This window comes from Leptonotus elevatus, chromosome 12 (assembly GCF_054856555.1).
Source record: "Leptonotus elevatus isolate MCC_2025b chromosome 12, RoL_Lele_1.0, whole genome shotgun sequence".
In the NCBI taxonomy this organism is placed as follows: domain Eukaryota; kingdom Metazoa; phylum Chordata; class Actinopteri; order Syngnathiformes; family Syngnathidae; genus Leptonotus; species Leptonotus elevatus.
This window is the reverse complement of record NC_141250.1, coordinates 12,429,261-12,573,439: the sequence shown is the minus strand read 5'-3', so window position 1 is coordinate 12,573,439 and position 144,179 is coordinate 12,429,261. Positions and strand designations below refer to the sequence as shown.

At 39.1% G+C, this 144,179-nt stretch overlaps 3 protein-coding genes and 1 long non-coding RNA gene across 5 annotated transcripts; 3 read left to right on the top strand and 1 right to left on the bottom strand.

The window, feature by feature from the left end:
* The first annotated feature begins 6,852 nt into the window (after positions 1–6,852).
* sox21b (SRY-box transcription factor 21b) lies at positions 6,853–9,103 on the top strand. Its single transcript, XM_086091976.1, has 2 exons — positions 6,853–7,186; positions 7,271–9,103. Exon 2 carries the CDS (start codon positions 7,287–7,289, stop codon positions 8,022–8,024), a length of 738 nt encoding a protein of 245 aa, XP_085948102.1. The 5' UTR covers positions 6,853–7,186; positions 7,271–7,286; the 3' UTR covers positions 8,025–9,103.
* Positions 9,104–29,066: 19,963 nt separating this feature from the next.
* On the top strand, positions 29,067–35,892 carry dct (dopachrome tautomerase). Its single transcript, XM_086090580.1, has 9 exons — positions 29,067–29,563; positions 29,632–29,931; positions 30,350–30,450; positions 30,689–30,855; positions 30,941–31,120; positions 31,196–31,331; positions 31,406–31,607; positions 34,684–34,947; positions 35,027–35,892. Exons 1-8 carry the CDS (start codon positions 29,281–29,283, stop codon positions 34,854–34,856), a joined length of 1,542 nt encoding a protein of 513 aa, XP_085946706.1. The 5' UTR covers positions 29,067–29,280; the 3' UTR covers positions 34,857–34,947; positions 35,027–35,892.
* Positions 35,855–121,914, bottom strand: LOC147164605 (glypican-6-like). Of its 2 annotated transcripts, XM_086090578.1 has the most exons (10): positions 121,437–121,914; positions 96,276–96,434; positions 90,073–90,464; positions 85,230–85,395; positions 68,527–68,657; positions 65,938–66,081; positions 65,099–65,128; positions 40,357–40,493; positions 39,238–39,413; positions 35,855–37,911 (listed from the first exon to the last, which is right to left on the bottom strand). In XM_086090578.1, the coding sequence occupies exons 1-10, from the start codon at positions 121,585–121,587 to the stop codon at positions 37,706–37,708; spliced, it is 1,692 nt and encodes a 563-aa protein (XP_085946704.1). In that variant the 5' UTR covers positions 121,588–121,914; the 3' UTR covers positions 35,855–37,705. The 2 variants fall into 2 exon arrangements, with proteins under 2 accessions (XP_085946704.1, XP_085946705.1); XM_086090579.1 differs by lacking the exon at positions 65,099–65,128.
* On the top strand, positions 39,684–42,489 carry LOC147164606 (uncharacterized). Its single transcript, XR_015096621.1, has 3 exons — positions 39,684–39,780; positions 40,381–40,526; positions 41,380–42,489. It is a non-coding gene; the product is annotated as an uncharacterized LOC147164606 (long non-coding RNA).
* Positions 121,915–144,179: the final 22,265 nt, after the last annotated feature.

The window sequence follows — 144,179 nt, the reverse complement described above, 5'->3', positions numbered from 1 at the left end:
TTTTCTTCTTTACTTTGGTTTTAATTCTCTTTAACTCTGGAAGTGCTTTTAAATGCTTTACTTTAAACTACAGTATATGAAGCATATTGAGTTACACTGCATATGAAGTGGGCTATAAATCAGTGATTTTTCTTTTTTGTGTATTTGTGGAATTTGACATGAAGTACAGTGGTAACTTAGCGGGTCACAAAGTATGAGTAGTTGATTGTGAGTTGTTCATAACCTCAAAAACGTGTCAGCTCACAATTTTCATAGACAATCATTGTTAGATGACTTTGACTAACTTTTGTAAAGTTTGTGTTTTCATGTTTCAAAATGTTAGTGCCATGTCCCTTAAAGAAAAATCTGCTGGTAAAAAAAAACCCCAGACACTTCTTTTGTAAATTGTTAGTCTGGCTGGTTGGGTTCCCGTGGCACAAAATCTAAGGAGGTGAATTAATGTCTTTTGTAATTACAGTTCCTCTTAGCAATTATCACTCAGGACAATTTATGGATTAACCATATTGATTTCACTTGACTCTTGGCAGGACTTAATTTGAGCAGCAAAGATACTTTCCTATGGATTGCAAACAGCCCCCTCGGGGATGACTGGGCTTTAGAGGTGGGGGCCTGTTTAGGCAGCGTCTTTAGCCTGCATCCCCCCTCGGGAGGATGATTTGACACTTCCAGAGTCCTGGCCTTTGTGTGGCGAGTGGATACCTTTGCTTGGATATTGACTTTCACCAAAGAACAACAAAAAGTGCAAACTGGAGGAGCATTCGCGCACGAGTAAATTTATTAATCTTTACGCCACTGATTAGCGCTTTGAAGTGTGATTTTGAGCGGGCATGTTCCCCGCTTTGCTCTGCTTAGATAAACGAGGAGGAGGGGGAGGAGAAGTGGGGGAATAAACAGATTACTTCAAATCATTAGACAAACATCTTAACGCACAGAGCGCCTGCTTTGCCGATAAGTGGAAGTCGTCAGCGGGAGCATCAGGGCTGTCGCGCGGGCACGGGATCGGCGTGGCGATGTTGCTGATGACAGCGAGGTGGGAATACTTTGTCAACATTTGATCAATACACCCTGCCGGCCGTCACCTCCCGTCTCCCTCACTCACTCTCTGGAATGAATAATGACCCGATTGGAGCGAGCGACACCGGTAAAGTTAGCATGCCATGCTGATGCTGCGTTCATCAAAATAATGAAATAACCACAGACAGCCGTCGCCCACCCACCTCCTCTCTCTCAGGCCGAACAGGCTTCTGCTGACAGGACACTTGCCCCTTCATTGATCGCAGTCATTCAGAAACGTGCACACGCCATACGTGCACTGTCACGAGCGCGAACACGAAACGGCAGCAGAATATTTCCACATGTGATGCGTGTAGCAAGGCCATATTCGCTGGCTCGCATATTTCACCTCGCTGTTGTGGCATTCGGCTGTAACAATGCACCATCTGCAGCATCTTCTGTTGTTTCGCACATTTGAAAAGCAGGACCCGGCTTGTGTCAATGACACTGTTAATCCCCTCAAATAAAATTGATTTTTCTATTCGCCACCACACTCAGGCTACAAGAGCCAGGGAAGAAGGCTAAAAGTGGTCTTAGGCCCATCGCCTGACTGAAATCAATATTCACAAACCACTTACTGTAAAGTCAGTGACTTGCCGCACTGCAACAGAACATTTGCGACCCTCTACTGTATATTTAAGTCGAGGAAACAACAGTAAAAGGGGAGAAGCATGGACTGTCTAAATCTCAAGCCTGACTTCAAACAAAAATCTGAACGCGGTATCACAGCCTGCACTGTGAATGTATCTTTAGAAATAAACTAATCTGTTCAAGGGTCAAACTGTCCCAATCATAAAACCTTTACTAACTTTATAAGTAAGTACTTTGAATATGCTGTTGACTTTCAAGTTTTGTGGATGTCTCACATGGGTTCCAAGAGGTTGTGCAACTTTTGAAAAGCATTTAACACCTTTAAGAGCACTCGCGCTTGGATATTCCACAGTACTATTAACAAATTAAACTGTGAGCTGTCTTGTGCACATAAAGAAATCACTGCAGCAGATGAATCAAAAGTAACCCAGTGGCATACAATTTTGAGTGTAGTTATATAAGCAAGAAAAAGACAGCACAAAAGCAAGTTAACGTAATTCAGCTTGGTATTGAGAATTTTGTTCCGTTCATTCATCTGAATGTAACCCCAAGTCAGGGTTAGAATTTCACTGTAAGCTTGATTAAATGTTGTCCTTCTCATTTTTTTTCTGCACACACCGCCTTATTATTATGCTGTCTGATTTGGTCTTTTCACTCTTTTCTTTCTGTCGACATAAGCATTTTTGACCCCTAATCAGAGCTCTTTAAACAAATGCACTGTTTCAACCCAAAACCCCACACAGGCTGCGTGCTCCGTCGTCTATTCACTGGCACGAGGGAAACCTTCAGGTCAGAGGTGGCTAATAAGCTGGGAGCGCTACCCACGACAACTTTTACACAGGCGCCTTTGATGTGCCTTGTACACAAGTCGAGCGTTCCCGCTGAAGGACGACGGCCAATGTAAAAGCCAATGCGGTGCGCTGCCACGGGTTCAAGGAGATTGGATCATGTTTTGTTTGCGCCACCGCCTCGATTCAGCCTCCACATAAAAGGAGAGGTGAGTCTTTGTGGGGTTGCAGGAAACGAGGTGGAAGAAATAAGCGGGGGGTGGGGGTTTGGGGGGGGGGGGGAGAAAAAGCCTTGTGCATCACTTTTCTCTGATCCCCTAACTGCAACTATACGTGTTTCTGAGAGATGTGTGCCACAAGCGGGTCTTTTCTTCCCCAGGTCCCTGTGATGAGTTAGCAAGACCTGCAATGATAAAAGCTGATAGGAGGGGTCGCTATCAGGTGGCAGTGGTGGTAATTACAACTCTCTATTTGGGGCTTTGTAGCGATGCCGTGGCGATAAGGGGGGGCGAATATAATGAGGAAGAAAAGGCCGGTGATAATGTATCTGCTAAATGGTTCCAAACAGTCTATCATGGGAAAAGTCAGAGCCTGCAGGGAGGTGGATCTTAACCGAGGATATGTACCATCTCAACATCCAGCCCGCAGGCCTCAGCGCTATAATCTGACATAAAAAAATCAGATTTTTCATCAATATCAGCCATTTTGTTTTTCTTTTTAACCAATCCAGGGCGTTTGCTACTATTTCCTTTGCCCCCCTCGGGGTTGTGGCGATATTCAAGCAAGGTGAGATTACATTTAATACGATGACAAGCGCTAGTTTAAAGACGAAGGTCTTATCAAGCTCCCGAGCGGCGCATCCTTCTGTGGAGCCATTCTCCTTCTATAATGTGCTTTCAAAGTTTCGTGTACGCGTCGGCTCAGCTCCTCCATGAAGGAAATGACTATCAATCCTCTTTAGCAGCACATCACAAGCACTGACACCGCTTAGTCCTCGGGGCGTTTTGCAGCACCATCCCGCACCGTTGCTGCACGCACACCCGCTCACTCAGGATCATGACCACCATCAATAGTATTTACACTAATGTGATTAAGTTAATACTGCGGTCTATGAGAGGATTATTTTCTCAATTCCTCCTGATATGCGTAATATTTAGGCTGTGGTTGAGTAAATATTTTGGTTCTTCACCAAAATAATTCCCACGTAGACAAAGACACGAAAGTCTGCCCCGAGGAGGAATAAAGACTGTATAATTAGAATGATTAAAGAGCTGCACAACTAATTTGGCACCCGTTGAATGTGTTTGGAGAACACAACTATTCAAAATAGGTCACATCTTTAAACCGCGGGAAAATACTAACTTTATTCACATGAATTACGGATGTGTGACTCATTGGAGGTGATGCCGAAGTCGACATTGTCTCTTTGGCAATCCGATCATTATGTTGCCCATGCTCTTTTTCTGTATTGTGCAAAGAAATCTCCTTAGACAAAATGGCTTCTAATCTACATGCAGTCATCTTTAAATAGCAATCCATTGGCTCCCTTACACACTTAAACTGTTTGTCATTAGCACTTTATCAAAGGCTCACTTAAGATAAGATTCTGGAGCTAATAGGATGTGTTGGTGACTAATTGACTGTCAATACGGATCACATCATGTAGAGGAGCACCTTTGTCCAACAGAAAAATATTTCTAACGTTCCCATTTTATTTCCTTTAAAAAAAAATCTAATCAAATGAATGCTTTATTGATGGCGCTCTTATCTTCATGATACAATTTATTCCATCAGCTAATCATACAAGTGGCCTAAATGTTTTAAACAATGTACAGCATATTTAGAATTACATCTCACATCTTCAATCTCATTATAGGCCACACGTTAACCAGAACATCTGTTTTAAATCTGATGTAAAGTAATCATCAATCTTAAAAGAAGAAAAATGCATTACCTGCTATTAACTGCCCGGCCTGTGTGGGAGCAGCAGGAGAAGGAGGAGGAAGACGCAGGCGGGAGAGACGGTGGTTAACTAAAAGGAGAAAAATAATTTCATGAGGAGGATGCAGGCAGTTGAAGGGGAAAGCTGTTGGAGGAAGGAGGCAAGCAATTGGCGGAAAAGAGACGGGAATTTGAAGTGGGTTAGGAAGATGGTCGAAGGTGGAAGCGGAAGAAGTTGAAGTTATACATGCAACTTCCACTTCTTCATGTTTCACTTCTGACTGCCTGCTGAGGGCGAACAGGAAGTTGAACGACCTGCCTGGCAGCATACTGCTCCTTTCCCAGCCTTCATTTTCCTCCTCACACCTTCAAGTGTGCATCATCTACTTCCTGCATTTTCCTTCTTCATCTACTTAGACCTTCCCTCCTTCCGCTTTCAAATTGCCAACATATTTCTCCTTTAACTTTTGTAGAGCTTTTCTTCTTCATCGAACGCAGATCTGTTCTTTAACTTCCTATTTTAGTTTGCTGCACCTTCTTCCTCTTACCGGCATCTTCTTCCTTCAAACTTGCTTTTTCTCACTCAACTGCAGGCTCAAGGAAGAAAAATAATTTACAAAATATATTTAATTAGATAAAGTAAATAACTTGTAAACATTTGTTTCCTTTTTTTTTTTACATGCATCTCATCATTTTAGGAGGTCAGTTAATGTTTTGCTTTAAACAAGTGTGCAGACAAAAAAAAATGCAGTGGAATTTAAGGAATTATTCTGTAGAGATGCATGCTTTTTACGCCACCTGCCCTCTGTGCAGTGTTAGCGGAATAAAGTGTTTTTGGTTCTATCATGAAGATCCTTACACCTCTCGGGGGCTGTTTCATTTCAGAGAGATCGCTGCCGCACCATTTTGTTGTTGTTTAATTTTTAGGGGGTGACAGAGTAGTCAAATGTGTGTGATCTTCTCTCTTAATAGAGGAGAAAGTCCCCATGGGCATGTTGTTGCTGCTGTCTCCCTCTATTTATTTGCATGCTAACCCCCCCCCCCCCCATTCAAGTCTTATCCTGCTCTGTGTGCTCTGAGGTGGCTCCGTCTCAGAGGCTGGAGCCATGCAGGTATAATTCTCCCCGCGCTCACTAACTCATCTTGAATTATTGAAGGGTTATTTCCGGCCTGACAACAAGGGTTGGGAAGGAAGGGAAGACCGCAGGTGAGAGGGTTTATGTTACTGTGTTTTTCTCCTTACATTTGGACAGATTCTAATTAAACCGCTCACTGTGTGTGTGTGTGTGTGTGTGTGTGTGTGTGTGTGTGTGTGCGTGTGCATGTGTGTAAAAAAAAAATGCTGACAAAAAAATTGAAGAAATTATATTTGTGAAAAGTGTTGGATAAAGCCTAAAAATATAATAAAAATGAAAACTGAAATGAATTTTAAAAAATTAAGAATTTGAATGATAAATATAGATATACAGTACACCATCTCTTGTTGGATAATACAAGTATTATCTATCATCTGATAAGAAATTAAAACAATGCATCTCATTTTTTTTCCTGTTTTGTGTCATCATCTTGTTGAAGAAATTAAGCCACTCGTAGGATTTATATGCATGTTTGTGGTGTGTGCGTGGTGTGTGTGTCTCTCACATGCACTGCCTAAAATGCTGATCATCCTCTCCACCGAGATGCTGAGACAAAAACAAAAATAATGAAAATAATACCTTTCAAGCAAATCATTAAAATAATTCCAGGTTAACAGGAGGATTAAATTTTGCATGTGACTTATTTAGCAATAGCCACAAATAATTATGCATTATGCAATTGTTGTATAATTGATTGTGCTGTAAATTTCAATATTTTAAAAAGGGGCAAACTATGGACTGAATTCCTCATTCATTAAAATGTTTCACCTGCAGACATAATTCCTTGTTTATATTTTTTTCAAGCGCTCTGCTATTCCCTTATTAATTTTTTGTTGGACATGTATAATAATGTAGAGCAGTGAAGGTGTGAGGAGGGAAAAAAAAACACTCCAACCAACAATTTACTGCACAAGTCCGAGCTGATAAGTGTAATAATTGCAAAGTTGTGAATCGGCTGGCTGCCCTTGGGAGGGTCTTTTGAAGTAAAAAGAGGGGAAAATGGGGAGAGGGGGTGGTTGCTGGTGGTTTGAGGAAAGTAATTAATTTCACCGAGCACGATTAGAAACACTTCAGACCTCCTCAGTGGCTCAATATTGTCGCCAAATATGACAATATTAAATAGTGGGTTAATATTTGAAAGGTGGTGGCGGTGAGTGCGGAGGGGTTAAGGGCAGGTGAGGCCATGCGAGGTGAACGAGCGCGCAAAAGACGCGCGCGCTCGTGCGTAATGCACTATTGCGTGCACGTTAACAAAAATAAAAACGGATGCTTTTATTTGGGGATAAAGTGATCGGGGTAGCACTGCGCGAATTGAGCATCTCTTTAAAACTGAGGCTGGTAATTTAGAGGGAAGAAGAGAGGGGTAAGTAAAAAGGAGTCGATCGTGCGCGGTGGCGTTCTAGTGCGCATGCGCCAGTCGGCACTTTCACTACCTGCCACACATGCAGTATTTCACACGGGGCCACGGAGACTTGTCATCCACTTGCGTGCGCGCAGTTGCTGATGCTGGATGACACCCGGAGGACAACGAGACAAGACTGCGTGTTTTTCTACCCACTGTTGTTTTTGCTTTGGCGTGGACGCGAGGATGAATAGGAGAATACAACACTTTTAAGGAGTTCTCTATTTTTTTTTGCAGAAGATAATCGCGTTTGGGATGAAGAATTAAAGTTTCAAGTAAGTAAAACGACGCGTGACGCTTATTGCCGAGTGAGTGCATTTTATTGACGTTTGCGCATGCATGTGTTCATTCCTCTACAGAGAGTTTGTGCAAAGTATGTCTAAACCGATGGATCACGTCAAACGTCCGATGAACGCCTTTATGGTGTGGTCCAGAGCCCAACGGAGGAAAATGGCCCAGGAGAACCCCAAAATGCACAACTCGGAGATCAGCAAGCGGCTGGGCGCCGAGTGGAAACTTCTGACCGAGTCCGAGAAAAGGCCCTTCATCGACGAAGCCAAGCGTCTGCGGGCCATGCACATGAAGGAGCACCCCGACTACAAGTACCGACCCCGACGGAAGCCCAAGACCCTGATGAAAAAGGACAAGTTTTCCTTCCCGGTGCCCTACAACCTCGGCGAGCACGACGCGCTCAAAGTCAGCGGCCTCTCCGTCGGAGCTCTGCCCGAGAGTTTAATCGGCCACCCGGACAAGGCGGCGGCGGCGGCAGCGGCCGCGGCGGCCCGGGTCTTTTTCAACCCGTCCATGTCCACGAACCCTTACTCCTTTTTCGACCTGAGCTCCAAGATGAGCGAGCTCTCGCCGCACTCGTTCCCCTACGCGTCCCCGCTGGGCTACCCGCCGAGCGCCGCCAGTGCTTTCGCTGGGACCGGCGGTGCCGGCGTGACGCACACCCACTCGCACCCGTCCCCCGGGAACCCTGGCTACATGATCCCTTGCAACTGCACGGCGTGGCCCTCCGCCGGACTCCAGCCGCCCCTCGCGTACATCCTGCTCCCCGGGATGGGGAAGCCTCAACTCGAACCTTATCCCGCCTACGCAGCGGCGTTATGATCAAGCCCATGCGAAAATTAGAAAAACAAACTTGATGCATTACTTTGATTTATGCATGCACAAACTTTAACATGTGATGGATGACGTGTGCATATATCACATGTATGGATGATTGCCTTTATTTAAGGTCTCCGTGAGAACTCGCCAAACCTCTGCCAATTAGAGGGCGGGAAAGGGGACATTAATTTGCACCTGTTGGAGCCGGGACCGTCCGACGGTCCGTGGGAGGATTGTGACACACCTGCAAAACAAAACAAAATGTAAAAAAAAAAAAAAAAAGGCAGTTTATTTAGTGTTCTGGAGAACCCACAGGGGCATTTCACTAGCATCATGTGTACATTTAGAGCAGGGGTGGGGAATCTGCAGTTTTTATAAAGTCCTCCAGGACTGTACTGAATTAATATCCAATTAAACAAATGTTTATGATTCTATATTATGCACAGTTAAGTTTTGGGACTTTTTATAACAGTTCCACAATTTGTTTTTGGAATTGCATGACCGGCCTGATCCAATGCTCTCATGCATGGGCCGTATGTGGCCCACCGGCCTTGGATTCCCCACCCCTGACTTAGAGTTTTTAAACCCTTTTCTAGATGTCTGTAATATTTATTGTTTTAGTGGAATATATGGTGAGCAAATAAAAAGGACAAGACTGAATTTGCACAGGAGACGTTTTAAGAGGATGTAATTTATTTAATCTGCCTTCAAATAATTTCAAAAGCAACCCCCCCCCCATTCCCCCCAAAAAACAAACAAACACTTCCTCTTGTATCATGTGCAGGGATTAACTAACTCGTATAGAATTTGTATGTTTGTGTTTTCTTTTGTGTCACCTGTTGAAAAACGGATCAGAGTAACAATAATAATCACAACAATAAAACCGAATAGGATTAAAGAAAAAATAATTGGATTAAAGTGTTTGAAGTGATGAACATCAGTTTTTTCCCCTCTCTGTAGAGTCCCGGTGAATTAAAGAAAAAGAAATAGGCCGATTTTGTCCGGTGTCACTGAGGGTGTGCATAGCGCATGCACCCCCCTAAAAGTGAATTGCAAATCTGAATTAAAAGGGACATGCACAACCTGCTGATGACAGTGTGTTCTCAACTACGTGTTTGTGTGTGTTTAATTTCAAATCCAGCACCCTCCCCTCTTTTTACTAGATTACACTGCAGGGAGATTAATTCATAAGGATCGGTGTGATTATGCAAAACTAATTTGGACAGTCCAGGGATAATTATCTCCGTCGCGGTTAATTAAACCCTTTGAGTGGAGCTCCGCGTTTGCAACACCCGTGGAACTTCCTCCTTGGGGGGACAGCCCTGAGCCCACCACCAACACCACCCACTTAAAAAGAACGCGCAGTGACCGCGCGGTGCTATTACAAAACAAAATACACAACATATTTAATTGTACTCAAATGAAATGATTATGCCTGTTTAGGATTAGACTACCTAATTGAATTGAATTGCACTATGCAAATGGTTAAAAATCATCTCATTACAAATTAGAATAAAGTGCATTAAAACCCTGCTTTTTAGCCTTTTTATATTTTATCTTGCAAAGGGAGGAAATGTGAAAGGCCCCCCCTTCTCTCTTTCTCTTTCTCTGGAAGCGTTTAGACGGTCGAGGAGGTTTTGTTTGCGCACAAAACGCGGGTAGGGAGGTTTTGTGCGAGCGTTGTTTGTTGAAGTGGAGCTCGGAGAAAAGCGGCCGCTCTCGCTCATTGTGATGAAAGCAATCAGTGGTATTTGGAAAACTGTTAGCATTGTGCACTTCTTCTGTGTCCATTGTGCAGGATTTCTTTTCACAAGGTTTTTGCCCCCCCTCCTCCCCCCTCTCAAACGATCCAGCTGGACGGAGTGAATAGCGGTGCAATGTGTACACGCTTTGTCCCCGCAAACCCTTCAAGTAGCCCACACTGAATGGAGTGAGTTGACACTGCATGACAGTGAAACAACATAATAAAAAATACATGAGCGGATGAATAGGAGCAGGCGCATAAATAAATAAAATGGGTGGCCAAAACTGGATAAACTGAATGACAAAACGGTGAAAGAAGATGGCGGGGGGAACAAAAAGATATTTAACACGCCAGATTAGCATTAGAATGCCATCTACAAACCAGAACAATTGATGAATGGGTTTACCGGCCAAGAAAGAAATGGACTAAATGCCTTTTGAATAGATGGCCTATGTTTTCTCTGTCTAAGACGGGCCCTGAATGGGGAAAGGTGGAGATGCAACTATGGAAAGAAGTGGGAGAAGAAAAGGCCTTCCTATTAAAATGATTTTCCAGCCTGGGCTCCAAGGTCTTCAAGTGAATAAGAGGAAAGGGAGGGGGGGGGGGGGGGTACTCTGCATCTGCATCCACCAAGGGGTAGGCCTATACATGAGAAAAGTGTTAATGAAAATAAATGACATGCAGGAGGAGTAAGTGAAATTTTGGAGCCCCCCCCCCAAAAAGTAAACCAACACCAATAATTGTGTAATATTACCTGAAAATAGTTGAACATTGAGGGAGAAAACGTAAATAGTCATAATCGTATGAGAAAAAAGATGTAAGGTTATGAGAATAAATCATTAATATTAGGCCTACCGGAATGCAGTTTTGTGAGAAAAAGATTGCACTCCACTCCACTACAAAAAGTTGTAATGCCACAAGAATTGATCCACAATAGTACATTTAAAGAAATCACAATATTAAAGTTGTTAAGGCGGGAAAACTCAATGTTATTAGAAAAAAAATTAACTTCCAGATATTGGTGTCACAAAAGTTTCCTTTCAAATACAAACTGCAAACGCAAAGTTTTCCCCCTGGAGTCAAACACACTTTCCCATGAGCCTTCTCTGCCATGTTTCCACGCATTCACCTATACAGCTCCATCGTTGTGGCCATCTTGATATCCACGTCTTCAAAAGGTATCCCACTCAGCTTGGGCAAGAGGGAAGAGGAAAAAGAAGAAATCACATGGAGCCAGGTAGGCTGAGATTGGTTGCTCTTGGACACTTTTCAGCTAGGAAGTGTCAGATGCTCACGGCATTGTCATAGAGAAGCAACCACAAGTTGTTAGGCCACAATTCCTGCCTCTTCTCGCACACGGAATGGCGCATGAACAGAATCGCAATATTTATGTGTAAAAAGTCACATGATCATAATTCTCGTCTGAAATGTCATGATGTAAGCCTAATGGGAAAAATGTTGTTGGGTTACAAGAGTTACAAAAGAAAAACGGGGAAATTTGGCAAAGAAAAGTCAGTAGCTGCTAGGTTACGAGAATGAAGTCAATGTTACAGGAGCAAAGATGCAACGTTAATTGGGGGGGTCTGAGAAAAAAGTAATAACATTACTGGAAAAAAGCAAGTGTTTTTGAGGGGGGGGGAGTCATGCTACAAGCATAACGTCGCAACGTTACCAGAAAGTTAATATAGTAACAGAATAACATTGTAATATTACCCAGGCGAGAAAAAGGAGTTGCAATAGTACGAGAACAATGTAAAGAGACAGCACAATTTGGATGAAATACACCACAAAACAATGTTATGTTTGTATGAAGTCATAATGTTACACACACACCCACACACACCCACACAAAATCACATTAAGTTTGAACACTATAAATTGTAAAGGTACAAGAAAGAAGTTGAACTGTTCGAGCAAAATCTTTAGAATGTGATGAGTACCGTTGTAAAGTAACATGAAAAAAAAAAAGGTAAAGTTACTAGAATTACAATAAGTCATATTAGGGATGGGGCCAAGTCATAAAGTGATGAGGAAAAAAGCGTAGAAAGTAAAAAGTATGTAGAAAGCAACCCCCCCCTCCAAAAAAAAAAAAGTATAAGAAACAAGTCATACATAATCAAAGTCATAATATAAAATCAGTTAAGATCACTTTTTTTTGTGTAAAAAAAAAAAATCTACAAATGCAAAAAGTATTTTGCTTACCAGCATTAAGTCATAATGTTGACTAGTAAAGGATCATATAATTTTTTTGTCATAACATGGATGCCAAATGTGTTGCGAGAAAAATGTTGCATGTTTCCAAAAATAATCAATGTTATAAAATTGAAATCTTATGGAATTAAGCAAAATGTTATCAATATTTTACAAGGAAAAACGTAAGAATGAATACAATTTTATTTTATTTTCGGAAAAGTCATAAGGGTACGACAAAAAAGACATAAGGTTACAAAAATCTTACAGGAAGAATTCATATTTTCAAGTGCAACTTGATAACAATCTCAAGAGGCTTCATCGCAGGTGTGCATTTACACCCATTTTACATTTATGAGAATTTATTCACATTGATACTTTCTTGCAGTATTTTTTTCTTGTCAGTGTGACCTCAATAACTCTGTGGAACCCGAGAAAAAGGCACAGTCAAAATGATTTTGACGTCATCACTTTTCACTCACCTTGAGCCTTATCAGAATCTTGTTTTCTTTCTTTCTTTCTTTGTTTTTTAATCAAAGGGGAAATAAATGATTGAATAGGAATTTATTTCCATTGCACATTGAATCACTAAATGTGTGTGTATGCGTCTGTGTGTGTGTGTGAATCGGCAACTGGCCCTGATGTGAAGATGCTGAACATTGGAGGAACTCAAGTGGTTGCTCTACACCGGATAAAATGATTCAGTTTTACTATTCAAACAACATTTTTGTGTCTGGCCTTACAGCAAAGAGTGCATTTGCTTCTTTTGCATCGGGAGGAGCGTCAAGGCTGCATGGAGAGGGGGAGGGTGGAAATGCTTTCAGTGAAGTTACCTGAGAAGAGAAGTGTTAATTTGACTATACTAGATATTTCTTTTTAATTTATGACAAAACAGTTTAAAGACTGAAAGCACTTCATTTTACATTTGTCTTTAAATTGGTCTTAATAAGATGAAATGTGTCATCCTTCCCACTGGCTACAACATTTTGTACACCTAATGAAATGGTTTTAACGATAATAATGCCCAGTTTTGACTAACTATTAATGACAATTGTTTGGTTTCCCCCTTGCCTTGGAACCTTATTCATGTAGATGAAAGGCAATAAATCAGGAACAGCTCTCAGCATGATGCAGTATATTTCTTTCGACTGGCACACTAAGGAAAAAAGAAAAGAAAATAATATCTCAGAAGAACAACAACAAAAAATGCTTATGATATATAATAATCAGCTGTCCGATCGATGTATGTATGAGCTTGAGAGGACTTAAGAAAATCCAAATATTCTCTGATAGGTAAAGCTTCCCCAACCTTGATTTAGTGCAAGTACTTACTGGTGTGACCAGATGACAAGCAAAATATACTTATCAATGTTTGATATTTTGCAATGATTCAAAATGCATTTCACTGCAATACAAAAGGCTCTCTATGTATGAATAATAAAAATAATAAAAACTCCCATTCCGATGCCCTGATATGATTCTATGTCAAAGCCTTATATCAAAGCCTGTAAGACATTTGTATAAGTGAGATTAGGCAAATTAACATACATATGTATCAGCGGTTCAAGCGTGTTGACCTGAGATGGAAGCACAATAGCTTCCCATTCCCTAATTCGCCCAAGGGCCGCCCTACGAGCATGTGGATTATCACCTGACTTCAATGGCTTCAGATGGATCATTTTACGATTTTTTCCCCCCTACATGTACATGAATAAAACATCAACGTGCTCTCTTTGAGGATATTTCTTCTATTTGTTTGTGCACGCTCACCTGGTTGTCATTGCATGCGTGTGCGCGTGTGTGTGCAGACAGAGTGTGAGGAAGCTCAAAGAGTGTGATTACTGACTTCTTCCAGCTCATTTTAGGCAAATCAAAGTGTGAAAAGTCTCTCCTGCAGCAATATCTCCATCATCGGCTCGGGTCAAGAATGTTTATGAAGGCTGTGTGTCATATTACCTGTAATCTCCACGCTGTATTTCTGACTTCTCCGCACTCCCAGGAGGGAAGGAGGAGAAGTGGGGGTAAGAAAAAAAGCCAAAATTATCTTGCATTGCACCTTTTCCACCACAGCCCAATGCGGCAAATCGAAGCCCGCCAACGATACATGTCGCTGTGCCCAAGGTCACAGGTAGAAATGAGAAATGTCTGTGTACTCTACAGGACCCCCTCCCCCTATAAACATGGCACACAGTCTCTGAAGTCTGACTCTGCCTTTGAGAAGTTTGTTTAAAAAGTAGCTCACACAATAAGTGGACAGAGTTCAGAAGGGAGGGTTTTTGAATGTGGGTGTAGAAGGCTGGTGGGCTGGTACAGGTGGTACTCGGAGTTCCTACGAGATGGATGTAACCCCAATTTTTCGTCGGAACATGCTGTAGTCTAGCATTAGCCTACGCTAACGTTAAGTTATGATTACATTAAATATTTGTATTTCAAAACATTTATCGGCCATAAATATATAAGGAAAAACAGTAAGTGAACAACAAGATCTTTACATGCCGTCAATGTTCGGATCAACGTCAAAATTCCCATTTCTGAAACATTCACGATAACTCTTTTACATGACAAAGTTATTCCCATATACATGGCAATTGGAATATCCCCATATAAACGGCCATGCACGAACAATGACACAAATACACGTCATTTGCGTTTCTTACTTTCTACGGTCAATAAAAATCACATTCATGTCACTCACCACACTAGTAAAGTAGTCTGTTCCCTACAGTGGCCGTGACATCATCATTAAAAAAATTGTTTTTATTTTATTTTAGTATGATTGTTCACTGAGCCATATTGTGATGAGAAAACTGGACAGAGAAGTGGCAACCACATGGCTAATTTGCATAAGAACAAGTTGAGTCTGCATTTCTTATTAGTGGGAATGCGCACGGGATGACGAGGATCCAGTTTTGGATGCACAGGTCTGATATATAATACATATTATTGTCATCAATGCTTTAGCTGTGTTGAGCTGAGCAGCCAGGACGGAGTCGCTTGCTTGTGCTGCCTTTTTTTTTTTTGCTGTGTTATGTCTATAATACTGTTAAGTCCATTTCTGGTCCAATAGTCATCATCACAGATGTCCTCTTTCCTCTGTGATGTGTTGGCATCACAATCCCACTTGTGGAGTTAATTTTTCAAATGCTCACTTAGCTAAATTCTGAACAGATAGGAGTATTTTCCTGAATCGTCACCAAATTGTATGCCCTCGGATTTATTCCGATTTAAAATTTCTCTTGGGGTGCATAGAGAGCGGTAGATGGATGCTGGGGGCAGACCACGGCAATGGCTGGAAATAGTGACATTGATTTTTAAAATTTTATTTATTGTGTCATTATTTCACCATCACTTAATATTAGACTATGTGCAAATTAATAGTGACACCTATCAGGATTTAACATGTGTTTTTATTAAACTTGTTTTTTTATTTTTGTGAACTGCTCATTTGCAATTGTTATCAGTTAACTGTGAAAGTGGGACAGTGTCCAAGGACAATTAGAGCATAATAAAATCACTGAGAGAAGAACTGTTAGTCCTTAAAACATATGTTTAGATCAGAAAAAAACACCTACATCTTAATGAAATGCTCTCATAACACGGACAGCTATTTTCATTAACATTTATATTGATTATTACTTATTTTTTTTAATTCAATATGTAATATAAACCTGTACACATTTGTCACTTCTCAAAATATGCAACAGAGGAGATGTATTTTCTAGATCAAAGTGTTCCATTTCAATGAAGTGGATTGATTACCAGTTTAGGCATTCAGAATAAGGACATTAAGCACCAATCAGAACTAAAGCACAATTAAAGACAGTAATAAACTAGTAATAAGGTTGTTCAGTCTGTACAAAAGGACTCTATAGCTCCCACTGCTGTCAAAAGTGGCTCACTACAGTAATAACTTCATATTTCCATTTAGTCAGTGTCTCAGGGATTATTAAAATAAACCAAGCCCTTTAATACTGTATATAGTAAGACTTAAATGCAATAACTTGAAAGGAAAAAAGTCCACTGTGAGAGGCTCAATGGAATTTTTTGACAAGAGTTCATGAAAAGACTGTATAGCTTCTTGATAGCCACTCAAATCATTAAGTTAATAAGCCCCCCCCAAAAAAAGAGAGAGAGTCATAGGATTATTCCATGAATCCATCAATAAATTAGAATAATGTCATGCGAGAAGCCCTAAAAAAAATGTTCTTTAAACTGATGTGACATTTTTTTGTTCCATTTCCAAATGACCGCTGGCAAAGATTGCTGGCTTTGGTATTAATTCTCAGGTTTTCAAGGAGGAGGAGGAGGAGGGGGTATATAAATAAATAAATATATATATATATATATATATATATATATATATATATATATATATATATATATATATATATATTTATCATAAGAAGAAATAATGAAGTTGAAGAGCCCATGCCCTGAGGAGCAGTCGCAAAGAATTATATCTTTCTTTAACACAGGACACAGGCAAAAAGATAAGTACCTGTCACTTGGCATACTTCTCTGCGACGTTTGCCTATCAAAGCGGGAGATTATTTTGCCCATTACAGCAAAAAGATCTTGAGGGCTCCAAGACTGCACCTTTAATGACAACACATCACTGAGTGTGCGAGTGAGTGAGCCCTTCATGCCAGCGGTTGTGTAGGCACCCTCTCGCTCACTCCTCAAAGAACAACTATTGCCAACATTCATTCACAGAGATTATTTATTTGCTTTTAACAGGATTACAGGAGTGCAGCGTGCGCATTGTAATATCGCAGTTTAGCAGTCAAATGCTCGCAGACTTGTTGTAATTAACAGAATAGATGGTTGCCAAATGATATGTTGGCACACGACTAATCTTTTAGAGGGGACAGTCTTACTGTTAGCCTCTTTATGGGAGACAGTAAAACTTTGTCATAATGGTTTTAGTCTCAAGCACTTTTTAATACACCGGAATCACTGAAATTACAGACACCCCTACAGTATCTTAAAAAAGTGAATACACCCTTCACATTTATACAGATATTTAATTAAACGACACTTTGGCTCAATGCAAAGTAGTCGGTGTAAAGCTTATATAACTGGGTAAATTTACTGCTCCCTCAAAATAACCTAATTGGCAATAAAAGTGAGTACACCGATAAGTGAAAAGCCCAAATAAAGCACAGTTAGTCATTTTTGTTTTATATATTGCAATGCGTATAATTCAACAACGTCCATTACAAGAATTTCTGCCTTAGATATTTTTTTCTTTTTGAGCTCAGTATGATGCTTTACAACCACAATAATGGAACGCCTCCCAGCTCACCAAATTTACGGTGGGATCAAAACGTGATCGATTGAGCGCCACGCCACACTTTAATGTTTCACATTAGTGGTTGCTTTGATTTCATAACTTTGTGACAGTTAATGTGAACAATGAGATAAATGATATGCAGTAAGCTTTTTATTTTTTAAACAAATTGATATTGGACTGACTTCTTGGCTCTTCACTGTCATACCAGTTAAAATGACACATTTAGAAATGAGTTTTACACACAATTTTGACTGCTACAAATTATTCCAAATAGAATTAATCTCAATGGAAAATAAATCTGAAACTCAACTAGCATCACAGAACAGATTGTGGTGGTCTTATTAGTTTTGTTAAAAAAGAAGAAGAAAAAGAAAAAAAAGCCATGTTATAGAACTGAGCTGCATTACCTAATAAAGTGTCCTACAGTCACGGCATTTTCAGCACATGCATTATCTCAGAACATGCCACATGAAATGTGCCATTAGTTCTACTGATGAACAAGCATGACTGCATACCTTGATTGGGAGGTAATGTGAAGTGTCCTCAGAACCAATCTATTATGAATGGTCTGAGTAGACATCACAACAGTTTACACATTCCCTTCAGCCAACGGGTATTTGTCAGACAAAGTGTGGTTACAGTGAGGTCTTATATTTTAAATTTGCAGGAATTGTGCATAGTGAAAGTGTTTAGTGGCATAATTTTTTCCACTAAAAGGATTTATTAAATTTACCGGTACTCAACATCTCTACAATAATTTCTGATCCTTGAACAGACAGCTGAGAGGTTAAAATTTGCAGACTTTGTGCTCTACCAACTACTTACTATGATCAATCTTTTAGCAACAGTTATAATTCTAAATCACCTAAACAAACTAAATTATTATTATATATTTTTTTTATAAGAGATTATAAAAATATCAGGCTGCAGAGGTAGCTTGGGTGAAAGGTAAAATTCGAAAAGGTTCTTTTCCAACACAAGATAAACATTTTTTTAACATTGTTTATTGAAAAACACTTGCAATATAACAACAATATGGAAGATTTTAAAGGATGGACAATAGTATGTAATTTATCCGGTCGTACAACTCTGAAATGAAAACCTACAACAAATGTCATACAATTCAGAAAATGACTTTAGTAAGTCTCAAAAGTCACACACACACACACACACACACAAAAAAAATAGAAGTTTTCAATTGACTACTCAGGTGACGTCAACCAAATAGGCGGTTGGATTATGTTACACCTTTCGGGTTCCACTAAATGAGTCAATGTGTGACATTGTTAAGGTCAAAGGATTGTTCGATAAGCTACATCCAGGATAATCGAACAGTAAAGTTGGATGTTTGTTATCAGTTATCTCGTGGTTTACAGATTTTTCTCACTGCTAAGCAGCTACAGTAGCTACTTCATACATGGGACACATTATTTATTTAGCTTCTGCTTTGTCCAAGCAAACAAAGGACACAACTTTTGAGGGCTGCTATCATTCACAGAGTATGATGACAGCTCAGGCATTTTTAGCAAGTTAAGTGGGGCAATTGGAACTGAACAAACTGCAAATACTACAGAACCATATTTTTTTTCCTCTTCCAAAGAGATGGAAGCCATACAAGCTCTCACAAGAGACACAAATGGACTTGAACGTCAAAAAGCAAACAAATGTCAATAACAAGTCAGGAAGGTGTAAAAATATACATAGCTAACACACAACAAGAAGAGATTTATGTATGTAGGGCGCTAAAAAAGAGACACAGCCGACGCCTGGTGCTGTCAGGCTCGTTTTCCGAGTTGCGTCATTCACCGTGGCAGCGTACGGTGAGGCCAAATATGGCAGAGGGCTCTATTTGGCGCAGCTCGCGCACCCTGATCTCTTGTCACGCAAACACATGTGGGAATTGTTGGATGTTTGTAAACAAGTTGAAAATATTCCCCCTCTTAATTTGATGCCCAATGCATCCTGACAGTTAATTCCATTCAGGTGACGTTAAGATCATGTGTCACATGCCAGTTCCTTTTCAGGTGAAGTTAGTTGACTAGTAAGACACTAATAGGTCTCTGTCGCCTTTTGCCGCAGTGTAATATTATCTCCTGGGTCTGACCCGATCTCACCTTTTCGCTGTACAGCCAGGATGCCAAGCGGTGATAAAAGACCATGTGTGAATATGAGTCAAGCAGAAGCCGGCGGCACTTTAGCGCGGTAACATGAACACTTGGAAGGGATACTGAGACAAAACTCATTGTGCCTCCTAAATTGCTGAACGGCTCCAGGGCTGACATTCAAAACACAACATCAGCAAACAAAAAAACACATTAAATGCAGAAAAGCCAAGCAGGTGGCTCTGAGCAAAACCTGAAATTCAAGTTCCTGGCGACGGCGGCTGACCCAAATTTCCTGGCCCCTTCTTCTCCTTTACGTGCTTGTGCAAGCCCGGGCCCCGGGGTGACATATCCCTTACACAGGGATTGCCGGTGCATTTACATGCAAGCATGCTTAATGAGAGATCAACAGCGGCAAAGCGCCTTGAATATAAAGCTTTCTTGTAAAAATAATGAGCGAGCGATTGATCCATACTCAAACAAGCCGGTTTGCTGAGCTAATACCAAAGGCAGATTACAGCCCCTGCCAAAAGTGCCCTGGCGTGCGACGTCTTTCGCTTCCAGGGTCCCCAAATTTGTCATCACATTAGCACATGGTCAAGGAGTACATCCGAGCACTAATCTGCTTTCCTGCACAATTAGTCTTCTTGAAGAAGGCTGCAGACTGACAGGCAAGGGGGGGGGGGGGGGGGGTGAATAAGAGGAAAATCACTGAGTTGCACATAAAATGGATGGATTATTTACAGCCAGTCCAATGTAACAGTCCGAGGTTATTCCCTTTGCCCCTCACCTACTAAGTCCTCACACTGGAGTCTTGCTCTGCTTTTAGCATGCAGTGATAAAGCCTTACAAAAGAGGTTTTAGTTTAGGAGGGGGGAGGGGGGGCACTCACAGCCACTGTCAATGTGTTTTAGCTGAGAAGAGCAAACGATGGAGGACAGGCAACTTTTTCTTGAATAAAATATTAGATAATTTCATTTCAAACTATGGGGAGAAAGGGAGAACAAAATAGCAGGAGGGATGGAGAAAGGAAGTGTTTTTTTGTGTGAGAAGAATAAGAAGAATTCAGTGCTGCTTCTTGCAAGGGGGGAAAGAAAAAAAAACATTGATGACACCCAGTTCCATTCTTCCAGTCTCCCCTTTCTCTGCTCCTCGCCTCGCAGCACGGCGGGCTAAGCTGGGAGCTGTAATGTCATTAAATTGCAAATGCTTTTTTTTCATTTCCGACACACACTGTTTACTTATCTGGCAAAAACATATGTTGGAAGGAATCCGTTAAATTCTGCCCATTGCCTTGGGTGAAAGTGCAATAGAAACGGGCCCACTGAGCTCCTTCTGTCGTCTCCTTTTAGCACTTTGCCTTATCTACAAGGCTGCTTAGCAGCAAACTGGCGAGTTCAATGAAAAATGAAGATACAGCGCAAGATTGGGGAAGAACAGTGAGGGGAGAAATGCTTGGAGAGAGGGTCATCCCATTCCTCTCCATCTGCATAAATGACTATTTTTAAGGCATCTCGGGCGTCTGTATATTTTTCTCACTCTGCCACACATTTAATTTCACGCCCCGTGTTCTGAATATGCTTAAATGCATATCTCTGATGCACCTTTAAGCCAGAGGAAAGAGGATGGGGCGGTGTGGGGGGTGGCGGCAGCGGCGGTGGCAGGGAGGGTACGAAAGCAAAATTAAAGATAAAATGGTGTGATTTGCACTACAAGTCTATTACTTTATGGCATTTACATATAGTTTACCTCTGCAATTCCAAGATTTTTCACCCCCCCAAACACACGCCACACCACTTTGCTATCAGTATAGTTGGGCATGTATAAATATGTATAAATCTTTGTTAAGCAGGTGCAAAATAGAAAGTTTCAAGGGTGCACTTTCTTGCCTCAACTTCTTCCCCTTGGTGCCGTGGCGCTGTCAGCAGACCCGCTGGGAGTGTTCTGCCCCAACAAAGACCCATGAGGCTTCAAGCACTTTGTGCACCATGATCCCCTGACACCCGCCCCCCGCCACAAACCCTCCAAGGAGTGACTGAGGTGTTGGGGTGGGGGAACCGTTTTCCTATCAGGAACTGTCTCTGCTTTGGATGCGGCTGTTGTACTACGACTGAACAAATGTTTATTATTCATTCTCAGCATTTGCGGATTCAATGTTTTGGGGTTACTCCGAGGTTCTAAACTCTTTTAGAGTTGTACATTGGACTGGATCAAATGTTTCCCCACATGGCCCCCAGGCCATTGGTTGCCCACCACTGCTGTAGAAGAAGGGCCTTATCATATAAGACATGTCATGCAGATAGACCTACAGAGTCCTGTGATGAATAGCGTTTGCAACTCTTCCACCGACGTGCTATCAGGTGCTAAAGCGGTAAAGACTTTCAAACCCCGCCCCTTTCAAGGATGAGGATTGGCCGGGAGGAGAGTGAAAAAAGGACAGAGAGTGACTATTCAGAGCACGATTCTGTCCCTTCATTGTCTGCCCGCTTCGATTTGAATGCGCTCGCTCAAAAGCGGACGAGGGAAGCGCTTCAGTCTGCCGCATTGTTGCCTCTCTCTCTGCGCTCTTTTCTGTTTGCAATTAAATGCATTTCACATGGAACAACTGTACGGAGCGCGCTGCAGATAAGGGGGAGGAATTCCATTGCCTTTAACCTCGTTTGTAATGCCTTTGCAAATCTGGAGTGCTCTTATTGTGAAAAGTAGGCAATCAAAACAGAGAATTTGAATAGAAAATGCCACACTGCTAAAAGCATTGCTTCAATGAAAATTAAATTGCTTTTAGAATTCTCTTCTTTAAGAGAAAAGGCAATCTTAGTGTTTCGGTTCAAGGGCTTTATGTGCAACATTGTGCTCAGAGAGCAACATCACACACACAGACACACACTAACACACACAGAGGTCCCAAGCATGGGATGAGATCAGTCAATTAGAATTAATGTCATCTGGTCATTTACAGCTAAACACCCTCCACATTGCATTGTGTTTGCTTTGTGTGCAAGGCGTCGACTGCAAAACCAATCTCATCCCGCAGACATGGCTTCTTCTTTTTTTCTTTTTTTTTTTAAGGATTTGAACGCTGTAAATAACTCCCAAGCCCTCTCTTACGAGGTTTACCCCTGCAGCACTTTGTAACTTATCAGGGCCTCCTTGTGCTTCCTCTAATGCCGGCATTATGCTCAAATGTAAATGGGTAAAGCTGCCAGAGTGGTGGGCGGGAATCACTGAAGAAAGACTCACTCAAGAGGTCTAGCCAATATTCTGATTGGGGAAAATAAAAATAAACAGGAAATACACAGTATGGTTTTATTTTTCAAAAGACAACACATAGCACTGTTCCGTTATAATCGCTATTGTTCTTTCGTGTTGCACAATTTTTGATTGTGATCGTTCATTGAAATGAGATCATGGATGACAAGAGATGAGTATAATCAGTCAATTAATCGACCATTGATTGTATGGAATAGATTAGTTTATTAATTGTCTCAAAGTCATTTAGGCAAAACTGAGTGCACTACTTGGCTGTAACCAACAGAGGCGCAGTTGCTTTTAATTTTTGACTTGAAGAAAATTACTTTGAGACACAAGTGTTCAGTCACTAAGTCTGCTGTTCCATTTCATATTACAAATATGAGTTAGACTACAATTGTTTTGACTCTTGGAATAAAATATGCGACTGAGACTGACCACGCTTAAGTTAGTATTTTTAGCCATCTAAAATTATAACAGATATTCTTCTAATAAGAATTGATTAATTAATTATTTCATTTAAAGTGCACTCCTTGTTGAGAAGCATAAAGCGCTAATTAAGCTTATTAAGTGTAGCTCTCGCTGGCTGTCCACTCCTCGTTGAAAAGTATGACGTGCTAATTAAGGCTCCACGGGAGCGCGCAAGCAGAGTGCAAGCCACGCAGCAGCACTGGCATTGCCTACGCATGTTTCTAATAAACACATGAAAGAACACACGTATGGTTTTAAATTTTCTGTTTTAGAAACGTTTTGTAACAAGAGCTCACGGTGCGTTCAACGAACAGGCACACAGTGGGAAATCACAGTTATGCATAGAAAAAGCTCAGACGACTGACAGAGCAACAGACATAGGTTGTGGCGCATTTTTGACACTTCGCTTAAAAAATAAGTCGAGTGTGTTTTGTTCCCAGTTTGTAGTATTTGATTACACGTTCGACTAATTGGGAGCGGAATGGAGAAGAGCATAGACATGCACACACACTCAAGCAACGTTACATTGAGTCATTGGAGTGCCATTGTTTGGCCAATATTTAAAACGGATGACATCAAATGCAGTCAAATACAGTACTTCAAGAATATGGCATGAAATGTGAAAGCACATACAGTATAAACATAAATATATACAGTATGTACATAAATTAACATGTACACATCCCAATATTTTGAATTAATAATAAAAATAATAATAATTTGAAGTTCTTTTGTCAGTTTTAATTTTGCTGCTTTTGCTGACGTTTTAGAGTTTTGTCGAGGTACCGTTTCAGTATCGGTATCGCGGTATTTTATGCAGGTATAGTATCGAAGTCAAAACGTTGGTATCGTGACAACACTACTTCAAAGTTGATCAAGCAAATTTAGTTAATGCTCATTCTTTCTTATGACAAAGTTTTGAGGGTTTCTGTTCAAATCTGACTCATGAAATAAGATATTTAAGTGACTATTCTGTGCAAATTGGTTGAATGATTACATTTCATATATATATATATATATATATATATATATATATATATATATATATATATATATAAAATAGTAAAAAAAAAAATTGTCACAAAGTCAGTCGAATGTCCATCCTTATTTGTGACAGTTCTAATAGGTGGGCACAACTCAAATGACACTTGCACCCAACTGAAGTAAACTTTAATATATTCTGAGTGAATGAGGCCCAAGGCTCTGTTTTGTACTTGTAATTTCCATCTCTAATAGTACAAGAGACTGATTAGTAATTAGGACAGCCTCATTTAAATGCATGTAATGAGTATTATAGGTTTCTTTTCTACTGGTGAGCCGGGATAGCATCTTCACATTGGATTTTAACGCATATTGACCTCTAACGACTCGGTTCTTCATGTCCTTGAATTGGCTTCGTAGCGTAATGACTTTATCGCAGGATCTCTCAACTAATTGACCTCAAGCGTGTTTCCCAGCATAACTATTAATCTTATTTTCCAGTGAATAATTTGAGAAGTGGCTCTCACACACATACGCGCACAGACACAGGCTGCTCGCGGAGGGATGTGTGGCCCCTAGATATTAATTTGGAGATGGATAGGAGTCTTAAAGAGGATTAAAACTCTATACAGGCTACTCATTTCACATGGCTGCCTACCACCCAGGCTACTGTGTTGCGCTCCCAGACGCCGCTCGGCATGGTGGACATTTTAAATGGAGACAGTTAAAGTACAAAGATGTCCAATCCCAGACTATTTCATGGCATATTTGGCCAGAGCATCCTGAAGGAAATTCAAACTGTCAGGGCTGCTTGTCCCTTCTACTGCCAACTAGTGTCCTCCAGACACGGCAACACTGCCCTCCTCCTATTGTCGACTGGTACTGCACCACTCTCGCTGCAAAACTCAAAGGGACAGCCTGCCATACTGAATGCAAAGCAAACCCAATAGAGTAATCACAACTAAAACTTATTTGGAGTGTTATGTGAATACCAATTTAACAGCGATTATATTATTGTTTTTGCAGTCTGCAGTGTGTGAGAGCTGCTCACCCATCCCATGCAAGATGAACAACTTACCGGTACTACAATTAATAATAATAATTTAAAAAAAGTTGAAACTTAAATTTGTACTTTTTAATTTGCATAATAATATGCAAGATAGTCAAACTTCAGACTGAAAATGGCTGAACACTTAAGACAAGTATACATAGCAATAATTGTGCCATAAGCAATGATGTGTTTTTATCATATTGCTGCAAGACATCTGTCAGATTTTTTTTTTAAACAATAAGGATTATGGGAATCTTATATTGTTTTTAGTGTTTTATCTTATTTAATATATATATATATATATATATATATATTCAAATTATTCAAGTTTAAATATATACTATCTTTTAGGACTACCAGTCATATGTTGTCACTCTTCATACAGTATCTGCACCTAAAAATTCCATAAACGTCACACTTAGTATCTCCACAGCTCTTTGGCACCATCCTGTGTTTATGTAGGAATAATCAAGGCTGTTATTAAAAGTACTGTATGTATGATTGCACACTAGTAAACAAACAAAAATTGTTTTAGCAAAGATTGCCATTTAGAATTTCTTCCTAAGCAATCAAAGTTGACGTATGTAAAAAAAAAAAAACAGTTCACTGTAATTGTTTTTTTTTGTGGCAATATCCAAAATACAGCAAAAACAATTATTCTTTCTTATGACAACAGTGGATAGCAAATCAAATTTTTTAACAATTGGTGTACATTTTTCAACAGACAGGCTATAATTCAGTGTGTGGGGAATTGTTTTGTTTTGTTTCTATAAACACACACATGTGCACATTAAAATTTGTGCTTTGGGTGTACTGTGAACTGTCAAACTTAAATGTTATGAAGCAAATCTTCAAATGCACCGTCACACATTTCACTGGCATCGGGCTAAAACCTCTTAAGCCAAAATTAGCTCAAATTAATAGGTTTAAAAAAAAAAAAATCTAAACTATTGGTCATTGTGTGTGTGTGTGTGTGTGTGTATATATATATATATATATATATATAAAAAGAACAATGGTGAACAAACATAATTTTTGGGGTCTAATGAAAAGTGACTATCAAGGTTTCGGCCCGACGCCAATGATTTACGTGTCTTATATTTCACCTAAATAACTTTAAATGCTGCTTATCTTTCCTTTGATTTGATTTAAATCTGCAAATTGGATCACACTTTGAGCAGGCAAAAATGATCCGTCTGTCGCACAGTGAGCCCCAAAACTTTGACCAATACAAATCATATCACAATCGCGGTTCATTTTGACACCTTTATTATGTCTCTGCTCTTCCAGACACCTGATAAAAGCGCAATCATTCCGGCATTCCTGTTGACTGCAGGCAGGAATTCTTCTAATCCCCATCAGTCCAGTCAAGCTCACGAGGCCTCTTGTGTAAAAGACTCAGCGGTCACAAGAGCTTTCATTTATGGCGCCATTATGTTGATACTGTAGTATTACTAGGTCCTGAGCTGATGAACTATTTACTGTGGCTATCATTTATATGGCAAAACAAATGAAAATAATAGGAAACACAATCAGGAGCGAAAAGGATATTTACATCAAGCTGTCATTATAACCTTTTCTTCACATTGGCTTGGTAATTATTGCAAAAACAAATGATGACATCAGTTGCAATGAAACGTGGGTGGATGCGTCTTTGCTTTCACATAAAAGCAATAAGCTCAAACGTCCAAATAATCCTTTCCTCGTTTATGGTGCTGTCGAGTCTCGCTTTGACATAAAATTCCGTACTGTGACTTACAGCGTCAGTAGTCACAAGGTGTGCGGCCGGAATGCAGTGGGATTGCCGGGTGAAAGAGACAAACCCGGGAGTCGTGTGACTGAATCATGACCAAATTTTGATTCTTTCGTCGGTCGAAACGCAGTCACAAGTGCAACAGAAGGGATGCTCGAGGGGTCTTGTGAGCCACATGATAAGCATACAGTCCTGCTCACCATTGTTGGCACCCATGAAGGTAAAGTACATAATGTGGAATATCTTCTCAAAAAATTTATCAAGTAAAACATTTTATTTTCTATGGAGAACTTGTGTTTTATCCGAAAGACCAAATGATTAAAAAAAACAACAACATATAAAACAATAAACAATAAATAATGGGCGTAAAAAATAGAAAACTTAAAATGCCCTTTGTCACTGGTATTGGCACCCTTTCCTGTAAATCAGTATGGAAACACCATTGTGACTCACCCGAATTCTCGGTTTTAAATTAATTAATAAATTCTCTGTGCCCAATTGACATGAATTAATCAATGAATGATGACTTAGATGTTTTAAAAAGCCACATTTTATCCCCTTTTCCTTTGTCACAATCGTGTAAACAAAGGAGCTGTCTAAGGACGTCAGAAGTGCGATCATTTGCAAACACAAGACCTCCAAAAGGTGTAGAGCCACCTCCAAAGACTTGGGTAGCCCTGTTTCAGCAGTGGTAATGGTATTAAGAAGTTTGACGAGCAAGGAACTGTCAAGAACCTCCATGGACGTGTGTGTGTGTGGGGGTGGGGGGGGGTGGTTGACAGAAGTCTTCGATGGTTGGTGCGAATGGTGGAAAAAAACACCACGTTAAACATCCAAAGACCTGAAAGTCAACCTGGAACAGTCTGGGATCATGGTTTCAAGAAGTACCATATGCACATACTGAACCAAAAACAGGGCTTCATGTGTGAAGACCATTCCTGAGACAAACATAAAAAAGAATGGCTAACCTTTGCCTGTACCTGGACAAACCACAATTCTTTGGGGAAAATATTCTGTGGACGGATGAAACAAAAATAGAGCTTTCCCGCAATGCATGTCAACAGTTTGTATACAGACTACATCTGGCACCGGAAGCCTTAATCATATCACAGCAATCATGAAATCAGAGAATTATCAAGACATTCTAGGGGGACATGTCCTACCAAGTGTTAGACAACTTGGTTTGAGTCGAAGGTCATGGGTCCTCCAGCAAGGCAAAGACCCAAAGCACACATCCAAAAGCACACAGGAATGTTTAAAAAGGAAAAATCCTCCTACTAATACTGCTTTAAAATGGCCAGCAAAGACTCCTGATTTCAATCCGATTGAAAATCTTTGATATGAGCTGAAATGTGCCATTGCGAAAAGAAACCTGCAAACATTCAAAAACTTGAACAATTTGCAAAGGAAGGATGGGGGAAAATACCAGCGGAGAAGTGCAAAAAGCTTAGGGATGGCAACAAGAAACGTTTGGAAGCTGTCATCACGGGTGTGCAAACAAATATCAAAGAGGGGTGCCATTATTGCTGCACATGCTGTGTTTTCTATTTCTTCTTCTTCTTATTGTCAAAAAATTGGGTTGACTTTAACCCCTTTAACAAGCAAATGACATGTAATATGTTTTTTTTTTATACTCAATACAATTTATTTGATATTTGCATGCCCGATGTGTTTGCACAAGTTTATCCTTCCTTTACTTGCTTAGATATGACATATCAAAGCTGATTTGTTTCAAATATGTTGATTACACTGATGCATTACCATTATTGTTGGCAAAATATTAATTTTGTAATGTATTACAAGTAACTGATTCCCAACCATTTTCATTCAGAATCACATTGATTTCCCTCATGCATCATCCTCCCTTTTGGAAAACAAAGCGAAGATTCATTGAAAAGTCTCTCCTGTCCTTAGGAGAGGGTGCTGGGATTTCTTGGAAATGACAACAGTTGCTAATATAATCATTCTGTTATTTTGTGCACTTATGTTAACCCACTTATTGTTATATATTTTGCCAGTTAAAACCTTAATCTGATTCAACTTTTCAGAGAACCATTTGAATAGAGTCTTGATAAAGTGCATTAAAGTCTTATGCCTAATGGCCCCTGCAGGCAAACATGTTTCTCGGTTCACATCTCAGTCCAGCCTGTCAGGTGATCATCACAAGACCAACTAGTCTAATCCCACCCAGCTCTACTAAAGCCCCAAGACAAAATATGTGCTGCCCTTAATGTGCATGAAACCAACTGGAACACAAGATGATTCGACTTTAAGTGCCATTTCAACAAACTTTCTTCGTATCTAATTTGAAGATACTCAAGCAGGGGTACCTCAACAGAGAGGGAGATTCCAAGAGGAACTAAATTATCAGTTGATCAACAAGCTGATTTTTCGCCACTGACCAGAATAACCAAGCAGGTGGAAAATGACGAGCCTATTACTTTTCAGCCTTTTTTGCATATTTCTGCGACCTGGCGAGGCTCAGTTCCCCCGAGCGTGTTGCACTGTGGAGGGTATTCTGTCCAAGCAGTGCTGCCCTGCCCTGGGCTCCGATCCTGCAAACGTATGCGGCACAATGACAGGGAGAGGAAACTGCACCGCTGTCCGGGTCGACACCAAACCCTGGGGAGGACCGTACAGGCTCAGAAACGTTGATGACCGGGAGAGATGGCCCACCAAATTCTTCAACCAGACTTGCAGGTGTAATGGTGAGTAATGTACTGTACAGTTAATTTAACTAATCCCCCTAATTGTGACGCATAATACTTTTTGTCAGGCAACTTTGCAGGCTATGACTGCGGGCAGTGCAAATTTGGCTGGACCGGACCAAACTGTGACCAGAGAAAAACTCCCGTCATTCGAAAAGACATCCACACGCTGACCTCTGCAGAGCTCCAGGAGTTCCTGGATGCCCTGCAACTGGCTAAAACCATTATCCATCCAGATTACATGATCGCCACCCAGCACTGGCTGGGCCTCCTCGGACCAAATGGAACTGAGCCCCAGTTTGCCAACATCTCCATCTACGATTTCTTCGTGTGGCAACACTACTACTCTGTCCGAGATACTCTGCTTGGTAAATTCTTGTAGCTATTCTCATCAAAATGCTTACATTTAAAAACACTGATTACGAGTCGAGTCACGCAATGATTATTAGATTCTAATTTATCCAGGTTCAGAAAATCCACAAAAGTTGAATAGAACTGTTTTTGTTTGGGGGGTGGGGGGGGTCGTGTTTTTAAAAAAAAAAAACATTGAGCTATTAATGTATAAATTACAGCAAATAACTGCATAATTCACTGTTCTTGTCAGCCAGTTCTTGGCTCATGGCAGTATTAATGTAGTTGCCATCTAGGTTCTTAGCAGGAAACTTTAGGAACTACTGTCTGCTCACACCTTGAACTCAGTAATTGTATTTTATTTTTTTAAATAACAAAAGTACATTTTCCCCCTCAATTCCGAACATATTATTTCCAAATACTATTTCCGTATAGGTCCTGGTCGCCCATTCAAAGCAATCGATTTCTCCCACAAAGGACCTGCGTTCATCACCTGGCACAGGTACCACCTTCTCAGCTTGGAAAGAGACATACAGGTAAACAAAAAAAATGTGGTTTTCCCAAAAAAACTTGGATTTGAAAATTAAGTGAAAAGTGCCACTTTGAATGATTTTGTCAATACATTGACTACAACAGAACATATTTCTGAAAAAAGTATCAATTTCATGAATGCATTACGTCAATCTGTCAAATTTGCTTAATGGAGCCCATCTAAGAAACACAAAACCAAAATTTCTAAAAGCACACTAATATTCATAAATGTTTTCCCCACAGAGGCTGACTGGCAATGAAAATTTTGCAGTACCTTACTGGAACTTTGCTACAGGGCAAAATAATTGTGACGTGTGCACAGACGCTCTGCTGGGAGGACGAAACCCAGACAACCCCTCCCTCATCAGTAACCAGTCCAGATTCTCTAACTGGGGGGTGGTGTGTAACAGGTCTGCACTACAGCACTGAGAAAGGTGGATACTGAATGTGCCATGATTGCCACTAATCACAAAGTATTTGTGCTACTCATTCCAGTTTGGATGACTACAATCGCCTGGTGACGCTTTGCAATGGCACCAATGAGGGTTTGATTCAGAGAGGTATGATGAGAGGAGCTAACACAACTATGCCCACCATGAGTGATGTTCGCAGCTGCCTTGGTATCCGGGACTTTGACAGCCCTCCATACTTCACCAACTCATCCTTCAGTTTTAGGTGGACATCTAGAATAGACATGTTCGGCCATCCATTATTACACTGCAATCTATTAAGCAATGTTTGAACACACAGAAACGCCCTGGAAGGGTATGATAAACCCACCGGTGAACTGGATGAAACCGTCAACAATCTTCACAACCTGGTCCATTCTTTGCTCAACGGAACCAGCTCTTTGCCTCACTCCGCAGCCAATGACCCCATCTTCTTGGTCAGGGTCCAATTTCCCAGGGTGCTCAGAAGTCTAACGCTTGGGGTGTTGAAATCTGACTGCTTGCCTTTCAGGTTCTCCACGCTTTCACCGATGCCATTTTTGATGAGTGGATGAGGAGGTTCGTCCCATCCAATGCCAGCTTCCCAGATGAAATGGCCCCCATCGGCCATAACAGGGACTTCAACATGGTTCCGTTCTTCCCTCCAATCACAAATGAGGAGATCTACATACCATCAGAGCAGCTGGGGTATTCCTACGCCGTTGCCTTTGAAGGTAAGCAAATAGTTAATTTCAGAGTTAAAACGTTCTTTTTTTTAATCTCAAATATGAGGTGAAATATTGGTGAATAGCAAGGGGAAGATTAGAATATTTACTAGCGGGACAGGCAAAACTTTAATATTTTATCTGCCACACAAGTGTAAAAATATTTATTTAAAACAATAGCTAATTGGAAAAAAATAATTGCAATGTAGAACAGAGTAGAAAGTGACATTAGCTTAAGACAGTAGACGCCATGAATCATCCATTTTAACATTTGTAACATGTATCACACAATTACATAAATAAGTAGTACAAAGTAAAAATGGTAATTGTGTACTCACCAAAACTCGTGATGAAGAGAGGATTTTGAGGTATTGGAATTAAACACAGCTGACTTGAGTACCGGTACATGAATCTTGTGTCATTACATTCATTTCTTATTTTTGTTATGCAAAAATAAGGCTCTTAAACATATAAAAAATTCAAGCATATGATCTATTAATACATGTTGGGTGTGAATTTTTCACAAATTATGATTGGTTGTTTTTCTGTGAGCAAAATTACTAGCAGAGCCTTTTTGTCAGATGATTTCAGTATGTTTAAGATTGACGTGTTATTTCCTAACTGTATACACAAAAGACTAGATGGTCTTCTGAAGTATACTTTGCAAAAACAAGAAACGTGATGTAAGGTTTGCAATGTTAGTGAAATGTAAAACACTATTGCAGGGTACTTGATCACACATTGACAGTAACCCTTATACATAAATTAAATATGAAAGACTCAGCAGTATAACAAAAGGTCAAGGTAAAGGTTGTTTTGCACTGACTAAACATAAAGGAAGAACACAGAACAAAGAGGAGAAAAGAAACGTGTGCATGTCTAGTGAACAAGTGTCAAATTCAAGGCCTACAGTACGGATCTATGAAAGCTTGCCAGAATTATACAGAATGTGAACTGAACAATGAATGACCAAGCTACCCAAGTCCACGTGGCACCATAATGGTGTATTTTTCATTGATATAGTACATACAGAAACATTTCTGACTTCTCTCAGCACATTCACAAATCTTCAACTTTTATTCACCTACGCTATGTGAACAGCCAAGTCATTCTTTCACCAAACCAAACACCACAGCATTTAAAAAAACTTACATTCTCTTAAGAGTCGTCCCTAAACATACTCAAACCACCTCTAGGTAGCTTCCTTTTAAAAATATAAATCATATACACTAATCTAATTTTGAGGCTGATATTTAAAATCTTATAATGACGTCACACTGAAGTTGCACCATAGCAGTAACGAGAAAGACTTCCTACCTGTCAAAATGTTTGTAATGTTTCCAAGGATAATCCAGGGACAGTTCTTTCCACTGGTCCGGTAGAAGAGGGGGGGGGGGGGGGGGGAATATTCGTCGTGTGTTGATGTTGGTCTCTCTGACGTTAGCGGCTACCTAGCTAACTTTCGCACACTAGAAGGTCATCTGTGGACAATAAACCGTATACCAATTAAGAGCGTGTTCACAGTGAAACAACTAAAGGGACCTAACAACACAAACACACAAAATAAGAGATTAATTTGGACAACAACAAAACATGTTTAACTGTTAACGTGTACGTTATTTGTATACCTGCGCTCGGTGATGCTTTTGTATGACCTCCTTTTCTTCTTTCACGCTTCACCGACGTGAACAGGTGTTGGACCAAAGAAGTTAGCCCCGATTTTTTATTTATTTATCTCCTCCCGGCTAGGCTTGTTCTTCAATAAACGCATGATGAAGACACGTGTGTTTTTGAGTTTTAGAAACAAGGTTTTGTAATAAGAAAAATAATATTTATTGCAGATAAACAAAAGAAAAGTAAGAGCACGCTCGCATACTGCAATGAAATCTAGGTGCGTTCAATGACCACGCACGCAGTAGGAAATCTCAGTACTCATCGAAAAAAGCTCAAAGGACTTCTTCTTCTCCACCTTTTCCTTTCGGCTTTTCCATTAAGGGGTCGCCACAGCGAATCTGATGAATGTTTTTCGGTTTTCTTCCACATGTTTTAAGTTACAAGATCCCGCGGCAGGTAATTTAATTTTTTTCAGGGGTAACTACTTTGGCACTAACATGGCAATAACCAGATTGATTTTGGGATTCACTCAAGGGAGTACCGCGAGAATTCATTTTGCAGAGCAAGGTTACTTTGGCACAACAACTGTTACCAATCATTTCCTCTTTTTTTTTTTTTTTTTTTAATAGACAGACATTCCATATAAATATTTAACCATAAACTTTTTACTCGTTTTTCAGTTATTTATGTGTTTAGTTTTTAAAGTATATTTTTTTAAATCATGCAGTTGGTAAGTCACTTCAACTCTTCACTGTTTTAAAATTCTACTTATGGGATCTATGAGACACTTAATTAGCTAGACTTTGCTCTTTGTAAAAAAACAAAAAATAATAATGCTAGTATGCATGTGCAAATATAGAATATAAAAATATATCTTTTTAAAACATTGAATTGCATTGAATGTCATTAAATGCCAATCCATTTTCTATTAACAATTCCAAACGACCTGGCATTCCTGATATTACCGCAAAGCAACGCAATGCAAATGCTTCCACGGTGACAGCGGATTGTATTGCTTTTGCCTGTGACGAGCATACAAACCAGGCAGATTGTTACATAATAGTCAAACGACATTTCATCACATTTTAAAATAAAAATAATCCTGACAAATCAAATTACAACTATCCAAATCCAATGCTTTTCAATGAGAGAAGAGCTTCCTTTGCCAGTTGGCTGCCAATTTGACTTGTGACGTAAGGTCGGAATTGTCAATAGCGCTGATGAGCTGGAGTCTGAGACTTTTGAGAGGCACAGTACACTCTGGACTGGTTGCCATCCATTGGCAGGGCAAAGATCACAGATTTGAACCCCTAACCTCACCACTGACAGGCAACCATACAAGCCACTGATTGGCTGTCTCTCACCACAAAGTCAGCTGGGATAGAAAGGTTAGCGGTATTGAAAATGGACGTAGACAATTCTGCATTCGATTGCCAATGATGACTGTCTTATCGCCTTTCCTTTCTTTCAGATGCAGGTGGATCAGCCGTGTTTGTGGTGGGATCAACTCTCGGGGGAGTTTTCATTGGGCTCCTGGCGCTCCTCCTTATCTTCGTGCTCTACCTACGCCAGCGCAAAAACACAGGCTTCGAACCCCTGATAAAAGCGGACTTTACACATAGGAAGTACACGGAGGAAGCTTAGATCCCTATCAGGTTGCAGAAGTAGAGAGAAAAAAATGAAACCTACATGTAGATCAGGGTTGGGGAAGCTATGGTCCATGGGCTATATATATATATATATATTTTTTTTTTATATATATATATATATATATATATATATATATATATATATATATATATATATATATGTGTGTGTGTGTATCCCGCAAGAGCACTTGATCCAAAAGAAAAAAGATATAAATTGGCCAACACATAAAAACTGAAATGGGGGTTTCAACCTCTGCTGAATGTTTCAGTGTTTCCCAATATTTTTCAGTCAAGTCACATATTTTATACAAGAAAAATCTCACAGTACATCACCCAACAAAAATGTTACATTAAATATATGCATATACTAAAACTAATTTAATTAATTTACTCACAAATTGATTTACTCAGTTTAAAATCTGAGTATGTTTAGCCAATCTCAAAATTGTACCTTCTGCCTTCTCGTGGAAAAATATTTAATTGTTCTGCTGTCACTGCACATCTCCGACACAAATTGGTGAACAGTGATACATTTGTTTGTTGTAAAACAAAAAAAAGACGAGCTTATGAGCTCTCACGGCACACTAATATGCCGCTGCACAATGGATGTGAATCACTGTTGTATAACAATAACATACGGAAACAATGAAAATCATGTAATAATGGTGAATAAAAAATATATATAGACACAGAAAATGTGTCAACTATTTAGAAAGAAAGTCTGTATTTTAAATTCCCAAGTCAACACAAATGAAAACCTATTGGAATGTTTTTAACAAATATTTATTCTTAAGAACAGTAGAAAAACACTGAATGCAATCCCTTTCAATTGCACCGTAAGGCATATTTGCTCATCTGCTTGAAATCAAATTCAAACCAAGTTCATTCAAATGTAAATTCATACTACAACAATGCACTGATGAAAAATAAACAATATTGACTTGAAGCAATTCCACCTCTGGATAGCCCACCCCCCCCCCCCCAACCTTTTATTGCAAAAATATTACCATTAAAGGTTTGATGATACAAAACATGAGTACTATTCATTGTAAAGACTCATTTTTGAATGACACACTGTACACTTCTATAAGTCCTTGCTGATATGTTATGAAATGAATGACACAAGTGCGCAGAAGCTGCTTTTGGTTGGCCAGGCCCCCGACCGACCCCCTCAACAAAACGCTCTACTGACGAGACGCATTGAGGCCTGTCCGCTCTCCACTCTCCACGGATTCTCATTTCACAGGTGACTGTGGTCGCCTTCCAGCCCGCCTGCGCTGCACACACACACCAACGTTCAGGCTTCACAAAACACGATCAGGGGCCCCTTTTCTTTGCATTTTGACGCGCACTCTCCTTAATAATCCCTTTACATTCGGCATTCTTGTGCTAGTACAGCTATAGAAATGGCACACTTTGAGATGCACGAAGTAGTTTGTCCTTTTCCAGGGGCATTTTTGCGACTTATAGTCATAGAATGCTGCAGTAGTTTTGAACCAAAAATACTTGTGTTCCTTATTTTTCTTATTTAAGAGCCTGCTATCACAATCAGTTACCGGTAGTAGGGTAGAGTGGTGACTTGGGTGTGAGCAATATTTGAAAAGAAGGGGGGAGAAATGTAGAGGTTGGGTGTTTCATTAAATTTCTATTTAATACAATATTTAAAAAAAAAAACTATTTTAGTCTTGCTTGCGAGAAAGTGTGATAATAACTGACTGCAATTAAGGATTCAATTGGGTGATTCCATATGTTGTTGTTTTTTGTTCTTTCTTCATTCAGTGTGTCTTCACTGAAATGCTCTCTGCAGGTTTTCTAGGATCATAATAGAACTAGCCTTCACTCTCATTATCACAGGGAATTTGGAACATACAAAATTCTTGACTAGAAGCACCCAATTAAACGAAACAACAGTTTGCCGGCCTTCATAATGTTTTTTTTTTTTTTTTTTTTTATTAAAGAGGTAAATGTGTTTTAATGAGTACAACTTCTTTAATAGTGATGGAATAGTTTTCAGCATTCAGACTTTGCTTGTACTTTCAATGGAGGGACTCACAATTAGCCTTGTGAATAAATTACCGTACAGAATGGCAATGGAGGCACATCAGCACAGACTGTCTAACCTCAAGATTACTTTCCCGGTAATTAAAAACAAATGATAAAAAATAAATCAAAATAAAAGTATTTTGCAGAAAGTTAATTAATCTGTTGCATGGCAAATAAGAATATACAATATGAGCCGTTTCCCTTTTATATGAGTATATGGCATGAGGACAGACTATTAAGACATGGTTGAAATCATTGTAAGAATACTAGAGCTGAATTAAAAAATATATTATTTAAAATGAAAGAAAATCCATTATAAGTATTGATGATGTCATAGCAATGAAAGCTGCAGGTTAAAAGGTATGCCCCTGTAACACCTGCCATTAAATCCTTTGAATTTGATTTAAATGTTTCATTGAACATAACGGTACCACTTTAAGTCATCATAAGCACATTTTTAAATGATCTTACACACACATACATATATTTTTTTCTTAACACAAAAAGTCAAAACAATCAAAGTGCGTGCTATATTCTTCCACATGGAGGCAGACATTACTGCCTGTCATATACTGTATGTGCAAAGAGTTTCTTTTTTTCTTTAATAAAAAATAGTTTTAATCTCTCAAGCAGAGTTTGTGGGGTGGGCTTCAGCGTTGGACAGAGGAATGACGTTGTCAACTATCAAGTCAATGGATGTGCATTCTTTGGGAAAGTGGGAGTATTGATGCATGACTGACTTGACTTCTTCAGCCTGAATACTGTCTGGCAAAGGTCGTCCCCACCTGTTTTCTCCCTGCATTATCTCCAATGAATTTGGAGTATCAAAGACGAGAAGGCCAGTGTGGTTAAGAGGCCCACGGGGGGCGCACGGGTTGAAGAAGTGCCGTCCACTGGGCCCCGCCGGTCGGCTTCCACGCCCGGGGCTTCGGGAGGGGGCACGTCGGCCTCTGTGGGGCAGGCTTCTGTGCAGCCGCTTCCACTGCCTGAGCCACTGCCCTCGTCACCTACAGTGGTGAAAACAAACACATTGATTCATTCCGAACATTATCTTTAGTCTTTTTTTCTGTTGCTTTGGCTGGACAAAACACTTGTCCAGTGTATTCATAAGCTTTTAATAAACAAGGGACTTCAACGTTTTTGCATATATGACCAAAACATACACAGATAAGCTCCAGGTGCTACATTTTTATTTTTTTTAAATGTATTTATTGATTGACATTTACGGGGAGTCCTCGAGTTACGACGTACTCGACCTATGACGTTTCGACTTTACGACGGTTGCGCCTCGTTTGCCATTTTGACCCTAGTGTTTCTGCTTAGCTAGTGCTAGCGCTTGTCTGTTAGCCTTCCCTCTTTTATTCCATCCACCGCTCAGCAGTGTAAGTACAGCATCTTATTTCATTATTTATTTTTTAAATGTATTTTTGTTTCTTTTTTAATGTAAATTTCGACTGGTGAAACCCAACTTACGTGGAAATTCGGGTTACATCGCCAGCGTAATAATGGAACCCGTTTGTAACTCGAGGACTGCCTATAATTGTATTTATATATTTGCTTTTGTATTTATTTCCATATTTATATATATATCTTTTTTTTTATAATTTTTTATAATTTTTTTAAAAACTTTTTTTAAATGTATATATTTTGTTGTTGTTGTTGTTTTATTTCCATTTATATTTATTTTTGAATTATATATATATAGTATTTTCACTTTTTTTTAAATGTTTTAATTTTATTTTCCCTATTTAATTAAGTACATCTCTAACTTGCACATAGATGTGAATACAAATATGAATGGTTGTTTGTGTATACATATACATGCATTTCCCTGACCCGCCCGCAGTCGAAAGATTCTGGTTTCGAATCTTGGCTATCTGTGGAGTTTGTTCCCCCAATGCTTGCGTGGCTTTTATTTGGGTATTCCAGCTTCCTTAGACATTCCCAAATCTTGCATGTTAGGTTACGTGAAGACTCTAAACTAGTCTTAAATGTGAGTATGCTGGCAACAAGTGCCGTAGCTGCCTTTCACCCAACGTTAGCCTGAATTTGCTCCAGCTCACCCTCAGCTATTAAAATTGATGGAAGGATTAAATGAGCTGCTGGCTTCAACTTTAACATTCTTAAAGCAATATTTTCAATTACACTAGTAGCATTATTAGGCTCACACCAGTAGCTATTTTGTTTTAAAATTGGCAGTCGGGTTTTATCATCACCAAGAGGAAATAAGACTGACCGGCTGATAACAAAAACTGTCCATAGGCAACCTATACTGCAAAATAGGTGCAGCGTTAATGACTTGAGCAGAGAAAAAGTACAACCCATAAACTCACTTGAGTCTTGAAAGTAAATATCATTGCCATTGTAGGCGTTTTTCAGCTTGTTGGTCATCACCCGGAGAGCCATGATCTGCTGACGGATGAACGTGTCCGGACGGGTGATGTCCACATTGACCTCAGGGTTGTTCATCTGGTTGGTCAGTCCGTCCATTACCACTTCTGGGAAATACCTTTTGTGAGAGGATAAAAAACAATGAGGACGTATATTTTTAAAAGCAAGCCAGATTTCTCGGTATTCATTTTAAGTGTACATGTTGTGCTCTGTAACACACAAAGACATATTGTGAAAGTTGATCTTAAAAGAAAGAAGAGAACATTATCTTTTGGTGAGTCACCCTCTCATGAGTCGCCTTTGAGTGTGAAGATAAAGCACTGCAAGACGACACAACATTCCATCCAGTCAATAAAAAAAATAACTCTCCGAACTTCTGACACACTAAAGTGGCCTCTTTGATAAAGCAGCAGTGAATTATTTGTGTGACTCCATTCTACTTTGCTTCTCAGAACACCATTTGTTCCCTTCAGAAGAACATGAAGGTCAGTCTGGATCCTGTGATTATTGTCATATTGTCTACGTGTGTGTACAAATTGTGCATTCAAATATCTGTTGCTTTTAAGGGTTCTAAAACCACAACTTCATCAATCCATCTATGCCAATTTGCGTTGTGTGTTAGCATTGAGAATTTGGTTGTTTCAAATACAGAACTTTGTTTTGTTTGACAGTCAACTTTATTGAAGAATTGTTGACTGCCTGCTTGTTTTGAAGTGAGTTGAGTTTACTGTTAAAATACAGCGCCCATTTCTCAAAATTTAGCTTGAGTCAAAGCAAAAAAAATTGACCAAACAGCTCATATAAAAAAAACCTTGAAATTTTGATATTTACTTTATTTTTATTTTCATGGTTACATAATGCACCTCATTAAATCTTAAAGTAACTACATATTCAGACATCTGAAAAGAAAAACAACAGAATTTTGACTTTTAATTCAAAGGAACGGTTTTGAGGTCAGACCTCAAAATCTCAAAATGCATTATGTCCTATTTTCCAGCAGTGTTGAATGCTACATTAATAGCAAAACTACAGACCGCATAACCCCTGAGGGTGCCTTTTACCTCCCCTTGGTGTGTCCATTCCAGCACTGCTCATCAGTAGCATTCCCAGAAGTCAGTCTGCTGTCCCCACACATCTCCTCAGGCAGACTGGACCAAAATCTCTTGGACTGCTTGAGCTTCTCTTTTATGTCAACAACCTAAGAAGAGCGAGAGAGAATAAAGGTCATTAGGTAAAGTGTTTAATGTGGCCGTTATGGGGTCATTACACACCGCCGTGTCTTACCTAATGTGCCTCATTGGAACCTTGAATGAGCTTGTACAATAGTACTCAAATTTGGATCGCATTTCTGTTCATTGTTAACCTTTAAAGCTTGGTATTAGAGAAAAGTGTGCTCCCCAACTATATCTCCAAAATAGACCCGCTTACTATTAAAGCACTGTACAGTACCATTGACACATCAAATTCAGGTTGGTTTGACATTCAACTAGTAAGAAAATTATGGTCCAAAAATCCTGCAAAAGTGCTACATGTAGAAAGAACATTAATTAATCGAATGAATGTCTAAATGAAATTCCTCAACTCACTTTTACATAGTTCATTGGCATCAAGAGGGCAGCAAAGGATACTTTTGTGTATAAGAAGCTCCTCAACTCACATCATCAAAGCCACAAGATGGCGGCATAAGAATAATTTTATTGCTTTTGCCTAAGCACAAAAACAGTGAATAAAAATAGAGGCTGGGTTCTCAACAAAAATGTCAAACTGTGCTTATGCTGGGGTTTTCTGTATCTGTAAAAAGTGAAACATTTATCAAGAAACATCTGGTATTTGGTTTGCTTTAGGGGTCATGTAGATAACGAGTTTGTGCAGAATAAGGTCAGCGAGTGGGCAGCAATGACAACCCCCCCAAACATTCTTACAGATCTCACTTTATCATTTATTATGCGCTTTCTGACTTGAACATGTTGAACTAGTCCAAACTTTCATCAAACACACAAAATGTGACATATTTTGCCAGAGCTGAGGAGAGCGCCTGATAAAGGCGGGCTGGCCGCATTATCTTTTTTTTTTTTTTTTTTTAGGTGGAGGGGGGTGCCTGGGTTGCAGGTTGGCTCGTGAAATTGCGGTGAACTTGAGCAGAACATGAAAGGTGCTGCGCCGAGCGCGCCACGCCGCTGTGGGCCTCCGCGGCGCTTTTGATGTGTTAATCCTGTCACACTGATGCCAAGGCACCTCAGCGGCTCTGATGCTGCCTAGAGGGTCACCGCAGACTCACTCTGTGCTGCCACAGATTGACGATCGGGCGATGTTGGACTAAAAACCTTTGCGCGTTCAAGATTAGTTTAACGTCACTTGACATCTGCAAGGTCCGTGAAAAGATGTGGATTGAACCCAGAGTGAAAAGTTACATTTTACTGACGCAAATATGCAGAAATATGTGAACTACGCCTCGACTTGGGATGTCTTTGCTTATTGTTGCTTCATTTGGATGATTGAGCCTCTGTGTGCAGAAGTATAAACACTCTAAATACTTAATGGGAACACATTAATGTATTCTGTTTTAATCTGCTGCTAAAAGTAAGTGCGCTGGAAGCTTTTAATCAAGTCGCACAAACTATTTCAAATTATTAGAGCACTACAAAGGCCCTCTTATAATAGCTTTGCTTCTTGGTTGTTATTATCTTTTCATCCAATTTAATCCTAATTAGGGTCACAGGTGTGCTATAGTCTATAGGCCAAATCAAGGCCTTTTTCAGTGCCTTCTCATATGACCTACAATATTTTTGAAGACAATTTCACAAAATCACAGCTGAGTGGGTGAGAGGAAGGGTAAATAAATAAATAAATAATAACAATAATAACAACAACAATGGATTTTACACCCTGAGCTACTCATCAGTAAATAACAGGGCACCTATAACAGTGAAACTCACATTCATACCTGTGAAAAAATGTGTGTCTTCAACATGTATATTTTTTGGGATGTGGGAGGAAGCCAAATTACCTGAAGAAAACCCACCTCAAACACGCAGAGAACTTCACACATCTGTGACCAAACTGATACTCGAACCCCAGAACTGTGTGGCAGACATGTAAACCACTAGGGCAACCATGCAGCTATTATTATTATTATTATTATTATTAACAACATTAGTATTAAGTACTACGACTACCATGAATACTATGAAATGTTTGCCTGACTAATCAATTCATTTCAATATATAAATTATATATATAAATGTATAGATATTTATACATATATATATATATATATATATATATATATATATATATATATATATATATATATATATATATATATATATATATATACATACATACAATATATATACATACAATATCTAAATAATACTAATAACAATAATAATAATTATTATTATTATTATAATTATTTAAATGTTTTTTATTTATTTAATCAGCTCACTGTTTAAATGTTGCTTCCTGCACTGTGATACAAAATCTAATTTCTTTCTCTTGTTGACATATTCTGAGTCAGATTAAGTGGCAAATAAATCAAGTGCCAAAGGAAAACGATTATGCATTTGATGATTAATGGGCGTCACTTAAAGGGAGGGAAAACATTTTCACAGAACAATAAAGATGCTTCTGGGAAAGGTCAGGCTCCTTTTTTCTTTAGCTCACGTTGTACATAAATAAATAACAAGTGCAACGAGACCCACTGAATGCAGCTACCATAAATGTCCACTAGAAGGCGATATGACCTAGAGGAAGGCAGAGTTGGGAAAGAGAGTACTGTATGAACTGAAGTCTCTTTCTAACGGTGCAAGTCGACGTCACATTAGGGCATTCTGCAATAGGTTACATTATTAAAACTCGATCCTTTTGGAGGTCTAAACCTCAAACACTAAAAAGAACAACAGGTTACCATCACAAAAACCAAAGGGTCAAATCCTAATTGCTTTTATGAGCATTGTTCAAAGAGAGTGACTGACAGCTGTTATGCTTTGATCCAAAATATATGAAACAATTCAAACTCCAACTCCAGCTTTGAGGTAAGAAAAAGTGCAGCAAGCCTGTCACCAAGAATTTACGACTTCATCGTTTCTTGTGATCTCCTCTCACTTTGCTCTTCTTCTCAGCACCCCTTTGTCCTAAGTGAAGGCAAACGTGCCGCAGCTTCATGGCCTGTGATCTCCCACCAAAAAGCCTCTTATTCTAAGAAGTTTCTCTCTGGCTCGAATAATACTGGAATCTCAGAAAAAGTGGGGCATGGCTGTTGCATGCTTAATAAAGCTGCCCTGTGGTTTCTTTCTTCAAACTATAGGAGACAAGATGTTTACAAAACCACAATCAGAAAATTAGTTCAGCAGTAAACACAACTTAAAAGTTGCTTTCCTCATTGCAACTTCTATTGGATCTGCAGAAGAGTATTTATTTACACACTGTATGACACACGGGGAAGTGTTTGCAGAGAATAATTAATAACGGGGGAAAAAACAGCATGAGCCAATGAGATAATTGTGTTTGCATTCTTAGAGTGGGCGTGTTGTGTGCAGATGCACCACAGCTTTTCTTCCAATATTTGCCACACACACTCATGAGCAATGTTATTTTAGTCAAATAAAACGAACGAAAAAACTAAAACTAAAATTCAAAAAACAATTTCGTTAACGAAATAAAAAACTAAACTAAAATGCTTTTAAAAAAAGGAAAACTATTTGAAACTATATTTCACTAACTATAATTATAGCAAAAATGTCCTTCGTTTTAATCTTTGGTAATACATTTACGGCATGAGCCTTTGGGGATGATTTTAAATGTGATTTTAAGTAGATTTATTTTTATATTAACCGCAATGAGGACATTTGAAAGTGTGTCACACAAAAGTGACATCATTTAGCAGCAGCCAATAGAAAAGCACCTTCAGATGACGTTGCTCCCATGGTGTTTTTTAAATATTGCGCACAAGTAATACACTTTTTTTTTTGTAAACTAAAACCAATACTGAAACCAACTAAAACTAAGCATTTATGAAATACAACTAACAGAACCACCTTGAAAACGAATTACAACTAACTAAATTTAAAAAGCAAGACTCAAAACTAAATAAAAACTAACTAAAATGAAAAATTCCAAAACTATAATAACCCTGCTCATGAATGACTCAATGTGAGCTCTGCACTTGTACCTGGCAGCTTTCCTGTGCCCTTTTCAGATACCTAAATTTCAAGATAAAATACAGCCAGTGTACACTATATGTTGAGAAACACCTGGTAGTCAATTAATCATCATCATAGTCTATGCGTCCATAATTAGTAAACCAGCCCAGAATCTTTTTATGACCTATGTGGGCCACCATACTTGATGTTTTTGGCAATACAAGAGTTTGCGTTTGAATCTGTGACTCATCATTTGAAATTTTGTGCCATTCAAACTCCATACTGGCCCCAAATGTTTTACAATGTGGAGTTAGACCAAACTATTCCTGAAAAGAAAAAAAAGCCCAAACATCATCTGTAACTGTAATTGTAGGTGGTGTCAGAATGTCAAACATGCCTCAGCGGACTTCATTTCAACCAGCAATCAAAGTAATCAAAAGATTAACTCTGAAACAGTGTTTTGCTTCTTCATTTTGACTTACTCTGAAAGGACGCCCAAATGTATGTGAAGCGGAATATTCACTGGACTCACATTCTAAGCAGATGACTGTGATGGTAAAAGTGTTTCAATTTCAGTAATCATGAGGATGGCTGAGCACAAGAGATCATTCTAATAAGCCATGTTTAGCACTAATGTTGGTTTTATTTAGTTGGAGAAGTACAGAAAAGGTCAAAAGGAGCTGCACTGTTTCTTCGTCAATCTCAAGAAAGCCTATGACAGTGTACCCAGAGAGGAAGTCTGAGGTGGCAGAGAAGTATTTTAAAATAGTAAAGGACATTTATGAGAGGAGCAGAACAATGGTGACGTGTGCTGTAGGTGTGACTGAGGAGGTGGGATTGCATCAGGGCTCAGCCCAGAAGAGCCTCTGTTAGGATCAAGGGGAAGGTTTAGAAGACAGCGGTGATGATGTACGGATTTGAAATGGTGGCACTCAAGCAGCGCTGGAGGTGCTCGAAATGAAGATGTTGAGGTTTTCTCGAGGAGTGACCAGTTTGGACGGTGAGAAATGAGCTCATCAGGACAGCCAAGGTTACACAGTAAAATTTGTGGCATAAATTGTACTCTGAACAGTCTATTTGGTTCGACTCTAAACAGAGTAAGAGTTACACTTGGAAGAGAGTAAAATATTCAGAGTGAATTTTACTCAAAGTTTTTTACTCAAAGTGTTCGAGAGAATTTGCCTATCCCGCGAAAATACCTATTCCAGATTTTTCACTCAGAAATTCTAAGTACATTTTGCAAGGAGAGCTTTTGACTAAATTTTACTAGTTTGTTAATAAAAATAAATAAATAGAAAATAAAAATAAAAAATAAAAATAAAAAAAATAAATAAATAAAAATAAAATAAAAATAATAATAATAAATAAAACAAAATAAATAAATAAATAAAGTCACTCAAGGGTTGAGGAACAAACCCACATCTTCAGGTTGGGAGACAGCCAATCTACCCCCTGAGCCATGCTGCTTTTACTGTGTGTTAGCGTATCTCTTGTCAGCTGGAATCCTCGTACCTCGTTTTTGGTCTCCTTTTGGATATTAGTAAACAGTAGGAGTGGCATAGCTCAGGTGGTAGAGTGGCAGTCTCCTAAGCTGAAGGTCGTGAGTTTGTTCCTCAACTCTAACTTAAAAAATTCCCTCTAAAATGTACTTAGAATTTCCGAGTGAAAAACCTTTTTGTCATAATATAGGCAATACTCTGAATATTTTACTCTCTTCCAAGTGTAAATTTGACTCGAGAGGGACCAAATAGACTCTGTTAAGAGGAAAACATACTTTACAAAATTTACTGTGTAGATATTTTGGAGAGAGAGAGTTAGCGAAACCATATTCAAGCCTGGTAGACAAACAAAACCAGTATCCAATAGGATGATGCTGTGGTCTGAAGTGTGTTAAAAGCATGAATTTGTCCCGACGATTAGGTAAAAAACAAAGTCCGCGCCAAAAATCTTAAATATAAAATGTGTTCAATATTTATGAGAAAAAAAACATTCGCGTGTGTGGGGAAAAGAAGACTACTCTCAAATTCTGACTCAGCTAATTGTGACATGAAATGGAATATAGACCATCAATGAAGTGGTCTGTCTGAGGAACAAGGAAGCAAGCGTCCAGAGGAGAGATAGTGAGTATGTAGGTAGGATGATGAGAATGGACCTGTCTGGACAAAGAGCTAGAGAAAGACCTAGGAGAAGGTTGAGAAATGTTATGAGGGAAGACATGGCGGCAGTTGAAACAGAAACAGGCTGTTGTTTTTCGACTGGCTCGTGTTTATCATCTTGCCGTAATTCACTGGCCAATTACATCTTGTCTTGTTGCTATGATGTCACACTATTGACGTAGTTGACCCAGCTGTACGCATCCTATCTACGCAACCCGCGGTGCAAGCCTGATCGGGATTTATGGATCTGAACCGCACTGCGGTGAACTGAACTGAACTGTGCCGCGTGGTGGAAACACGGCTTTAGGGTATCTGACGAAAACCTGACGCATGACCCTTTGAGTTTCTCCTTCAGTGAGCAACTCCATCTGGCTTTTTGCCTCGTTCAGTATCTATTTAAACAGCCATTTATCTAGGGATGTCCTGCCCGCCTGACACTGACTTTTCTACTGTGGCTGCCAGTAGGAGCTAAATTAGCGCGTGTTCCTTTTAATCACAGAGTCCGCAGCAGGCCTCGCCACCAAAACCGCAAGGGGCAGACGACTCCTCGATGGACTTGTTTTCCCTGGCAACCTCTACGGCAGTCTGCGTTAAAATAGTTTTCCATGTGATACGCGTTTGCAGTGTTCTTCCTGCGTCTCAATTACAGAGGTCAGGGAGTAGAGCGGCGCTCATACCAGACCCCCGCCAGGCCTTAGGCTGACCAGTGACCGCTCTGAGGAGAAATGGAATAGTTTCTCACAGGCCACGGTCAGAATAGCTCTGCTTCCTCATCAAATTCCTGATAAATTTTGGTCCAGACAATGAATCTCCTCCTCGGCCATAAGATCTTGCAACGCAGATCGACTTTGACGCGTTGTGTAACACAGAGAGACCTTGAGAGTGTCAGCTGTCCAGTCTCGTACCATCCAATTCTCTTTGTTGTTGCAAGACTACAAATTAGCAACTCCAAGGTCGGAGTTGCTATTTCGCATGCAAGCTGATATGCAAATAAAGCAATCTGGAATATTATTTTTGGTGCATCACTGTAAATTGCCATTGCTCTTTGGTTATTTTGTGCTACTTTGCCACAGTTCAAATCTAGCTGCCAGTTTCCAGCTCAGTTGGTAACTTGTGAAAACCTAACTTTATCGAATCCATCAGTCAAAATGAGACGCGATAGCTAACAATAACAACGTAAATAGAACAAAAGTCTCCTGTAGTTTATTGACTTTTCGGCATGTGGCTGTTAGGGTGATTAATTTGAGAGGAGGGCAGCAAGAAATGGAACGCTGCAGTGAAGTGGAGAATGTGTCGTATATTACCAAAACATCTTGATCTAAAGCTTAATGTAAAAAATATTTTAAACATCTCAACCAATTTTTAACATGTGACAGAATCCATCCCTTGATGAGGAAAAAAATCTGCAAGTGTGCTTTCTGCTCTTGTGGTGAACTCAAGATGACCATCGCAATTACAAGTTTCCTCTCCCACACAGATGTGTGACCTATGAAAGGCAGGGTGGCTTTGCAGGCCATCCAGACTGTACAAAATAGTGCCAACAAGAAGAAAAGGTACTAGTAGAAGAAGAAAAGTTAAGGCTATCTGTTAGCTTATATGGCAAATAGGTTGCAGTTGTTACAAGTTACTTTAATAGTTACATTTAGCAGATACTGACCACCCTGCTTAACATAAAAATGGCACCCGGTTTCGCCACTTAATTGGAAGTGTTTACAAAAATAAAATAAAATAAATTAAACAGAGATGCTTATGAATTTTTTTTTTTTAATTTAAAATAAATTAAAGACAGCAATATTTTTGATTTATCATATTTATTTTAATTAAAAAAAAAAGAGTTTTCAAGATCTCACGTAACAAATTTGCTACTTTTTTTTAAGAGTCTTTCTAGACTTCACTTACAAAAATATATATATTTTAATAATTTCCAAAATAAAAGCATCTAAGTCTTATTTACTTGACATATTGAACTATCAGTGAAGCAATGACAAAACATTTATAATGTACTGTACATTGTTTATAAGTATAACGATTCAATTTGGGGACTTCCTGCGGTCAGACAATCTGGTGTGAGTGAATGCATACTGCCCTGCAATCTTTCTCTTTTCTTTTTTTTGTGTGGACATAGCGTTATTGAAGCTACATAGCTAGCACTGTTGACTGTACAACAAAACTTAATATTTTTGTTTTTAAGCTAATAATTAATTAATTAATTAATTAATTAATTTGAATAGTCCCACAATGCATTTCACTATGTTCAATACCAGAGTTTCCCCTTATTAGGTGTTCTATAATATATAATTATTTTTGTTAGAGATTTTTGTTCTATAGTGTTAGTAATCAGGTGTTTTTCTGTATGTAATTATTCATTGGTTTATACTCTTGTCAATTCTTTCTCACTGGTGCCTCTTGCAGGTGACCTGTGGTAGTAAAAGTGCCATTCTCTCAAACAGTGATGTTACTTACATGTAGAAGAAAATATATTTTCAAAACATCTTACTATGATATCATAAAAAATAAATACAATTATATATACATATATAAAATACTTTGGAAGTCGACCAGCCTTCCTCAGAGTTTTAGAGTTTAATTCTCTGAGTTTGCATGTACTCCTCGTGCCTCCACTGAAAACTCTAAAATTGCTGCAAATGTGAGCGTGAATGGTTGTTTGTCTATATGTAGGATTGGCCAGCGACCAATCCAGAGTATCCCCCAACTCTCACCCAAATTCAGCTGGGATAGGCTGCAGCTCATCCGTGACTCTAATTAAGACGAGCCATATAGCAAATGGATGGATGGCTGACAGCGGACCAGCGTCACGGAACAAATTGTGTTGGGCTTTGGGGCTTCCACTAAAGACGAAATCTTATCTTGTACTGGATTAAATGTTTTTAAGCAATTACGACATGAGCAGAAAGTGAATAAGACTGAATGATAGCTAGTATGTGATGATATTCAGCTTGATTTTGCATTAGAGTTGCCACCCGTCCCGTATTTCTCAGAATTGTTCTTTTTTTTTATACGAGCTGTCCTGGGAAAATAAAAATCTCTCCCGGGACACACTTTGTCCCGTTTTTTAGGAAGACTGCCAAAAGCTAATTTGATTTCCTTAATTCTGTAGTCTAAAAATGTCCCCTTTGCTACTGTGGAACACTTTGTTACCGAGCGTGCTGCCGGCAGCACATTTCCGTAAGTGCACTTTGGATTACCGTAACTCTGGCACTGTTTGTGCTGACTGAAAAATGCCAATGGCATCTGAAAGCTAAGCCCTTGCACCTTACAGGAAAAGTACTGTCCTTACGGTAATTTCAGTCCACCTCTCACAGAAGCCAGGGAAGTGAATCACGACGAAAGAGTGCAGAGAGAAACAGCGGGATTTTCCGACATTTCTACATCAATTTGAACAAAAACTGTTTACAAGAAGGTATGTAACGGTACTGTATATCGACACTTGTATCACATGGTGGCTTTTTATAGAACCTACCAAGTCTGTGACTTTGTAGTACGTACGTAATTGTGGGTGACGTTTTTCTAGAATAATTGCCACGTCGTGTTTGTATCTTTTTGTTTTTTTACAGTGTATGCCTTGTTTGTAGTTTGTGTGACTAGCTAAATAATGAACATCACACAAAGTTCAGTTTGTTTTGTTATGAGAGACATACTTTGCATTACATTCTCTCTCTCTCTCTCTCTCTCTCTGGAAAAAATGTTTCTCAGCTTTTATGTAGCCTACTTTTGAACAAAAAGTGGCAAGATTGGCAATTGCAACAAACAAAAAACATTCTATAGTTGCTGATCAGCTTTTTGCATGACTCGGCTGATGTTTTTGCCCATTTATCTTTAGCGATTAGCTCTTCTTGTCATCGCCCTGACCTTTGGTTCCCTCCACAGATTTTTAACTGAATTCAAGTCTGGACTGTCTGGGCCACTGTAAAACATTAATATTTTAGTCCGCGAACCATTTTTTAAACAATTTTGCTGTGTGTTTTGGGATTTTGTCAGGCTAAAATGTCCACATACTCAAAATGGACCGGGGGTATGAATAATTTCAGGTTTGACTGTTAAGTGCCCGAGCTTGGTCAGGTGTCCCTTTTTTTTTTCACAAATCCAAGGTGGCCACCCTATTCTGGGCCCTTGCCCTCAATGACATCCTCGCTAAAGCGACTTCAGCAGGTAAGTAGATCACATGCAGGTCAATCAATATCAATCAACACCAACTCCCCAGCGTGACTTTACCAGCTAGAACACAGTAAGAACCACCATTAAAAAAATCTGTTTTATATGTGCCTCCTTGACGCAAAGGCTTCCAGCCTATATAACATAAAACACTTAGCCGGAACCCCCAAACACCCCTCGTTTCTCATGATTACAAGCCATTAATAATCTGCTATGGTGAGAGACTACAAACACAATTTAACACAGAGAACTCAACAAAGCTCCCGCCTGTGTCGGGTGTACATCCTTCTAATCGCTCTTGCTGACAGCGGTGACAGTGACAGTCCTGTGGGATCGTTATCGCTCCGTCTTGCGGGAATAAACACTTGACAAACCGATGTTCCTTTTGTCCATTATTTTGCATTTTTAAGTTGCAGGCTGGATTTTTTTTTTTTGAACCATCATTACATCTCAGTTCATCATCTAAAACTGTATGATGCAGATTCAATTGATCCATTTTAACTAATGCATATTTATCACTCTGTCACACAATGTGATTAAAAACCACTTGCCTCAAAGAAAGGGAGCGCACAGATTGGATTGGCTGCCGCGCTGTCGCCGACTTCTCTGTCAAACTCGCTCTCCATACAATGATAATTTAGAACGGCAAATCTTGTCACACCCTTGAGACATAACATTATTTTCAACTCTAATGTGTGTTGCAGAAAATGAGTCACCGTGCCCTTAATTTAATGTGACGGCAAATCTCTGTGTTGAAATACACAAAAGGGGGGAAAAAAGTTCCAAAAATAGAAGACGACTAACACATCTTTGCGCTGTCTGGAATTTGATTGGGATTATCGCACTGCATATTGGATTTAGAGATTGCTTTAAAGGGGACATACAGTACAATATTAGGGAGTTATTTTTATTTGCTTGTACTGTATTCGCATATCGGGTCACTGGAGTGCCTGTCCAGCTTTCAAGTATGAAATTACAAAACAAAGCCACAAAAAGTGTCTGACAGGGATTTCATTTCAGCCTTACTATTAACACCACAGTGGGTCCAATTGAAATAATACCTCAATGGAGTTTCTGCACCCTTGATCCTGCCCCTGGAAGTCTTTTGTCATAACCTCAGCAAGCATCCTCCAAATGTGATCACAGTGCGATTGATCTCTCACTAGGATGACAAATTACAGCGTTTTCTCCTCTTTATGTCATATTACATGCTGTCAGCGCAGGTCAAATTTAGTCTCGTGTTTTACATATTATCGGCTCAAACTATTCGTTAAGTCCCGTGACAGCCACCCCATATGGCCGATACAGTCCATCACTGTGAGGAAAATGTATCACACGCCGATCCTGCGGCAAAGAAATGAAAATGACAGAATATTGATGAAACAGTGGTGAGTTGGCACTTGTGACTCGCCTGGGGCTACGACAGCGGAAGTTTGAACAAGAGGGATGATTAAAGGGAAGCGATGCTCCGCGGAGAACGGAGCCGTCATCAATGGGCCACGTGGAGAGAGCTCCCCTGAGAAGCAGCCAGCCTGGAGTGTTAAAGGGCCGGCGCGCCTCATTAGCACGATGACGAGTATGAATGATCCGCATGCAGTGCAATGGAGGCGCTGGTTATAAACACAATAACGTCACTGACCTCTCAGTCGGCATGTGTTATACCTTGCTGTGGCTTGTGTTTCCTACATGATAAACCGAATGTTTATTGGAAGAAAAAAAAAATGTCAGGAAGTCTGTGCATACCTTTCTGACATTCTTGATTCCCTGTATCATTAGTTTGGTAGAAATAAATTGTTATAAAAGCATTTTCAGTTCTTGCCCATGTGTCATTACAATAATTTATTTGTCTTTTATTCACTAAATCTCGTGCAACACATTTATAAAGAGCTGCAGATGCATTCACTCTGCAATGAATTGGCTTTGTAGGACTACCAATGATTACAAAAGCTCACCTCATGTACCTTTAAATGTAATTTGCACAGTTTTATTGAATGTCAGTATACTGGATCGCAAAATAATTGCGAACAAAGACATCTGCTGTAGTTGAGATGTATTGGCCTTGCCAAAGCCTTATTTCCAAGTACTGCTCGCGCTTACACGCTCAACACACTTTTGTTGGACAAAGTGGATCAAATTGTCTTTTGTGCAGTACATGTCTACCAGGTACGAAGATGCCAGCAATTGCTCTAGACTTGCGCTGGGCATGAAAAAAAAGCCAATACTGTATTTATCTAGCTCAGCTATATTGTATTGGATATGATTCAAAATCAATCGGGTGTCATCTTTGAGGACAAGCATCCAGGGAAATTTGCTGAAAATTTGTAGTTGAGCGGGTGGCAAGGAACGTGTGCCAATTTCAATTCTGACCTCAACGCCTGGGGTCATCTTATGCTGGGTATCTCTTAAAATCAATAGAATCCTTTTTTTTAAAGTTCAGAACAATAAGGCCTGGAAATTTGCCCTTTCACCAGGAAAAGTTTGACATGCATGCCAACGGTCTGTGCATTTATAAAAAGAATGACGTTTATAGGTTGCATTGGAATAGGAAGGACAAAGGTGTGTGTGATTGCCATTTGCAAGAAGGCGCTCCATTACATTACATTATGAAATTCCTTGGGGGTGAATTCTGTCAAGCAATAAACTACTATGCTATTTTGTTGGACCTAGCAATTTTATCTTAGAGTTATTTGTTATTTGATTGACAGGAAGTCATACGTTGGGGAATAGCGTTTCTGTCATCTGCGCTTTTATTGTTGAGGAGTTCTGAACAGTTTGGGGTGTAGGGACACTTTACAGGGGAGACATTTTCGTAGTCATGATGCCAATTATACATACTGTATTTACCATATAGAATGCCAATGGAAGTAAACGTGGGGGGGGGGGGGGGGTTTAGGGGAGAATAAAATGTTATGATATCAAATTCACCTTTTTTAGAGAAAGAATATTTGTAATGTTATGAGAATCAAGGTTTTTTTTTATTAAAAAGTTGTAATTTGAACACAAATAAATACATACTTTATCAGGATACAAAATCCAAATTTTACAAGATTAATGTTGTATTTGTCCAATGCATTTTGTAATATGATATTGAAGTGAAACTGTAACAAGTGGACAACGTTTTTTTTGTAAATAATTATTACTATTTACATTTACATTTTTGTCCACACCTGGATTCAAACCCGTCTCGCTCCAAATCCAAAGTTGTTACAGAGGAGCTACACAATGATATCAGAACTTTTTATTAGCCAAAAGCTAAAAGCTTAGTTAGGGGAAGTAATTATTATTATTATTTTTTTTTTTTTTTTTTATTGGTCCCCAAACTGTACATAGTTATGCAAGCCTTGACCCCGGTTTGACAACCACTGGTTAGATTTCAAAGTGCTTTGAATGAGAATTCATTGTCACTACCCAAGCTGCAAGCTCCTGCACACCTGGGCACAATAATCAAAAGCAGCAAGCTGATTGGTGCAGGTGAAAGCACCTAAATAGAGCCATTATGTTGACAGCAACATGAGGACACAAGCACAAGCAATAAACAGGAGCTAGCGACCATGTTACCAATAGCTTGGGATTTGTATATGATGTAATGTTGCTATTTTTTGGTGTCCTTTTTACTGACTCTTTTCTATGATGACTTTTAGTTCTGTTTTTTCACTTGTGATTTTCCCTTTTCAGGGTGCTTGTGCTCTGGCTGTTAGCATTTGCAGAGCATGCAAAGGGTAAGTGCCTGTGAATTTGTGTATCCACAAAACGATTGTGAATTTTATGTCCTCTCTTTAGGAGATGATGAAAATGGAGATTTTGCTCTTCCGGTGTTGGATGGGAGTGCCCAGAGAAGCCAAAAAAGCGATTGGGTTCCACAGCAATACAGCCCACTTGAGTTGACCGACTCGAAGCAAAGTGCTTGCCCTAGTTGTGTTTGCCATCCGTGCGACCCTCTCCCATGCCCTCGTCCTTACTGTGTTCCACTGTTTAGTCCTTGCCCTTGCCTGGCAAATTGCTGTCAGCGTGGGTGTAGCCCACCTTGGCTTTCTTGGTAGGCTGCTCCATGGCAGAACATGTAAGAATTAACTGCAGTTTATGTTTGTCAATATATTGAAAGTTGTGTGCTAACGTCATGAACTTTCTTGCTTCCAGGTTATCATCCATTGATGTCCACTTCCATGGTAGCAAATGTAATAAATTAGTTAAACTGATTCAGTCTTATTTTTTTAAATTCAGTTTATTGGATGCTTTCACACAGAAGATGGAGGTACACTGGCTGTTAAAGAAATATTGAAGTAATGAATTCAGACCTCAACAAAGGGACAAAAAGATTGGTGGTCTGGTGGACTCGTTTTGCGGTCGCGTCATCGCCGTTTGTGATGAACCGTCTGCAGGGCTGAATTTTGAAGTGTGATTAAATAAAAGACAAATACAAATTTAACACTGTAAATCAAAACAGCTTTGTATATATTCAGACGTGTCAGTAGTCTCCCTTACAAGCACTCTCTCCCTCCCACCCGCGCAGAGCGCATATCAGGTTTTTGATGGCGTATGAATCAAATGCGTGCGGATGAGCGTTCACAGTGCAGACACATCGCATACATATTCGATTTATATCTACATACGAAAGAGGCCCAGGTCTGGTGTGAAAAAATCGGAATCGTACTTCACACTGCATGGAAAAATCTGATTGGAATTGAGCTGTAGTGTGAACGCAGCCTTAATTTCATTTATGAATGACAGTAATTTCATTGCAGATTTTAAACCTCACAATTCGAATTAATCACCTAAACTCACTTTAAATTAGCCTTTTTTTCTGTTAAGGCAAAGTCTAAGGCAAATCTTAAATTTAACAACCCTTGTCATTCAAATAAATAATATATATATATATGGATAGATAATTTTTTTTAAAATTCTTATTACAGTTCTATTTACAAACGTGTTTTGCTTGTTCCATTAGAAAAGCTTGTGTGTGATTCATGCAAGTCCAACATTTTACACGTAAAAAACAGTCTCATTGTTAAAATGTCTCCAACGTTCAGCCCACAATGACAAAAACGTTAAATGAAATTGTCCTAATGCAACATTAACTTTGTCTGAGCCATGTGGTAAAATAAAATGCAGACTCACAGGTGGTTAGCCTGCAAAAGGAAGCAATGATGACTTCCCCCATTTGGAAAGTCATATTCATTACCATGGAAGCGGAGGTAATGCCTTGAAATAAAACTTCCTCACCGAGGAAACTGCGAACATAAAATTAAACACAGCACTTCCCACATGTGCGCTCATAGACGAGTTATTTCTCGTGGTCTATGAAGAAGCATGTTAGAATCTTTGGAATCTACATAATTACATGGCCCGCTAGGTGCAACAACTTGGCGAGAGTTTCGCTGTGGACAGCGACAAGCTCACTTCACTTCCATTAAACTGGATCCAGTGCAAGAATTTCCCTGTGGCTTGACGCTGCATTATATTTCTGGGCTGCAGCTTATAATGTCAGGTTCAAGATGTTTGGGAAAGGAGTGGCTGGGTTCTTTTTTTTCCCTTGACTTCACAAACCACATTCGGATGTTTTATTCTGTTTCCTGCTGAGCACGGCAGGGAGAGAGAGAGAGAGAAGGAAAAGTGAGGGATGCAACCAATTTAACTCAGTATTAAGCTCTCTACGTCAACAAATGCTGTTCTTAAGCTGTGAACTGGAGAGTTGCATGTAGCTCAGAAGGCTCAACAGATAGCCAAATCATAAATATATACAGTAAGAACAAAAGCAGAACTCATAAAAGCACACATCATAAAACACACTTTCAATAGTAGCACAAGATAAAGGCAACCATGCAGAAAACAGACTAAAGCCCAAGTCTTGCTGAGTGGAAGATAATGAAATTTAAAGCTGAGGGAGGGGAGGGGGGGGGGGGGTATCTGTAAGGATGCATGCTGTCCCTATGGTTATGTACAGGATATGGCTACCATGCCCAGACAGTCTGTCTTTTTGTGTTGGTGTTGTGGTTAGTGAACAGGTTTTTCCAAACCAAAAGGCCCCAGTTCCAGGAGTATCGTGACTAATGGTGACAAAAGTGGGATAGTTAGCGGTGGAGTCAACAGTCTGGCTACCATGCCACAAAAGAATGGTCAGTGTACTTTTTTTTTTTAATGCAACAGACATAGGTCCAGATTTGGGGTGAGGGTACTAATCTTCGGAGTTCCGCCTAAAATTGTGCCAGAAATGGTGTGGTTTGCTATGAGGGCATTTAGATGAAGGGACTCTTGTGAGAAATATCAGAAGTGGGATGGACCATAGAATGTATGGACCCATGAGGGAACAGATACCACAGAAAGATTGAAACGGGTAACTGTGTGTAAGGATTAGGTAGCCTGTACAAATTTTCCAACCTAATAAACCCAGTTTCAAACCTAGATTGAAGGTAATACTCTTCAAGGTTCTGAGACAAATGGTGTCAAAGCTTGGATGCTTGACCCTATGGCCATCCGTGGTGTGTCTCATTGAAAGAACCATTGGGACAGGTGAAACTGTGTCATACCATACGTAGATAGATAAAGCACTGGGATGATTGATATAGGGGAGGAGGTGTTCTGAGTCAGTACCCCAGTAACCACGAAGACAAATGGAGACCGACGTTGGGTTTTGAAGCTTTGAGACCATCCAACCATTTAACGCAATAAGACCCGCGATCAAGCCGCTTAGCAATCTGTGGCATGGAAGGACCCAGTGTGCCATGGGTAATCCACAGTATTCTTCAACCCAGTAGAGCGAATCGATAGTCCTCTTTGTAGTTCTGTGAATTTTTGTCAGAAACTGGATGGTTAGGTTTAAATGGTGAAAATTGTAAATTGACTGCTTTTCATATAGCACTTTTAACTACACCATATGGTGCCCAAAGCACTTTACAATGCCTCACATTCACCCATTCACACACACACACACACACACACCAATGGTCGGCTGCTGCCACGCCAGGGGTGAGGATCGAGCCCACAAAATCGCGGGGAGACGGCCACTCTACCACTTTGAGGCCATCTGTACCAAAGTGTTTGGTTCTATGGTATCTTGTAATACCCGGTTTAAAAACAGGGTTTATGGTACTACTCATAATTCTATGATAGTATTAGAATCGGGTGTTTTTGTGTTATCATATGTGTTTTGGACCCTGGTTAAATTTTGACACTTGTCTTTGAGTTCAGTGAGAAATTGGAGGTCTGGACCATGGAAGGACCCATGCGGAAGAGATACCAGAGGTATCTACCAGAGCAGTATAATAATTGAAATGCTCAACTGTGTTGTGTCTCGAGTTATACAACAAGCTTCAAATCTAGATACTACTTCTCAAAGTTTTGTGAAAAATGGTGCCATAAGTGGGATACTTAACCCTGAGACCATCCGCCCCCACAAAAGGACTTGATATAGGATGCGGTTTTGTGTGTTAAATGGGGAGAGCTATGCCAAGGCAAATAATTGTATCGTTAAAGTTAGATGACAGATCTCGCTAGCAATTATAAGTCAATAAAAACGTATTTTTACACCTCCGCTCTCCGCAGTTCTAAACCCTTTGGCTTGAATTACCTTATTTTGTACAGAGCTACAGTATTTGCGTAACTGATGTTCTGCAGCAAAAGTATATATTGAATATTTATTTTGACCAGAGGCCAGGTACGAGTGCAGTCTCAGGGGTTCACATGTGTGTGGTTGGATATTGCTAAAGGTAACACGTGTTTTCTATTTTTTAACACAAAGCATCTGGTGAGGGTGGGTAGTGGTGGCACCAGGGTTTAGTAAGTTAGTTTTAATGGGCCTGGCAGAGAAACACAGTGACAGGAAGTTCAATCATAGATAAAGTTTTATTTACTTACTTGAAGCAAAACCATGCGGGAGTTGAGAAGGAACAAGGCAAGAATGACAAACGAATGCAGAAAAGGGACCCACTGTGTTTGTCTTTTTAATCTTCGTACATTCTCACTTTCATCGAGTGCACCCACGTCGTTTTTTTTTCTTCAAAACTGTCTGGCAGCGAGCGCCTCTTTTGAATTGTTTGTCTGTTTTGAGTTTCAAATTGCGGTGGCGAGCTTGGACAAACCTTGTGGTGTGTGCCTAAATACACGATGGATACCCGCTGTTGATTGTTTACTGACAATGTGAGCCTCATCCAGCGGTACAAATTATTTTTTTTAACATGGCAAAACATGGCAGGGAGGCGAGCGCAGAGTGACAGCAGTAAATTATATCTCTACAATGAAAAAGGAGCTATAATTTGTCAGCAATGATAGCCTTTACCGTTGGTGTGAGGTTACAATCATCAAACTCTGACCATTCTCATATGCAAAAAATAAGTTTAAAAAAAGCATTGCAAACACACAGGCACCTTCATTCCAAAAGTTGTATACTGTAATTTGAAGTTAGATCCATTTTTTTCCTGGAAAATGATCCTACACAAGTCAGTGTTCATGCCATTATAATGGGAGAGGTCATGCCAGAGTGAGACTTGAGCTTAGTGAACATCTAAAGGAGGCATCTCCGAGTCCAGTTCTCGAGAGCTCCTATCCAGCCTGTTTCCCACGTTTCACTTCTCCAACACACCTGAATCAAATGATCAGCTCATCAGCAATCTCTGCAGTATCTTGATAATAATCCTGATGATTTGATTCTGGTGTGTCGGAGGAGGGAAACATCAATAACAAGCTGGAAAGGGGCTCTCGAGGTCTGCACGTGGAGACCACTTTAATGTATTTATTTTTTGGACAATAATATGGTATTTTGGCTCATATTGCATTATGGAATATGAGTTATGAAGCAAAATCCAGCAGTTTTCATCAAGCTTAGATGGCGGCCATTTTGCCACTTGCTGTCGAGCGGAAATGACATCGCAGTTTCTCAGGTCTCAGGTAACAACCAATCACAGCTCAGCTTCAGAAAACATGTGAGCTCTGATTGGTTGTTGCCCGAGCCGTGTGCAAATGTGATGTCATCATCAGTCGACAGCAAGTTGCAAAATGGTCGCCACCTGAGATCGATAAAAACAGCTGGATTTTGCTACATAACTCATATTCCACAAATGTAGAATTAATCAGAATGTCATATTTAAACTAGTGAGGTCACATATAACATATTATTGTCAAGAAATGTTAAGGTTGACTCTTTTTAAAGTATTATCTCCACAAGTGTTTTGCTGCTTCTTTGGATTGTTGTAGCTTTGGGAATCCATTACAGAAGGTTACTCATCAAGACCAAAGAAAACTATGAGTGATGGTGAACAGAAATTTAAATTTAGGAAGTTCTCTGGTACATAATGACCACAAAGCTTAATGTGTTTTGTCAACATGAAGTCTAACTGTGTGCATGGGTGGAGTTTTCTTTCTTTTGGAATTTTCATAGATAGACACAGTTAGAAATGTGATTTTGTTGTGGGAGTGAACATAGCCAACTTGATTCCCGGCTAATTGAATAATAAATTCAGCGCAGGTGAGGTGAGTGGTCTACATGGTGGAAGTGTAACGGACTCACTGGAGCCCATCATGAGATCGGAAAAGTACGTTTATAAGGAACTGCAAGAAGATCTTCACTTGCGGATGATGAAAAAGTTGTCTGCTGTAAAGTAGGCACTTGGAGACCGCCTTACAACCACCTATGTATTAATTAATTTGTGAACTGAACTTTGAACAAGTTTGAGTAGAAAATGAAGTTTCCCAACACTGGCTGCCTTCCAAATTCCCAAACACAGTAGACAAGACTTCATTTGCACAAAAATGAAGAGCTGTCTATGAAAAAAGGGCCCTTATTGGGGAATACTGAGTTTTTGTCTTTAGGTTCATTTGTGGCTATTTCCACAAATGAAAATCTTTTGTTCATCTTTATAAGCACATGCTTTTCTTAACCCTGTCATCATGGTAACTGTTTCGAAATTTCAACTTTAAAGTCAAGCAGCATCCCAAATTCGTGACACCTTCTTTTGTGAAAGTTGTTTGAATTTAGGGCAGACTATTTAAATGATAAAATCGCAATAATTTTGTTCCCTTAAAAAAAATCATCTGAAGTCTAGTGACGTTTGTGTAACCCCGTACATACTCATTCAACGCCAGACTGTATTGCACAAAAGAGCACAAAAGTCCTTTAAAACTCGCAACAATTGCTAAATTAAACACTTCTCTCCTTATCTATAATGTGACTCCAAACGTAACAGTCAGTTGTGGCTTTATCACAGCTTTGGAGTTTCGTGATCTCCATTTCTCGCTGGGCTTTTGGGGGGTGGGGGGTGGGGTGGGGGGGGGGGTGGTCTCTGACAGAATGTCAGGCAATTAAAGCATCATGGCTCATTGAGCTGGAGGTGGAAACTGCTGCTCAAACTCCCCTCCTCCCACCTGACACCCCTTCACTAACAAACATATGGCTGCACAACATCCACACAAGACATTCTTATCAAAAGGTAAGTTTGACTATTGTCAACGTCGCACAAGGCGGAACAGCATCGCTGTCTTGGGTAATTATGTTGTATCTGTAGTGAAGGAGGCCAGCGTAAGCGAAAACAAAGATGTGTGTTACACACTGGAATCCATTTATACGCCCTATGCAACATAAATCGTAGAAATTCTGCTACACTAATGATTGCACAAAGCAGCTGCTGGACTGTGTGGCACGTAATTCCATTTGTAACAGAGACAAAGCTGCACAAAACAATAAGAGGATGTCATATTTTCTTCAAAGAGCCGCAACTGGCACTGCAATCCAACTTCTTCGTTCCTTTTATGTTGCGCATGAAAAGAGAATGTCCCGGTAAAACCTTTCAACCACAACACTTGCACACTGAATAAAATATGCTGTATTTTAATAGGAAAAGGAAAGGTGGAGGATACCTTTCAAAAAATGTACATTATTCTGCTGTAAGGGCCAGAGCACAGGTATTTTAAGGTACTACGTGGGACCTGTTCCACTTAATGACAACTTGTATTTGTCAAAATCACCAAACATGGGAGGGTATCGTTTGTTATGTATGACAATTATTATTTTTTTAATAATTGTATAAAATTAACTAAAATTAACTTTGATCACAGCGAAAATACACTTTGTTTTTAGTTTTGTCAATTGATATAATACACAAGCGGGGTTCATTTAAATGTATTTCAATATTATTGTTTGGCTGCACAGAAGAAGGAAGGTCAAACAGTAATTTTGGAATTGTAGCTTACTTTGTTCTGCACTACTTTTTTTGTATGTTGCATTTGACAAATAGTCCATCCATTAAAAAACTACAATAATAGAAAAAACTAATAAAAACAACAACAACAAAAACCTAAGTAAAACTAGCAATGTTGCCCTAAAAACTAATAAAAACAACAACAACCAGAATTATGAATAAAAAAAACACACACCTATTTGAACCCAGACTGATACATGGGTATCATAACAGGTGAGGCAGGATAGCTTCTCAATAAGGCAGTAATGTTAGTCGTCGTTCGTAGAGGATAAATAACATATGCCTGTAAGTATATTTATATGGTCTGTGTGTACACGTGTTATTCCATTCATTATAGCATAACAACATAGATGCTAATTGTTAGCCAGTGTGTCTATGGAGTTTCTCATTGTATGTTAGCATTCAGGTAGTGGACGCTATGAGGTTACTTTTAATAGACAGTGTGTAATTATCAGTTTTAGCTAAATGTGACAATAAACAACTTGAAGAATCTTTTTTTCTTTTAAAGAATATTTACTAATTATATTTGCGAGACTGACTCTTGTCAAGTGAACTGAGTCACTGGCCCCCCAAAATGTCTGCCATGAACAGACAGAAATAAATGTAAAGTCGTCCACGCTGTGACTTTGGGGACAGTTTCAAGTATATCCCAGCTTTGCTTGAACGCCCTTGCTGTTATTGGCACTAACGTCTCACTGTTTAATATTTAGCAGCTGGAGGTAAGCCACCGGAGTGAGTCACAACAGATGTGCATGGTATTTCAAATATGACCTCAAACACCTCCGCCAACATTAAAAACAATTCTAGCATCATTAACGAACTTCAATATTTTTCACGATGTGACTCACTGCAAGGATGAAGGTCACATTTGATGGCATGAACATAACAGTTGCCCATGATATGATGATACAAGAATACTCTGGCTTTTAGGCTGATTTAATCGCAATGTGATGATGTGCCACCTATAGCTTGGCAGCCTTGACTGTGCTATTTTCTGCATTTGCAGTGCTCCACTTCACGTCTGTGACACACTCCCTGTCTCTTCCTGCAATTTCTTGTCTGAATGCCGGCTGATTATTCATGAGCGGCCCCCGCATGCCTGCCTGGCCGCCGGCCCGTGTCGCTGTACCATTAGAGCAGATGCTGGCCGCAGCGCTCTGTCAGACCAGGTCACCTCCTGATTTGTTGTCCGTGCTATTACTAACGTCGGAAGGGGGAGATTTCCAGAATAGATAGGTTAATTGAGGAAGGTGTGCGTTCAGGGATCCTCACCACCTGAGGACACGTTGGCATATGGCCGAGCCGTCCGTGATGAGTTAATGACTGTGTAGTAATAAAATAAAGTTTAAAGGCTGTAGCTGGACTATATGATGATATGAACTGCTGCAGACAGTAATAAAAAGCCAAATATTTTCACTCTTCCATTCGAACCATTGCGGTTAAGTGCTAAGCGGAAAACATGCTGCTTATCACATGAATATTGACACATTTCCACGTGAAGTAATTACTGTTTCGAAGAGTTCCAGGCAAAACAATGAGTAGAAGTAGGGATGGTGATAAGAAATGTTTAATTGATCGTAATGTAGCACGGTGGTAAAATTGAGAGAATTGAATCATAAAGCCAATGATGCAAAATTTATACTAGTTTGCTATCTAAAGAAAACCAACATGATGTCAGCTATGTACGGGAATCAAGAAGAAAGCAAATGTGCAAAATGCTAAGCACTTGTACAAATAACAATGGCGGTAACTTTAACCCAGAACTAGACATTTTTTACCATTGACCATGTCTAAATTTAGTTCCGGTGTCATTTATTGACCCTACTAGTGTGAGATATCCAGGAAACTTTGAGAATGGGTCTGCAGCATCAAACATATCTGATTGGAACGTTTTAGGTCTAGGAAGTACACGTTCCAAGAATTCAAAATTCCTGAAACGAAATGTCAGCCTTTTGCCCAAAAGAGATGCTTTTTATAAGCTTGGCATTATAAAACTTTCTCATTCATTTTTGGTTCACTTTCTACCACCCTTCATAAGATTTAAGACTTAGTAAAACAGTTTCACTGTTTGTAATGTACTTTTGTTTTTATCTTTTTGTTCATACTCAATTACAATTCAATTATGCATTACAGCAACGCAACCCCGTGGCATTATCAGAATAATGTTTATTCACAAGGAATTTGTCGCCGGTAGTATGCAGTAACAAGCAACTTCAACAAAAGATGGGACACATAACTATAAAGACTCTTTACATCATAGCTATCTATCAATCAAAGATAAAGTGACCAGTAAAGCATCGTTCTGCTCAATAATCACAGTTCTGGTCTTCCTGTGTGAAGTATGTATGTTCTCCACATTCCAAAAGCATGCATATTAGTTTCATTGAACACTCAAAATGATCCATATGTGTGAATATGAGTGTAAATCACACGTGTCAAACTCCAGGCCTGGGAGCCAGATCCGGCCCGCCACATCATTTTCTCTGGCCCACAAGAACAATCAGAATAAATATTATTTTTTTAGATATTGCAAGCCATTTTTTGTTACCAAACCACTTTTTACAGTGGTTTAAAAAATTATTACCCTTGACTTTGGATTTTAAAATGAATTAGCCACCAATTGTAGTATATCGTCGCTGCTATGTGAAAAATGCTTTTTGTCATTTTTTTACAGTTTTATATTTTTGAGATGAAATTTAATGCAGACATCCCCAAAACGTAAAAATGTAAAAAAATAAAATAAAATAAAAAGGCAAAAATGAACATAAGTGTTTTTCACATAGCAGCGACGATATTTAAGAAAATGATAAGCTTCACAGTCATAACAGCCGTATCCTCAATGTAGCCCATGTTTGACAACTCTGATTTAAATGGGTTAGGTAATTTCCTGGTAAACAGTCCAGTGTGTACTAAACCTTTCGCCCAAAGTGAACCGGCAGAGCGTTAGTTCACCCACAACCCTAATAAGGCTATAGAAAATTAATGAATGGATAGAAGGCACTGACATCGAAACAGGAGCTATGACTAGTCAGCAAAAGATTGTCTGATAAAAAAAAAAAGCAATTCATTGAACTTTCATTTCCCCCCCGTCGTCTTTAAAATGCCCACTCCCAAGCAGAAAAGAAGAAATGTGTTGAAGCTTACGCTGTGTTGCATGGTATTCCAAATAATCCTCTGGTTTGCAGCAGAGAGAAACGGGGGGAGAAAGAGAAAGTCTTAATTAATTGTGTAGGTGGACGAAACGAATAGGAGGCACGGAAAAACATCAAAAACGGGCAAATGGACGTACTAAAAACATAATTAGTATTGAATCAGATAGATAAAAACATTGTGGAAGAAAAATACACATGATATAACATTAAACTAACAAAGCATAAAGAAAATGGGATTTGACTGACGACTAATGTAGTCTTAAACTGTTTTATTTTGTTTCTAAACATCGTCAACCCTTTGCCTCAAATTTGCGTGGAAGGCAATGAAAGCATTGTGGTTGCACAAGTATTTACGGCATGATGAGAACTGCCCCTAAGCTTCTTTTGGCTGTCAACGCTAACCTTTTCCCCGGCTGCAGCGTTTTAGCCCTCAAGGTTGTTTGAGATGGTAAATGTACGTATCAACGTCCAATCCCGCAAACACGCAGCCCATCTGATATGAAATAAAAGGCTGGCTTTGCAGCAAACAATGGCCGCGGTCAGCCCTCGGAAAAAAAAAAGCCTTCAGCCTTGTCCGTTCTGTTTGCCAAGCACACAGACAGGCAGGCAGGCAGGAGAAGGGCACGTCGTGGCACACCTCACTCTCCGGGGGGGTGGAGAGGGAGGCTGTTGATTCGTTAACAAACGCCGATCGATACATGCAGGCGGCGGCGGAATGAATTGCCGTCGGCGGGGGCCCAGCACATCACTGGCTTTAATCAACAGTGTCATGAGCGAGAAAGACAAATGGTGTTTATGTCCCGAAAAGCAAGTGCCGCTCGATGTCCTTACCAGTCTGTCTAGGCTCGTGCCAGCTGCCGTGGTGGGACGCTCGTCTGGGTTGTAGGGCCTGAAGCGGGCGTTGAACACATCCGGAACGCCACGGGCAGACCTAGTCATTCCTGCGGGTTTTGGTTGACCACAACCTTGAAAAGCCTGCAATTTGAACAAACACGGGCACCCGACGGTCAGGATCTGAAATGACTTTTTGGGAAGGAGAGAATGAGGGAAAACACGATGTTTGCTTCGAGACTTTGCGATTCGCTCAACACCACACGCTGCTGGTATATATAATGGGCTGCATGCTGAGGCAACCACGGTGACGCGAACGGTGATTCAGCTGGGCTGCGACCGACGTTATTTAAGTTTTACACCTTATGGAAAAACACCACATATACCGTGACTGTATGCGTTGTACAGGAAAGCCTGCAGATGGCTTGAATCCCAACTGACATCAACAGTATGTGAGAATATAAATGTCGTTACAGCACTTCATATTTTCAAACTTTTTTTGATTTAGTGGGTGGTAAAAAATGCAATAAAACACTTGAGCTACTGATATACGCTGCAGAGTAATTTAATACCTAAATCTGACTTTTCAGGCATTTTCAAGTATTGTCAAGTTCAATATCAAATAAAGAGCATGTAAAGAACAATATTAATGTTAAAAAAAAATACAAATACCAAGCATTACAGGCTGTTTAATAGTCTTAAACTAGGGGTGTCCAAACTTTTTCCTTCAAGGGCCGCATAAAGAAAATAAAGGATACAAGGGCCACTTTGACATTGTCCGAATAATTTATCAAACGCGCTAAAACCAATCAATCAAGCATTGATTAAAACTAAATGATAGCCAATTAGGAAGTGACCTGAAGCACACACACACACACACACACACACACACACACACACACAAATGGATAATGTGTCTCCCAAGTCATCACAGTTTGCAAGCCCAGTGTAGTTACCAGATAAGCTAACAGTTAGCTTAGCTTTTTGTATTTCTTCTTCTGTTACTAATCTTTTTATGTTTTGTATTTTGCAGTGTTGGTAAGTACTACAACAAACATCAAGTTCGAGCGAGAAGACAACTGGGCAATTTTTTTTTAAATTGAAAATAAATATTCAAATCATAGTAAATTCATTACGCATGGACACTGGACAGTACTTTTTTTTTTAATGCAGGATTTACTCATGTGCAAGTACATCACAATCCTTAACGAATGGAAGAGCACAGGGCGGTTATTGTGTGTGTGCCGTTCAAGACAATGACCTTGTTCGGTGTCATTTACTGTGAATAGCAAAAATAGCTGGATGCTTTTTGCAGCTTCCTGTGAACACAGATTGTTTTGACAATGCTGTCATCTGGAAATGAAAAAAAAAGCGAATAAACAAAACTTCTGATTTGACTAAATTACTGTAGAGTGTTCTCCTGTCATTATAACCCAAGCTTATCTAACTAGATTACATGAGACAGTTTGACAGCAAAACAAATACAAATTGTACTGTTTGTGCCCTGGTTTTCATGTCACTGACATTTTTTTTTTAGTACAAATGAAACTTCTCAAAAATACAAATATTTTGTCTCTATCTGTTCTTTGTCTGCAACATTCCAAGAAAATGTGAACTTGTGGTTTAACAACTGAAGATTCACTGTCAACTATGTTTGATGATTATTTGGTGCGTGCTGTAAATCAAGTGATATCAATAAAGTTCTCGTTAACAGACAGTTGTTGTCTTTGCATTACGTATTGGCAACGAATATGGACACAGAGTAACACATTTCTACGTGTTTATTAGTGATTTAAACCCTAGGTGAATAAAAGTGTAAACTTTTGGGAAATTTGGAATATCTTTTTTTAAAGCAAAAAATTAACTACAAATAATCTTGTGTTAATGTGCACACTAACAAAAAGCCTATTTACACAAAAATAGTGCCGTTTGGCCCCTCATCTGCATATTTCGTAGTATAAGCATGAAGTTTTTGAAATGTGTCTAAAAGTGAACGTTTTTGAAACCCTCATTGTTATCGTTCTTGTGAATGTTGTGAAAGCTGAAGGACACACACGCACGCACACGCACGCACACACGCACGCACACACACGCACAACTTGACAAATGATGAAACAATGGGCCGTTGTTGCGCATGTGCCTCAAGATAATGAGCTTGAGCGTCCATTGAAGTGCGACCAGCACCGACACCTTTCTACCATCATGCAAAGTTTTCAACTATTTTTGCAGTTCTGCGTTAACACGGATCATTTTGACAACGTTGTCATCTGTGCATGAAACTTTTCTAAAATTGAAACATTTTCACCACAAATGGAAACAAAATTCTTTAATCAGCACCTTTTACTGCTGCTCTCCTTGACATGTCTCTTAACTGAATGTGCGTTTTAATGTAATCTTGTAAACAAACCACATTGTGCTTTCCATTTCCAGTTTACTGCATTTCCTAACAAGTTCTAAATGAGGTACTTTTTATTTTTCACTAACATGACTCTTGAATATACTCATTTAATGAAAGCCTACCCTAAGATTTTCTAGCAGCAGTATGTGATTTAGCGCTGACGTACTGGCACAGCAGAAGACGTACAATACCTTGTAGGAAACCTGTGCGCTGTTGTCCTGCATATTCATGATGGCGTCGGAGATCTTGACATCAATGGGGTCCATGACCGATTCGATGTTGAAAGGTCCCTCCAGCCGCAGAGCCACGAGCAGCATGGCGTCTATCACGAGACGGGTCAAATACAGTTAACGTAAATGCTGACGTGTGAAGCTAGATATTAGCCAAATTAAATAATCATGATGTATAATTGTGCACTGACACATAAAAAGCCTTGTGTCTCGTCACTCTCTACAAAGGAGTATATTTTGTGCTGTGCAAAAAAAACAGTTAAAATATACTATATGTTGTAAATCAATTTATTTTCCAACGGGTCCATTTGTTAACAGCGTTGAGATGGATGAGCTCTACATAAATTGCAATACTAATAAAAAATTTAACATAATATTGTGTTCATTGACTCATTTCCCTACAGTGCTGATGGACCTTTGTTGCACTAATTAGTTAATTAATACTTGAGATTATGTGTCACACCCACTGGCATGTTACGAAAAAAGTTTCGTTTAATGTTGATCCCAAAAAGGAACAATTATCTGTGTACGTAATTTGCTTTTTCTTTGGCTTTTGGGAGCTTTGTTTGAGACACTTATTACAAAAGATGGACCGGTTCCATAGATGACTTAATATGTTTCAGCATGTTTTGCTTCTTCTTTGGCTTTTTCTTGGTTTGTCACGTATCAGCATCATCATGCAATTCAAAGTTAAATGGTTAACTTTTTACACTTATTACTAGGAATGTTCGATTTCACTTTTGTCAGACCAATACCAAAACGAGTACTCAACTCTTGAGTGGTCACTGATACCGATAGCAATTACCGATACCACTTTCGATGTATACATTCAGATAATTTTTAAAAAGACATACAGTAGGCCTATAAATCCCAACATTGCATGAAATAAATGGCAATTTTATATTATTTTATTCTTCTAATTTCTACACCCTTATCATAAAATGGCCACCAGAAGGTGCTGTCGTGAGTACCAATATCTTTAAATAAGGTCAAGTATCAGCCTGATACCGATACCTGTTATCAGTATTAGCGCATCCCTACTTATTACACACTAAAATACAATTGGAGTGAATCCACAATAAACACCCCCCCCTCCCCCCCAAAAACATAATTTTCTAAATAAATAACGCTGATAGCCTCACACAGGGTGCCTCTTTCATTATTACACATTATCTTGTGAGTTCCTGCCATCTTACCACACAGGCACCAAATTACAAGGCATGAATGCCTTTCAGGGTAAATTAAATTTTTATGATGATTGACCCCGTCACGTCAAGCAGATTTCGTTTGGCGCCATGCACCGAAAGCCCGCTGATGAGTCATTGATTTAATGGAAAAGCCAAGCACCTATTCTTACCGGCTGCGGGCGCTACGGGAAGGTCAACGCCTCATTAATGTCACTGTGTGGACACGAGCCAGAGCCTCATTGAATTCAAGACACTTGCGGCATTGTGTGCACAGATAACTTTTGTTTTCGTTGCCATTAATGACACCTTTTTAACCCTTTAAAAACCAGCACATTGAAATTATGTAAAGTAATAAGGACATAGACTCTAACCAAAGCACCGTTGTCCCCTGCACTGTTGCGGTCGCACAGGAAAAGCTAAAATGGGGATAATAGAGCCGTTTGAATGCAGACTAAACCCCATAGGGTATGTATGCTAATGCAACACTGGCTCTTTAAATGGCAGTTGTGAGTTGAACAATTGAATCATAATGGAGAGATTCCCAGATTTACCCCACTTCAATTGGAAATGTAGCACATTACTACAACTGCTCCCACGAGCTGTCCTCTCTTTGGGTGGATTTAAAAAAAATAAAAGTCTCCGTTTTCCTTACCCAATTTGGCATGAATTCTTACATGATGCTATGTTTATTCGCTGCAGTCAGTGTTGAGTGTTTGATACCGTACTGAAGGATACTTTGGCAGAATTTAGAAAACAAAACCAGCCTCTCTTCAGCAACTGATACTAAATTACACAAAAGATTCACTGTAGATTTTTAGATCCGCTGTACTTCCTCAAAAACAAAAGAACTATGCAATAATAACTAAGAGTTGAGACCAAGTCAAGCCGAAGTTAACACCAGGGCTATGGCAAGACCAAGAGCAAAAGTATGGGAGACCAAGCCGAAGACAAGATTTAAAAAAAAAAATACCTTTCCAAGTCTACATTTAGGGGACGAGACCAAGACTGAGGCAATGTGAAACCAAGTGAAAAAAATAAGACCAAGCAACAAGACTTTTAAGAAAATGAAAAGAAGCAACGACCAAGAATTTGAGAAGATCTTTCCAAGCTAAGCCCGACACTTTGAGGGAGGTCAAAAGCAATGTGAAGGCAATGTGAGACCAGACAAAGACACCGAAGAGATGGCATCAAGTTAAGGCCATGATTTTAAGGAGATCTTTTCAAGTCAAGATCAAGACTCGCAGGGAATGAGTTCTAGACCACGGCAATGTAAGACCAAGTCAAGACCAAGACTTTGAAGAAGTGAAACCAAGCAAAAAGCAAGACTTTGAGGATATTAGGCCTTTTCAAGATGTGAGACCAAATCAAGAATTTGAAGATACTAGTTCAAGATTTTGAACAGATAAGACAAAGCCAAGACCAACACTTAGAAGTCAAGGCCAAGTTAGATTTTTAAAATAACATTTACAGAAATCTATTAAATGGAGGAACATGGCATCGATGACAAAGAAAATTGTATGACAATATGAAAGATTCAGAGACCCACTCAAAAGTGTTTTCAAGACCAACACTAAGTGACAAGGACTGATCTTTAAGTAGCTCAATGCTTCTCGAGTACAAATGGTAGAAACATTCAATTGGACATTGAAATGTGACTTTTTGACTCATTTGATCCCCCGTTGAAGTTACCAAAGTTAAGAATGTTTGAGTTTGGCAATGCATTGATGCATTAGATAAAAAATATTTTTTTCCACACACTGGTCTCTGAGCACATCAAAGGTTTAGGGTTCAAATCTTGATCTGTGTGGAGTTTGCATCTTCTTCCCTTGCTCGTGTAGGTTTTGTCCTCCCAGGTTATAAAAATGTGCACGTTAATTTCGTTGAAGACTGAAAATTGTCTGTAGGTGTGAATGTGAGTGGGCATAGTTTGTTTGTTTGTCTACATGTGCTCTGCAATTATCTGGCGACCAGTCCAGGGTGTATGTACCCCGCTTCTAACCCAAAGCCAGCTGGGATAGGCTCCAGTTCACCCGACACTCTAATGAGGACAAGAGCTATGGAAAATGGATGTATGGATGATGCTTTTCGAGCAAAACCAGAGACTACATTTCACTGATTGAAGAGAGATTCTGTCCTGCCTGTCATTTTTTTTATGGAGCTTGAGGTCACTAATGGCTGAGACACATTAGCTCAGCTTGTGCTCCATTTACTCATTTACTCGCCAAATATGTGTATGCCTCTTACAAAAAATGTTTGTTGACACTACGGACGGGAAATAGCCCATGATGCACCTGTGAGGTGTTAATATGCAGACCACATCAGTGCCAAATGGCCTTGTGAAGTAGCACTTCAACGGTTGGCTTCACTGAGTCTCTACAGTAAGTGTAAATGACACTTCCATCTGGAAAGCAAAAATTTGAACTCGCCTTCGAGCAGCGATGACGATCAGTCGTCTCGATGAGTTTCCCGGCAATGAGTGCACTGCATCGCTTTGTTTCAAGCGGCGGTTGACACTGCCATTCAGCTACCAATGTAATCTGTTTACCATGTAAATATGCCTGAGTTGGTCCGTTCGCACGCTTGCTGCACAAAAAAATTAGAAACATCTAGCGTGAGTATAAAAGCTGTCAAGTGCATGTAGCGACAATTTAGGTCAAAGGAGCCGACTAGGGAAAAAAGTCATTTTCATGGTATTTTTATAATAAGAAAACTGAGTTGCCTCTGGCATCGGAGATAATGGCAGTCGTTCCCAATGACGCCTGATGTTTTCCCTCACACTTATCATACTGGCTCCTCAAAGTAAGAGAAAGAGTGCCTACAGACACAGAAGACATAGTGTAGAGACCACCGGTCCACCAGTGGTGGCATGTGGGGAAACGACATACTCTTAGTTACTTGTGCTATGTCTGACAAGCTTTCGACGTGGTTTTCCACTGCCTGCACTTCCTTGGTGAAATATCATCCAATTTATGGAGAAAGGACGTTTTAGACAACTGTGAGATGTGCCTTTGAAGGTTACAGCCACTGAATCAAAGTGGCACAAGGAAATCATGCAAATAACGTTGAACTTGGTGGCTAACAAAGCATACAGGTTTTGGTGCGGAAGTCATCCAAGGTTTTGCCTGGCAATCAAGACGACGAATGAGAAGCAACAGTGTCTGTAAAGCTTGTTAGCTCTAGTCCAACCATTCAAAGCAAAAAAGCAGTAAGACGATGCAAACGCTGCAATCAGTAGCATTTAGCAAGCCACGAATACTAACCTCAGTATGAGACACAAATAGAATAACACGAGTGTGCCAAAATTTGGAGCTAGCATACATTCAATTACCGGTATCTAACATTTCATACAGGAGTTAGCAAGCGTACCATTAGTTTACAATTAATACAGATACATTGCTTATCTTGGATCTTACAAAGGTGTTCCTATTAATCATTTGGGAATTATTTTGACTGTTGGGCCTACAGCTTTACCAGAGCCTGCCCTTATCTAGGCTAATTTGGGCTTTCAGTAGGATGACTAGACTTCTTGGTTTGCCCGCCGGGACAGTCTCGGTTTTGAGCCTTGTGTCACGAATCCCGGCGAATTTCGCCAACCCCATTTTTTTGTCTTGATATTATGCAGGTCCCGTCTCAGCATCCAGTGTTTTCCCATGTGTCACTCACGCAGTTGTCATGAGAGTGCATGGACTTGTTAAGCGCTGTTGAATTGTCAAACAAGATAGCATCTAGCATTAGCTAAAGCAATTACATAACCACCTGTCACTAGAATGACTAGCGGTTAAATTTGTTATAAATAGTTCCTGGTGAGAATTTATTGTATATTTGATTTTCAGCAGAATTGTAGTGTCCCAGGTTTTGAATTTTGAAAATCTGGTCAACCGACCAAGGTATTGCCTTTCAATTAAGACATTGCTCCCGCTGGCTAGTCCTAGTACTGTAGACTTAAACTTGACTTTATTGATCCCTTTGGAATGACTCCCTCAGGGAAATTTACATTTCCAGCAGCAATAAAAGCAAACAGGCATGCAGACAGGAAGAGCATCACACAGATGAAGAAAATAGAAAAATTAAACATTTACAAACATTTACAAAAATGTACAAACATTTACAAAACTGAATTAAATACATAAATAAAAAATAAAAATGAAAATAAATAAAAATAAATATTATCATTCAAAAGCATTACGCTGTTGCAAATTCTGCAACAAGGAGCATTTAGCTAACAATGGGTACTAACTTCAATATGTGACAAAAATAGATGAACACTAGCACGTTGATTCATGAATAAAAACATCATACCCTGACATCAGTAAAGTAGGGTTCGTTGGAGCTAGCATGCCTGTCACATGTCACAAATGCAGATACCCAAAGCATTTTAAAAGGGCAAAGCTATTTTCAAAATGTAAAAAGTCCTAAACTGCATCATTGAATTCAGGAAAGTGTCAGACTTGTGTTCTGTGCAGATCTGTGATTGGCCAGACTGCATTTGGACCACAATGGCATAGTTGGCACTCTCAGCCAAATGTTCCTAGCATCAATGCAGAGATAGGCGAACATCCAGCTGTGGGAAATCTTTTTATCATGCAGACACAGCCTTGGAGATAGACAGGTCCTATTCTGAGCCCTGGGCTTTTAAAGACAACATCAGAAGCCGTACCTCATGTAGAGCACAGGCACCATGCTGAAGCGACACAATAGACCTCAGCTTTACCAATATGCACATCACTTTGGTTTAAAACCTACCTATTTGAACATCACAGCAGTCACTTTCAGTCTGCGCTCTTTATCAATATTGATGTGCACTTAAATAGGAGAGATGAAATCGCAGAGCAGACATCGACAAGTCAGGAAAGTGAGCGAGCTTATCTATGAGAGTTTATTTTCACTGGGATGAAAAATAGCTCATCATTTTGGCTTGTGCACCTCATCTGTGGCTCAGTCACCCAACTAATGGCACTAAAAAAAATGGGATGAAAACAAAAATAACCCATTTCCAATTGTTTAGACTTGGTTAAGGTTTGAAATATATAGCGTACACCTGCTCAGGCTTCCTTCTGAAAAGTAATTCCCTATGTGTCTGTATTATACGAGCTTCACTGCTTGAATTGAACAATTTGAAATGTTTTCTACGATATCCTGATTTGCCGAGTTCCACTTGTACGTATATTATGTATTAAGAAAGACCTCATAAGGTCAAACACAATCTGTTTTCTCGTAGAAAATAATAGCAAGAATGATTCCTTGGGTTGAACTTTCACCATCATATAACCATGCTATTGGCTAGTTGCTGCATCCCTTCCTCACATATAACGTAACATTATTGTAGTCATTTATCATGCTTACTTAGCCATTGCTCTACTGTGGTTTTTATCCCTATTTCCCATATCTGTTGTGTCTCTGTCCCTTCAAACCCTTTTCTGTCCAGCTGCATTTTCAATAAACATCACAATACAAACAAGCACAGAGGGAGTATTTCAACATGATGCACAGATTACAGGCAGTGGCAATGAAGAGACAACAGGAAGCAGAGCTGGAGGTGGCGGAAATTAAGACGTTGGGGGGGGGGGGGGGGGGGGGGTTCTTTAGGAGTGACCAGGTTGGATAGGATTAGAAATCAGCTCATTAGAGAGACAGGAAAAGTTAGATGTTTTGCGGACAAACTTGGAGATGGCTTGGACAAGTCGAGAGGAGAGACAGTGAATATACAAGTAGAAGGGTGATTAAGATAATAATAATAATAGAAAAAAAGATTGCCACCTGTCACCCTGAAACCATTGTCCATTCAAAATTTTGGTTGAATTCCAAATTTTATAACCTTAGGAGGCATTCGAGGTTCCAATGTTTCATATTTGTTCTAAAAATGTGTACAATCAATCAGACAAACTGTGTAACACTAATAGTTGTTTTTGTTTTATGTAATGACCACAGCGTGCATTATCATTAATTCTATACATCACATAAATCATGTTTAGCACTGCTACTTCCACCACGACTCAAATTTGGATGGAACCTTAAAAAACACGACATCCACAAATGCCATTGGGCTCCACTTTGGGATGAAATGGAGTTGAAACAAACTAGCAGGCAAGGAAGCAAGAAAGCAAACTGCGGGCAAATTGCCTTCATCTACTTTGAATTACAGTTCCGGCCAGCGCAGCAGCGACGCAGGTCACACACTCTGCAGCAAATGAAACACATACTGTGGAATTGATGAAACACTTCACATTCAAGCAGTATAGGTTTAGATCCCTACATATTCTAGCCTGATAATGGAAAATAAATATAATGAAATATAAATATAACAAGTTATCCTTTATAGAACATATGGTCACACACTTGCAAATAAAAATAATTAACAGCGGAAATACAAGGGAATAAAAATAATTTGTTCCAGCGTGGCTATCATTAAACGGGCAATGTTTTATATTAACAAGCTTTGATTTAAACAGCAGCAATGTTTACAAATGTCAGAAGAAATTAACTTTTTGTCATACAACCATTGTAAAACATGCAATAAAATAACCCTACGACACATAAAGCAGCTAGCCGATAATCCTGCAACTAGCGGCTGTGCTAGCGGCTAGCATTCTGAGCCAATTCCAGGTGGCGTACCGTCACCTGCCTACAATGCAGGTTGCTGTGGATTCGCTTCCCCGCCTGGAAGACCGTGTTTGTATGTGTGCGTTTTTGTGTGAGTGCAAGAAGAAGAAGAAACATTCTGAGCCACCTCCTTCACTACCTCCCCTTCAGCTTCCTAGTTATTGTTCTCTTAAGGTTCCTCTTTCTCTCGAGTTGTGTTCTTTGACTTACCAAAAAGCCAAAGACAAAACTGAATACACCCTGAATTAATCATTTTATACTTATGACCTGAGTCCTTGTGAGATTGGTCAGTCACCGAAAGCTTTAGCCGATATTAGAGCCACAATTTCCCAGAAAATGTTAATCGAATTCTGTCATCAACGACTAGACAGGCATCCGTGTTTAACCCTGACTAACAGAAATTATGTACAGTGTTCCCAAAAAATACCCACAATAAATGAAATTTGTGTAGTTAGCTTTATGTTTTACATTTATTATAAATGTTTTAAGGCTCTAAAACCCCTCACCGCACAGTTTATACACTTTTGCCAACTAGGCATTTACATTTTTTGACATTTCTCTCTTGTTTAAACATTTTAAATGTTCAAACCTTCATAATTTTTTATAAAATAGGTACATTACTGAAAAAAAAGAAGAAGCATGAAACAGCAAGACTGCGAAAAGTGACCCGCATTATAGCGAGGGAACACTGTAGTTCCCTTAAGCGTGGATTTTGGTTTGGTTAAATTAGCCAGTGGTGGCTTTGCGCAAGTGCCATTCATTTGCAGTCTTGTCACGGAGGACTTAAACACTACATCAAAGCCAAAAAGGTAAGCAGAAGTGCTTTGTGTTTTATTGAATGCGCATATTTGTCACTGATGGTGTTATGGTTTCTCTGCTTGACTTCTGGCAAGCAGTGTGGGTTCAGTTCCCACTCAGTGGCGGTGTGAATGTAAGTGTGAATGTTAGTCTGTCTGTCGGCATTTGTGCTGTGTGATTATCTGACCGACGACAAGTCCAGGGTGAAGTCTGCCTTAAGTCTGTTGGAACTCATACTCAAAGATCACACATCAATTTGTCAATCCCATGTCTGCTACATATTACTTATGTGAACTATTACACTACCAAACTAAACTGAGAACAAACTAAGACTTATTATCTGAAGAAGTGAAAGTGAAAAGGGTTTTCAGTCCCATTGTTGAAACCCAGAGCATCTATTAAGACTTCAGACACGAAGGACACGTAGCGCTTGAGCAAAGAGTGTAGCTTGATAAGTGCTTGTCTTTCACAAGTGCCGTATGACCTCTTTCAAGCTGTTCAATTCAATCACAGACGGTGACATTGAAAGACATGTATGAATAATGTTTCTACTTTCTTCCATTTGGCTGTAAGTACTGTTAAGGTAGTTCGTTTTGTTCCTCTTGAGTTCAGATTCTGTCAATTGAATTCTCTAGCACATACATTGATTAGCATTAATTGGAAGGTGCTTTTATTATTTATTATAAGAAAGCCTCAAATAAATACTTTTCAATGCCGGCCTATTGTCCAACTAGTGTAATTCCTACTGTGCCCATGCACACACCAAGTGAAAAGATAGGTGGTAAAAAGAAGCTGAACAAGAGGAGATTTAAGCATACAGTGTTTTATCACTAGGTCTAACTTTTTGTCTGTTAGAGGAAAATGCATTCTGCAAGTATTTCACGAGTTGCTTGTGTAACAGATTTTTTTTTTTTTTTTTTAAATCTGCACAGTCTTCTAAAAGTAGACTAATTTCATCATTACGTGTAACAGATTTTTTTTTTTTTTTTTTTAATCTGCACAGTCTTCTAAAAGTAGACTAATTTCATCATTACCTTAAAGCTTTCCATGAAGTGTCTTACCCTTTTCCATTTTAGGCTGGATGCACAGCACACTGCAGGTTTAAGTGTTCAATTTTCCCTGCCATTGGTGGCTGGTTAATAAAGTGTGTTTTTAAAACATACAGATGATGATCAATGAAGAAAGAAAAAAATATTCCTCAAAATACAAACTTTCCAATGAATCACAAAATCTCCAAGTGAAACTCATTCTTTCTGTTAACACAGGTTCATGTACAATATAAGCTGCAACATGAGGCCTTCATAATAATAGTGTTAGAAAAGTATCAAATCTGACCCAATGCTTTAGCTTTATTCCCGCTCCAGTTGCCCACTCATGTGCCCCTGTCATCATCTTTCTTTAGCAGCGAAAAGTGGGAGTCGGCTAAATCTATTTGAAATATTAATGACACGCAATTACATTCCCACCTCTTCTTGTTCGCTAAAGCTGATAATGGAATCCAATTCAAACCTGCTGGGAAGGAGGGTCACCGAGCCAGGCCAAACCTGGCAGGTCTACACCGGTTGCAACGCTTAACCCTTGCCTCGCAGTGGGCTCTGAGAGCTCTAGCAGCAAACCTCTGAAAATTTGAAAGGTAAGAGTAAAAATATACTGAAGGCTGAAGTACTGCTGGTGGAATATGACATGAAACCCTTTCAACAAAAACTCTGCTTTAAAGGGGGCATTTTTAGAAGAGATTGACTTTTTAATGGCTTGTAGTGTACAAATTGTTGGGTCTCTGGAGTGCCCGCCAACCCATCAAATGTGAAATAAACAACCAAGTAAATCTACAAGTGGGTATCAAGCCTATGCAGACCACACATAAGTCAGTTGTGTGTACACTACACTACATTACTCCAAATTGACTACAAACACAACACTGCAAAGATTAGAAAATAGAATCGCTGCTGTGTATAAAAATGCACATAGATACATGTCAAATATTCCACGTCACTCAGTTACAGATTGACGATCGACAGCTGCAGCTTCATGACTGGTCTAATTAACATAATTCAACTGTAATCCCACTCTCCTTAAAACCTGAATTTTCTGCTTTTGCAGATGGTATTATATTTTTTGGGGGAAAAGGGCTTGTCACAAGAATCACGTTATCATAATTAACGCACAAAGCAATTGTTGTCTTGCAGGAACAGGCGAGGTCGGTGAGAATGCTTTGCCGTCCGGCGGGGAAAAAATTGATTAACGAGGGTCTACTCAGCAGAACCCTTTTAATCTGTTGTTTGATTCTGGTATGAGATTTATTCGTTGTAACGAGGGCAGAAACACAAAGATGAAATTGCTTTAGAGACAATTGTGCATATGATAACACCGTCCACATTAAAAGTGAGGATGGTGTTCAAAGAATGTTGATTGCTTTAACTTTTTTTTTTTTTTTACACTTGTATGACAGATATGAAGAATGTCACATTTCTTGTACGATTAAAGTTTTTGCAATGGACAGAATGACCCTGGAATTGATTAAATCATTCTCTATATTTTAACCTTTGTGGTTAAGTGTTATGAAATGAGCCTCTAAATAAGAAAGAAAACATACATACATATTTCTACACTTCCTGGTAAAACAGTTAACAATCTTGAATATTGTCATTAAAACATTGCCTGTACACTTACGTAATAAATGTTTGATAAGGGACATTATTTGACCCTGTAACAGGTGAATTCCATTTCTAGAATTCCCCTTTGGCCAACCAGCATCCTGGCACAGATTTTTGATCAATGGTAACTTACCATTGGTAAGGGTCCCAATAAATATGAATTTACATGTGATGGATCCTTGGAGTGTCCAGTCAGCGTGTGTATTATGAAATATTTAATTGTCTTTCCTAATTATTCTCTTGCTTGGGGGCAAGAAAAACAAGTGCGTGCATGAGGTCTTTGATTTCATATTGTTCTGAAAAAGGAAAAATCGCTTTATGAATAATCACAGGACTGGTGAGACCAAACGCAGTCGAAGGAAGTGATTAAGACACCCTGGCGTCATTTCTATTATGGATACATTTGCAAATTTAAAAGACACATTTTTTTTAATCATGTCAAATCTGAGGAATATACTGTGCACATATAACTAGTATACACAGAATCAGTGCATCTGTTTGAGCGTACAGATGGTGCGACTGTCAACACACACGCACACGCACACGCACACGCACACGATGGATAAGAGGCGAGGTCTCGTTAATGTCAAGTGCTGTATTTTATTTGAAGTGAGAGATTGTTGTCTTGTGGAAAAAATGTAGCTATCAGTGGGTGCAGCTTCTGAGTTTAAAGGCTTTCAAACTCTTTGCTTGGATTATTTTTCACCTCCTCCAATAGCTTGTCGTCTGTGCTCAGCCGAGCAGACACATGATGTTGGTGTGAACGCCGCACCATCAAGATGAATTTCTTAGCCGACGCTATGCACCAGCCCACATCTCAGAACGTCAGAGACCGAGCAAATAAAGTCACATTTGCATACTGTGGCTTAGCTTATATAAATTCAACACATATTTCTGCATGTCCATGATTAGAAGAGCATTTATGGCGAGACCTTAAGCTAATCGAAAAATCTTTCCCATTAAAATTAGCTTGAAATGTCACAGGCAAAACTCATAAGAGCGCTGTTTCATTGACCACAATAAGATCTGATGAAGACAGACGGAAAGCTGCTCCTGCATTAATGAGGCACAATTCGAAAGTGGATATCACCCAGTGAAGCACAGATGTTGCCTGTTGCATGAACTTATATAAATTAACAACTGAATAAATGGACATTTGTTTGTGCCTCAGTTTGTTAGTTAAACATCTGACTGACTGACCAACGGATAAACAAACCGGGTGACCGATTAACTGACTGGCTGACCAACTAACTCATGGACTAACCAACTGACTAACTGACAAGACTAAGCAACCAACCAACCAACTGACTGACCAACTAACGGACTAGCTGACTAACTTACTAACTAACCAAATTAATGACCATCCTTCTCACTGACTAACCAACTCACTACCCAAGTGACTAACTGCCCAACCATTCAACAAATGAACTCAACCATTTATCTCACTGAACAACTAACTAACTAACCGACTGACAAACTGACCAACCATTCAACAAATCAACTCAATCACCTCACTGAATAAACTAACTTAACAACCAACCAACTGACTGACTGGCCAGCTAATGGTCTAACTGATTAACTAACCAACTGGCAGATGTATTGACTGACTGGCTGTCCAACCAGCTAACTAACCAACAGAACCACTGACCAATTAGCCAATCATCCAACTAACTAACGAACGAACTAACTAACCAACTAGATAACTAACTAACTAGCTAACTAGATAACTAACTGATTGGCCGACTAAGTAACTGAATAACTAAGCAACTAATGGAATAATTAACTAACCAATTGGCTGACCGACCAGGTGATTTCTAAATCAATTGCTAACCTAAAAACTTGATTTACCAACCAAACAACCAACCATCTAACTGACTGGATGTCCAACCAGCTAACTAACTAACTTATAGACTGAATGACTGAATAACCATCCACCCATTTTTATTCGAATTTTCAAGAAATGCGAAAATAAAACTATAAAAAACTAATAAAAAGGGCCCAAAATTCACAAAAATAGTTTTTACGCTTGGAGGGGGTGGATTTGGAAGCATATAGAAAAAAGAAAAATGCGAATTTTGGCTATGGAAACAGGTTTTGTGAATAAACGCTGACAAGACAGGATATACGTCGCACGTTTTGACCGGATATTATGTTGCACGTACATTTGTAGTCACAAAGCAATGGCCGACGATAAAGTAAAGTATATTTAGGGGTACGACGAAACAGAAATCTTTTTGGAATTAATTAAATAAGTGAAAATTAATGCAATTTTAGATGGAAAACAGCAAAGAAACGCTACGGTTTGTCAAGAATTACAAAAGCAAACTTATATGACTTCATCGCACCCCGCGGTCGCTTCCTGTTCTTCTTCTTCTTCTTTTAAATTACTGGTGGATCACATCGCTATGGTGTATACCGCCACCTACAGCGGCGCAGTCCCCTCTCAATATTCGCAAAAGAAGAACAGATGGAAACGGGCATAAGTCGCATGTCCGTTTTGCCCATTTTCACAAAATTCGCTTAAAAACTTCGAAGACATTTCACTTGTGTTTTTTTCCGCAATGTGTCAGCAAGAAGGACGACAATATCCCATGTTTAGGCTTCATTCTTGTTCATTTATAAACCATCATACTTTGTCATATTAGTGTAAATAGATGATATATTGTACATACATGTAGATTTGTCCCAAAGACCCCAGCCATATAAAAAAAACATTTTAGCAAGTTTGTCTTCAAACTATCATGCAAGCAGTTGTTATGCTACTTGTCGCTACATACACAGGAAGCCCACATACTTGTTTTCTGGGTTTGGTCACGTGTTGTAATCATTTTTGAGCAATATCCTCCTAAACGGTCAAGATAGGCTAATATAAGCCAATGAGCATGTGTGAATGTTTTTTTTTGTGCTACTAACGAGGCAATATTACAGCAGAATGGGTGCCTCTGTGCCACTGGGGTTGTTTCAGGCTATTACCAAGCCTAGATTGTATTTACTGTTTATTGATATTCTCTCCATTCCGCTACATAAACCCTGTTTTATGCAAAGCTTATCGAAAAACTTTCAGCGTTTAACATTTAAAGTAGATGTGATCAAATGTGATAAGAGCGACCAGAACCACAAATAATGTGGGTTTAACCCTCACCATTCCGTTGCTTCCCCCCAGTTCTCACTTAGAAATGAATAACTAAAATATGTATTTCTAACCCAGTGCACAGCCAGGCTGAAACACTGCATACACAGGATTTAAAGGTAAGAACAAAACAGGGAGTAAAAAGTCATCCATCTAGCCGTGGAAGCACACACCGGTGAATGATAGTCAGATAAAACATGCACACTTTGATGCTTTGTCCTCCTCTAAAACGACCCAAAGTAACCCCAGAGAGCAAGCAGGCGAGGTGTGACTTCAAGGAAAGAGTTTCTACTCCGAGATGGGATTCCAGTGTTTTCTTTGCCACAGGCTGTCAGCACAGTCACCCTTTTTAGTGTCGCACCTTTACATGACATGCTACCTACTGGAATCATGTGCGCCAGCAAGGCCTTTCATGGAATATTAAATTAATATATAAATGTTACATTGATGTTTTCGCTCTTTGTCTCAGCAGCGGAACACGTTCCCAGCGCTAAAGTTGACGTGCTGCGCCCCCGCCCCGTTACAAATCCCCATTAGGCTCGACGGGAGAGAAGAATCCAGTGAGGAAAATCGTTTCCAATGAGGGAACGTCTGGGGGGGGGGGGGGGGGGGGGGGAACACATTTTCTCATTCGAGGAGAAGCTGGTGTTGTCAAAACACAAAGCGAAGCACTCCTCTGAGTCAAGTTCACTCCACACAAACTGTCAAATTGACAAGATGAGCATCGCAGTACGGACCATCTGTTCTCATCCATATTAAGTTACTGTCATAAGCCTCACTACAAACTATTTTAGACATAAAACATAAACATATGTTACGTCAATATGGAGGCATATATTTCATGTTTATAGATTTTTAACCTCGTGGCCAAATAATTAACATCCTCTGATTATTATTTCATTAAAAAGGTTTGAAACTTAATTTGTTTTTGCTGTTTTGTTCTTCATACTCTAGTCACATTTTTAGTTACTGAATTTGTATTTGTTTCATTTGTTAGATGGGTATGGAAAGACTGTAATGAGCCATTTTTGCAATAGCTATTTTCACAATTATTTGACATTTCAATGAAAACTTGAAAGGGGAAGTTAACTTCCCACCTTCCTGGAAATCAGCTCAGGTAACGACCAATCACAGTTCGCTTGTTTTCTGGGTTTGGTCATGTGATGTTTACAGGCTGCTCATTGGTCGTGCCCTTAGGCGCTGTGATGTCATTTTCAGCTGACAGCAAGTGGCAAAATGGCCTCCGGTGACATGGATAAAAACGGCTGGATTTGGCTATTTAATTCATTTTGCACAAACACAATATGAATCCAAATACCGTGGGGCCGCATAGAATATACTCTATTGCAACAAAAATGTGCATGTATCCCCTTTAATGTTAAAAATTATTCATATTCGATGTTTTAAAATGTTTCCTTATTTTCCTCAAAATTATTTGATCATATCATGGATATGAATCAAAATGTAATAATAACAACAATAAGTAATTCAAACTCAAAATTAGAATCATTTTGGTCCAAACTGTAATTGTCTGAATGTATATTTTACAATAAACATGGGTTTCTCACAACCATCGACAATTTATGAGTCAATTTATGAGTCAAAATTATTATTCTTTCAGTCAAATTGTTATTCATTTTAAAATGATAATATTACAATATTATATCTTGTGGGAAAATATCATATGCACCTAAAACCTTTATTTTTATTTTTATACAGCTCATTATTGATTTCCTGTTGGGTTTGATTGTTATTAAATCAAAGATGCTTTAAATAGCCTAGTTGATGCTCCACTGCTGACTGTCAATATTGTTGGTTTCTTTTTCATTTATTGCTGCATCGAAGTATATCTGTCATCGAAAATATGTCTGATTTTGTTGACATTCACATCCCCAGATAGCAAATGACTTGTAAAGAAGTCACATCACAATACTGATGTTTATTTCTATTGACACATATATAATTTTGTTACTACATACATAAAAATGCTACTGATTATTCTTGATGCACATTCCTTTTTGTATTTATAGAATGTAATTATTTATGCACAGTTGTGAATAATTTTGCTGCTGAAATTTTCCAATTGTGGGACGAATATTGGCGTATTCTATCCTATTCTGTTCGTTTTTCCTGATTCTCATTTCGATCCGAGTTTTCCACACTACAACAATATCGCCTGCAAAGGGTTCTGTTTTGGCCTCAATATCCAGCTCACTCACAGATTAGTCACATGCACTGAAAAGCACATGAGAAGAATGAAGTTAAATAGAGCAGCGGGGAAGGAAGCCCACTAACCAATGTAATGGTTCCACTCGGGGTCCAGGTCGGATTGATTGGCCAGACAGCCTTTGACGACGTTGAGGCAGTAGTTCTTGCAGGGCTTAATGGCCGGCATGCCTTGACAAAACGGGCAGTACGACATCTTGGTCAGCGCTCGCATGCATGCTGGAGTGCTGCTTACCTGTAAGAGCACACAAAGAGTGCAGCTGTGAGCGCTTTTGAGCAAAACGTAATCATACTTGCCGATTGCTGCAATAATGGAATGGTGACATTCGTTCCACAAAATTGATTGTTGTATGTAATATGTGTTTTTCACCTTCCCAAGCACTCGTGTGTACACTCACACCTGACCTGTAAATGCAAAATAAATTTACTGTACAAGATCACCTGTCCTAAAAACAACAGAACACCCAGCAAGGTGAGTTTTAATTAAGACTCTTTCAGTTTCTGGGAGCTCTTGATGTTTGACCATATTGAGCAAAAATGAGAAATGTCTAGCGACATGTATCAGATATTACTTCTGTCTTTTAAAATGACAGTGGGATCTCTAAAGATGGATACTCCCTTGGAATAACACCTAAAATGTTTTGGGGGAAAAGTTGCATACAAGTTCAGCTCGGTGAACATCTCAATGATTGAAATTTGCTTAGTCTTTGGCCTTTTTGTGTTCTTCTTCTTGGTGAGCGACCGATGCCGCCGGAGAAAAATGCCCTTTATGGCAAAGACAAACATGTGATGGGAAAGGGAACTTACTGCGATATAGTGCTTTTAGTTTTCATGAGAGGAGACATGTTGCACAAGGCACAGGTATTTTGCAAGTGGCCAATAAAATAAACATATACAGTACTATCATTTTTAAAGTGATAATTTTACAAGTTTTTTTTTTTTTACTTTGTTTCTTTTGTATTACATGTTTATTTATTCATGTTTTTGTGCGTGTCATTGTAAATCTTGATTTTATTTTTAATAAAATGTTTATATCAATTTAGGTTTTTATATTAATTTTGTTTAGCTTTTTTCTTTTTTAAAGTCTCCAATAAGAAAAATTGCCATTTTTAGATATATTTTTAGATACGTCTCATGTGAGAGCTGTGTGATATAGACAACATTTTATTTACCAATCAAAGTTATTTTATATCCCGATTATGATATATCTCCTGATATATTTTCTTTAAAATTACACATAATTAATTATGAACAAATTTATTTCTGATATATTGTACATATTTTATATATACCACACAATTAAAGAGTAAGATTAATACAAATACAATAAAAAATAATGATAAATACCACTGAAAATATTTGGTAGTACAAGCTCTTTTCAAGGAATGCAGTAAAGTGCAAACAAATTTAAATAAATGCAACACAGTGCTTCAAATAACATTAATGTATCCTTTTTAAGTATTACTAAGTAATGGAAAATAAATTAAAGCATTCCCTCAGTCGCGGTAAGGTAAATCTAACGAATCAATAGATGAATATACCATACAACAGATGTTTTATATTGTATCTATGTTATATATATAATGTTATATCGCACATTTCTACCTCATGCTGGTCCTCATTACACACCGTGGACTGGCCATCAGCCAATCAGAAGGCATATAGCGACAAACATCTATTCACACTCACATTCACACTTATGGATAATTTAACGCCTTTAATAAATCTAACATGCATGTTTTTAGAATGTGGGAGGAAGCTGCAACATGCAAACTCCACACAGCCGGGATTTGAACCTGGGACCTTTAGACTATGAGGCAGTGACGTACTAACCACTAGTCCACTGTGTTTCCCTGTGCAAAACGATCAATACAATTCAGGTACATTGAAGAATACCCAAACATTTAATCATAAAAATAAACCAACCTGAATGAACCCTTAATATGCAGTCTTGGGAATTCCCACTGAAGGCTTTGTTGGAGCTCTTTGACATAACTGTCACAGCAGAATGATGAGATATGCCCACAACTTGACAGAAGCTCTGTGCATTCTATCATTGCATCCAGAGTGTGCCGCATCAATAGAAACGCCCGCATGCATATTCCCAACATCCCCCCTGCCTTTGCTGCATCTTTCCAGCCGAGTGGAGATATCAGCTCCACGGTGCTAGATATAAGAATACCTCTCCACCTCGGAGTTAAATGCGTGACACCCGTGGGCCCGCTTCTTCACAATAAACGAGAAGATGAGCTCTCCCCTCTGCCCCCCCCCCCCCCAGCTTGTCATTTATCTCAGGGATGAATTGGACACAGCCGGCATGCACTCACCCACGGCTGTTTTGCGCACACACATACATCCATCTCCTAGGGCGTCAACACGCCAGGAAACAGAAGCTGCGGCGGCGGGCAAATGACCATGCTGGTCGTAAAGAAGGAGGGACGGAGGGAAACATTTGCGAAGGTGGCCTCTCGGTTTTCTCCATGTTCCTCCATTCTGTGACTCACTCACTGTGCGTGATTGCTATTGAGTGATGCGCGTGTTGCACCTCGGCCCACTGCTACATTAGTGCGCCATTGGGTCACACAGGTCAAGCATGCAGCCGCACTGACAGGGAGAATGTGTGCAGGGGCCACTGAACAGTTGACGGAACTAAAGCACTGTGCAACTCCTTAAGTAAAACGTCACTCAGTTTATTGAGCATCAAGGGACATTTTGCTTACCATTTGAATTTTGTGGAATTTTTGCAACACTTATTTGAAAAAAGAGAGAAAATAAGAAGGATAAACTGTGACACATGAACCTTGACCCCATATTACTGTTGGTACAAAGGACAGAAGATATAATGATGAAAGCTCAATTTCATGACCAATCTGTATTATTGTAGGCCTATACATGAGGCTATGGTAGCAGTTGAAAAAAATCACTAAGGCAAGTTCTTTTTTTTAATAGTTGGTCCTTGCCAAAAAATCTTTAAAATGGATGACGTGGTTCCTCAGGGCTCCATCCTCGGTCCTCATCAGTTTTTAATATTTCTATTTTTTATTTTTATTTGAACAGTTGCTTGTGGATGTTAACAACATTAAACTGTAATATGGAACAGATCATTTTCCAAAATTTGATTTTTTTTTTCCCAAAAGGGTTTGTTAACACGTCATGATGCTAATGATGAGTCATAATTCATTGGAATTCTAACCAGATAATTACAGTCTAGCTGATTGTTGGTTTCAGTTAACAAAATCCGCCTTTTAGTTTACAAGGCGCTCACTGTTCTGACTCCACAGTATGTTTTAATTCCACAATCACGTCTCTTGCCCAAAGGGGGAATCCTCAATGTGCTTTGAGAAAATCTGCTGAAAGGACAGTCAGTTATAAATTATAGAACAGTTTGCCTGCTCATCTTAGATGTTCTTCTGTGTGTATGTTTGTAAGACTTTTTTTTGTTTTTGTTGTGTTATAGCAAACAAGTACACTTATGACTTTAAACCCTTAACTCATTCACTCCCAGCCATTTTCACCTAAGCAACCCCCTTCACTGCATATTGACTGATTTTGCAAGGCCCACAGAATATTGTGTTCTATTGCTATAAAAACATGGAACATACCAAAAGACAGATTAGAATCTCTTCTTTCATCACGAAAAAAAAATATATTTGTATCTGTTTCCGTTTTGCAGCAATTAGCATTAGAATATAGCTAAGTTTAATCAATATTCACATTACTGGTAAAAACACTGACAAAAAGAGCTAGTTGCAACATGGCCCTGGCTGATCTCTTATACTCTGCTGCCATCCGCTGGCCGTTTTTTGTAATAACTACCATTGCTTCGGGTCAGAAGCTGCACCAAAGCATTCTGTATGCTCTCGCATAAAAAAAAAATATATAAAAACATTACAAAAAAACATGTAAACTTGTTTTTAGGAGTAAAAGTATTAAACAAATGTTTTTACACTTTTTGGGGTTTGAGTGAGTTAAAATCAATAATCTGGTTAGTGATAATTTTGTAGTTTTCTTGCATGAGTTCAATTCCAAATCATTGTGAATGATTGTTACTGCACGTGCATTTGCCTTGAAAATTTTGTTCATATGAGATCCTAGTGGTACGCTTTAGAATTACATCACCCACAACTGGCGAGCGGCATGGCTCAGTGGTAGAGTGGTTGTCTCCCAACCCAGAGGTTTTGGGTTTGATCCTTTGTGACCATGTCCTCGCCCTTGAGCAAGATACTGTACCCCCAGTCGCTTCTCATGCAGCAGGTGAATGTGAAATCAGAGTGAAGCGCTTTGAGTGCCATAACAGGTGTAGGTTTGTGTTGTAGGATGTGCAAAGAAAAACATTCTTGCTTTTACTTGGTCAACAGTCGTCACTTCTTTCTGGTTTAGCTGAAAGTCGTCTGCTCACACTTTTTGTAAAACCTGACAAATTAACACACAGGAGTTATATGTTCGCGCATTTGGAGGGTGACACTTGCTGTAAATTAATCCAAGATTTAGCCCTGTGCCTTTTCCTTTAATCTCACCCTGTATATGATCAAAAGTGCAAACACTCCTGAGGCAGTACGGTATAGAAGCAGGAGAGACATTAAATCAGTGTGTTACATCAAACAGAATATTAAGGACATACAGCTTAATTATGGTGGGTAGATGCTGTGGGAAAACTTTGCAAACAACACTGGCCATTTCTTGGTTTACCTTTTCATGTCACCTCCTGAAAACAACATCCGAACAAGTTAAGATGTTTGCAGACCCACACAAAAATTATTCAGCGTAAGGAGGAAGTTGTTTACAGCGAAACAGTAGAGGAATGTCAGTTCGCTACACAAACAGCAAACATGACCTCAGGCGTGTTAAAATCTGCAGAAGTTGCACAAAAAAAAAAAAAGAGTTGTTGATTCTTAGGCTTTCTTTACTTTACCTTCGAGACTCTCTGAGCCACCTCGCGGCCGACGGAGAGTCCTTGGACGAAAGTGCGAGCAGCGATGAACGCCCGGGTGACCTGGCCCTTCAGCTTCCTGGGCACGTCTCCAAAGGGCTTGAGCTGATCCGTGTACTTGCTGACGCACTCCAAGTAGTCTTCGGTGATGACGTACTGGGAGTTCAGTAGCGTGAACATGCGCTCCAGCAGCCGCGACCAAAAGTCGTTGAGCATTTCCTCCAGGTTGACGTTGCCCCCCGTGTAGTAGCGCTTGAGCTCGGCGAAGAGGTTCTCGAAAACCTCGGCGTTCTGCATGTAAGGCTTGCCGTATGTCCGCTTGAACATCTCGTTCAGGGACCTCTCGGTGTTGTCCAGCAGCTCCAAGAAGAATTCTGTAAAGGAAATGCGATCATGAATAACTTTGTTGGTGTAAATTTCACCCACTGGGCAGTTCCTGCACACTTTTCATCCTTTCTTTGAGCTCACTGCCTGTTTTGAGGGGGCGGTCCTGTCTCATGCAAATGAGCCAGTGCTCATCCCGCCCTCACTCTACTGCAGGGCGTGCACTCCAAGTTCAGTCTTCAACTTAATCTGCAGCTTCAAAAATAATTAACTCAATCTTGGGTAAAAGTAACCCAATCTGCTCAAAAGCCACACCTAGCCAATTAGTGAGTTAGTAGCTGCTTTTCCACCAACAAGCCCAGGATCTCTGAGTTCTAGGTAACAGGAGTTAGAATTTAGAATTTGTGTTTCCACAGCGTCTTAGAGTTCTCAGTAATTAATTCAAATGAGTTTGATAACGTATGAGTTTGATGAGCCCAGTCGATGTAAAAACAACACCACCCCGAAATTAAACATCCAATCAGCCTTGGTCAGTGCATATGGAGGATCAAAACTGCCAAAATTCAAAATAAATAAATGACTAAATAACTAAACAAATGACTAAAAGTAAAAATAAAAACGGATATAAAAAATATAATTCAAAAATGTTATTCAAATGAGGGGGGCGGTCTTAAGTGTGTCTTGGGTGGTAGTCGTCCATTGCTGGAGCTCTCGGTGAACAAAGTAAGCCAGCAAGACTTCCTTTGTTCACCGAGCCGCTCACTAGACCAATGAAAGGTAGTTTGCAACGGCGGAGTCCAACCCAAGACGCGCTTAGGACCGCCCCCTCATTTCAATAACATTTCATCCTGGCAGAGCGTCTGCAACATGAAATAAATAAATGTGAGAGCAGAGCGTTTTTAATTATTGATTGATATTTAATACTATTTATATATTTATTTTTGTATTTATTTTGACTATTTTTATATATCTATTTTTTTAATCTCGTTTAAAAAAAATATATTTTTATTTATTTATGCATATATGTATGTATATATATATATATATATATATATATATATATATATATATATATATATATATATATATATATATATATATATTTTTTTTTTCCATTTATATACATTTTTTAAATTACATTTTTGAATTATATTTTTATATCCGTTTTTATTTTCACTTTTAGTCATTTATTTAGTCATTTATTTTCAATTTTGACAGTTTTGGTCCTCCATAAGTGCAGCCCGCCCCCTCAAAGTTCCAGCCTGGCTCAGCAAGACCCTGCTGCTGAGATAGTACTCGGATGCCCCCTGGGGAATTTAATTACCGCGGAAATTGTTGTTGGTGGAAAAACGCGCAAACTGAATTTGACCAAGTTCTCCAAAAGTTCCAGCGGTAGAAAAGCCCCAAGTGTGAGTGTGAGCCAACACAGTCTGTGTTCCATAACGTGCCTTTTTTAATTCCAATTTTAATTCTGATTATGATCTTGTTTTTGTTTCTCTGTTTTTTTTATCTATTTATATTAATTATTTTTTATTATGATAGTTTCAAAATCCTTTATTTTTGTCTTTGCACTGAATGGTCTGCACTTTACTGTTTTGTTGCACTTGTTGTAATGACAATAAACTGAATCTGACAAGAATGTCTTTTGTTACCATGGCGACTCTGGGTGGAGCTATTGGTGAGCTACTTGTTGAAACCTGGGTAAAAAAACAAAAAAACACACACGTGCCCCCATATAGTAAGTAGAAGCATTGATTGTATTTTCACTCTTGGAGGCAGCACTTCATCAATTGACACTTGTCACTTAGTGTGCGGATCCATTCATTTGGTGCATGCATACTTTACTTTTTATGAATTATGAAACTGTCAAGCATATTGGTAGCCAGCTCAAGCACCGTTTTTATATTTGTTAAGCATGCACTGTTACTTACAATGACAACCATTTTAGCACTTTGAAAATATTGACAAGGTTGACAATGGCTACTTGTGAACACGGTAATTCAACTAACTGTGTAGGCCAAATCTCAAAACGAAAGTGGAGAACTGATGATGCGCCAGGGTGTATCCTGTCTCTCGCCCAAAATCAGCCGGGATAGGCTCACCTTCCATTCTACTGAGATGGAAGATGATTTCAGTTTGAACCTAAACTTTTCAAGCGTCGTTTATCTTTGGAGTCGCACAAACAAGGGCACCACATGAAGCCTTATTTTTGGAAAGCAATAAGTTGAATGTTTACCGTCTGTATTGTCCAGATCCCATCTGTCAAAATTCATTTTGGGTTTATTGTACATTGTGTCAAATCAAGACGTCTCTGCAGTATCTCACAGTAGTTTATGTTATTATTAAAGACACAACACAGTCCTGACAGTTCAGTTTGCTGAAAATGTTGGAAATCCGTTTTTGCAACAATTGTTTTCACACTTAGAGGTGAAATTATGGGTTAGAGGGAAAAAAAAGAGATCAGCTCTATCACCAGCTATAGATATGCTCATTAAAAATCTCCTTCAAGAAGAAAACATAACTCTGTGTAGGTGGGACTCCAACGCCAGGTGTTAATTCAATGTTAAGGAGCATCTACATGATCTAATAGATAGCGTGTTTGGCACCAACATGGACGCTCATCTCGCTTGCACCTTCGCTGCTTAGCAGAAAAATGCATGAACTCACAAATGCACAAGCTTAATAAATAATGCAGCATCTAGATTTACACTTTCCTCTGGTATCTCCAGCAGTGAATGCCCCGCGTCCACTTATACTGCTTTTCTTCTATCCTGACAATCACATTCATTTTCAAACGCTCTAATTCGACGAATGGCAGAGATGTAATAATCAATACGGCACAAAGGCGAAAAGATGAAACTTCAAAATAGAATCTGCTTTGTTACTGATGAAATTATGGAGAATGGCAGCAAACCCCAAGAGGAAACTGTGCGGCCGATGTCTTCCCTTCCCTCCTTGTGACAGTCACTATACATTGGCAGCAACGGATCAAAATATATAAGACACTTATTTATTCATGTGCTTCCCGGAATGATGTCCTGAGGAGAGTGAGAGGAAGTGTACATTCCTGGATGAAAGAAGCGGACGTCACTCCAGCACTATGACATTATCAAGCTTCTGTAATTCAATAGTATTTGATTATTATTATTATTATTTTAATAATTTTAAAAGAATACAATATTGACACTTGTATTAAATTGCACTGGTAAACCACTACATTGCTTGGTCCAATAATTCCCGGGGTGTTGCGGGAAATCATCTACTTTCACTTAATTTGCCCAAAGATTATTAGTCATTAATTACAAATAAATCTACAATAGAATATGTAATGTCTTCCTGCAATTGAACAGGCCTAGATTTTACTTTGAATAATTCAGTTTAGTTTTTGAGTAAATTGAAACAAGACAGTTTTGTCTGAGATTTGTCTGATGTAATGGCTCAATAAATACTGTGAAACGCTGATTTGGTGACATGGGATTATCAGATTAGCAAATTTCTATTTGAAATTAACACTGGAGGAAATTGTAATTAAAGGATCTTTGTGCAGATCTCTGTGCAGTCTGTCACTTTTTTACTCATGACTGCTACCTCTGGCCCAAAGTATAACTGCAACATCTGTGTCAGGCTCGTTCATGGTGATGCGCGTGCGAGTACGTGTACGATCTTAAAGCGACGGCCACAGTTGACAAAGGAAGGCATGGCTTCAAATGACGTAACAAAAACTCCACCACTCCCCTCCCCAAAGAAACTGTGCAGGGTCCGCACACTCCACTACAAAGGGAAGATTAAAGCTGATAGGTGCAGTCAGAGTAAAACTGTCAGGACTCTTCGTACTCATCTGGGCATTGGTGGAGCATGCGTGATATAGAAAACGCTTTAACATTACCTTTTTAAACGGCACAATGCACCTTTAAAGTTAAACTCTACAATAGTCCCCCCCCTTCAAGAACCATCGATCCAACACGTGTGAAATGCCTGCAAGGAACAAGATTGAGTCTGTTACTTATTTATCAATTTGTGTTTCATTAGTATTTTATAGAAAGCTCCACGTGACTGTTTGAATGGTTTGACACCTTGAGATAACCGTGAAACCACATTTCTGAAAAACAAAACAAAACAAAAAACATCTATATAACTGTTTATAAAGGCATGTTTTTTTTCTGACATCTGCTATAAACACAAAAGAAGCTTTTATTGGACGTCTCGTCAAGCAAATGCTCAGCTCGAGCGTGAGGTATCGTTTTTAAAACTGTACTTGCTGTTACCAAGGAAACCTCAAGAGCTCCAAAGTCAACCGGGAATTAAAACTTAATAGGCACAACTTTAATAAGAAATTAAAGTTTTATATGCTGTAATCCACTGGGCGCGCCATTGAAATCACCTTAAACATCAAAAAGACAGGTGGCGATTCCTCCCACCAGTCCCCCCCAGACTTTTCACCTCTGCATGTGAGGTGATAAGACAACTCTTCCCACACAGTCTCATGTCGAGAGCGGGAGAGATTATTATATCTCATTAAGAGGAGCTGACTCTATTGAGGAGCCGACAATGGTGGTGAGGTAAAGAGGTAAGACTGAGTCAGCTTTGGGTAATGAGACACCCCCCCCTCATGTAACATCAGCCCAAGTGGTCAAGGCAGCCGCTGTGGGGGCTCCATCTCACAGCACGGCACACAAGACCATGAAACAAAGCTTAATAATGCAAAGTTTGGCTCTGGGCTGCTCTTGTCAATCTGCTGAGCAAGGAGCCGTGTTTTGTTTAATCCGACAAAAGGAAGGCTACTACGCACGTTTGCATATTAACAAGGCCTTCTTATCCATAAGGGGGGCAGAGGCGGCATAGAGTGAAGAGCTACAAAATGGTTCACCTTTTATCAAATTAACAGCAACAGTCTTTTCATTTTCCTTTTTGTTTGTCAATTTAAAAGAAAAAAAGGTTTTAACATACAATATTGCAGAGCGATAACATGTCAGTCTACTGGAACTTAATTAATTAGCAGAGCTGCATTAAGTTTTATAGGAAACACAGATTAGCATCAACTAACAGAGTTAACTTCTGATAAACAACACAAGTTCTGCTCACAAACAAACATGTTTATGAACCAAAGAAATGTTTCCTATTAAAATGAATGGAAATAGAATTAATCTACACATTTTCATAGCCAGCTCTAAATTGCCTAAGAACATTTGTAATACTGGAAATAATAATGGTTGCCTGCTATTTTGTGTTCAAAGTAGGTTATTCAGTTACCCTCCACTATACTACTGTTTTATGTACTTATTTTTGTTGTTTTGTTACTACGTATCGGAGAATCTGCCACTATTGGGGTGAGGCCATTGCCATCATGTTAACACCAAAAGGTTAGCAGAGCTGCATTAAATTTTATAGGAAACACAGATTAGCATCAGCTAACAGAGTTAGCTTCTGATAAACAACACAAGTTCTGCTTACAAATCAACATGTTTATGAACCAAAGAAATGTTTCCTATTAAAATGAATATAAATAAAATTAACCTACACCTTTTCATTGGGTCGGGTCCATAGATTGGATACTCCAGGAGCTGCAAACGGTCCCAGATTTCCAAACAGTGGCAAAGTGGTGGCAAATAGTTAGCTAATCTTCGCAATATTGTTCCAAATAGTGGCTAAAAGTCACCATCTGTCTTTTGCACACACTTTCCCAAACCGTCGCATGTTGTGTGTAAGCATGGCTAAAACTCGCTAAATGACGCTAACAACAGAGGCAACCACCTGGTTTTCGCCAACAGTCGTCATAAAAGACGAATCTAACATTTACTACCTTCGCAAGCATTCACCGCTCGATGAAATGCCACCTTTACCAACATTCACAGATGACTTACCATCAAACTTCTGATGTCTGGACACAAACATGCTCCTCAAGGTATGACTCATCTCGTCAACCAGATCACTAAATTCTTGTTTGCTGCGCTGGCCAAAGGCGTCCTCCATTTCTTGGGTGCAACATGTGTTCCCTTGTGAACATACTCGCAGATGTTCGCCTGTGAAAAGAAACACCAAATGTTATGTTAAAACACAGTTGTTGATGAAGGTTAGCATACATACAGTAGATGATGAAAATTAGCATAGAAGCATACTACAGATTTTTTTCTTTTGATTTCTTTTTTTAAAACACAAAATTATCTTTTCTATAGTGAACTTAAAAATAATAATGATAAAATAAGATCTGGGTTTGAATAAAAGGGCTTTCGTGGAACTTATGAGGAACTTAGAGATGCTAGCATGTAGCTACTCTGATCCCTTTGAAAATTTAGGAAACAACTTTAATTCATTATTTTTGATTCACTAATAAGATAAGATTAATCGTGCTTTTCCCTTTCTGCAATCCAAGCAACATAAAGCAGTTCTCGTTGCCACAATTCTACTGACGCACAAGACACATTGACTGACGTCAGCATAGCACAACACCTTAGAGTGAAGTTAACAACATGACGAAGGCTGCATTGCTTTGTGTGCTGGGTAGAAATTTAATTTTGTGAAAATTGCCTGACGGAAGTGTGGAGAAAAGCATGGTTGTGTAAAAATAGTGCAATAAAGACTTGACTGGTTATAGCTGAAGCACTTTAAGCTTAATGCGAAAAATGTTGTAAGGAGCACGGAAGGCAAGTTTGTCTCAGGAAAACAAATATGCTTTGCGGTAATTTTGAAGTTTTCACACACACACAAGAAAAGTCCTCTAAAAGCTAGAACATGGCCAAATGGAACAAAGGAATTTGACTCTTGTGAAATTGCAAACTTTATTCATCTGTTTTCATGTGATGTTTAGGGGCCCCAAGAAAGCAATTAATTGTGTTTGCCTAACAGACCTGGTAAGTCTGTCTCTGTTTTCATATGCCCTGGCCCCTGATTGCTTGGTGACCAGTCCGGGGAGTACCTCACCTCATGCCCATGGACAAATGGATTGATGGATTTTTTATTTTATTTTTTTACAGAGGAAGTTCACATATATGTTCATTTTTCCACCAAAATGTGATTGAACGGGTTATTTTTTTTAAATGATAGAATGTGAAGCCTCTAGTGTATTACATACATCTTAATTTGAGGTCCCACCACTACAAAAGCACTGGAACTTCTTTATTGGCCAACTTTTCCCATGGCTGTCGTCTTTTCTGTCTGAATGTACTTGAGCTAAATTGACCACTAAGATTTACATTGACATACTTGGCATGTGGCACGGAGAAGCCTAGAAAGCCTTTTCTCTCTTGCACATTATTTCCAGGAATAATCCTCAGTACAACATGATGGCTCGTCACTACATTTGACAACATAACCAAAGCTAAAATGTATTCTAAAGAATGGAGGCATACATAAAAAAATAAATTACAGAGAAGACAAAGTTCCCTAAGTGGCACTTAGCTGCTGGCACTGAGGTAGCACAGTGAGTAGTAGTGCGACAGTATGTACAATCTTGCACTTCACCATCATTGTGGGGCTGAGAATGAATTGCATTGTTGATGCCACCAGTTAAAGTTAAGTCAAAGACAAATCAGTGGGATAGAAGACGCTACACCCCTTTAGAAGATTCGGCTGCACATTACATAATTAATGACGTTGGGGAGAAGTTAATGATGCACATCATTCTCTTCCCCCAAGCAGTGATTTAGAAAGAGCTACAGAAATCTTGGGAAGTTCGGTCTATCTACAAACTTGACGAACACTTGCACTGCCTACAGAATCTATTTCTCTCGATCTACATTGACAAGTTTCTTTCAGCTTCTTTTAACCTGCTGTCCATGGCATCTCTTCATCCCCCGGACAACAAGCAACCATGTGAAACACTACACTAGCATTGACTGGACCACAGAAATCCACAGGGAAAAATTGAGGGTCTATAATTGTAGATTTATTGACATATTTGGTTGACCTCAACACATACGCCAAGAATTATTTTGTCCACAGCAATTTTCTTAACATTTGTGCTCACAAAACCATAATGGCTCGCAGGTTGGCCTCACAGTGAAGAATATCTGTGTTCAAAAGTACATTCAGGCCGTTCCTTCCACAAGCCAAAATCAGTTCCAAAATCTCAATCTTACAAACTGACTGCTTGCACCTGAACAAGACTGTCTCTTCATTAAATTGACCATGCACCTTTCATACTACCCATGAAAGTCAGCTTTTTTTTCCCTGCTGGTCTGTGTCACCTTGACCCGACACTGAATGCTTGGGACGAAGATGGCGCACAAATTTCCTGGCTTCAGAGACAGAATGGCGGCCTTTGAAAATGGGCACAGCGGATAGCAAGGACCAAATCTCATTCACAGGCCAACTGGCAAATTGGAGGAGCTTTTCCCTTTCACACTCAATCCACCAGTGTGTGTTCATGCAGCCATTGCGGCTTTGTGCATTTCGATAATTAGATATGTGGCAGAGGTGGGAAGACAAGCCAGCGGAAAGTAGCTCAATGTAAGGTAATAAAACACATACTTTAATAAAAGTAAAAGTATACTGCGTTAAAACTAGTCTGACAAGGATAATTTCTTGAAAAAGCAACCGCGACAGTCACTGTGCTAAATATAAATATTGTTGAATTGACATGTAACTAATGACTGTCAATAGTTCTACTGCACAAAGCAGCGCTCAGCAGAGATTCCAAAAGGCCAATGTTTTCATCAATCTTTTCATTTCTAGATACAATTGACTGCTTCTCGTCTTAAAGTGAGCTACAGCCTTGTGTTGCTGTGTCAATACATACTGCTGCATCACTCACAATCTCCTCACTTTTTCCAGTACAGACAATTCCACTTTAAGGGCAGACTTCAGACAGACAGCAAGTGTTTTCTCTCGGCTCAAAGTAGATCAAGAAAAAAACAGCGTGGGAACTATAGATTTATTGGTCATATTGTCGATTTGAATTTGCTGTTGATGGTTTCATGCAGTTTCAACAACAAGTGTATGGTGGATGTGTAGCTTGTGTAAGCAAGTGTAAACCACATTGTTAGCATTAGGCTTCAACATGTTGATATTTAGTCATTGGGATTTAAATGCCTTAACATTTTTATTCCACCAGGTGGATACACTGGATTTAGATTCATCTGTTACCAGCATTCTGTTTTCAAGGTTTTAAATGAATGATTTTCAAAAGATTACAACAGTACTTGACAGCAAAAATGCAATATTTTTCTTATAAATTCTTTATTTCTTCTGAATGAGAAGCAAGTAAACATAAAGCTATTTTAGTCGAGAAGAATAAAGAACATTGATTCAGGGATGATCTTGGTGCTCTCGCCAACTGTAAAGCAAATACCGACCGCGACCTTTTCATCAGTTATGTCCAGTAGTGGTTGGGGAAAAAAAGGAAAGCAGCATCTTGACATAACATCCCTTCATTGTGCTCAGGCGGTCTATAACATCACTAAGTCCGTCATATATCAACTGCTTATGGGGAAGGGGCTTTCAAGGGACACCAACACTCAGTGGAGTACTCTGCCCTTCCTATTCAAGGTTAAAACAGCTCTGTGGCCTCACTGGATCATCTGTCTGCCTGACAACTTATCACATAGCCAAGATGGAGGAGTGAAGATCTGAATATTTCTCAACGTTAAAAGAAAACACCTCTTGAATTTTGTGCACCCATTTGTTTGAACATTTTTAAAATAAATGGAGAAAACTATTATTGGACATAGTTTATTGCCTATGAAATAGAAATCATCATTTTAAGTACATAAATCCTTCACAATCCAGGTAAGAAAAATCATAAAAATCTAATAAAGTACCAGCTAAGTGCATATGCACTAAACATGAAAGAGTTGGCTTAACTACATTGTCAATGAGCTATGAAAATGATCGACAAAATCACAGCTCATTACCCACGGGAACAAAGCAAGATTCAACAGTATAAAATATGAATGTACTGTATTCCATTTTAACTCAGCAGAACGATCACATCACTTATATGACACACATGGTAAGCACCCCCCCCCCCCCCCCCCGCACACACACACACACATTTCAATCTGCTGGCTGCGGTAGTTCACCACACCACTTGAATCAGAATCTTAACAACTTTAAATACCTTAAAGCCATGCCTTTATACCTATCTTCGGGTTAAAGACCCGAGGTTACCGAGCAACCAACCAACAAAAGCTCTTTGTGCTTTGTGGCGGGAAAATGGCAAGCAACAACAAAAATGTAACTTAATGTTGGACTCTAATGGGCAGCTGCTGTTATTTGCCGCATCTTGAAGCACCAGCAAGGGAGTTACTTAGCTTTAGTAACTGGAACATTTGTGCTTACAAAGGCCAAAGTAATAGGTACCAAAAAAAAATAAAAAATTAAAAAAAAAATGTCTGGAAGTAGCCCTTACAATTTCTATCAAACATGCCATACTACATTGCCATATTGTTACAGATTATGATGGAGGATCGAGTGTTCACATAGTGACATAATTATATAGGCCTGATAAAGGATGTCTAAGACAAAAGTCCCTTTTTTCCATTTTGTTTAACTCATTCATTAGTTTTGCTGCACAGCGTTGTTAGTTTTGTTAGTTACAATTGATCATCTGCAAGAGACTGTCGTGGCCATTCCAGGGTTCACCCCACCTCTCTTCCAAAGTCAGCCAGGATAGGCTGCAGGGTACCTGTGACCCTAAAGAGGACAAGCGCTATAGAAAACGAATGGAGTTTTGTTTATAAGATAGTCTTGTTACTTTCACATATTCATTAGTTTGGCTATATATAACGTCATTTGTTTGTCAATCTGTACTTTAATTCTCATTGTCAGTTCATAGGTTAGTTCGTTTTATTTGTTTATTAGTTTTGAAAGTAATTGTCAGCAAAGTTAATTTTTTTGTTTTGTTTGTTTTTTCTAGTGTTGCTAGTTTTGTTAGTTTTGCTAGCAAATGACTTAAGACAGTTTTGGTCATGCATTGGTTTGGCTAGTCTGTTTTGTTAATCGTTTTTAGTAAGTTTCTTGTAGTCGTAATGTCATTTTTGTTAGCTTTCGTTTGTTATTTATTTGTTCTTTGAATCAGAATTGCTGGTTTGTTTTTTTAGTTTGTTAGTCTCATCTGTTTGATGAACAGTTAAAAGTTGAACAGTTTTGTTTGTTAGTATTGTTAGTAAGTTTAGTTTGTTAGTTTGCTCTCTTTAGTTTGCGTTCATTAGTTTGTTTAGTTGGTTCAGTCGTCTTGCTAGTTCCACGTTTGCTATGCGAGCGTACTTAAGTTATGCTTGCCATTGTATTTTCTTTTTATTAGTGTCACTGGTTTCGTTTCAACATTTGTTAGTTACGCTAGTTGGTTTTGTTAAATAGGATAGTTTGATTAAAAGGGAAGTCAACTTATTTGTATTTATTTTTACAAAAATATGTTCCCCACTGGTCTAAATATGGTATTCTGGTTAATATTGCGTGAGTGGAATATGAGTTAAGCAGCAAAATCAAGCTGTTTTTATTCATCTCAGGGGGCGGCCATTTTGCCACTTCCTGTCGACTGAAGATGACATCGATGTTGCTTAGGTCTCAGGTAACAACCAATCACAGCTTGGCTTCAGCTAGCAGGTGAGCTGTGATTGCTTGTTGCCTGAGCCTTGAGCAACTGTGATGTTATCTTCAGTCGACAGCAAGTGGCAAAATGGCCGCCCCCTGAGATGGATAAAAGCAGCTGGATTTAGCTTCATAACCCTTATTTCACAAATGTAATAATAATCAGAATGTCATGTTTGTCACATATTATTATTGTCAAGAAATGCTTAAGGTTGATTTTGTCATTCATTAGCTATAGTTATTTTGCTTCTTTGCAAGTTGTTTAGCTTTTTGGTTACTTTCCTTCATTGGGACAGTTCCTTGTTAGTACATACTTTCTCACCCCATTGGGAAGAATTCAGGGTTGCGCTTTGTGCTTAATTTCTTTGACAGCAAAGTCAGCATTTGTTTCGGTGCTAATGGCTGTTTTGGGCGGTGTTATGGAAAGTTTGATTCCCATCGGAAGCTGACGACGACCCTGAGCAAGGCACTCAGAGGGAATTATTTCACATGAATAGCAGTGTTTATTAGTCAGACAGAAGAAGATCGCTTGAAGCGCATCCCCGCATAACCTTCCTGTATTGAGCCAATCGCCGTGCCTGCGCCTAACAAGAGCATGCTCAGCTTTCTAATGAGCTTTGACTCATTTTAATTACAGCAAAACAGTTTAGGCATGAAATCAGAGTCACTTTTAGTGTGTTTACAAACTGCCACCATGAGTCGCAATTACTTTGCGTCACTTGCATGTCAGTGATCTCATGCGCCGTCAACCCTATTTGCCTCTTTATTCTATTCATTAGTCTAAATGTTAGAAACAGCTCTCAGTATGATTAGTGCAGCAAACTCTGACGGCGTCAATCAAAAGTGAGCATGAACATTAGGGGCTTGATTAACTAAGATCACTAAATTGCATACTCATTCTAACAGACTATGTTTGTTTTGGGTGGTCGTGTTGTGCATGATTTACTAAGGCTGCGATCCTTCACTAAAATCCCAAATAGCTGGCAATCAATTATGTGTAAACTCACGCTGCCAGACTACACGCGATGTTGGCAACAGGTGTTCAAATGGCGGAGACCAGCGTGTTTTGCACTTTAAATAAATGCCAATTTTTTCACATTATACATTTTGGAAGAGTACTGCAAGACAAACATATTGCTGAGTTTCTGGTATTTCAAAAATATTAACACGGATTGAAAAGATCTGTTCTCCCCTAATTACCCGTACATTAGTATTTCAGAAACTCTCTCACGTGATCTGTCAATGTGCTTGGTACCAATCATATTGTCCTCCCATCCATTTGTAGTTATCCAATTCTGCTTTTCTGCAGGCATTCTAAATCAAGATACCGCAGCCGTGTTGCTATATGTACTTATCTCTAATTGTGCCATAAGTAGCACAATTATGCTTAGTCCTATTTGTGAGGTATTAAAAGGCGCCGACTTCGAAAAGTAGTCAGTGGTGTATCTGGCCAGAGAGATGGACAGAATAAGTGCTCTGCTATATACTGCCGCCCAGACACAATTTCAGAGCATCTCCATTGAAGTCACAGTCCATATTTGTCTTGTCTAATTTGGATAGTTACTTTTAGGTTAATTTCAATTGGTCGTTCATTCATTCATCGTGTTAACTGGCTGGCGGTTAATTATAAAGAACGGAGAACCTATTTCATACTGACAAGGAGTTTGACAAAGGATTGCTTCTTCAACTAGCTATTATATCAGTTTCACTACAATCAAGTTGGCTGTTTTCACACCCACAATTTCGTTAAGATGCGGGCCTCTGCAAAAAAATACTCAAACAAAATCTAGCCCGCCCCTGCATAGATTTAGACAGCGCCTTGCACCAGACGTGTGCTGGTCATGAAAATAGAGCCTTCAGAGTGAAAGAGGCATGCAAACAGTGCTGCACAACTTGACCTGGGAGGTGGGGACGCTACTTGGCTCAAGGGCACCTCGGCAACAACCAGCAAGCATCTCTTCAACAACTCCTTGCCAAATATACATTTTTGTGCACACCTGCACTGGAACCCGGGGCCCTCCTGCTCCAAAACTCGCCAAAAGTCTTTACAGATGAGCTACAGCCATTGAACCATTTATACATAATTCAGGCTCTAAATTGCATGTATAAAAGCTCTTACAGCACATATTGTATCATCACCTACTTCATTTTGCATGATCAAATTACATACAGCAAAAACTTAATTGACTTTCAGTTTAGCATTTAAACTGTGTGTTTATTTAATTTAATTTTGGATTTTAAAGTGTTTTGGAGGAATCACTAATATTTAATTTATTTTCATACTATAACATGTCTCCAAACATTTTAACAGAAATCCTGTTTTTAAACTTGGAAAAGGTATCATAAGATTGTGAAATAAATTGTATGAGAGTGAATTATAATGTCCATGAACATCAATATGCATGCATAAGCCAATGCATTCCCACACACTCTTCCCTTTCCACTTTTAATAATGTCTCCAGAGGCAATGTGTACAGAATAGCCAAGTTTCCTCCTCAAGTTCAAACTCGCATCAAATCAATTCCAGTGACACTATAATACATTTTGGGTCATGTCACAAGTCATAATGAAAGACATGATGTGCTTTAAATAACTGTCTGGTGCCTGCTGCAGGTAGAGACAGAGGGGTGTGCGGTTGTCCTTGGGCATAAGAAAAGGACAGATTCAAGACGGAAATGAATTCCCGGCGACATAAAACATTCCACAATGAAAGCAGAGCGGTACGTTTGTAGGATGGGAATCTTCTTTTTATCCTCGGGAGAGTCGGCATGATGGGGAAAGCAATATAGCGAAAAAGGGTTTCATCTACCAAGTAAATGTGTCAGTATTTATTTATTTATTATTACCATGTCAATGTATCCCACAGCAACATGCACTGTAGGTGATTAAAACAAAAGCTGTGGAATCAACGAGTGGGTGTTTCATTATAAAAACATATCTTTAAAATGTGTATTGCCAGGAGAAGAAAATGTCACTAGTTTTGATATTTGTTTCGGTTGGTTGGTTCATTAGCTCATTGGCTAGCTATTTAGCATGCTAACTACATTGCGAGAGCCTGCCGTCATATTTAGGATTTGGGTGGCTAAATTTCAGTAGTTAGTTTTGTTCATTATTAGTTTCGGTTGGGTGCTCGGCAAGGTTGTTTTAGTTAACTAAAACTAACGAAAAAACTAAAACAAAAATTCAAAAAAGAATTTCGTTAACGAAATAAAATAAAAACGAAAATGCTTTAAAAAAAACGAAAACTAACTAAAATTACATTTTATGTTTACAAAACTAACTAAAACTAACTATAATTATAGCAAAAATGTCCTTTGTTTTAGTCTTTGGTAATCAATTTAATGCATGAGCCTTTGGGGATAATTTATTTTGATATTAACTGGAATAAGGACATTTGAAAGTGTGTCACACAAAAGTGACGTCATCGAGCAGCAGCCAATAGAAGAGCACTTTCAGATGACGTTGTTTTTTTAAATATTGCGCACAAGTAATACACTTTTTTTTAAACTAAATTAAAAAACCAAAACTCAAAATTAAATAAAAACTAACTAAAATGAAACATTCCAAAACTATAATAACCCTGTTGCTCGAACATTAGTTGGCTCATTTGTTCATTAGCTAGTTTGCTTAGCTTAGCTTTTTGACTATTGAGTTAGGACGAATTCACTTATATTGTTTAGAAAGTGCTAGTTCAGTCTATTTACCATTTATATTTACGATTGCGATAATTTTTTATGTATTTTAGCTCTGTACAATACTTTTGGTTGTTAGCAGTATTTTAAACTTTTTGTTCAAATTGTTAGCTAATTAATTATAGGAAGAGCCTGCCTAACATTAAGGATTAGGTTTGTGCATTCATTTTAGGTGGTTGGTTGATTTTTCGTTCATTAGCCTAGTAGCTAGGTGTTGGTTGTTCTGAAAAGCCTCTCATATTGAGGATTCAAATAGTGTTAGTGTAATTTATTTATTTATTTTGGTGGGAGGGGTCAGTTAGAAGAGGCTTACAGCATCTCCATAGTTGGTGTGCTTGACGTCACTTTTTTTGTTAAATGCTCAGCAGAAACAGTTTAGTCATTATTTATCCTTCTTAAGAAGAGCTTTGATGTCCCCCAACCCATATTTTGGACAAAACAGCTCATTTTCAGCTCAGGTGTTTGCTTTTGATTAGCATGTAATACACTGCCAATCATTTTCACAATAAATTATATAATTAAAAGTATTTTTCTAAATTATGCTTTTATTTATTTATTAATAAAAAATATTTAAATTATTTATATTTTTATAGTGTGATGTACCTTGCACATCCTTGGGATAAAACAGTGTTTAGTAATGGTTCATATTAAATTAAAATGTTACCTATAGAAAGGGAGTAACAGTCAAACTCAACACAACAAATGATTTCAAATATTTTCTCTGCTAAAACTTGACATCCAAATTTGAACCAATCCATATTCAGAAAGCAGAATAAAATCCACCTCTATCTCTATATATGCCATTTCACGCAAACTGATCAACATTTATATAAGAAAATATCACCACCAAGTAGTTCAAATTAAGCAGCGTGCCAATGCTGGAGGCCGTATGATGGCTTCACTCTTTATTCCCATTGGATAGAGTGCATACATATTTTATGATTAGCAGTCAGCAGGTCATCCGAGGCACACAATAAAGTAATGTTTTGCTTTTTTCATAAACTATCACAGCAGCGCTAATATTGTCACAGTATTACCTGACACTGGGGTCACATATATGGAGAGAAATCATCTCTTACGAGGCAAAAATAGGAAAACAACAACAAACCAAGCACAGGTCCTTGTATAAATCAAAGTCAAGAAGACAAATAAACAAATAAAATGTACAATGTGCTCGACCAGGATGCTAATGGCTATGGAATATTCATGAGCAATATACTGCTGCAAGGCCTACCGATATCAATAAGGTTAAGATTGCGTGTATGGATCTTCAGCACATTTAGGAACGATGATCGGCATAAAAAACGTGATGTCTGCTTTTTTTTTTTTTATGTTGATTACTACACAATATAGACTCAAAGAGGAGGAGGCCGTTATGGATTTTGCAGTCCACATACTGCTTAGACATGCATGCCAACATGCTCTGCATCCACTTAGCGGAGGCGATGGCACTGCGGGGCAGCAGCCGGTGGCACTTTACTGATTATTACCTTTCACTCAGCATTTAACGGCTTCCTCATTAGCGCTGAAACCTCACCGCAGTGCCAGGACTTTCTTTTCGTCAGCACTCCGCTCGGACGCCGCATTCCCCTCGCCTCAAAACAAACCTCCGGAATGCAAGGGGCAAACATTGCGTTTAACAAGACGGCGGCTTAAGATAGACGGGAGCGACGAGGCGTTTTGAGGGAGGGCCTTGTCTCGAGGAAAGCAGACATGTCTGACTGACTGATTTCGAGCGAAATGCCGGCATTAACCTAAAATGCACTGTGACTGTTACAGGTGAAGTTAATTTGATATTTTCTAAACTTTTAAAGAATGTTCTCTAACAAGGAGCTAAATTACATAATTGACAACATATGTTTGATACATAAAATGACCAATGCATTAGCACGGATAGAATAGGGCGCTTTGCCATTGTGGAATAGAATGCAGCCGACTCCTGGCCAATCGAAGCGGCTCCCCGCATTCCCCTTAAAATCAGGGCAGTGGAAGTGCTTGACATTGCGGAAGCACAAATTGAGTCGCGGGGGTCCGTGCATGAGATTGATGTGCACAAGTCGACCATCTACATGGGCGTGACTGAGATAGTAGTTTTCTACCGTATAAACAAAATCAGTGTTTGTTTGTTTTTTGTTTTTTTGTGGGGGGAGACTTATCCTGCTGAAGGATCTGAGACACGTGGCTGAGACCAAGCTTTCTCACACTTAGCCACATATTTTCCTCATGTTACTGTCCCTGCAAGAAACCAAATGTCTAATTTTTTTGTGGAAAAACCTGCTTTAATTATTATCATTCCTCCTGTATCGAAACCATTCAGGCTAAAGAGATGACTTTTTATTAAAATTGATTTTTATGATAGAAATAGTTCAACCGTGATGATCTAAATGATTCATGCGGTGCAGCCACCTTGTAGTTTTAAATTAATGCAATGAAAATCAAAAAAAGCTCCAGTTTATAATTCCATTGAATAGGAGAGCGTGTTCAATCCATTAATTTCAACAGGACTGCAACAATCAAATTTATAAAGTAACTGCAACAAAATAAGTCTCCGGGTTCATGCCAAAAACTGACAGGATGGCAACATTTTGACACTCTAACTTTATCCGCCTGGGGAAATTCACTCCATCCACTGCTAGCCAGCTCTCCTCGCATCGGTTTCGGTTTTACCACTTGAAAAATTGTATTGTGTAAAACTACAAATAAACAAATAATAAAAAATATTTTTACATTCAACTTATATTTTATATTTATTTTTAGGAATCTATTTTACATATATGCGGCACTTAAAGACACTTAGAGGCACTTAATTGTAAATCTGTTTGTATAATGACAATAAAGGCTATCTATGCAGTTAGCTAGCTAGCTATCCGTAGACCTAAAAAATGCATCTTCCCCTTAGAAAGTCCGTTGGCAAGAGCGCCTTGTTGTTGGACGATCCCCATCTAGAGCAGGTGGAAGAGCAAGATAATTTCTTTCTTTTTTTTTAAGTTAGATGTGATGGCCAGCGCTGGCAACCGGTTCAGGGTGTACCCCGCCTACTGCCCGAAGCCAGCTGGGATAGGTTCCAGCACTCCCCGCGACCCTTGTGAGGACAAGCGGTTAAGAAAATGGATGGATGGTGATGGCCAGCGTGTGGCGTGGCCGTTTAAGAACGCCTCTTTGTTGCCACGACAACTCAGTGGAATATATTTTCGAATATATACATAAGAAATATGTTAGCCGTGTTTTCCAGGTGGTAACAGTTAGAAGCTGAGACGGCTGGTTTCAGTGCATTCAAATGACACACCTACAGTGCTTGAGAGTAGAGAATGGCTTGATTTTTGAAGCCTCATTTTATACAGTATAAGTTTTGACTTTTTTTTTTAAATAATTCGAATTTGGCAGGGTTGTTTATAACGCTCCTCTTTGTGGTGTGTCACATTTACATTACTTGGGATTTTAGTAACTTTTTGTGTTGCCTCTCCCAAATCTTACATTGCAAAAAAGAGCAGGTTTCGGGTGAATAAATCAATGTTTTCATAACCTAAAATGTAATTCTAACTAGCTGACACTAGAGAAAAAAAACAACCCTCTTTCACCGTCTTGAGGGTTTGGAGCTAAGGAACACTGGAAGAGAACCAAAAGCCACAAAAAGAATAAACTGAAATCTTCCGTTGCAGATGATTTCCAGTGATACATTGTCAATGAGGTTTTTGCCATTTAAAAACATTGAACCTGAAATAATCAGTTTGAAATCCATCTGTGAATGTAAATTTTTTGGGCAGCTGGAGCCCAACCAGAAAAAACAATTAACACTGCATCCTGCGTTCCAGGTTTCATGGAACAGATGCACTGTATAAGGTCCTCTGACGAACCTGGCAGCGGCTGTCATGCTTTCACAAACCGGAAGCTACCTTATGCTCTCAGACATGCAATTGTTTTGTAGATTTTTGGAACAGGGTGTATGTACGGGGCTTACCATAGGCAATGTGCCACGTGCTGCTACACCAATTCTGAACAGATTAACTCATTCACTCCCAGCCATTTTCACTGAAGCAACCCCCCAGCTGTTTTACTGGATTTTGACTGATTTTGCAGACAAAGCCCACAGACTATTGCTATAAAAACAAGGAACCTACCAAAAGAAAGATTAGAGTCTCTTTTTCCATCAGGAAAAAAAAGTATATTTGTGTCTGTTTCCGTTTTGCAGCAATTTGCATTAGAATATAGATCATTTTCATCATTATTTACAAACCTGTTGAAAACACTGGCAAAAAGAGCTTGTTGCAACATGTCCCTGGCTGATCTCTTATACTCTGCTGCCACCTGCTGGCCATTCTTTTTAATAACTACCATTGCTTTAAGTGACCTCTTCAGGTCAGAAGCTGCATCAAAGCCTTCTGTATGCGCCAGCATAAAAAAAAAAAACATAAAAAAACATATAAACACGTTTTTGGGAGTGAAGGACAAAAGTATTAAAAGACGTATTTTTCGCGAGTTAATAATTGATTACATCTATCAATAGCACTTGTTTGAGCCTATCCCAGCCATTCACACTCACATTCACACAATGGACAATTAAAGTCTTCAATTACCCTAATTTATGTTTTGGTAATGTGGGAAAACACAACCCCACACAGGAAACAAGCAATAGAGATTCGAACCCTGAACTTCAGAGCTGTGAGGTCACCATGCTGCCTTCACGGACCACATGCATTTCAAATTTCAATAGCAAAATCTTCTCTCCCTGCAGTTGACACTTTCTTGTGTTGATTTTTTCAGTTCCAGTCAGAATTCATTTATTCTGAGTATGCAAAATTTTGGACTCACCGTAACTACATTATATGAGGCACATGTTTTTTTTTTTCCTGTCAACAACAGGGCACAGACAGACAACCATTCCCTCATATTTGCACCATCACTGAGTCCAACTGATACCAACTCAACAGCCAAGATTTGAACACAAACCACGGGAACTGTGAGTCAGACGTGCCAACCGCTCATCCCCCATGCTGCCGATGACGTTTTATGTTATATAAAACCGCATTAAGTGGAATTCAAACCGAACCCCAAGGCCAACAGCTCCCGCTGGTAAGTGCCAACTGACAGCTGAAATAATGAGAATATATCTCCGTAACCATGTCAAATGTGATGTTATCTTTGGGTCATGCCCGTGTAAAAATATATTATAGGGTGCAAGGTAACATGACTGATTGTTTTTATAAGGACGCATGCATCACTTCTAGGGGCATTAACTACTAATTCAATGTTAAACAAACTGAAGACAAATCCCAGCTCTGCTCATTCATCCCTCCTTCCTTTGGCCCACGCTTCAGCGGAGGTTATAAAATTCAAGTATTCCCCCGCTTCTGCTTTTTATGTGGACGCGCGGCTGTGGCGCTGCAAAGCAGGCAAACGACGCCTCGCGACGGCTCTGCGGTAAGCGAGCATCATGGGGCCATTTTGGCCGTCACGAGCCGGACGGATGAGATGCGAGTTGGAGTCAGATCTCAAAGAAAAATCACCGCTGCAGCACCAAATGCCATCATTTGTTTGAATTCCTCCTCCTGGATGAGTGTGACACCAGCAGATTACCTTGAAGAGGAGCGGGAATTGCCTTTAAAGAAGACATACAGTATTACACTTCCCGATAATAGCATTGCTTTTATTTTAGCTGTAGACTGAAAACATTTGGGTTTAACACCAAAAGATGATGCAACCTCTGTACTTTTGTTCATGAAGTGTTCCGGCAAATGTTTGTGATACTTTCACTCCTTGCCCTCTGGATGTTTTTGGGCATTCTTTACAGCTCTCCCGCAATCTTTCAAAATGTTCTGGTTTTCCTTGATCTACCCGTTTGAGGTCTGTTACTTGGCTATTGTTAGTGGTTTCTTTATTTTCAGGACATTCCACATGGTTGTATTGGCTTTGGCCTTTGTTTGTGCAATGTTTCTGAATGATTGTCCATCTTCTCTCAGCTTCACAGTGGCGTGTTTTTTGACCCATTGACAACTCTCTGGTTTTGATGTTGATTAAGCCTGTAAATGGCGATTTTATGTTTCCAAAGACAAAACACAGGCTAAATCTAAAACTTAGCATATACAGTCCAGTCCAAAAGTATTGGAGCGACAAGGGAAATTTATTTGATTTTGTTGTAAGGTGAAAACATTTGTTTCAGAGAAACAAAAATTCAGAATTCTAGCTTTTTTTTTTCATGGTATTTAACTCACAACAGAGCATCTTTTGTTTGAACCCACACTCTTTTCAAGTCAACAAAAGTACTGGAACATGTGACTGATGGGTGTTTCTAGTTGCTCAGGTGTTGCCGTTTAGATTGCTTAAATCGTTAGATAGTGATTTCTTTATTTTTTTGCTTCAGGTTTTACTTGTGAGAACTGAATTTAATTGTTAAGCAAACATGAACAGACCAATGAAGGAAACGAACATTTGTTCACATTTAGACATCCATCCAACCATTATCCAAACCATTTTTCAAATACTTCTTATTGCCTGACAAGCAAGTGGTGCACTACATTGTCTTGGGCAACGGAACACATACTAGTCACATTTTGCATATATACATTTGCACGCTTGAAAACAGGTGGGTTCAAACAAAACATCAAAAAAAGGAACTGGCCTAACTGGCACTTTTGGAGGTGAGCGTACTGTATGTGTATGAGAAATGGATACAAAAGGATGTTTCAGAATGGTCCTTTTGTGTACTTCTTGTATGCTAGTATGTAGGTAAAGTAGTGTCGTAACGCTCATGAGTCATGACTACTGCAGGGTAACGTAAGATGTTGGCTATTCAGGTACTCTGTATTATTTTCTGAACGACTTGCTTAAAGACACATCACTGACAGAGGCATCATACGAAAAATATTTTGTTGTAATTTCCAACATGACAGGTGAGCAGGCACTCCAGAGACCCAACTATATTTATACAAGCAATTAAAAAGACACTTTTCAACAATATGTCCCTCCTTTAACAATGATGCGGCCGTATAGAAGCGCTTAACTGCAGGTGATTTGCGATTGGAGCAGAAGGATAGCATAGAAGTCCAAAAAGGCGTCATCGTAAAGCATCAACATGACAGCTCATCACAGATCCGTCTCGGCGTGTGTGACGGACAGGAAGGTCACTTTGGTCTCGTAATACATCATCGGCCAATCTCAATCGCCCCCTTCCCACCATGCAGGTACTCCTATTTAACCTTTCTAATCCTCCCCATTCCATTACATGATGCGGGAGAACCTGTGCACATTACACACTCCAGCGAGGCTCATTTGTGCTCTTATGCAAGTGGCCAAGGATCAAATAATATCAGCGCTCGTATTTCAGTGCGGCTCATGGCTGATAGTAAACAAATGGTGGCATCGGATGTGACTTTATTGTGATGTGGCCTCCTCCTCGTAACATCTTATCTCCGGTGCTAGCTCAATCCAGACAATGTCGATGTGACATGTTTTTAAATGAAAACTGATAACAAATAGTGTTCGTATGACACAAAAGAGACCTTGTTACCTACAGGCGTTCACGTGACAGTAATGCTGAGAGTTTGCTTATTACAGTGAAGCAAGAGTCGATTACAATCTGTTCAAGGATGCTGGTCAACACACAATCATCCTCACAGGATAAAGTAACTGTCTAGCTAGCTAGCTTGCTGTAGCATCTATCTAGATATCTAGTTAGCCGTATAACTAGCTAGTTAGTTAGCTATCATCTAACTAGCTAGGTATCTAGCCAGCTATCCATCTTTTCAGCTAGCCATCTAGTTAGCTCTATGCATCCAGACAGCTATCCATCCATCCATCTATCTATTTTACATTCCTTTAGGGAAATATGGAAATACAATTAACCCATTCCTTATGTCAAACTGTCACCACAATAAAAATAATAATAATTTAAAACTATTTTTTAAGTATCATTTTAACATTCCAAACAAAATGATCATACTTGTGGAAGAGCCAGTTAATTGATTATAAATTATAAAAACAACATTTGTTTTTGCTTCCATTTTTATAAGCTGTACTCAAAAATCCACAAACAAAATAACCTCATGCAAAGGAGATGTGTTGCAATGAATTAGGTGAATGTCCTTATTTTCCCACATTTTACTCAATAAGATGACATTTGACTGACATTAGATGAGATGTCACCCATGAGGGTTGTTTTGAGCAATTTCAGAAGGTTTGGAACAATTCACTCTTTAGAATTCTCTGAGGATGCATCTGCAAACAGTCTCAAGCCAGCTGATCTGCAGGCTGAATCGTGGCCTTGCTCTGACAAAAAGTTTACACCGGCGGAGCTGTTCGCCTCACCCTGACTCCGTCTAACCCTGCAGCACCGCTTTGACCACAATAAAACTCTGGGATTGCGAGCATGACTACTTTTCCTTAAGTGCAATCATGCTGAGGTCATGACATTTCACTATCAATTTGTGGAGTTTGGAATAAATAAACCTGGGAAAGCAGACACAGACAGTTAGATGTAATGGTACAGGACTGTAATGTTAAAGATACTTCATAATATATTAATATTTCCTTTAAAAAAATAAAAGTCAAATTTACTGTTGGCTCATCCTGTCTTGAAGCAAATTGAGGCAAATGTGACAGCACTAGTTGGCGCTGTTGACTCATTCTCAACAAGTTTGCTGACTAAATGATGTCAGATGTGTCAGCATTATTCCACTCACTACAATACAGGCAGTCGGGACGGTTGGAAAGGCACCCTGACATCTGGATTTCGGCCTGTTTTACTTCCGCTTCTCCTACCCTCCTACCTTTCACCTCTCTTTCTCGGAGAAGGAACTTGGTGGTGATGTGTTGCTGTAAGGAAAATCATCTCTCCAAGGGTGTCTACCTGCAGCGCTTCATTAGTCCATCCGTGGTCCCTTCTCAAGGTTTCCTAATTTTTCCACCCAAATGGGTTTTATCTTAATTTTGTCTTGCTCAGGTGAGGGGTTAAGATTAGGGGATGTTGTCAATCTTTGTGTGCCATGTGAAGCCATTTGAGACTTTTTTTCTGATTAAGGGCTATACAAATAAACTTGACTTGGCTATTGTAGAATGAAAAGATGTGAACTCACTGTAGAGAGAGGTTATTTTCACCTCTGTGCCCCTAATGTGGACAAGTGCTATAGAATTGGATGGATACACAGTAGTCGTACCTTCTACCTATTTGTGTGCACATTATTCATTGCCTTATATTATTGTTTTTTTTCTGCTGTAATTGGACCAAAATTACGCATCAAGTGTATTTATTTAAGTATTAATAATACCTTTATTCTGGGAAATCCAATTTGAGACTTTTTTTTACGCATCATCGGTCACTCTGTGTCGTGTCTCCTGTGCGATTGTGCATGTGACATTTAAGGCAGCCTTGATCAGAAAAATCCTCATGCGCTTCTGAAGGCAAGCACACGCACGTAAATGGAACTGGCACTGCTGTTTCATGCAATAGAAACCCGTACAGTAGTGATTGTGGCAGCCATATGAAGGCTGCCTTTTGCTCCACATACTTAATCGAGTGTGACAGCAGCTCTGAGACGGGCTCCAATAGTGCTGATTAGTTGGTCAACATGCAGATGCTGCAATATTTACCGGAGTGATGTGTCTAAAAACAAAAACAAATCTGCTGTCTTTAAAAAAATAATAATAATAAAATAAAAATCATCGATGTTTTAAATTTTTAACTTCAAGCTTCAGTGAGAAGCAAGCAGGTTGCACGCCTCAAGGGCACGGCCATCCCGCGTGAATTTGCTGAGGTGCTCATAACGCCTCGCCTCTATATGACTCATTCAAAGGAGCTGATCAAAAGGCGTCTATTCAAGAGGTGACATCATCTGGAGATAAGAGATGAAATTGTTCACACACTTTTCCGAGATGGCTTGTGATGTCGGCGACATGGATGCAAAGGTGCGAGTGGGTTAGTTATTCCAGGCACCAGTGAACAGGTGGGCCTTTTATCAAATATGCAGCCTGGCTTCTTCGACACGACCGTGATAGACGTGCCAGATGGGAGTATTCATTGTTTTTTTTCTTTGTTTTGGTTCAATTAGCTGTGTGCCAAACAATGGGGCTGTCAGGAATGTTGACACCGACAGTTTGTATTTATCTTTACTTAAAAGTGTCATAAACTAAAATAAAAACCTGATGTGCACCTGAGCGACAAGGTCGTCATGTCATGTCACCACCCACCGCAACATTTGCACATATACAATACAATGAGGCAGTGTAGTGTAAACTGTACTACAAGCTGAATTAAAACTTCTCTTTAAGTGTCAATCAAAACTGACAAATTCCAAAATTGTGCAGGAGATTGTGTCCCTAATGGAGTGTCCATTCATTTTGAAGTAGTGCTTTTAAATGCATTTAGAAGGACCAAACACGTCCCATGTTGGACATCGTTTGAAACAAGCACTACGTCTCCACTCTACATCCCGTTCAGCTTGCCTTCTACAAAATTCCTCCCCATGAGACACTTCTGCTGATGCAGGATGAAAAAAACGCTCGCGCTATGCTTGCCGCGTGCCAAGATTTTGAGATGAAACCATCACTTCTCCTGCAAACTCACCTTTACGCTCAACTGCCGACTTAAATTCCCCCAAACACAGCTGTTTCCGTTCTGAACGCGTGACTGAAGCACACCGCTAACGCCGACGCGCTTTAGCAGCTGTTTCTTATCGGGTTTCGGCATGCCAATGAACACAACAATTGGAAAGTGGCCTGTCATGCGAGGTAATGTGAATTATTATATTTCCCACATTCGCACAATGCAAAAGTGTTCTCAAAGGAATTTAGCAAGAAATCGTGGAAAAATGTAGAAAAAGCGTTTTATTACTTTTAAATTTAACAATTTTCAAGTTACATAAGGAAAATCCAGCCCTTTGCTATACTGCACATACTTGACAATACAGTATAAAATATGTTTAACAAATGAAAACATACAGCAATGTAAGCAAAAAAAGTTCTACTTTGTATCAGATGAGTAAGTGTGGGTCGACTGGTCATGCCTGCACCGCATTCTGCTGGCATGACCAGTCGACCTGCACACTAAACTCTGTAAAGTGAATTTGACTGAGTCTATTTGGTCCCACTCTAGAGTAAAATTTACACTTGGAAGACAGTAAAATAATAGATTTAAAAAATAAAAAAAAGTCACTCAAGGATTGAGGAACAAATCAGGTTGGGAGACAGCCAATCTTCTCCCTGAGGCACGCAGCTCCTGATGTGTGTTACGCTGTAACACATTTCTGTAAAATCTTCAGTAAAAATGACAGCATTTTCTTGTTTTTAGTATTTAACTGTATACGGCAACACATTATGAGTAAAAACAAAGTGCATTATGGGTAAAAACAAAGTACATTATTTTGCTGTATATTTAGCAGTCAAATACTGTAAATTGTACAGCAATTTTGGTTTTTCATTTATATATATGGATTACTGGTAAATACAGTAAAGATTGTCGGGTTTTGGAGAAGAAGCAAATAGCGGGTCAAGGACAAGAATTCAGCGAATTGGTGAGTAATATTTTAGCGCGATGGCAGTCTGCATCGTCTTCACATCGCATTTCTTAGATAAACTGGCAACATTACAGCTAACATTCATTTATGCACTCGGCTGCAGAACGAGGATAGATTTGACAACCAGGGCGGCACGGTGGACGACTGGTTAGCACGTCCGTCTCCCAGTGCTGAGGGCGTGAGATCGAGTCCGGCCTTCCGGGGTGGAGTTTGCATGTTCTCCGGTCTCCTCTCACATTCCAAAGACATGCATGGCAAGGTGATGGTTGTTTGTGTATGTGCGCCCTGCAATTGGCTGGCAACCAGTTCAGGGTGTACCCCGCCTACTGCCCGAAGCCAGCTGGGATAGGCTCCAGCACCCCTCTTTTGAGGAATAAATGGTTAAGAAAATATATGGGTGGATTTTACAATGACATACTGTATTATTCATTTACAGGAATTTACAATTGCAGGGCAACCAGTTCAGGGTGTACCCCGCCTACTGCCCGAAGCCAGCTGGGATAGGCTCCAGCACCCCTTTTTTGAGGAATAACTGGTTAAGAAAATATATGTGTGGATTTTACAATGACATACTGTATTATTCATTTACATGAATTTACTGGCTACTTTAGTTAGAATACAAGAAACTTGATTACAAAGAATTGCTGTTTTCTTTAAAAAAATAAATTAAATACAGTAACTGTAATTTATGTACAGTAAATACTAAAATACAGGTTTTCACAGCAATTAAATACGATTTTACAAGAATTAGCTGGCAACTTTTGTTGCCAGTTATTTCTTGTAAATTCTACAGTCAATTTGTTACAGTGTAGTATATCGCTTTTCCTCTTGGATATGTAAGCAAACAGTAGGAGTGGCATAGCTCAGTTGGTAGCGTCTCACAAAGTGAAGGTCGTGTGTGTGTTCCTCAACCCTTTGGTAACTTTTCATTTTCACTGACTTAAACCACATGTTTCCGACCACAGAAAAGGTCTGCAAATTTTGGGAAATAAGTGCTCCCATTGCAGGGGTTACTTTCTTGTGTATATCTGAAGTGGCACGGTAGGTGTGTTCACAAGCACTCTCAATAGACACATGTTGGCATTTGTGCTGTCACAATTCCAGCAAGTGTCACCGTACATCAGGATACGAACACAGCAGAAACTTGGTCAGGTATCAACTGAACAATATATCATAGTCTAGATGGATTTGTGCATCATTTTTAGCCTAATGCCTGATTTAACCACCCGATTTTGACCCGACACTGAAATGTCAGTCAGGAAGCAACTTTATGCATTTATTTAGTATTTCTATTTTAAAAACATTTCATAACGAAGTGAGACTTTTTTTTTTCATTCTGCAAGTGAAAATGAGTAAGGTGACAATTTGAAAATGAGAAATATTGTTAATCTTCCTTTTGACGTATCACACTCATATCTCGTCTATATTTAATGTAATACTTCTCATTATAATCCCTCAAGGGGAAATTCAGATCACACTGCTATAAATTTAATGTTGCACACCACACAGAGGACCACGTCACACACGTGCAGGCGCCCAAGAAGAGATTCAAAGTGAAAGTGATGCGCAAACATTGCTAGACCGCTTGAGCTGGGAAGCGAGGATGGTGCTTTTGCTCAAGGGCGCCTCGGCAGCAGCCGGCAAGCAGATCAATAGTTTTACATTTTGATCTGAAGCAGGACTTGAACTTGCCCAGATGAGATACTGCTGCCCCAATTTTGGTGATCATATATCGGTAATGATATTAGTATTGATATATGAGTACGGATTTTTTTTAATTTTGATTTTCACTAATGAAAGATTTGCAGCGTTGGCTTGTTGTCATTAGCAAAATGCTAAGCTATCTAATTATGGAACTGCATATCTCTGGTGATTATTTGCAAGTGTTGGAAAAGTCTCGCATCTCCGTTCGGTAACCCTCGCAGTCAGTCTATCAGTCGGCTATATAATGTAATTGCAAGTGAGACGCGCTTTAATTGCTTTTTATAGCGTTTTTAATCATGTGGAAAAAGAGTCCCTTGTGGTTGGAGACACTTAAGCGAGTGGAAGCCGCAGTTCCGCCTGGCGTTGGCGCTAAAATGGACGCGAGGACCGGTTAGTTAATCTGCTCATGGCTGACCATTCATTATCCATTATCTATGCACGCAGGGTTGGCTCCAGCACCGAGCAGGCAGCCAATCTCGACGCGGCTCGCCTGGAGGGACTCTTCACATTAGGATTAAATATTGTTATCATCGTGTAGAGCAGCTCGCACGTAATTAACTGGCGGGCTTCAAGGAAGGAAAGATACCCACGCTGACCACTGACCTCTGTGAAGGAGTAGGGACACAACTCGATGGAAAACAAAGGGGAATTACAAGAAAAGAAGGAGTGAGAATGTGTCCGAAAATTCATCTCAGTTTAACAAAATAAAGCCGTCATTTATTGAGATGAGTGGCATAACTTTTTGTTCTCACAATATGACATTATTTTCTTAATATGAATTCATTCTTACAAAATGGAAACTTTTTCAAGCCTTATTTTAAGGTATCAAGTACTACTGAGGGATGCAGATACTTAATGCAACAACAAAAATCTGACATCAAGTAAGTCTTCCTTGCCAGTAGGTGGTGCTACATTACGGCTGTTTGACACATTGGTGAATCGTCAAGTGCATCAGAAAGAGAGAAAGGTATTTGTTCACAACTATCATTGTCTTAATTGAAATGTTATGTATCATGAGAACTAGTGGTATCAGTACATGGTATTGGTATCGGTCAGTGTACTCGAGTGAATATTCGTACTGGCATCGGTCTGGAAAAAAAAGTCGAATGAAACATCGCTACTGCTAATCTTTTCTTCTTTACTCTTTACTAATATGATATGATAATATATTTTCTCGTAATATAACAACTTTATTTTGCTATATTCTGACGTGGTCTGTGTAATAAATATAACATTTTCTCAAATGAAAAATGTTTTTTTTTTCAATAGGTTTTTCTCATAAAATATATATATTGTTGGAACTACTTAACTAACATTATGACTTTTATCCTGTAAAAAAAATATAATATTAGAACTATTTCTGACACAATTTTACTCTTGAAATTTAAAATGTCTTTAATCTTGTAATATGATAGACCCACAGCTTTTTGTCATTCAATTCATGTACTGACAACTTTATTTTTGCAATATTTTGACTAATTAAGTTCAATTAAATTGTGTGTGTGTGTGTGGGGGGGGGGGGGGGTCGTAAGACAATGCGCAATACTGTATTACAACTTTTTTCTTCTATTCTCAAAAATAAAGATTTTTTTTTAAAACTTTTTTCTCATATTATGACGACTTAATTTCAGTCTTTTGTCCTTGTAATGATTTTTTTCCTCTTAATATTATGACTTTTCTTTCTTGTAGGAATATTACGATGGACCCTCAATTCTGGAACTTAATTCATTTTGTGGCGGTGTTTGCAAACTGAAATATTCACGAACCAATGCTATGTTTCCCATTAAGATGAATGGAAATTGAATGTGTGAGGCAGGTGCAGAGGTCTGGCAAGGAGTGGAGGGCGGGGCTTGCGCAAAACACACAGCGTTGAGATGCCCCGCCCTATTCATCCATTCACGCTACGTGAAAGCACAACCATGTGACTGTTCCCAAACTCAAGCATAATTTGTGAACCGAAGCAATTAATCTGATATTGTTACATTCCTGGCTAGTGTGGTGTTGTAGTTTTTTTTTGTTGTTGTTTTTTTGCTGCTTTTAAGCACCAAGGAAGCAGTGTTCTGTTGCTGGGCTGTTGTTTGACTTATCAGTTGTTTTCTAACAGTTTATTTTAGTTATCTCATCTTTAGTAAATGTTTCCCGCACCTTGCTCCTTTCCAGTTACGTTGTCTGTTATAGCCTACTTTGTTAATTAAGGTCTTCCTTAGTTGCATGTCGACCGTCACCATCAGCATTTCACCGTCAGCATATATTTTATCTTTAATGAGTACTATTTTGTTCTGCATTTTGTTAATACAAACCGTACCTAACGTAAATTTTTAGAGCAACTGAGCATTTTCCCCTAAATAGTCAAACTTCACATATCAGAACCTGATTCCGTTTTACTCTCTTGATCCTAATCATAATTTGACTCTTTCTATAGCTGAGGTTCAAAACTTTTATTTAGCACATGCAAATTGAACAAGTGGTTGAGGTGTTGCTCCATCCTCACTCAACCAGCAGCAAACCCAAAATGATCACTATTCAGTTGTTGTTTTTTTCCGGCCATAAACAAACACTTGAACTTCTTGGGATTAATGTTGCCTTTGAATCTTACCTGGAATCTCCTGGAGGGGAACATTGGTGAAGCTGAAGCCCCTGGCTGCACAAGCCTCCCTCACCTCGCTGCAATTCCTTGCTTTCAATTCTGCTTTGGCTGCGATGCACAGCGCAGAAAAAGTGTAAACGATTATCTCCAGTCTGAGCATTGTGGACTTGGATAAAAGATGCAGGAGCTGTATCCTCTGCTAATTAAAAACAAAACAAAAAACAAGATCCTCCGGTACTTGGATCTCTTACTCAGTGAGTGTCTGCAAAGCCAAGCAGCGAGCACATGTCCCTGAGGAGAAAATATGTTTAAAATGCAGCAAGGGGTGCTTAATTAAGAGCCCCCACCATGCACCGCTGGAGAGATGGCGCGCATGAAGGTGCCACATGGATCCGGAGAAGAGAAGCGCTCTTGCCGCGGCTCGCACTCAACTTGTCTGAGCCCGGCAGCAGACGGAGGGACTGAGAACCCCGGCGTGCTGCGTTCAAGTGCAACTGCTGTGCGAGTGGGTGCAGAGGAGAGACTGCGCATCAGATGCTCAGCCGATGCAAAGCAGCTCACAAAATGTGGACTGGAGTCCACTGCAGACACCACTTCAAAGTATTGAAGAGGGATAGAACTGGTAATTTAGTCAAGGTGCGACTTAAAATGTCACTATTTTATGATTTGTTGAAATGCAGAGAAATCATTCTTATTAATGACTGAATGCCACAAAATGACATGAAAATTCAGAATTTAGTGTGAATAGTCCATACTTGTCTCTCAGTAGGCTATTTGTATATTTTCTGATGCTAAAAAGCATTAACATTTTTATGATATTTTGTCTTAGAAAAAAAACAAGTAGGCCTATGCCTACTTAATGAATTGTATTGCATGAATACTGAGAGACAAGTATTCTGATTACATTTTGCAGAAAAAAAAGAAATTGGGTATACTACAAATATTTTAAATATTAAATGAATGCTTAGAAAACAAGCATAACTAATAAAATGTTTTTGGAAAAAAATGCTCAGCATTCATACTGTACATATGAATGCTACAGAAGAGGATTAGAGCCAGTGAACTACAAAAAAAAAAGGGGTGGGGGGTGGCAGGATTCTCACTTTAAAGTCAGAATTCTGGCTTTGTGATGTAGAGCTATGAATTGTGAGGGGGAGTCAGAAAGTCAGAATTCTGAGAATAAAGTGAGAATTCTCTTTTTAAAGTCAGAATTCTGAGAATAGTCAGAATCCTGCCAACCTTCTTTTCCTCTTTACTGACCCTAATCCATTTCCGTACAATGCTGAGAGACGACCATTCACTATGAATTCTGAGACATTCTTTCTGATAAAAGTGTGCCAAACATAATGTATGTATCCTTGTAAAAGTGTGTCAAAATGTTGCAACGAATGTTGTGACAAGCATTCTTTCTACCAGAATGTAGGCAAAATGATTGTATAGATGCTGAGAGACAGGCATTCTATGGGCTGTCATTAATGATTCTAAGTGATCTTTTTAAAATGGATGGACGATCGATTATTCCATTGATTATTTGGGTAATTACCATAATATTTTTTTATTGTGGTTAATTCCCCTGAATAATCACATCACCTTATACTCTCGCTTGATCATTGCTTAGCATTGTATTGAAGACAGATGCGGCGCGCAAGCTTAGCTAGCTAGAGACGGTTCATCTTGCACTGTGGCAAGTTTAACCAGGCACAATGATTTAATGGAAGATGGTTTGTGCTCGTAAAGCAGATAAAGTGAGTAAAGTTTAGCTCGCTCAGTGCTAATATACTTAGATTTGAATATCTTTTTCTTTTTTGTGTATTCCGCCATAGCAACGACACTGTTGACCGAACGTGTCCGACTGCAACAAATGTCCGTGAAGTAAACACAGAAGTGGTCAAACATAGTTCCTCACGGCACAAATGGTGATGATGGTTTTAAAATTAATAATTATAGTTTTGTGGCAGAAGTTTTTGTCAATTAATACATTTTTGTAGTCAACTCATCCAATTTTTTTTCTATGATTCTTACGAGGGGAAAAACAACCACTCACCACAGTGCAAATGCTAACACTGTATAGTGTAAATATCTCTTACTACTCCTCTATTGAGATTGGATGATCCTGACGTAATCCGTATGCTAATCACTGCCACTAGAGGGCATGTATGCATGCATTTACATGCATTTGCGGTACCATGAAAATCCAATTGCAATTCACCAGTGAACCAGTAAAGGATTATCGTTTGTAAACATATTCAAATCCATTGTCTTTCTACATTCCACCAAACAGAAAATCCCATTAACGCAATATCAAAGTGCATTATATCAGTGATGGAGAGGCTGTGATGAAGAGCAGAAGGCAAAGCCTTCATGACATTATCGATTGTAGGGCATCTTGATCCGAAGGGGTAGATCAGCAGTGGATTAACATGGCTGCCGCGGCAGTGCAAATGATTCCTCAAGGTATGGGAAACCACCACCATGTTCCCTCGATGATCACGTTCACGCGAAGGAACGCTGATGGAGATTTTTTTGTCTCATGCAAAATGGATGCTTGATGGTATCATCCAACATTCACAATGTGATTTTTACATTAGTCTGACGTGATGATCAACATTGCGGATTGAGTATGAAAGTATGGAAAAAAGGAAACCTCATGCATTTTCAAATTTTGACGATGATGCACAGTATGCATCATGTTGTATCATCATGTTCCATCCACTTCGGTTATGGTGTATTGCTGGTATATTATAGGAATAAAATGTGAAAAATTTAACCTGAAGTTGACACAAGACTTGGGAGTACAAATTAAACAAATCAAGAGGAAGGCTTCCCAAAGTCGTAAGTATTTCTTACACTGAACTCCTACTTTGTATCCCCTTGTTGAGCAGCAGTGGAAGGGTACCCAAAAATATTTTATGCTAAAATTAGCTGTTTAAAATCAAAATATACGCTTCCTTATGTAAATAAGTAAGCACAGAAAGAAAGATCTGTTTGTTAATAAACAGTATTCTGAGTTACGACCGCCCAACTTTGCCGTGCACTAAAAGGCGAGAACACAAATGGCTTCTGTTAGCATTTAGCATTCACTGGGTGACTTTAAAAGTGTGGGAGGGAAATATGTGCCCCAACTAGTCTAAACACGGTATTCTGATTAATATTACGTTTATGTAATATGAAAGTAAAATCTGCTTTTAGCGGGCGGCCATTTTGCTAAAAATGAGTTCATAGTGTCAATAAGGGCTCAGGTAACGACTAATCCGGCTCATCTGTTTTCTGACTTCGGTCATGTGACGTTAGCAATAATTGTTGAGAATATAGGCTGCTCCTATATAAGTTGTATATATAGAATGCTAACCATTGTAACTACTTTGTCCTCATACTTATGAAAGATCATGTTTACTTGATATTTGTAGGGTACATTGTTTCAGTACCTGTTTCAAAGTTTCACTCCATCATTTGCTAGGCACATTTTGTTGTTGTAATATAGACTGGAAATAAAGGATAAGAATAAAGGACTGTGTACTGTTATATTTTCGGTCTATATGTGTTGATGATTGATTTGATTTGTGTTTAGTCCATTGTTTAAAGTGGCATAGCTTCACAACATGCTAAATGCTAGAAGAGATGCTATTCAGCCTTAGCATTAAGCTAACAGACCAAAAGGCTAAACGCTAAGGAAATTTTAACTGGCAGTTGGCAGTGTGTGAGGAACATTCTTACTAATAAAGTTGTGTCACAAAATTGTCACAAATGCTACTGGAAAGCATTCTTACTAATATATCTATATTTTTTAAGTGTCATAATTGCATTAATGCTGAGCGAAGAAAGGCAACTTTAACGTACACTGAAAAGATGTGTTATTAAAATACAAAACATTTTTCGTTAGCATTTAGCATTCATTGGTTAGGCTTCTTGAGCGTATTTACTGACCAATTAATTATCGGTTTACTGCTGTTGACTATATTTACAACAGCATTGGAACATAAATGATATAGTTTAAATGTAGCTGGAGTTTGGAAGCACAAAACTATACAGTTCCTTGTGCAACTTTAATTAACTCGCTCTGGGATCTGTGTCTTTTGTTGTTGTTCCTTCAGCTTGTGTTACATACAAAGGTAAAAAAATAAAAAATAATAAATGAACATTAAAAAACAAAAACACAGCTTGCATGGTTACTGCTGCGTACTTTTGCATAAGTCAATAGGAAGCCTGTTAGTTGCCAGTGCCCGGGTATTGTTCCAGAAATCTTTTTGGCCTGACAATGAGACGTGGCAGTTGGTGCGACCCAAAAATAATTACGGAACAAGATGATTTTTGTGAGCCATTATTCTCAGGATAAAAAGCATGCCGCCTGAGGGGGGCTGTTATTTGCATATTTATGTGTCAAACAAGCGGCGTTTTAAAAACCATCTAAAAGAAGGTTTATTTGGATAATGGCACCCTGTCAAAATCCTGCTTGCGAAACAAAAGAATCAAGTGGCATTAATTGTGATCATTATTAATCATAATATTTGCCAAATTACTCCATTCCTCACTGTGGGACTTTGAAAAACTGGGAAATGTGAAATTCATGTCGCCATTAGTCCTGTCAGCTTGTTTTGTTTGTTTTTTTATCAGTGTTCTCTGGCATTGAAGATGCTTCCTGTGATAGAGTGTGTACTGTGTCTATTTCTCGGGCAAGCGTGTCCCCAATCTGACTGCTCACATCATTTGCATATGTGTGTATGTCTGTAGAGATGGACTATCTGGGAATGCACTGAGGCGAACTCTATAATCCCTTCTCGGTGGAAGCCGCCTCTGTGTCGCAGTCAGAGCACGGAGGCTCGACTCACAGCAGGAGAAATAATAAAGCAAAATTAGGTCCGGCGGTCCTAAATGAGTAAAGCTGACCAATATATTGACAGTCCAGTGAAAAAAAAGTGTGAATCATTCCTGAGCGTGGAGCTGGACACATCCGCGATATTTCTTTCACAGGGAGGATCACTGAGGTTTTTATGAAAGTACCTGCACGCAGCTTCTTAAATTGCTATTGCCTGGACCTCAACCTGAGCCCATTTTGCTCCCAGCTGTACGTCATGCAGTCTGCTCTCACTAAATGAGATGTGAATGACTTTTTATTCTGTCCATGCAGGTGCGTGTTTAATCTTTTGGGGTCTCCACATTGGTGGGCTGCACTAACAAAAGTTTTATTGTAATAACGCGATGTATTCAATTTTTAAAAAAAGTCCTTAAAATCATCTTTGATTTTTATCCCAACTAAACTAGGGGAGCCCCAGAAAAAAATTGTTGTCCACCAGGCAACGGCTGCGATATACATGATATGTAAAGAATGATTCTTTAACCCCCTGATCAATGTTAATATGGGAATGTGCAATGAATATCTGTGTTGTATGGAAAACATAGTAGATTGACAAGTATGTTAAATAGATAATACATAAAAGTAACCATTGATAAATAACACATACAGCCTTACATTTATTACAAGTTCCAACAGATTTGTATAATTTTTCCTGTACATGCAGTTGATATACGACACCAACTATAAATCACATCGTGTGCATGGTTTGAGCTACAACTCAGCTGACTGTGCTCGAAAGTTGACTCTCAGAACACTGAATGACGATGATGATATGATATAATAAAAATAAAATATAAATAGTCTCCACATAATGTGGCATTGAGCGTTTCATAAGTTACAGGTTGAATGTTCTGCTCATTATTTATTGTTTAAGGGATACTTGTCTCATTTTCAGCAGGAAATAGTTAATATTTTGTCCAGAATGAATTTGATAACTTTATATTTTTCATGTACAATAAATACCTTTAAAAAAAATAAAAAATTATTCAAGGAAGTAGGCAACAACCAATTATGGCTCAGTTTGCTGACCAAACCCAGAAAACAGATGAGGCATGATTGGTCGTTACATACTTCCTCAGCACAGGTGATGTCATCTTCAGTCGACAGCAAGTGGAAATATTTGTACATGGAAAAATATTAACTATTTACTGCTGAAAATGTCTCAATGAGTCAAGTATCCCTTTAAGTTATGTAGGAAAGATTCCCGTTTGGGAGATATTTATTTTCGTAAGTTAATTTTGTTAGTTTGTATTGAACTAAATTTCTAGATAACAACTTTTACATGTGTTTGTATCATTTAAAAATATGAAAAAAATTGTTTCACCAACAACAAAAAAAAAAGCTTTAAAAAAATCATGCCAGCAAGGTTGAAGCAATCAGGTTGGCCGTCCTTGTCGGTGAGGTGTCCCTTATTTATTTTTCAGGAAGCTGGCAACCGTACTTGTTGAGTTCACAAGACCATAAACTGCATTCTTTATATTGAGAAACTATGACATGCTCAAGTTAGCACCAGTGCTAATGCTAACACATGACGATCAGTGCCAGTCCGCCAATGTTATAATTTTGACCAATGAACCAACCCTACAGTCACCATGACAACATGTTTAGAATCTCCATATTTATAGGCAGTGTCCAATGTAAAATAAAATGTAATTTAAAGGGAAAATTACTATAACATACAGCTAAGACTAGTGTCTCTATCTGAAACTGACAGTTGTAAATATAACACGGTCAGAAGCCAAACATGTTAGCACCAATGCTAATGCTAACACAACATGTCCTGTGGTCCACCAGTGTCTCCCAACTTATTGAGCCAAGGCAGACATTTTACATAAGAAAATCACACCAAACAACAGGCAGCATGTTAATCCAAAGGTTGAGTGGAAGAGCCAGCATTTAAGTGAACATATAATAGTTTTAGTACGAGAATAGTAGTTTCAGGCCTAATTCTGTGCAATTGGATAATTTCCCGCAGCACATGTGAGCTGTCATGGCACACTAATGTGCTGCAATACAGTGGTTGGGAATCATTGAAGTAGACTACTCAAGTAGGTAATTTGTGCATGGTCACCATGGCAATGAGAGTTTGATAATAATCACCTTATTAGCCACTGTTTAATCGAAATAACATATGAAACAAAGTTGAACTTATCAAATGTTAACAAATGAAATATATTATGATTAAACTGGAAAAAAAAAGAACATAAGAAGTGCATGAATTGAACCGTACGGTTTCTCGAAAAGGATAGTATAATATTTAAACCATGTGTTTTATTTGTATGATTAGATTATTTTTAAATGATGCTTTAGCATGGTCATTGACTGTTTTTAATGAAAGTGCTTAAAGGTAGGTCTAATTAAAGCGGATTAAATAGGATTTGTTCACAGACACATTTGCTTCTATAGGCGACACTAATTATCTCCTGTTGCTGAAAGGGTCACTTTAGCACAAAGGAATTAACAGAAAGTTTGTTTGTTTTTAGTTTTTTGTTTTTTTTTGTTTTAATAGAACTTCATTATAGTCTGGAGGGAAATGAAAGCATAATGAAGATGTCTGTCTCCTTAATAATGTTAGCCAGCTCAAGGATGAAATGTATCCATCAGGGTTTCAAATTGCCTTTTAAAACCAATGAAATGCACTAGAGCCACTGGGAGTAGGCGAGAAGGCACGGTGTTTATAATGTCACGTCATCACTTCTACTCAATAATGTTAAAATTAAAAAGGTCAAAATTCTAAATGCCATACTTCCTCAAATAGCGGCCTCTGTTCTAATATATGCTTTGACTCAGTTATTTGAACATATCCGCTGCTCAAATAGAAACCTCTCATTTCCCTTGAAATAATAAAATAAAATAAAATAAAAACTAGGCTGTAATTAGCTTTGCTAACGGATCGTACTAAGAATTCGTCTTTTACACAGCACCCACCATTTCTGGAGAAGACGTGACATTTCAAAATAGATTTATAAGTAATTAGGGATTAATGCATTTTTTTCCATCTGCAAGGGAATTATTTTTAGCAATAATGTTGTAAGATGAGTTTGACATAATTTTGTCCCGAACAGGACTCAGGGGTTGTCTGTGACGTGTCAGCCTCTTTTTAACGGCCCAAAGGATATACTAAAAACCAGAGGTGGGCATTCCGTCGCTACTGGCGAGTGACGAGAATCAATTAAAAATAAATAAATAAATAAAAAGGATGGACTAAGCACTGACCGAAATGGTTTTTCATCTGATAGTGTAATAGTCAGTCCGTCACAAGATAATCAAACAGATGTAGCTCAATCAGAACGCTGCAGCACGGGTTTGAACCGGCTCGAAATTAGCTGTAGAATAGAATTCAAAATTCTGCTGCTGGTCCATAAATCACTGAATGGTTTAGGTTCTGAATATATATCAAATAAATGCTAATGGTATATAAACCACAGAGGGCACTGAGATTTGCAGACTCAGGTCAGATAATGGAGCCCAGAATTCAAGCCAAACATGGTGAAGCAGCAGTCGGTTGTTATGCTGCACAGTAACAGAAGTGTGAATGACTTTAAGTCGAGACTCCAATATTTTCTTTTTTTGCTCATGCTTATTGTTGCTAGTATTAAAATTATCTGAGCACCCACCAGAAATTTGAAAAAAAACGTTTGTTGGGTCACTCATAAGTCAAGGAAGGTACCACTGTACTTACTTTCCACATTGGGTGGCAAGGCAGAAGAATATTTACATATTTACAACAAAAATAGTAACAACGTTTCTATTTATAACACCCCGATGAATAAAGATAATTCAGTTGAAATAGCATCAAATAGTGTGAATCACGATTGTTTGCTTCACTTAACTTTTTGCTTTTATCAGTTTTTTTTAAAATATAAATTGTTTAAATTATTCATTTAGGCAAATACAAACCTTTTAATGGGAGGGAGGTGGGCACAGTTACTCGCTATTATGCCTCCGTAAAGTGGTGCTCTGAGATTTGAGTGACATGACTTTGACTTGTGAGCAAATACATTTCGATACCAATGCTGTATGGACAGTTAGTTCAGCTCAACTCACTTCACAACTAGCAGCAGTATAGCAGATAGTAAAATTGTCTTTAAAAAAATAGGTTTCATGTTATTTAATGCCACCTGCAGTTGAAGTTTACTTTTCAGACAAAACTATAAACAAAATAAATCTTAATTTTTTTTCACATTTAATTTTCATATTTTATTCATCTCCTGAAAAGACTGACAAATATTACAGCCGTTTACTAAGTTACTTACAGTAGTTGTGAAAGTCTTCTTCATTTATGTCTTAATGACTGTATTATACTGCCCCTCGTTGGCAGTACAGTAGTAGCGTACAATAGAGTCGCTGCAACAAATTAATCTTGATGCACAAGCTGTTGAATCATTTACTTTGATTTAATTATGTAATTATGAAAAACACATTACAGACATATTTGGGGGGGGGGGGCTGTAATGGATTAATTTCCCTTCCATTATCTTCAATCAGTACAGGTGACTTAAGCTTATTGTAAGAATGTACTGTACAATGACCAAGTTACATACGGTTTAAACCGTGACATTTTGACCTCCCTGACAGCCACCAAGCTGCGTAATTAGCACAAGCTTGAATTGGAGAGGAGAGGCGTCACACATTCTCCTGCAGCCTGCAGCGAGGCAACGCCTGAACATAATGTCATTGCTCATGCTTCATCACCTCACCCGTTGATTGCGTTGCAAACAAACATGTCCGTGGGGCTGACAATGAGGAATGAAACCATTATGGCGTGAGCAGCAACCAACGCTTACACTATGCAAATACTGAAAACAAGAAAACTAAGTTTCTCCTTCATAAATCGTAGCAGGTTGGCCGGTTCAAAACGAGATGTTTATTCAAGCGCTCCAAACATTGTTCTTTCCTGTACAAATCAACTGCATTCACATCCCCGGGGGCCTGTAATTAGCACGCTCGTAACACTGGATTGAAGTCTAATGCCAGTTTGGAACACAGCAAAGAGAAAAAAAAAATTATGCATGGAGCAAGGACAAAGCAGACTGACAGGTAAAGGTAAGTGTACGTAGAGTCAATAGAGTGGAACATGCCAGATGCATTTTCCCATCTTCTATGGAGCCTTAGTATGCTGATGTTCAAATGCAAACTCTGTTTTAGCTACACTTGCTGGACAGATTATTAGGTACACTTTGTTGGAAGGATAAGCTTTTTCCTCCGCGTGTTCGTTTTCTTTCGGGTAGTGAGAATGTTGGTTATCTAAATACAGGCTAGAGACGATGAACAGTTCCTTCAAAGCTTTTATTTCTACAGAATATTCCGGGCACAAATGAGTTACAGACAATGTCTGTAGCTTCTCACAAGTGCGAAGTTACAGAGGACTTACAACATTCTTATACTATCTTGAGGGGCGGTAGCACAAAGTTTCCAGTAAACAGTTCAACAAAGTTAACCGAACGTGCGATAACACTCAAGGACATTATCCAGCCACAGAACAAAGCTCATTTGAGGAATAGAGGAAGTTATACAGTCATGACTACACCTGGCAGAGTTAGCGATATCACTTCAAGGATATATGAGGAAATTATACAGTCATGACTAAATCTGGGCAGAAGACACACTTCAACTTCTATAAGAGTCAATACAGTCTTGTAAAAATTCTGCCTTTCCAAATTTACAACATTGTATTCTGTATAGTTATCCATGACAGGTGTTAACATTAAGTTAGCTAAAAACAGCTTGAAGTCAGTCAGTCAGTCAGTCAGTGAAAATAAGATTTTTCAAGTGGAGACAAGCAGCAGCAAAGAATTGATCGCGTAAGTAGTAGGCCTACAGTACGTAACATGGACATTGTTGAAATAGTGGTTGCCAAAGTGCAATGTTCCATTTCAGGCCCAGCATTGTTGTCATCATAATAACACTCCTGTGAAAAGAAAATGCAGAAATACATTCTGAGTGCACAACGGTGCCGTGATACCTCTAGGTTATCAGGATGTTGTCTTTGGAGAGCTATTTATTGTCCTGCAAAGGAAGAGTGTGTCTGTCTTAGCCTCCATCAGCCCATTAAGTGTAATGAAGGTGCCTAGTTAATGAGGCGTAGCTTCCATATAGAAGCATCTCGCTAATGGAGCGGCGACTAAAAGAGTTGAGATGTGATTGAGCTAAAAAGGTGCACAATTTTAAGGGTGTTTGTGGAAAATGGCCAACACTATTGGCTATGATAGCATAAAAGGGACACTATGAGGAGAACAAAAACAGATCTACATATTAAGTTATTCACATCTTAATATCCATCCATCCATCTTCTGCACCGCTCACTCCTCACATGGGCCGTGGGGTGCTGGAGCCTATCCCAGCGGGCTTCGGGCAGTAGGCGGGGTACACCTCGAACTGGTTGCCATGACATCTTAATAGTAAGAAATTATTCTCCCAGCCATTTTCACTTAAGCAACCCCCTTCGCTCCCAGATGTTTTACTGGATTTTACTGTGTTCCACTGCTATATAAAAACATGGAACCTACCAAAAGAAAGATTAAAGTCTCTTCTTTCACCAGGAAAAAAAAGAAGTATATTTCTATCTGTTTCCGTTTTGCAGCAATTAGCATTAGAATATAGCGAAGTTTAATCACAATTCACAAATCTGTTTAAAACTGTGGTGGAAAAAGCTTTTTGCAACATGGCCCTGGTTGATCTCTTATGCTCTGCTGCCACCTGCTGGCTGTTTTTGTAATAACTACCATTGCTTCAACCATTCTCTTTAGTTCAGAGGCTGCATCAAAGCCTTCTGTATGCTCTAGCGTAAAAAAAAATCATTTAAAAAAGCAACTACGACTTTGGGAGCAAATGAAGTATTTTTTCTAAATGAAATATTCTCTTGAATTTTTTTCCCCATGAAAATTACAATTTGTATTTTAAGATACTCTAAAAAAATACATTTTCTTATAGTTTAATAACATTAGTTTTTGCTCATTAAGACATTCTTATATTATTCCAACTTTTATTACTATTGTCTTTTTTTGAAGGGGTTTTTTTCCCCTCTAAACTGAAATTATCAAATTTTTCTTTGTTGTATGACCTTGCAAAACAACCGTTTTCTCATGAATTATGAATTTATTCTCATAATACTTAAAGGTAGAGTATGTAAATTTAGTTATCTCTTAGGATGAAATTTTGTATTACAACAGAACAGCCACTTCGATATGATGTATAGGTTATTCTTAGGGCCCTTCCTTCCCACTGCTTCGTCACCTCCGTGTGATTTTAAATATGTTTTGAAGGTCAGCGGGGAGGGGAAAAAAAGGACTGATTTTTTGGAAGACATAATTCTTGTAAACTTCTTATCGCTGTATGTGCATGCATTAATTTGCTCAGTGTTAAACTTTGTACTTTTTTACATCAGGCATCTTGTTGGGCAGCTAAGGTGTCTGCAGAAAGACAATGGATTCATTCAATGGAATTGTTGTTTTTGTTTACACAGTAAGTAGTGTATGATTATTTTCTGCCATAGAAATGCAACTAAATGTTGAGTTAGATTTTTATGAATTGGAGACAATGGTCAAAACTCATATCTTGTCCGTTATTTCCAGTACGTCATTTTCAATGTCGCTGTGCCGACTTGAAATATGAAAGCTTAAATAATGAAAAATACAGCCAGATATTAGAGAAGCAGATAGGCTTCTGAGAGGATTCTGGATTCTAGTGATTGATGAAGACTCATAAATTAGCTTTTCTTATCAGTGGCTCCAAAACCTCACACACTGGTCTAACATAAACTATATTACAAATACATCATAATATTAGAAAATATGGCCAGAAGAAGCGCCTGCATTCGCTCTCGGCGACGCTTACAGAGAATACATATTTAAAGACTGAGTCCATAATTTAGCCATTTGTTCGATGTTTTTCAAATAAATGCCGCAAGTCCTATATGGACATTTCAATGTGTGTTGCCCGACTGCAGTAAGGAATGTTAATGCGATGAAGATGAGCCGGTTGAGGGATGCTTTGCGCCGCTTCTTATCTCGCGTAATCTCACACTGGAGATGCCATTAATGAGTCCAATGATACGTATACCATTACTGTATTTTATCTCAATAAGTGTGAAAAGTCAAGGGGGCTGATGAGATGAACTGCGATTATTCCCGCATGGTGAAATGCAAAACACCCTCGGGGGCCGCAACACGCACTTTCGTTCCCAACTTCCATCAAATATCCAAGCGTGATGTATTTCATTATTGATTTGCTCCTCTAATTAGCTGATTTACTGGCTACCTTATTTGTTTCAATTACAAGCTATCTGTCAATTGTAGATGCAATTACGTAGTCGCGGACCAGTGATTCATAACCAGGGTGTCGTGGCATCGTGAGAGATTATCAGGAGTGCCGAGGGAAAGATTATGAGCTCAGCAGACATGTGCAAGGATGTTATTGTATTTTATTCATAGGCTGTCATAGAAATCAATCAATCATATAAATCAATTTTAAAAATGCATTATTGTTATTGGTTGCAAATGAAGTTGGCCGTGTTCATCCCCACACTGAAATTACTAACACCCGGTCTAACACACCTCAGATTGAGACCGCACATACTGTAAGTTCAAGATCATAAAAAGTCATTCTTTTTTGTGACATTTTAATTTGGTGGTGTGTCATTCGATGATGTAAAATGGCTGCCTTGGCTCAATAAGGGTTGGGGAACACTGCCAGAAACTGAAGTCGTCCAATACAACAGATTCGCTTTTAAAATTCCATTATGTTTTTGCCCTTTGGTTACGTCAATGCTTTCTCTTGTCTCTGACTGCAGCTGCATTGATTTCAGCCACAGCGTGAAACGAGTCCACTTGCACTCTCAAGCCACTTTGAGTTGAGAATGCAAAAGTAATAGTAGATATATTACTAATTAGATTGTATTCAAATGTATTTACAACTACATTACAGCAAAGCTGGCAAAAACGACTCCAGGAATGAGACAACTCAAAATTTTAGCACAGTGTGTAAAAATGTGTTCCTTTCCATTTGTACACTGAAATATCTTGTCGGTCGCATTATTAACTGAGGACATAGTTGGATTCCTGTTTTTGCCAAATACAAAGAGCCTTAACACCATCAAGAATTATTTTTTAAATATTATTTTAATATTTAACATTTTTTAAATATTCTGCATCATATTCTGCAACAGTTCCCAGGTGTCTAAATCAAAGGTCTCTGACATTCTTCTGGCAAAATTCTTAAAGTATAAATAATAATTAACATTCACTTGAAATGACAAAATTATAGCTAAATTAGACTATAGATGACCGAGGATGGAGCTTGGGTGTTTTCAAAATGACCAAGAGAAGGGCGAGCATTAATAGAAAGAGAAAGACATGCATTTTCACTCATGGAGGCAGCACTTCATAACCAAGAACTATCTTCTTTTTTTTTTTTTTTTTTTTTAAGAGCTCAGTATTGTTCATTCGGAAATGTCATCATCATTGCTCTTTTTTTTTTATTTTTTATTTTTTTATATATATATATATATATATATATATATATATATATTTTTTTTTTTTTTTTTTTTTTGTGTGTGTGGGTGAGTATGTGTATGTGCGTGCGTGCGTGCGTGTGTGTATTTGTTAGCTCACCAGAAAACCTATTAGAAAAAAATCTCATACCGTTCACCTAAACCGAACACCAGAAGACCCGAGGGGACCGAAGAAAACCAAGGAAGGTGAAATCCAGCACCGACCAGACACCACCCACCAGAACTCCTCCCCAGCCCAAGAAACATCCAGACCCCAACAAATCCAAAAAACATAAAATCAGGGAGGCCTCAAGAGACCAAAGGAGAGACCGAGAAAAGGAAGGAAGGACAGACGAAGCCGCGTGAGATCCGCAGACACCAGCCTCCACCGATTCAATAACCTGAGGAGGAAACAGATTGTGTCTGAGTTTCAGTAGATGCTGGTGTGGTGGATCTGGCATGCATGAAAATCTCCACCAAAGAGGGGAGCCGTCGACCCCCGCCGGAACAGAGCAAGCGCAACACCTCAGGGCCCCCCAGGCCGCGGCAGCGCCAAAGGACGACCCCCGGGCCCCGCCAGGGCCACCGGCCGGAGAGCAAACCCAGGAGCAGGAGCGCCCCCCGCCCCAACACGGCCCGCGCCCCCGGCCCAACGCAGCAGGACGGGGCACTGCAGGCCCACCAGGCACCCCACCGGCCCCCAACCCCCGCCCCCCCCCCACGACCCCCCGCCCCCCATCCACCCCCGCCACCCACCCCAACCCAGCCCCAGCCGCCCCCACGCCCCCAATCCCCCAGACACCCCCCACCCCCAGCACCCCCCACCCCGCAACCCCCACCACCGCCCCCCCCCAACAAAGCCGCCCCCCCACGACCCCACCCCGACCAACCGGCAGCCCCCCAACCCCCGACCCCCAGCCCCCGGGGACCACCCGCACCCAGGCACCGGCGCCGAAGAGGGGCCGGACAGCGGAGCGGAGAGGGCAGCCGCGCCCACCCCACCCCCCGCCGTGTGGAAGGACGGAACACCGGGGGCAGAAGGGGGAGATGGGGGCACCGGAGGGCGGCCGACACCCCCGAACCCCAGGCCCAGCGGGGGAAGGCCCCGGTCGTCACCCCAGCGTTCTTTGTGAAAATTAACCCCTGTTACTGAGTCCGCCAGCTCGCGGACTGGCGAACTCTACCCCTAAACCGTGAATGTGACCCCACCCAGTGTATATACAAGTGTGTGTGTGTAGAACTATCTTTGTCGATTGCTATGTGGATCCACGCTTGAAATTGACACCCTGATGCCTTTTTATAAAAAGGCAGCAGGGGTGGGTGGGGGGTGTTATGTACATTTATATTATTTGTATACAATTAAAATGTCAATATTCCATAATATGTCTTCTTGACTTTTACAATATTGCAAAACATTTGTATAATTCGCAGCCCTAATATGATGTTACTGTAATGAAGACTGACATAAATCATTGCGCTAATCATTACATTACAAGACAAGAAATAAACTGTCCCACACTACAATATATGAAGAGAGATTGTCTTATCAAGTGGTATGGAGATTTCCTTATATTTCTCCTCATATCCAATTTTGGTTCATTCAAAGGCTCTTTTCATATTTGATACCAGCAGCTTGATATTTAAAACGGAATATCTTCTGGATGAGGCAAACGGGGGAATTGGGCTGCCTGTCTGAAGCTCCCTATTATCTGCCTTTTCGGTTGGAGGCAAATTAGACTCAGAAGTCCCCGGACCCGTATGACGGTGCGAAGTGAATCCTCGGTGCGTCACTATTTTTGATAGAAAGTCACTTTAAGCAGGAGGGGGAGGGGGGGGGGGGTGGTTTGATCTGGCTGACACTTCAGGAAGGTTCACATTTCACAGAAAAAACACAAGCCTCTGCATATGGAATGTGGAAAACTATGACTCAAAAGTTAAAACAGATAAAAGCATAACTCTTCAGACTTCAACTTGGTGAGCATGTCAAAGGTTAACTTAACAGTCTGAGTGACGCATGCTGCTAACCTGGCAACTTATCACTTCACTATGACGAGAGGCGAAGCGTTCAGGGAGATCCTTAAATGATTACATGTGAAAAACAAATAATTCCCATGTCATTCACTGACAACCGTTTTTAAAGCAGAGTTCTCCATGTTGGCAGACATTTTAAAGCATTTTAGCTGATATCACAAGGCCCACAGAATATTGTGTTCTGTGACAACATAGACACCAAACCTACCAAATGGAAGAGTCGACTCTTCTTTTACCACAAATATTTGTTTACACATACTGTGTTCAAGTGTGTGGCGCCTAAACTTGTCCGACATCCAACATGTTGGCATATCTCTCTATCATAATTAGTTGCCATTAGGATTATGAAGGCGGTCCTTGCTAATGTTTCTCTCCTGTAAGGGGTCCATTGACCTAAAAGTAAAAAAAAAAAACTCAGATTGAAATATTTCAATGAACCAAGCATGCATGTTTTTGAAAGAAGCCAGAGTGCCCGGGGAATTTCCACCCTGATCAATCCATCTGGAAAAAAAAGCAGTACATGCCTGATAAAGTATTAATAGATTCCCTTCAATAAAAAACATGAGTGAAGTCAGACAAGTGTGTGATTAAGACAAGTAAACGAACTCGCCCTGCAGATAATTGATCATCTGTTCATTTCCTGACATTTAACTGCACAATTACACAACTCTCATTTGCGCCTTGTTATTGTTATGCATGTGGCATTTTTTTTTTCTCCCCCTAAAGCTCCTGGCAATTGACATTCTGTAATTAGTCAGTAAACATCTTTTGAAAACTGGCCTGACATTTCAGAGGGTTGGGGGGGGGGGGGGCTTGCGTCCATTCATTTGTGATGGCTTGATAGATCCGCAGCGAGGACGATGATGCACTCAAGAGTATGTGCCAGCCACTCATTATGTTGCATTAGGCGCCCCTGCTAGGAGGGGAAGGCCAAAGCTCAGAGGGACTGCACGGAATATTAAATGCGCCTTTGACCAACATGCTTGCATCAAGGTCTTGATGCAGATGTAGTATAACGAGGCAACATTTCAAAACAAATGAGTTCATTACTGCATTCCTCTACACATTGGGAGACAATGGGAATTTCTGGGCTATTTATTCACAATTGATATTTTATACTTTTATGTTACACTATATACACACACACACATTGCCTATTACTGCCATAAGCGTTGTGCAGTATTGCATGTACTGCTTAACAAATGTAAGGTTTATGCCAAAGCTACACTAAATGTACAGCGTTTGTGGTTCTGTAATACATCCGTATGCTGAAGCTTTAACAAAAATTTTATTTTTAATGCTAAAACAAAACATTACCTGAATCCCCCCCCCCCCCCCCCCCCCCACTCCCAAAATTTTTTACCTCACAAAATAGTAGCATAACTTTGTTATATTAAAGTGTTAAATTACAGTTCTTGCATTCCTGGATTTAAAAAAAAAAATGTTTTTAGTGACTGAATGTATGCTCAGACTCAAATTAAGAAATTAAAAAAAAAACGTTCTTGTAAAAAAAAAAAGGTTAAGGAGTCTGAATGAACCATACTGTATACTAATGATGCTATATTTTTTATTACTACTCATTATTTTTTATTTTTAATACTTTTTAATTACTAATACTTTACTACTACTATACTGCTATTCACTTTACTATACTATAGATGTAATACAGGGTTGTCCAAACTACGGCCCCAGGGCTATTTGCGGCCCACCATTCATTTTTCAATGGCCCGCGACATATTAAAAATGGCACAGTTAAATAAATAAAAAATAAAAAGTTTGGTAATGGCCAAAGTAAGAAAGGAGGGTGTCGAAAACATAAAATAAATTGGTTTATATTTCTAGATATGGAAAAACACAAAGACATTTTTATAAAAAAAAATTGTTAGGACTAAACACAATTCCTCTTCATGCGTCCTTCTGATTTTTTGTATGTGGCCCTCAAACAAAAAAGTTTGGATATCTTTGCTCTACTTAACATATTGTTGTACAGTATTGTATGTGTATATACAGTGCTCAATAAATGTGGTCAACCAACGCCCACGTAAAGGTTTTAACAACATTAGCAATTACCATTACTTTTTTTTTAATGTTCTTATAATTTTAACACAACAGCATGTAGAAGCTTTGACTAGATATATTTTAATGCTGAAATATACTTATTAATGTCCATACATTTTCAAGTTTAATGTTTGACAAAAATAAAAAATACTTAAGCATTAAGATTGCTTAGCTAAGATGTCAAATTATAGAGTAATTAACTTGCAGTCCTGAACTCACAAAAGAAGTTGTTGAAGCGTTCTGCTATGACTTATAAAAAAAAAGTAACTTCACATTATAATTCCTTATTAGAGTTTAAAATCTCATGGAAATTGAAGAAAATAAATCAATTATGAAGACTATGATGAAGAGACATTAGGGCATGAAGAAAAGCTTTTGAAACGAGAATAAATAATTACTACGAATGAAAGCAAGCAAATTTCACATTGTACACATTGAATCTTATCACAGCGTGTGCCAGTACCTGTGTGAGGCGACTGGTGGTCATACCAGACAATACAATATTACCTCAGCCAAGGAGAAGTGCTCACTAACACAGATTAGTTTAAAAAGTACTAAATAGTTGACTTCAGCTCATGAAAAATGGGAGCAAAAAGAAAAGTTTTGCGCCATTATCTGTGTACAAGAAATATGTTTGTTGAATGTAGGACAAAAGGGCATGTAAAGATCATGTGGCCGTGTACACCTCTGAGACGCGAGCCCATTGAGCACACAAGTGCCTTGCAGCATTTATGAGATGCAGTACAACGGAGGCTTGTCGCTAAAAGGAAATCTTAGTTTGTTTCTGACAAATGGTACATCTTTAGCAGCAAGTGTGTGCGTGTGCGTGTGCGTGTATTTGTGTTGTATAAAGCTTTCGCCCACGCTGCCTCATTTGACATTGCCTGCAGTGGTGTCAGATGCCATGTTCACACAAGTGGGGTCAAAGCATCAAACACTGACAGATGACTGCTTGAAGCCACAAAAGCCTCCATTGAACTGACTTATACCGCCGCTGCTCCACAGTCTCCATTTTGCTGCACCGTTTGGTTTGCTTTCGAGCCTCCCAGGCTCCTCAACAATAAATAAATAAATAAATAAATAAACACACATGCTAATTGTAGCTTACCTTGTAGAAAAAGCCTTATTAATATATATATATTTATATAATATTATTCATTCAACGCAGAAGTACAATAATTCTGTGTATCCTTCTGTTGCCATTCACACCAAGTCATTTTGTGAATAAATTGACATGAGAACATCATTATTTCTGTATTCATACTTCTGGTCACATTTTTGTTTGGTGGTGTGCTGTAAGGTTTTTGGAATGTAAATAAAGTTTAGGAACCCGGGGTATACTCTTTCGGGATACAAAACGACAATTGACCTGCAGTCATTAATAGGGAGGGGGGGTCCGATTTCCTTAGTTTTGTGGGATCGGTGATCGGCCGATCCCTTAAAAATAAACTGATCTTCTCCACCGATTTCATCTCCCTCCTCAGAGGACTGAAAAAGTCCCTCTTCTGCTGAGATGACTAATAGGCTTTTCAATTGTATTTCAGAGAACTACTTCATTTGCAGTTAAAACAACCCGTTTGTATTATTTCACAGATATTGTTCAATGTTTTCCAATAAAATAAGATTGGAACTCTGAAGGTGTATGCTGGTTGTTATGAAAAAAAAAATCGAGATTGGAAAAATCGGGATTGGCAGGTCAGACTTTTTAAAAGATCGGAGATCGGTGATCGGCCACCCCTAGTCATTAACTTTTTCAAAACCAGTATATGCCCTTATTTGGGTTTTTAAAAACCCCAATAAGACCCCTGGGTTACCCCTTTTCTAAAGACTTGGTCATATAAGCGCGTATCGGGGGTACCCCTATTGAACGAAGCATTAGTTTGTGTTGTGCTCATGTTTGATCCGCGGCCATCTTACGTTGCCACTTGCTAGGCCAGACTAACTAAATGTATCCACATTGATCTCTCCATGACATGTTGAAAATGCCACTCAGTGTGTATACAGTATATACACACACATACATATATATATATATATATATATATATATATATATATATATATATATATATATATATATATATATATATATATATATATATATATATATATATATATATATATATATATATATATATATATATATATACATACATACATACATATATATATATATATACATACATACATACATATATATATATATATATACATACATACATACATATATATATATACATACATACATACATATATATATATACATACATACATACATGTATATATATATACATACATACATGTATATATATATATATATACATACATACATACATGTATATATATATATATACATACATACATGTATATATATATATATATATATATATATATATATATACATACATACATACATATATATATATATATACATACATACATACATATATATATATATAACAGGAGCACACTTTTGGAGCAAGGTGGACTTTATTAGTGCGGTGAGTGACATGAATATGTTTATTTTTTTTACTTAAGAAACTTGCAAGCATTTGTAACAACGAACATGGAGGTAACTGAAGGCCCAAACTAGCTGTGTCGTGTTGTTTTTTTGTTAAATATTATATTGTCTCCTACAGAGTGGACTAAAAGAAATGACAGTATGAAGGAGACAGTCTCTCAACCTTGACGTAAATGGAATCGCTAACTCCTCTTTCAAAGTGTTTTTGTTTTGTTTTTGTGTGTGTGTTTGTGTTGAATGTTGTGTTGGTTATTTTCTCAGCTATATATGTATATGAAATGACAAATTCAATGTTGTTGCGTTTTGCCGCTTTTATTCCTCATCCGCCAGAGCAGGGGTCAATATCAAGACAAAAATGCTAATTTTAATATATAGCAGGACAAGCACTTTAAAAGTGTCCATTTTTATACAATTTTGGAGAAACTTGACTTGATGGCTGCTTTCTAGGACGTGTCTGTCCATTTCTCCTTAGGCAATGTCATAAAAACACACAGGAACAGGCAGTTGTCATCACCCCCCCCCCCCCCATCCCCCCCACCAAACACAGACATCTAGCTTTACCCACAACAAAGTGGTAATACAAGAGACAGAAGAGAATCAAGGTTGACTTTCCTGTCCTTACACTAAAAAGAAAACACATTTTATTAAGTGCAAAGAAACTTTTTTCTAACAATCACCAACCATTTTGAAACGGCTACTTTTTGGTACCGATTGGCGTGAATGGCTACCAGTTTGATACGCACTGCTGAAATAACAAATCTGCTCAAATTACCTTTAGTTTTGTTCATATCTGTCACGGTGCGGAGTGGAGCACCCAAATGCAGGGAGGCAGGAGAACCACGGCAGGGATGCATGTAATGCTGAAAACTATTTATTTAACAAAAACACTACCAGGGGTACTGGGTGAACAAAACCAACAAAGATCTGAAAAGATCAAAAGTAACAACAAAACACCGGTGGTGACAGCAACAATGATCCAACAAAGACTGAACAAAACCAGGGAACTAAATACAAGCCAACTGACGAGACGACGAGAGACATCTGGACAAGACACACGTGGCTGGGGGAGATGATTGGATGACACAAGGGAACAGGATGACGAGTACATGTGCAAACAAAACCTTACAAGTCAGACAGGAAACCAATCATAACAATATTAACATGAAACACTTAATATCTATAAATCTCTGCAAGTGTTTACATTTTCAAACGATCACAAGGTCCCATCACTGGTGAGCTATTTTTGTACAACAGCCCCGCAGGCTACTCACGTGGTACCCGCGGGCGCTACCTATGTCGGCGACCCCTGCCTTAGAGAATAAATTCTTGGATCCTTCTCCCTCTTTTCGGACTAACGCCATCAAAGCTATTCTTTCAGCATGCCCTGATAAAGCCTGGCCAGATGAGAGGCTAAAGTCTCCGAGCAGTCCGGCGATCGATTCGACGCCTTGACAATACAAGAAGCAGGATGAATGATGATACTCACAAGCATCTATCAATGTTCTTGACACAAATGCCACTTAGTACAACAGTGTGAGTAATTATCTGTCGAGGGGGATTTGTTCTAATGACTTGAGAAGAACACGTTACATTTCATAGGATAATACACAGACGGTAATGCAAGGATTATTTGGCCTCTGGTTTGCCGACTATTCTCTCGTAGCTGCACATCGGGGTATATTTCAATAATTCAGTGTTGACAAACGACAAGATTTATTTGCCACAGTGGAGATTGTAAACACATCACTGCTGACGCGTCACTATTAATAATCTTTTTTTAATACTCAACACTGCGTTGAGA

What these genes read in the sequence shown, in the direction of transcription:
- sox21b (XM_086091976.1), top strand. Translation starts at nt 7,287, where the DNA reads ATGTCTAAACCGATGGATCACGTCAAACGTCCGATGAACGCCTTTATG.
- dct (XM_086090580.1), top strand. Translation starts at nt 29,281, where the DNA reads ATGACGAGCCTATTACTTTTCAGCCTTTTTTGCATATTTCTGCGACCT. An exon ending in CCAGACTTGCAGGTGTAATG is followed by an intron (nt 29,564 to 29,631) that starts GTGAGTAATGTA and finishes ACTTTTTGTCAG; the next exon opens with GCAACTTTGCAGGCTATGAC. An exon ending in CTACGCCGTTGCCTTTGAAG is followed by an intron (nt 31,608 to 34,683) that starts GTAAGCAAATAG and finishes CCTTTCTTTCAG; the next exon opens with ATGCAGGTGGATCAGCCGTG.
- LOC147164605 (XM_086090578.1), bottom strand. Translation starts at nt 121,587, where the DNA reads ATGCTCAGACTGGAGATAATCGTTTACACTTTTTCTGCGCTGTGCATC. An exon ending in GCGCACAGGTTTCCTACAAG is followed by an intron (nt 66,082 to 68,526) that starts GTATTGTACGTC and finishes TTCAAATTGCAG; the next exon opens with GCTTTTCAAGGTTGTGGTCA. An exon ending in TATTTACTTTCAAGACTCAA is followed by an intron (nt 37,912 to 39,237) that starts GTGAGTTTATGG and finishes TCACCACTGTAG; the next exon opens with GTGACGAGGGCAGTGGCTCA.